The sequence below is a fragment of the Trachinotus anak genome, unplaced genomic scaffold (assembly GCF_046630095.1).
Source record: "Trachinotus anak isolate AG129_WGS33_773 ecotype Australia unplaced genomic scaffold, CSIRO_AGI_Tana_v1 ptg000033l, whole genome shotgun sequence".
Classification (NCBI taxonomy): Eukaryota; Metazoa; Chordata; class Actinopteri; order Carangiformes; family Carangidae; genus Trachinotus; species Trachinotus anak.
In genome coordinates this window covers 1,302,353-1,446,531 of record NW_027273884.1, presented here as the reverse complement: position 1 = coordinate 1,446,531, position 144,179 = coordinate 1,302,353, and the positions used below count along the sequence as shown (strand labels likewise).

General features: G+C 39.8%; 8 protein-coding genes across 8 annotated transcripts; 6 read left to right on the top strand and 2 right to left on the bottom strand.

The window, feature by feature from the left end:
- Positions 1-40,781: 40,781 nt before the first annotated feature.
- LOC139614063 (semaphorin-4E-like) lies at positions 40,782-47,948 on the bottom strand. The gene is made up of 15 exons (XM_071471159.1): positions 46,875-47,948; positions 46,626-46,793; positions 46,068-46,213; positions 45,493-45,555; positions 45,289-45,384; positions 44,857-44,956; positions 44,572-44,682; positions 44,284-44,426; positions 44,024-44,193; positions 43,131-43,281; positions 42,795-43,017; positions 42,591-42,709; positions 42,309-42,475; positions 42,174-42,223; positions 40,782-41,954 (listed from the first exon to the last, which is right to left on the bottom strand). Exons 2-15 carry the CDS (start codon positions 46,726-46,728, stop codon positions 41,383-41,385), a joined length of 2,214 nt encoding a protein of 737 aa, XP_071327260.1. The 5' UTR covers positions 46,729-46,793; positions 46,875-47,948; the 3' UTR covers positions 40,782-41,382.
- A 1,119-nt stretch (positions 47,949-49,067) lies between these two features.
- Positions 49,068-71,187, top strand: LOC139614062 (serine palmitoyltransferase 2-like). Its single transcript, XM_071471158.1, has 12 exons — positions 49,068-49,446; positions 52,052-52,246; positions 53,546-53,700; positions 55,774-55,922; positions 58,146-58,270; positions 59,061-59,154; positions 60,663-60,768; positions 61,337-61,556; positions 62,579-62,705; positions 65,867-66,002; positions 66,743-66,872; positions 70,553-71,187. Exons 1-12 carry the CDS (start codon positions 49,294-49,296, stop codon positions 70,670-70,672), a joined length of 1,710 nt encoding a protein of 569 aa, XP_071327259.1. The 5' UTR covers positions 49,068-49,293; the 3' UTR covers positions 70,673-71,187.
- An 8,909-nt stretch (positions 71,188-80,096) lies between these two features.
- Positions 80,097-85,959, top strand: LOC139614172 (alcohol dehydrogenase 1). Its single transcript, XM_071471344.1, has 9 exons — positions 80,097-80,239; positions 81,659-81,760; positions 82,572-82,713; positions 82,891-82,978; positions 83,401-83,620; positions 83,796-84,056; positions 84,210-84,342; positions 85,475-85,613; positions 85,705-85,959. The coding sequence occupies exons 1-9, from the start codon at positions 80,222-80,224 to the stop codon at positions 85,736-85,738; spliced, it is 1,137 nt and encodes a 378-aa protein (XP_071327445.1). The 5' UTR covers positions 80,097-80,221; the 3' UTR covers positions 85,739-85,959.
- Positions 85,960-92,903: 6,944 nt separating this feature from the next.
- LOC139614120 (alcohol dehydrogenase 1-like) lies at positions 92,904-100,077 on the top strand. The gene is made up of 10 exons (XM_071471279.1): positions 92,904-92,958; positions 94,271-94,380; positions 95,928-96,029; positions 96,270-96,411; positions 98,187-98,274; positions 98,419-98,617; positions 98,835-99,095; positions 99,251-99,383; positions 99,511-99,649; positions 99,756-100,077. The coding sequence occupies exons 1-10, from the start codon at positions 92,919-92,921 to the stop codon at positions 99,787-99,789; spliced, it is 1,248 nt and encodes a 415-aa protein (XP_071327380.1). The 5' UTR covers positions 92,904-92,918; the 3' UTR covers positions 99,790-100,077.
- Positions 100,078-103,221: 3,144 nt separating this feature from the next.
- Positions 103,222-108,064, top strand: LOC139614121 (alcohol dehydrogenase 1-like). Its single transcript, XM_071471280.1, has 9 exons — positions 103,222-103,331; positions 104,865-104,966; positions 105,317-105,458; positions 106,162-106,249; positions 106,335-106,554; positions 106,772-107,032; positions 107,188-107,320; positions 107,484-107,622; positions 107,729-108,064. The coding sequence occupies exons 1-9, from the start codon at positions 103,314-103,316 to the stop codon at positions 107,760-107,762; spliced, it is 1,137 nt and encodes a 378-aa protein (XP_071327381.1). The 5' UTR covers positions 103,222-103,313; the 3' UTR covers positions 107,763-108,064.
- A 1,969-nt stretch (positions 108,065-110,033) lies between these two features.
- LOC139614012 (alcohol dehydrogenase class-3 chain L) lies at positions 110,034-115,063 on the top strand. Its single transcript, XM_071471079.1, has 9 exons — positions 110,034-110,135; positions 110,555-110,656; positions 111,234-111,375; positions 111,454-111,541; positions 111,642-111,861; positions 112,899-113,159; positions 113,530-113,665; positions 114,560-114,698; positions 114,962-115,063. Exons 1-9 carry the CDS (start codon positions 110,118-110,120, stop codon positions 114,984-114,986), a joined length of 1,131 nt encoding a protein of 376 aa, XP_071327180.1. The 5' UTR covers positions 110,034-110,117; the 3' UTR covers positions 114,987-115,063.
- Positions 115,064-117,477: 2,414 nt separating this feature from the next.
- On the bottom strand, positions 117,478-132,388 carry metap1 (methionyl aminopeptidase 1). The gene is made up of 11 exons (XM_071471077.1): positions 132,231-132,388; positions 130,715-130,766; positions 130,370-130,479; positions 129,750-129,810; positions 125,947-126,038; positions 125,777-125,860; positions 124,736-124,874; positions 123,840-123,971; positions 120,885-121,028; positions 120,714-120,779; positions 117,478-120,209 (listed from the first exon to the last, which is right to left on the bottom strand). The coding sequence occupies exons 1-11, from the start codon at positions 132,345-132,347 to the stop codon at positions 120,043-120,045; spliced, it is 1,164 nt and encodes a 387-aa protein (XP_071327178.1). The 5' UTR covers positions 132,348-132,388; the 3' UTR covers positions 117,478-120,042.
- eif4eb (eukaryotic translation initiation factor 4eb) lies at positions 132,357-141,199 on the top strand. The gene is made up of 7 exons (XM_071471080.1): positions 132,357-132,502; positions 133,750-133,853; positions 135,872-135,967; positions 136,121-136,184; positions 137,469-137,582; positions 140,205-140,344; positions 140,431-141,199. The coding sequence occupies exons 1-7, from the start codon at positions 132,485-132,487 to the stop codon at positions 140,543-140,545; spliced, it is 651 nt and encodes a 216-aa protein (XP_071327181.1). The 5' UTR covers positions 132,357-132,484; the 3' UTR covers positions 140,546-141,199.
- The last annotated feature ends 2,980 nt before the right edge of the window (positions 141,200-144,179 follow it).

Sequence of the window (144,179 nt, the reverse complement as noted above, 5' to 3'; positions counted from 1 at the left end):
GCAATCAGCCACTTTGTTATTGGTCTCATGTTCTTTCATTCATGCATGCATTCATTCATTCATCCTTTTCCCATTCGTTATTCCCTTTATGTCTTCCTCCTATATGGAGTCTATATTTTTTTTGGATCCATCTTTTCAGTAAAACAAAGGAGGAAAAGGAAGGCAGTGTCTTATGGAGCGCTTCCCTGAGGGCTCACCTTGAAGTTTTATGGTTCAGTATGACCTTGCTAAGCTTTGAAAAGCATTTCCTTCAGACATCGTCTCATAACACTCAATGTCTGACAGCAGTCAACCACAACAACACTTAGATTCTGTGTTTATTCTTTGATTTTAAGGAAACATTAGACAAAAGAAGACAAACTTCTAGAATAAGCATGTGAAATGTATTGCTAACCAAAGGCACTGATTATTGTGTAGGCTACCCTGCTGAGCATCAGGCCAGCCTGAACTGTATGTTCCTGGCCCCTTGCCTTTCCCAGCGCACAGTTGTAGTAGTATCTGCGGTACTCCTGCCCAAAGTGGTACAACCTCAATGTGGCTTGAATTGTAATTGGTCAGCTTATGACCCAGTAACAGCCGTTAACTCTCCATCGGGTACAGAGATGTGTTGAAAATATCCAGGGAACATGTGAGTTCACAATTCACATTGGTTTGAAGCATGGACAGCAGCATAAAGAGAGGAGATGGATGGAGCAGGATGCGTCGTAGCTAGGTGCTAGCTCAGGTGATATTAAATAGCTAGCTACTGTTTTGGGCAGCCGTATGCTTATATTAGAGAGCTAATATCCTTTGTGTGTTATTAACAGCTAGTTAATGCAAATAATTAAAATATAACATTTATATGTGTTGTTCTGAGTCAGCCCAGTGATGCTGATGAGACAGTGCCAGGTGGAGGTAGCAGGGAAAACACAGCTACAGGTGTGCAGACAGGCAGTGTACAGTGTTATGAGTGCAAGTTTTAATATTGCAGAATAATTCTGCATAAGATTACAGGACAAATGTTATGACAGCAACATGTTGAAATCTGGGATAAGATATGCTATGATATATGTATTATTCAAGCACTTTACGAGTTCCAGCCAACGGTTCTCATTATGGAGGAAACCCAAGGGCAACATGTGAACCAAGAAAAAACCCACAGGACAGCAAGCTAATGATGTTGTCATGTGTTTTTTCTGAGTTGTACCATTTTTGCCATTCAAAAGACATCTGAAAAGATGTATATGAAAGTACTTTGTCAGTTTGGCTCCCTGTTTCTGAAGCAAAGCGAGGTATGTTTCCGTCTCTTTTTTACTTCAATATAGCTTTGGCTCCAGTGTAATGATGGCTGCTATGGGAATCATCAGGTGTCTGGAGCAGGTCCCTTACTTGGATACCACAGCGTGACACTGATTAGGTTTGGTTTAGAAACATTGCTGATTGATTTAGGATGGCAACATTTTTCCAAAATGGTTCCAAAATGAAACCATACGGTTGGAGAAAGGGTTTACAAAAGGGGAACAGTTGGCTGCAGGTTACTCAAAGCTATGGAAAGAAAGGAAGAAAAATGTAGTGGCCGCCTACTCAGTCTCCCTCTCCTCGCCACCTCCCTCCTACAAGAGTCTGCTTCCTTTGATTAATAAACTCTACCTGCAGCTCAAGGATACATTTACGTAACACACACAGATTTATCTTGTGGCTTTATGCAGCTGTGCTCATAAACCAGGCAGAGCACATTTCCTGCGTTCATTGTCTTGCTCATTATATAGTAAAGTTTTTTCCATCAGTCATGGCAAACTAGATATAATCCATAACATCAATCACAGTCTACTTTGTACAGCAATGTTTCTTAATCTCAGCCAGTTCCAGGTTTGTTAAGATAGGTTACGTCTTTATTATGGTATCACACATGTTCACCATAACATCAATCAAGTTTGCTGCCATTCTTCTTCATATCTTTGAATAACTTAGATGTAACATCTGTCATAGCTTAGTGCATGTACTCTGAGGTTATATGTGTGTATAGGTGTAAACCATTTACCATCAGTCATACAACATGGAGCATGTTAGAGTTAACATGCATCAGTCATGATGTTTAGCACTTTGTAAGTCAGACTGTCCTAGTTTCATAAACAGAAATGCATACATAATTAACATTTTTGTTTCCCTAGAGGTCTGCACTGTAAATGTCAAAGGAGCAAAGGGAAATGTTTAGTGATGTACAGTAGTATATAGAGCGACAAACTCCATGTCTGAGGGGGGCTGGGGTGGGTGGATGGATGTGTAACCCACTCAAAATAGCATGTAATGAGTGTGAATAGAACTATAGTTTTTCCCCAATTGCAGTAGCTGCTTTACTCCAGCAGAGGGCAGTGATGGTACTGCAGAGCGAAAAACACAACAGTTTTTCCAGGGTAGAGAGATGGTATAACGAAAGGCAAACAACAGAATGAGACAACAGAATATAAGAAAGTTAGATCAGAAATTAAGAGAACCAAAATAGAGAAGTAAAGAAGGAACACAAGAAAAAGAAGTGAAGTCCATGGGTTACGAGGAGTAACTGGTTGATGTTGTGTATTTCATGTTAGCTGTTAGCTAACATAGTTAGGTCATTGTGAAGTACTCTGTCATAGTGAGAGATCTTCTTTTGATGATGAGAATTCCTGTAATTTTGCCTTGCTATTTTCTGAGTGTGCTTACAATGTGGCAATTTCCAAGACATTTACTGAAAAAAACCAATCGGAGTAGAACTTGAGTTGAATAAACAAAGATATAATTAGAAGAAATTCAAGAGAATAATTAAATGTTGCCCTGCTTGCGCAGGTTGGTTTTTTTTTGCAACTGATGATTTGCAAGGGAGAAAGACTGTTGCTGGACAAATCGGCGAAGAACCTACCACGGATGGGCCAAGGACCTGAGATCTCACTACCCTCCAATTAAAGGAAAAAAACATACTACCCGGGTAGATGAACATATTTTATTTAACTTGGTTTGTTATTTTCTCAGAGCTCTGATTTGTTGTTTATTTTGGTTATTTCTTTTTTTTAGCTGAGTTGGTTGAATGAGTAAGAGACATACACAACTCTTCAACATAAGAACTGAACAGGCTGAACTGAAATTGAACCAATGGACTAAATCTCAAACTATTTGGACTGAAGGAGATTTTAGAGTTGTTTTTGAAGACTAACAAATTACACAGGAAAGAAAAGGAACTGTACTATTATTATTATTATTATTATTATTATTACATTATTACTACTTACAGATGGCTGGGTTAACAAAACACAGGACTATGGCACAGTAGAAGCCTAACCAATTTGTTTTAGTACCTAAACCTAATCAAGCCATGACTGTTATTTTTGTAACCATGGCAACAACAGTATGCACACTGCTCACGATACAGTCGGCGTGTTTATTATTGCAACCATGACAACCAAGATCCAGTACACCTGCCACTACAGGGGCGTTATTTCAAGAGCCACTTCTATGGGTCATATCAGAGGGTTGAAAAAAACAACTAATACAGTTGTTCAGGTTGGAGGACTGGTTGGTGATATCAATGGATTTTGACACTTATTATTTTTTAATCTTTCTGTGTTACTTGTGAAAGCACAGTTGCCCTGATGTTTTTTGGGTGTATAATGTCGCCATGAATTCATAAAATTTTATGGTTAGCTACAACTTGGACCTATATTTGTTTAAACTTTGGCAAACTAAAAGTATGCCAAATTAGCTATTAGCAGTTACTGCAATGTACCCATGTACATACAAATACTTACTTACCTTGATACAAAAAAATAGGAAGAAATGTGTAAGTGGATTTTTAGATGTTTTTCTCAAATACATATATATATATATATATATATATATATAGATAGATAAATATTAGGGCTGTCAAACAAATAATCTTTTCTTAATTGCAATTAATCGTTGAATTTCAATAGTTAATTGCAATTTTTGGGGTTTTTTTTTGTTTTATCAAATGATTAAAATTCTATTATTTTGCATTTCAGAACTGTTTTCCCTTGCTTGACAATACGTAACTGTCAGTCTGACTGAACTAGAAGCTAACATTAGCATGTCTGACGTGTAATTATGAAGATGTCTGATAATTTATTTATCTATAGACGAGCTCTGGATTATATTTTTATTTGATCTTCACCAACAGCAATTCAGGCATTGGATTTAAACATTTGAGGTCTCCTGACACGCCCCATGCAGACCAGAACCGTCCCCCTTTTGTTCCCATTGACATGACTTGCCATGAAGTATCTTGCTCCGCCATGTAAAATCTTTGAAGGAAGTTTTCTCTGGCAGATTAACAACAAGTAAGGGTGTGTCAAAGGGTCAAAATAGTAGCAGCCAAAGACTGTAGAACGTAGCGCTCTGGAATCTTTGGTAACATCACCAGTGACGGTGTAAAATAAAGAATCTTTGGCACATGATTAACACGATTAAAAAAAGATAACGCATATAATATATAATAGATGATAATTATACCAGTCACACTGAACCTAAAATCAAAGGTATTATGCCTGTGTGTAAAGGAATGCAATCTTTTTTCAAAGTGTCACTTGGTGGCAAAGGGTTCATGTCTGCGTAGAGCTGCTAAATCAATGCCACAGAAAAAAATGCACTTAAGCTTGGTTTTCCTCCCAGATAAAACCAATTTAAACCTCTGTTTGGATCGCAGCGATCACCAACCCAGGAGGGAATGTTTTATTAAAAACACCGCTCACAGCAGTTAACACCAAGCAATCTTTACAACATTAACTTCAAGGCATTGGTATAAAACAGCACCATCACTGAGAAAAATAAACATTAAACAACCTCTGTTCTCCATTTTGTGCTCATCGCATGACTCTCAGGCTGGAACTTTCTTTACAGTTGTTAAGTTAATCGCATGAAGAGGGGGTTTTTGAACTGAAGCTTTTAGAGTTTCTCAAAACTGGAGATTCACAGGGTTATAAATCATTTACAGTGATTGCCAAATTAAAATGTCAATACTCCAAACCAACACCTCAGTGAGACCCACATAACGACACCGGGCACACCCACATTAGAGGTCATTTGTCAGCTGATCCTCTTCTCGACAAGGGTGGGTTGACAGTCAAATGCCTGACTTTGGTCAGTTGAAGTGGAAAATAATTTAATGACATAATATTCTTAGAGGGTTTTAATTTTAATTTTGAAAAAAGAAAAAAAAAAAAAATCAGTTTGAGAAACACTGGCGCTGGTGTGAAGCGGAAGCCATAAATCATGCCGGTGATGGTTTCTTTGTTTATTTTAGTTATCCTTGGGAATCAAAGTAAACTTTTGACAATGATTTATAGTTTATAACTGATACCAGCAGCAGCTTTAATTATTGACATATATTTTGAAATAGGTGAAACACTATCTCCTTGCTATATGGAATTTTATTAGAATCAAACCAGACATATCCACATATGCAATATTTCACTAGCCTAATCTGATATCCTGGACAGGAGGACAGGACATAATTCCTCCAGTTGATATGTTCTTCCTTTCAGATGAGGTCACTTTGGATTTCCATGCACTGTTCTCATGTCCGAAACATTATTCATGACACTGTGGGCAGACTTAGCATGTCTTTTTATCTAACCTAACAGCGTTGCAGGCAGTGCAGCATCAGTAATCACGCCAACCGACTCCACCATGCTACACTTTGCACTGGCCTTGTCACAAAGAGCCAGAGCACAGATGATTTATCATCCATGTCTTCATACAGAAACAGCCACTTAAGGTCCCGAGAGAGAAACCTCATATGTCTTCATATAGATAGACCCTCAAACTGGCACATCTCCCTAAGGCTGCAGCAGGCCTGCAGAAAGAGAAAGTGAGCTCAAGTGTCAGACAGTTCACTGGGAAGGTGTATAGCCATTATCCTCTAAGAGGTGCATGTCATTAGCAGACAGGCCTGACACTTTTTAATCAGAATTCATACCACAGCTCAAATGATGAAAAAGAGATAAAATATTCAATCTGTAAAAGAGTCATGATGGATTTTTTTCTGTACTAGTTTTCTGTTCTTTCATTATAAGTTTTGAATTCCCTCACAATATCTTTCCATTTCCCAATCTATTGTGATCATCCAGTCCAGTTGCACATATGCACAGTACACTGCCAGTTTAGGGAAACATTCAGCAGGAACAACAAAGAGGAGACCTGATAATTGCTGGCGTCCCCTGCCCCCTCAGAGTCATGGAGTTGATTCATCAGTCAGAAGAACCCCCAGTTCATCTCTCAGTGTCTCAGTCCACACGTTCCTCCTCGCTAGCTGGGTGAATTGGCAAAGGGTAGTGCATATTTTATACCTTCACTGTCTGGCATTATGTCTTTATTCATTCTTGACGGCTAACTCTTTAAAACTACAGCTGGCTAGGTTCCCCGTTCTCGTTCTGTGGAAGAGAAGGACTCACTGCATCTGGACCTGAGGGTCCCACTTACAGGAAAAAGAAAAAGGCTGTTATGGACAGAAAATTTGTCAGACTTGTCAGATTTGTCAGAATATGAGACCAGTAAACACTGTTGAGGGCAAAGGAATTTATAAATGATCGGCACATTAGAGTCAGGGTATAAGGTGCCGAAGAGACAGGCAATTTTGCAAGCGTGGGAGTCAAAATCTGACATGACTGACACGAGAGTTGACGGATGAATACGGCATTCTGGGACAGGGAGAGGGTGACAGTGGTTCACCACAATGCAGCATATACGATTCTGTGTTTCGAAAAGTTAATCTGTTACACACTGCAGCTGGTGTTCGGTGTGCAGCTGTCCTCCAAGGCATAGTGCTTCATGTTTATAAAATAGCGTCCGAGCTCAATAGTGTGGCGTGAGATGATAACATATTGCAGAACATAATAAATATATAAAATTAAAATTATTGTCTATGACAGTAGCTCCTGACCCACTTGAAAATCTCAGAAATGTTGGCGGCCCACAGCCGAACCCGTAACAGTACACAGGCCAAATAATGCCTTCTCTGAGCATCTTTTATTTTAAAGATAATGATCAAATATTCAGGATTGAACTGAAAGCAGGGTGAGCTCAAATTTTCTTTTTTGTTTGAGGAAAAAAGAAAAAATTAGTTTTTCAACATTTTTAAAGTTTTGAAAGATCATTTCATATTAAAACATTTAAAAACATGTATTTATTTATTTTATTATTACATCTTTTCCCCAAATTTTTACTGTTTTGCAAATGGTTTTTCAGCCCACTTCATGGCTCACCAGAGGGCCCCAGCCCGGAGGTTAGGAACCACTGGTCTGAGAAGTTAATATCACAAAGGTTTTATATGACATTTATGATAAGAGAATTTGAAAGATTAAATATTAAAATCTTTAAGGGATTAATATTTAAAAGATTAATATTACAGTCATTTATGGGTTTGATTTTTTTATCATATCCAATCTTTGCTCTGACATAAAGCGTTAAAAAGAATGTTTTAGATGTTATGTTATTTGTTATTTAATGTGTGTGTTTTGCTTCACTGGGACACTGGGAATCGCAGCCCATTTTCTTCCATGGTTTTTAGATTTGCAAGGAAAATTAACTGTGAAATGAATATTTAAGCAAAAAAAAGTAAGGCAACTGTGATAAATCATCTACTTGTCGTGTCCTTGTGTCAATGTCATCCTATTACACTACTGTGCAAACACACAGACACATTTGTCATGCTGTCAGAGAGCACACATGTGTTTATGATGTATCCGATGGAGGAAGAGTGAGACAAACATGTTGAACAAGGTAATTATGGAAATGTCACAAAGATGACATGCAATTATAAAGGTGTCTGCCTGTATGTGTCTGTGCATGTGTGAGTGCGTTCGTATGTGAGAATATGTTCGAGTATGGGGTGGGGGTGGGGGGTGGGGGGAGGGGGGGGGGTGGGGGGGTAGTGCAACTGACTCCAAACACGTGATGACTTTATTACACATGATAGAAGAGGGGGTGGAGAAACAAAGAATAAAGTGAAAGAGATCAAAAGAGGATGAAAAGAAAAAAGGAAAAAAGGAAAAGGGGGAAAAGGAGGTGACAGACACACAGACAGGAAGATTTCTGCTGACAGTATTTCCGTGTTAATCTTTCTGGAGGTCTGTTATACATAATAAAACCTTTCTCTCGTTCCTTCTCGCTGCCTGACACACACTGACACGCAAACAATTAATCAGTGAGGCTATAGCTGAGATCACATGGTTGCGTCAGTATATAAAAAGGAACATATGTGACAGCAGCGACACTCGTGTTCATAAACAGATGATAATAAATGTCTTTATACAGTAATCGACAAATGAAATGAGAAAGGGTAATTAAAAAGTAAAGACAGAAATATTGTAATTAGAATTTTCTTTTTTCAAATCTGAGAAAAAGACAATGTGTTATGCCCTGTGTCTGAGTCTGTGTGTTTTTGTCACAGCTGCGGGCTAACAACTTCATGTCTGACACGTTTTCAGAAAGAAACTGGAAGTGTTTTATCACATTATGATAGTTTATAAAAGACTTTTTTCAGTTTGTTTTTTGATGGTTTGATGGCAGCTCAGCGCTCCGATAAAAAACAGTTTTATTGCAAATATTGTCACTTTTTATGGCTTTATACTTTTGTGTTCTTCAGGGCAAGCAGCCTGATGTATATAAACTGTTTATATCAGTCTGTGGCATCGTATTGTTGTGTTTCTCCATTTGGCTCGGTCGGACGGAAACAACGTCTCACAGATATTTCATATTCTTCTTTTTCTGCCAGTTTCTTAGGAGAAAAGAAGTCAAGCTAAGTGATGCATTGGAGGTGAGACTGTCAAGATCAGGATGATACCGGGCTTTTATGAACCATCACATGGCAGATTATCAGTGTCTGCCATGTCTGATATGATGGAGATGACCACAGCTATCCAATATATTTTATTATTTTTATTTTCATATCAGATCATCGACCAGAGGAATCATTTTATTGAGGTGTAGGAGGATTTTAATTTTAACATTTTGCACTGAAACTGCCTGACTCTGCTTAGAGAGAGAACTTTTTCAAAGGCTTTCACACCTCCTCAGGAGTTACCTTGTGCCTGAAACACAAAACTCATGACTGCTATAATTTATCAGTAATAAAAGTGGCCATAAAGAAGTGCAGGGATGCAGAAGAAGGGAGCAGTAAATACTGTATGTCTTTGCTCAGTGAATTATTAATGTTATTCAAAAAATACTGCAGTGGATTTACTGCTTTCCCAGAGGTCTGCCACCATCAAATCAAAATATTTCTTGTGAAATGTGGTAAAAAAAAAAAAAAAAACCCAAAAATAACAAGACTAAGAGCCTACAGTCATGCTAGCGTCTCACTGAGGCTGCACTTAAGCACAGCGGTGCACCAGTACGCCATATGCACAAACTGCATTCTCAATTAAAGGCGCAACCCTCTGGAATTCCCTACCCCCTGTTTTAAAATGTTCACTAAAGCAGTCAAGTCCTGCTTAAAACTGCAGTCATGACACCGACTAGTCATTATTTGTGCGTTTAAGTTTATGCTAAAATGTTCTGTTTTAGTTGGTTTTGTGGTCTGTATTGCTTTGTGTGTTTGTGTGTGTGTTGTCATGGATGGTTGCTGCTCTTGTTTAATTACAATATGTACTGATTTTATATGCGCTGATTATGTAAATTACTGCTTTGCCAATCAAAGGACTACTGTTGGAAATTAGCTTTGGCTATAAACACATGTAGCCTGCAGAACATCAGACACTGCTTCTGCAAATGTACTTATCCCTTACAAATCAAAGCATGTTGGACAAATGAAGATTTTGACCTGATGATGGCACAAGAGGAAATGTCACATAATCAGTGTTTTTACATTTCATCCACTGGGGATCCATTATTTCTATACTAACTGTCACAGAAATGCACCAAACATTTGTGGAAATATACAAAACAAAAAGTTAACCTCATAGTGGCACTAGAGAAGCAGTTCCTAACCTTTTCCAACTCATGGCCCACTTGAAAATCTCAAAAATGTAGGTGGACCACATCCGACCCCGTAGCAATATGCACTTTTTACTTGTGTTAACCACAGACCTTATTTCAGCCATCTAACCAAAAAGTCATTCAAAAGAACCCACAGACTTCAGGATGAGGAAACCAGAAGAACTAAAATGCTCATTAATTTCTGGGTTTTAGGACAATTATCTTCAGATTTTGGGCTGCAGGTTGGACAAAGCAAGCTAACTGGGAGACTACAAATAAAATACAAATTAGACAACTAGTGTTAATTTTAGCCATTGTCACTTAAATTCTCAACTTCTTTTTGCGTTTAAAAGTTATCAAAGCTTTTTAGTCAAGAAGGCAAGAAGTTGCAACCACATCAAGTTGGCAAATGACAAACCTGGCAGGACTTCCCTCCCTCATCGCAGTCTTTCTTCTCACAACATCTGTCTTTGCATCTCTCCATCTCTCACTTCCTCTTTCTACATCTTGTTAATTTCAGGGATATGAAAGGTTCTCTGCAGAACAAAGTCACCCTTTTGTTTCCTCACATCAAAGGTTCAAAATCTCCTTTTAAGCCACATGATGACCGACTTTTAAAAGAGAGAGCGAGAAAGGTGGGCTCGGCTGAAGAACAGAGTGGAGAGTTGACACAGGGAATAGATCAGAAACAATGCTCCCTCTCTTCTCCACCTCTTTTCCTCTTCATTTTCACTTCCCCACATCATGGGGAGCTGTGTGATGTCAACGTTAAATTAACAGAAGGAGGAAGTGAGCAAGAAATGGAGAGAGGGTGTACTGTGGAGGAACTGTTCATCTCTGCTCATGCCACACTGTATTATCATGTTGCGATTATCACCAACTAGCTATCAAGAACCTGCATGTGTTACTCTGGAGCTTCACTTGTTATCATATTGAGTTTTCCTTTTCAAAGCTTTGGACTATGATGTTTGTGAGGAGAAATACCCTCATCATCCAGTTACCTCGATGTGTGTTTGCTAATGGTGTTTCATGAACTCTCATGAAAGTTTTGTGGTTCTCTCATCTGACAATTTACTATTTATATAGAACTGTTGTGATGCTTGTCCATATACCTTACTAAGGTCAAGCAGACCACAGAGTTGTGAATGAATAAACATACCAGCAGTAAGGGACAGTGTTTGTCATTTTTATGGTGAGGACAACAATTCAATTGTTAGTTAACTGAGTGTTATATTTAGTCATAAATAATTCATCACACTTAGATTTTTGCCCCGTCATCGAGTAACTCGTGGAGCTTATGTTAATTAGGGGCAACTGATATCAGAATCAGGAAAAAACTTTTAATGATCTCCTCAGGGAAATTGCTTTGTTACAATTGCAAACACACAGTTAGGAAAGAGGAAGTAGATAAGTCACAAAAAAGTTAAAACTGCTATAAAATTGTAATAATAATAATACACAGTAAGTGAATAAAAAAATGCACAAATGCAAATGTACAAATTGTCATGTGCAGTGCACACACTGAGTGAAAGTCTCGCTCCTGCATCTTGATGCTCTCTGCCTGGACGTTTTCACCTTTCTCCTTCCTGGCTGAAGAAGTTTTAGTATTATTCTTCTGAACTGACGGTAAACATAACGTGCAGTATAGAGTGTTGTTTATTAAACAGCGATGTTGTGAAGATGAAGAAGGAAACTCCGCTGACAGCGTCTTGCTTGTGTGGCGAGTGGAGGGGTGGAAAAGGGTGTACCGACAACGCCACCTGGGGAATTTCACCCCAGGAGATAGTTTATATGAGATGGTTAAATTTACTATACACAGGTCCGTATACCACGGGCAGAGACGTAATTGGAAAAGTAGAAAAATGGTTTATTTTACAACCAATTAAAATATCACTTGAACAGTAGTGGCTCGTAATGACGTACTGGGGCCACAGAGCGGAATGAACAGGACTGTGGAGGCTACGGCGGCCCAAAATCAAATCAAGGGGGAGGAATAACTAACCAAAAACACCCGTGACACTGCAAACACACACACCCACAAGGGGTTCGTGAAGAAAATACCACCACCAGGAATTGGGTCGCCGCCTGGCCCTCCGCACCTGTCCACAAAGACAAGAAAGCAAGTTATAAAACTGGCCTCCCAGTTAATATGGCCCTTAATTGCTATCTAACACTCTTAAACACACACACACACACACACACACACACACACACACACACACTACTTTAATTAAAAACAACGAAACAAACCATCAAACAAAGGTAAATAATGTTCCTTAAACAGTCAATAATGTTCAACAAATTAAACAAATGAATACAAAATAAATCTTTTCAAGGTTGATTAATGAACTAAACAGAATCCTTAAAGTAGCAATAGGCCCTGACACCAGCTCTGTGAAGAGCCTTAGTACGTCGCTTCCCCACAGCTCAGAAGAGCTGAGGAGTCAAAACGGCTTCAGTGAGCCAAAACAGTCAGGATGAACCAACGCAGCCAAAACAGTCAGGGTGAACCAACGCAGCCAAAACAGTCAGGGTGACCCAACGCAGCCAAAACAGTCAGGGTGACCCAACGCAGCCAAAACAGTCAGGGTGACCCAACGCAGCCAAAACAGTCAGGGTGAACCAACGCAGCCAAAACAGTCAGGGTGAACCAACGCAGCCAAAACAGTCAGGGTGACCCAACGCAGCCAAAACAGTCAGGGTGAACCAACGCAGCCAAAACAGTCAGGGTGACCCAACGCAGCCAAAACAGTCAGGGTGACCCAACGCAGCCAAAACAGTCAGGGTGAACCAACGCAGCCAAAACAGTCAGGGTGAACCAACGCAGCCAAAACAGTCAGGATGAACCAACGCAGCCAAAACAGCAGTGGGTCCAGGAAATGGTGGCTTTAATAGTTTCTGGGCCTCACCAGCAGGGCATTACAGAGCGCCGAGAGGTCTAGGACAACAGAGCAGGACAAAACAATCAGTCGGGAGCAGCCTAACAGGCTGAAACGAGAGGCGGACAACGCCGACTTACCACGTGGAGACCGCGCCACAACGCCGACAGGCCCCCAGCAGGGCAGCTCAGCCCCGTGACTCCAGCAGTCCGCCACACTGTAGCAGAAACAGCCATATCACCAAACAGTCAACACGTGAGTGGGAGAGAAAGCAGCAGTGTGCGCCAATGCCCCTTACCCGTGCGCCGAAGGAGAGCGCGCGTCGTTCTGGCGACACGCCAAAGACGCACCGATGCTGGGCGCGCTGCACTGCGCTGAAGGGCAGAGCGTGCGTTATTATGGCAAAACGCTGAAGACGCTCTGGTGCCAGCACGCCACACGGCTTCACCACGCCACTCCAGGCCACAGCCACCACCACGGACGAGCGGAACAGGAAGAGAGAGAGCGCGCCAGGTGTACCCAGGCCCCTATATATAAAGGTGCGCTCCCCGCCCACAAATCAGTGCCACAGGGTGACACAGCGCCCCACTGTGAGGAGGAGTAAGCCGTGCTCCGGGCACACTTGTATATAAAGAGGTTTATTACAAAGAAGTCCAGCATCAAATCAAGCACCATGGATTGCCTGAGAGGGGAGTCAAAGCCAATATGAATCTCCTCTGAATAACAGCTCTAACTACCCGCTCATATAGGTTGTTGTCATGAAGCTGAGACAAGATATATGGTCCATATCTAAATGGACCTCATTTCCTAAGACAAAGGAGCACTCATCTCCCATGTCCTTTTGACCTAGGGCCCCTAACTGAATGTACCAGACCCAGGAAGTCACATAACATATGGAACTTAAGACACTACAACATACAAAACCCAGGAAGGCACATGGCATATGGAACTTAGGACACTACAAGAGGAAAAACAAGTAAATATCACTTATATCAATCTATATCTATCACTATATATCAATCTTCAACATATTTACCATTAACTGAGAATGACACAATGCAGAATTCTGTATTTTCCAACTTCAGTGTTGTTTATTTTTCCTGGGTCATCGTCTGGACCAAAGTTGAAGCACAGAGCTGCAGTAACTTTGGTCTTGAGGAGTCGTACCATTTATTTTCTGACAAACAGCCTTAAGTGAACATACATTGCACTGCTACATTCACAGCTACACTGCTAACTGCTAACTAACTTGCTAACTCTCTGCTCCAGTTGCCAGCCTCAACACTCTCTCTCTCTCTTTCTCTCTCTCCCTCCCACTCTGCACACAACCTACAAACTGATCTATTCCTGAAAGGAGCTGCTTGACTCCTGTAACAATATTCTGTCTCAAACTTCTCAAACTTACTGCAGATCTCACACAGTGATGATAAATGAGTGTAATTTGCTCATTTACTTGCTACTGCTGCCTCTTGATGCTTAATGCACAGATTTACTTTCTACACACGTCGACTATTGTCTATCATAACTAATCTCAGAACGGTGGAAGCTGAGCCAAGCACAGTTTTCCTAGCACAATTTGACTGCAGCTAATCATCAGTCAAAGAACACAGGACTATCTTCAATGCGCAATGCACAAGCCTCCACATTATTCTGCTTTCTCACAGACTCACTGGCCGTATGTGACAAAGTAATTTGTTAAATTTCCCCCACACAGGCGAATGAAATGCTAAACTGTACACTGCACAAAATGACCCAGAATCCAGAGATGTAGTTGCCCAGATACTTCAAACTAGGACCCATATATAATGGAATTGGACTGGACATGCTTAAAGGAGCAGTTATCTGTCTGACAGACTTACGCTACAGAGATACGCTTCTATTTTAATCAATACATCTCTGTACAGAGGCCACATAAACATAGGACTGATGGACTGAAGCTACTGCTGTGTGACAGTGAAGTGAACGAATCATGCATCACCCCTTCTGCAACTTGTCACTGGTAGACTACCTAGTGAGTAGTTTGCTTGTTTTGCAAACATGAATTAAATTTGTAATTTTTTCTCACAACTTATCCAACTTTGTGCCACGCAGCACTTCTGTTGTATATGTAATCTTGGATGCAAGGGAGATATAAAAGAGGGATATTAGAAACTACAACAGTGATTTTCTTCTCCACAGAGAGTTAAAGCAAGTGAAGACTGAACTTCCATTCCCACCACTGCGTTACTGTTCCTTATCAAGTTGGTTCTTCAAATATTTTACCTTAATTTGCATAAATCCAGAATTGGCTAGGACATCGCCACTAGTTAATGCAAACAGGCAGATTCTGCCTTACATTATCTGAGCAGCGTCAGACCTCTGTTGTTGTACAAATTTTGCATCAGAAAACTTGTCTGGCTTAAGTCAGTTTATTACTGTAAGTCTGTCGGTGTGTGTGCGTGCATGTGTGAGTTTCATTAATAGCTTGTGTGGACTGTGAGTTTAGCCAATTAAAAAGTCAGCTACTTTGTTTAACAACATCTAGAACATTCCTATTTGGATCCTGTTAATTAATTGATCATTAATTGTAGGGTTTTCATTAGCAAGGCGGAGAGAGAGAGAGAAAGAGACAGAGAGAGAGAGAGAGAGAGACAGAGAGAGAGAATGTGTGTGTGTGTGTGTGTGTGTGTGTGTGTGTGTGTGTGTGTGTGTGTGTGTGTGTGTGTGTGTGTGTGTGTGTGAACCCAGCAATCCCTCTGGGGACAAACTCTTACACTCCTACACACACACAATGAATAAAGTTGAGCCCCCTCTCTAAATCCCTAAGAAGAGTTGCACACTGGAATATGAAGCAAACACACACCCACACACACACACACACACTGTAACCACACACACAGCTGACTTCACCTTGATAACATGACTCTTATTAGTGTTCGCCCATAGCGCTGTTTCTCTCTCTGTTTGCTGACAAATCTGGTGTTAATAATGTAGTGGAGGTTTTAGAGCTCATTAAAATGTAGTGAGGGCATAGCTGTTAATCAGGGCTGTCTGCTGGGACTCACTTAGCTACATGAGGCCAAAACTGGGTTTTACAGTTTTTATCTATATAATGAAGATCAAAGGTCCTCAGAAACTCACTAGAAATCCTTTTATTTATTTATTTATTTATTTATTTATTTTTTTTTACGTAGAGTATCAGTGGTAACATTCAAAGCCAGAGTTTAGGTAAGCTGAAAGGTTGTTACACTGACCAAAAAATACCATGTCATTTAGCCGTTGTTCTGTGTTGACCTGACTTAGTAAATCATAGGGATTTATAAAGCTTACACTGAAGTATTTAAATACCCCTGCTTCTAAAGCCTCTTGTTTCCATCCACACATGTACAGCGTTCCCAGGTTGTTTCTTTATGTCGTGTAGCTACATCACCGTCTTCATTAATACTCACCTTCAGAATATGAGCTCTGATTTATCTGTCCGGATGCAAAAATACTGACTGTTGTGCACTTGATTTTGGTCTCAAAACATTTTAAGGCTGCAACTACTTATTATTTTCATCATCAGTTAATCTGACAATTAATTTTTCCATTAATCGTACTGTCTATAAAATGTCAGATAAGTGTTAATCACATTTCCCCTTGGAGTCCTCAATCATGGTGTTTTGCCCAACTGACAGTGAACAGCAGCAAATCCTTACATTGGAACAAGATAATGTTATTTAAAGAACTAATTTATAGTCAAAGAAGTTGCAGCTCCACACTAAGACTGACAGTACCTCATCCTGCCTGCCTGGTTTTATCAGTTTTTGCAGTAAAAACACAAACTGTCAATCCCGATGGTCTCTGCCTCTCTCTGCTACCAGTTGTTTACACATCAGTGAGATCTAATCATTACATATGTGTTGTTTCAGCAAATATGAGATAATCACATGCTAATTTCTCTGTGTGCTAATTTTCATGCTTTTATAATGGGAGTGACAGAATATTTATCTGTGAGTGGATCCTGATTGCAAAAGTCATTATTATACTTCATGTAATTGGAATCTCATTCTCTCTCTGACCATTTGTGAAGATCAATTATGATTGTCTCAGCTGAGGTCTTCAGCAGGGAACCAGAGGTCGAAAGGTAAAACACAGAGACCTGGAAATCCAGCAGCCTCATCTGACCGCCACGCCATAATAATCTTGAATCTGCGCCTGAATTTTGCGTTTTCCTTTCCATAAAGACATTTTCAACATAAACTAATGCAGAAAAGGCACAAATCGGTGCATGAAAATTCACCAGAATGCAATAGATGAGTTGTTTGGTGCTGGGAGAAAAAGATTTAACAAGGGGAAAAAAAATGCTTTTCCTCTTTACTTTCACTGGCAACCCAAGGACTGCAGGCTACAGGTAGAAGATTTGAAAATCCTCAGAGACAGAAGGGAATGATTTTCACACCTGACCAAGTCTCTTCTTTCTCTTTTTTCTAACCTTTTGCCAGCTGTCACCATCTTTCTCTTTAGCTCAGTAATAATGTAGCCCTCTTGTATCTGCGAATCTGTCCCATTACGTTAAATGCAAATGAATGGATTAAAGGACCTCCGAGTTTTTCTACACATCTACTCAATTTGATGTCAGGCTAATTTTCTATTTCCTTTCATTTGGACATTAACATAACATCTGAGCGAGCAGGGGACATGACGTCTCAACGCAAAGGCTAGTTTAGGTTAGTTTGCCAAGGTTTGTTGAAATAGTATGACACATTATCGAGATCAAGGGATTACAGTTCACAGGTAATTGTGCCTATATTGAATAAATTCTGCTTCACAAAAAATAAAGCCTTCTGCTGTGTCACAGAGGCTTCCAGCATCAAATACAATCTGCCATCTGTTATGATATATTGATCCAGTGAGACTTAATGGGCTCCTGAGGGCATTACATTTATTGTGATTTATGTTTGGGAGAAATGCAATAATTGTTTTGCTAAAATACTGGAATTGAAATTATTTGCCAACATGTCAACACTGTGATGTCTCAAGAGGTTTTGGTTGGAACCAGTTGGGATTACATGGTTAGTATCCATGTGATCGACTCACTCAGCTCCTCTCTCACCCGCACACATGGCCACACTCACAGGCGGCCACACAGGTGCACGTTAATGGACAGTGGAGATTTGTTGGAAAGCAATGAGGGCGGCTAGATTGGATTTCCAGGGGAATCTCATTTCAGTCAACTCTAATCTGAGAGGGAGAAAGAGAGACAGAGAGAGAGAGAGCGGCGGGGGGGGGGGGGGTTGTATGTACTGTCCATTATCGAGGTTACCCCAGTGATGGTGTGGAAGTGTGTGATGGGAAACACGGTCCAGGGGATGAAACTTTCTACGAAAAAGCTTTTTAATTCTGCCACTCTTTCTCAAATTCTGTGTCTGAGAATGCGTTTCTGTTGTGTGTGTGTGTGTGTGTGTGTGTGTGTGTGTGTGTGTGTGTATGCATGACTGTGAGATAAGTCATTTGGTCCTGAGAGAATAGTGTTGAGGCTTTAAGGAGACTTGGTTTGATCCCTGCCACACACAGCTTGTGCCTGGAGAAAACATTAGGCAAAAAAAAAATTAAAATAGTCCTTTTCAACCAAACAGTTTCAGGAAGTGTGTAAACAGATGAACTAAAGTCAGGAACAAACTAGGAACTAAAAGAGTCCCTAGTGTGCATTACCGTTTGTTTTTCCACCACATCTGAAGCGCCATGGAGATTGGGCAAATTAGGCAGAGTAAGGATTATAAAGTGATGGAGGCATTTAAGAAGCAATTTTCAGTTGCAGGGAAACGACAAGTTGTTCAGTTGTTCCATTTACATGCTAGGCCACTCGACCGGCGCTCCCTTTCTCTCTCTTTATCTCATACTTGCAGCTCATTTGTACACACACACACTCTTGTTCTTATTCTCATTTTTATACCAGTCGGTTCAACAGCATAACTTTGTTTTAAGAATAAACCTGACAAGAGGAGAGGTTATAAACATGAGCAGCCCGTCTTCTTCAGGACAGACTGGACGCTACAGTGACTAAGTACTGGACAGTGTACTGTAAACACCCACTAATAGAAACTGTTTACGCCAGAAACTCCAGCTCAGTGACGTGGCACTCGAATAACCAGTGGTAGAAATATGATCAGTCAGTCACTCAGTCACTCAGTCACTCAGGGACATTCTGGATTATAGGGCTGGCCCTGCTGTTGCAGTCCAGCCAAAAACACTGATTACAGCAGATTTAGCCTCACAGGAAATGTTCACCTGGTGCTCTAATGATGATACTATTGACACAAGAGTTTTTTAGTGCCTGGAGGTCTGAGGTTGACATGGCACTGGACTACATTTCACAACTGTATCAACAACAGCACATTTCATAACTGTACATGCCCCTCTTTGAATGATCCAAAATCAAGCTCAAATCAAGTTCTGAAACACATGCAATATGTTTGTTCAAACTGAGTTTCAGGTCAATTTATCAGCAAACACAAAACACTCCATTTCCCTTTATTCTGTTGCCTGCTTTGGATTTCCACTCGCTGATGTCCAGATTAGCTTTGTTATAACAGCTTTGTTAAAAAAAAAAAAACAAAAAAAAAAACTGTTCTTGTTGTGTGCACAGGCAGGGCAACATCAAAACACACAGACCAGAGGAAAACAAAACTAAAGCCAACAAGCAAAGAGATGAAAATGCTACTTTTGCTGCCAAGTGTGGGCCTTGATTTCAGATTATTGGATTTGAGAAGTAAAGAAACACAAGTTTGGAGGTCGAGAGGAAAAAGGAGGAGTGGGGAAAGAAAAGAGAACTTCAGCAGCAGCACACGGGAGCCCCCTCACCTCTGTAACTGCTGGATGAGAAAGGATAAAAAAAGAAAGTACAGAGGAGGGAGAACGCACCGAAAGCAAGAGAGAGGGAGCGAGAGTGGTTGAGCGATGGAACACTATAAAAGTCCCATTAAGCTCTCAGCCTTGATTGCTCTACAATTAAATGTCCATTTTCTTTGCCTACATAGACGTGTGTGTGTGTGTGTGGGAGGGCACATGCCCAGGTGTAAAAGCCAGCCATTAGTTGTTGAGTCTGAGTGGTGTTACTTAGACACTGACACTTAAACATCAGGGTGCCAAGTTCCAGTAGCCTGCCAAATTGATTTCAGGTCAGAATCAGTCAATTAAATAAAGACTCACACAGTCCAGAGCACAGTTTCTGTAATCATAGTGTGTTTACACAGGAAGCTGACACGAGGGAGTGCTGTTAAACAGTCTTTCTGTGCGACAGTATCGGGAATACATCAGCAGTTAAGCTTTCACATAGTATTTCATGAACCAAACACACTGTACTGGAGGATATCCCAACCACTCTGTGTTGACAAAGTGTTTGGAAAGCTGGAAACGGTGAGAAATAGTTCATATCACCTTCAAATCCTTCACCTGGGAACAAGCAGCTTCACAAGCAAAAAATGCTCAATTATAGAAGTTGACATCCCTCCAGCTGTGTCTAATGGGCTGTAGTGGTCAAGCTGAGGAGACAACTGGCTGACTGGGCACCGTGAGTACATCTCACCTGGGTTCTCGGGCCAGTGGCTTCTAATGGGTCACAAAACATATTCATGAAAGAAAGAAAGAAAGAAGGAAAGAAAGAAAAAAGAGTCACAAAATGAAAAATGATACATGGCAAAAGATTTAGAGAGGAAACCATGTAACTGCTTACAGCTTAATAGTCATATCCATACTCAAATTCACAAGGACACACTGCTTCGGTTTTAATGGATCCCAAATTAAAAGGGTTGTGCTGGCCAGTTATCTTAGCCTCCCTGTCATCCTGCAGCTCTCACTCACCCTGCATCCATTTCTTTTTCTTACTTTTATTTTATTTTTTTTGCACCTTTCAACACCTCCACAGCACATGTCCCACACATCCATACACTGCTTTCAGTATGAGAGGCAAAGAAATAGAGTAAAAGTTACATGTACACGTGTACACAAAGGAGTTAAAGTTTAGTTTCATCTTCAGGTTCTGAATCAATTCAAAGTTTCCCAAAATCAATTCTTGTGTGTTGTTTATAATGTTATATTGATGTAGTGGGAAAGGCAGAGCTCAACCACGAGAGCGCAGCGCAGCATCTGGACATCTTAAAGCATCTTAAAGTTCAGTCGTAAGGTTCATCAGTGAAAGCAAGAGTCAGGGCACACGTTGGATTTAATAATTTAGCTTTGCAAGGTGAAGGTGAAATATTTGGTAAATGCTCGATACAGAGACGAGCATAAATGAAGTGGAGCACCAAACCACAGCAGCAGCGAACAAGCCAACCAGCACACTCTTTCTTGGATAAAAGTGGGTTTCCCTGGTGTGACTACCACTGCAACACAGAGGTTAATGTCCGCTGCTGAAGACATAAGATACATAAGAGCGAGGAAAAGGAGTTTTCTTTTCTCCTGACACCAGACTGCGCAGACAAACCTAAACCTTTAGCTAGTCATGGATGTCAAGTACATTCTTGCAGTTTTCTAACTTTTTCAAACTTTCTTTTGTCAGATAAGTGCCAAGTCTGTCTAATATTGAAATCTGGTGACCTAAAAACACAAGTGAATGGTAAGGCATCCAGCGCACTGGAGCAACAGCCTTTTCAGTAACTGATTCTGAATCTGATCAGGACACTGAGAAATGTTGATCTGCAATGAATTTAATGAATTAATGGTAATACTATACTAACATATTACAGTTTTTCAATGATCTGGATTTTCAAGGAAATAATGTTTATGATGATTACATTACCAATTTGCTTTCGGAATAGCCAAACGTAACATGAATGTATGCTGGCTGAAATATGTGGCATAAACATCACTTCACATTAGCCACTAAATTACAGGTGAAACTTAAGTTTCTAGGCTACAGTGTATCAACAGTATTCTGTTCAGTATCTCCTTCCACTTGTTCTGTAGCACAGTGCCCAAAAACACACATTCATGCATTGGAGTTTTAAAAAATTTAGTAGCCACTACCGAAACAAGTGTTTTAAAGGGGAAAAACGCCTTCAAAAGTCCTGTGTGGTCCACTGAGAGCCTTTACTTATATGAGCCTTCATAGTGCAGGAAGCCCCATCGCTCAGTCCTGCATCTGTCTCAGCATGACCCAGAAGAAGGAGTAGGAAGAGAAACAAGTGCAGGAGTAAAGACAAAAAGGGAATAATACAGGAAAGCTGTGTTGGGAGCCACTCAGGTGCAGCGTGTTTCTCCTCCAACAGAGCACATCTACCCCTCAGCTCATGACGGCCTGCCTGGCTCTGTAACTCATCTTAGTTTCCTCCCTCATCTTGTCTGACAGGTACACTGCATTCAGCTGCACCAAACATCCATCTGCCACAGTGAAGATAAAAATGTTTGCCCGGTCGCAGGCTCGTTAAATTAGCTTGTTGGCAAACGCTTGTAAATGACTTAAGCTTGTACTGTAATGAAGTTATTTTTGTGGCAAAAGATGAATGTTTTTTTTTTAGCTAAGTAGCTGCGTAATGAGCAGGATGATGTACAGGCCGCTGCAATGAGGTCCACTTTGCATCACTTGATTCCCACAGTTGGGCTTAATCTTGTGATAATGACCACCTAGCTTGTTGCACAACATTGCTTAGTCAATGGAATTAAAAATGCACTCTTTCTTCACTGCATTGTTATTTTGCCTACATTGTGTTAGTATAATAGAAATATTCCTCATACATGCTTGGTATGCAGATTTATTGTATTTTTATACTCATGCTCATGTTTTACTTAATACAATGCCTACATCCAATCTGCTCTGCCCTTATTTATATTCCATTCATTTTCTTTGGTGTAGCACTTTTTTTTTTTTACAGTTGTTATAACTCATTGACCCTATGGGGAACATTAAAATTTCATTTGTTCTTTTGTTATTTTTTCCATCATCCATTCACATAGTCATACAGCAGCGGTTAAAGCCCTCGAGTAGGTGTTTGTGCCGTTTATTACTTCTCTGTTGTTGCCTTTACTTTTCTATTTCTTGTTTCTGGAGCCTAAGGATGATCACTGGAAATTAGTTCTACATCCCTATGTGCAAGTTTTCAAATATGGATTTGTGAGCAGTGACCTAACAACAATGCTGTAGTTGTGTAGTTTATTGCATTTATTGTCACCCAGACGCATGTCACGACAAAACTTTCGGCACTGCCTCTAATTTCTAAACGACATAATAAACCGACCCTATTGAGACATTAAAATGGATATTCATTATTTATGCAGCACCTATTTCAGCTAGGACTCAAACCACACTGACAACCACGGCACAAAGAGGATAATTGTTGTATGGCAGGCAGTTTGCATCATTGGTATTTTGGCAAAAATAAGCAAATGAATAAATGTGAATTGACAGGTGTCCTCAACAATATTATGAAGTTAGAGAGAATGAAAAGTTGTTGAAAAGTGTTTGCTGTTTGTCATAAAAATAAACCAGAAAAATCCTTCCACAAAGCTGCAAAGTAATACTGTCTTTAATTCCAGATAGCCGCCGCTGGGTTTCTCGCAATCTAAAGTAGCGGAGGTTGTACATTCACTAACTTTGTGAATAGCTCACTCTAGTGAATGCGAGGCTGCTTTTTTCCTGTTTGCATAATGACACCAGACAGCAGCGCTAATGACAGTTACCCCAGTTATATTAAAGCAGAACTCTTTAAAGGGTTCTTGAATGTTTCAGAGAGCGAGGTAAAAATCAACACAGCCACCTCTTTCACAGTGTGTGTGTGAATCAGTTTGGGCCTGTCTCAGTATGTTCATTTGCTGAACACTCTCAGTATCGACACTGACAGCTTCTCTAACGTTCGCTATTACACAAGGCATTTCTTTTCTCATCAGGCATAAAGTGTCTGTTTAGAAAGTAGCAAAATATGATCATGTTAATGTTGTTGTTGTTTTTTTTACCTTGTATTTTTTTAACGGTGGCTCAAGGGATGGCAGTGTCGGCCCGTTGTTTGATCCACAAATTTGGTCCAGACTGAAATAGCTTGATCCCCTTACTTTTCCTCTGGCACCACCAGCAGACTAGATCCTCAACTCATACACCAGGCAGCCTGCACTTTAATTTAATCATATATTATTGATATCACCATATAACATGTTTTTGCATTAGAGCCAAAGTTGAGCACATATTTATATTAACTTATATCACTGGTTAAAAAAATAGCAACTCCAATGATCATAAAAATGTTGAATATTGCATCTGATAATCAGCCATTCTGATAATCACTTGATCCCTAGAATTTACTGACTTGTTTTATGTTGTAGAATAAAACTAGAAAGTGTATTGTCTGAGCTTGTGTTAACCACAGGCCTTAATTCAGTCATTTAAAAAGTGTGTGGAAAAGAAAAAAAAAACTATGGACTTTAGAGGTACTAAAATATTCATTTCAGAGTTTAAGGACTCATTCCTGCACCACTCTATACATTTTGTTTGCCCACTGGGTAAATTGAAATGGTAAAAATGATAAATATTACACTTGCTAAACAGCACTCAGTGGACACAGGCCATTAATTTTTTTAATTTTTTTTTTTTACCCCTCACCACCGACCCATGCAACCTGCCACTAGGAAAAGTCACCCTCAATGTGGAATTGAGATGGAATTGGGTTATCTGGTTCCATGTGATGTTGATGTTCCCTGTACAGAATGCAGTGAGGAACTTCTTTAAACAAGTCCCCACTGTTTACTACAAACCAAATACATGTGCAGCTGCAACATCCTAAAATTTGTTTGAAATCCAAATTGGAGGAGACTCACTGCTTGTGAGAGGAAGAGGCTGTTGACCCCCTCTCTGACAGCTGTGTCCCATATGGAAGCTCGTTACATGTTTTGAGTAAACTGTACGGGAAATGCATTTTAATATTTTTCAGCACTGACACACCAGCAATATCTTCCAATTTTAGCCCACGCCATCTCCTGACCCTTGTAGAGGGAGATCTCGCCTGGTCTCCTGTCAAACTCACATGTCCATTATGAGCCGGAATGTCTCTGTGTCTTAACTTTGAGAGAGTAATTTGGACTTTTACTCCTGTGCAGCTTTATCCACATCTGATTCAGACTTCCAATTTACAGCAAAGATACAAAGCTGCATTACTAAATTGGATAACAATGCTTTGAGGCACAGAGAAGTTCACAGCTCTACAGTGCATTTTTCCCAAGAAGTGAATTCCCTCCAGCTGAATAAAATACTGGGCCACCCTCCTCTTGTCTCACAGTTTAGGATGGCTCCTCTGTCCTGCTTGAGTTATTTAGTGCGTACCTACTTCTGAGACAACAAAAGGAGCTGCAGCAACACTGGGGAAGCTGAAGAAGGGTTTACAGAGATTGACATATATCATCTTAAAGCCACATGGATGTTTGTTAGGACATTTGGCTCATTATGAGTTTGGCATCAGTTTAAGTCACAATAGGAGCACTCATGCTCATCTGTAGTTCCTGGGCAAATGAAGAGCATAAGGTATGATAAGTCCTCTCCCACCGATTAGTTTCCCTTGTTTTTTCACTCTGTGTCAAAAAAAAGTCAAGTAGTTGAAACCCTGCCATTCAAATATGACGCCGAAATGAAAACCAAAACATTCCGGAGCCGCCACACAGCCAGTGTATTCCTGCCCAGGAGCGATAGATTGTAAAGTGCTTGTATGTGGACTTCTATTAACACCAAAGTCATATTTCTTAGAAATGATCGTGTTTCTTTGATACAAATATTTCACTATATTGCCTTGAACCTTAAACCTGTCAGACAAAACGTTTCACAACTATTAGCACACAGTCAAACATTCCTTAGGCACATAACCATGTGATGGGATTTTCACAAACATATTCAACATTTTATGTATTAAATCTCAACAACAGAAGGTGCCTTGAAACAAATGCAAGCTTAAAAAACACACACAAAATAGCTTTATGTTTAAATGTGGTTCATGGGATTTCTTTTGTACACAGCTGCACATGTGCATGTGTTTGGTTTTGGATTTGGGTGCTTCTTCTATCTTATGAGAATACTTTATGTTAAAAAAAAAAAAAACCTGAAAGAAAAACTTAATGCACTGGAATCAACCCATGGAGGCGATTACATATTACTTGATTCAAACAGACCCAGTAGCTGTGCCACAACAGAGCTCACCACCAATGCTGCTACAATGATGAAGTAATATGGACATTGCTACTCTCTGCAGGTCCTGCTGTCTCCAGAGCTGCAGAGTCTGGATCTGCAACTGCAAACCACCCACTGCCCCCATGATCCTGCTCAACACCTTCTGCGAAATGTATTATAATTAATAATAATTATTATTACTGTGGTGGGAAGGTGGTGCAGTGCTTAGCGCTGTCACCTCACAGCAAGAAGGTTCTGGGTTCGAAACCCAGGGTTTGGGGCCTTTCTGTGTGGAGTTTGCATGTTCTCCCTGTATCTGTGTGGGTTCCCTCAGGCAATCCGGCTTCCTCCCACGGTCCAAAGACATGCACATTAGGTTAATTGGTGATTCTAAATTGCCTAGGTGTGAATGTTATTGTGAATGGTTGCATGCCTCTATATGTCAGCCCTGTGATAGACTGGCAACCCATCCAGGGTGTACCCCACCCGTGCCCAAGTGCTTGCTCTTGAGTTGTTGCTCCTGAATTGTTGGGTCTCTGTAAATAATACTATGAAGAGAAGGGCAAGACTTTCTCTGTTTGAAAAGTGCCTTGCGATAACTTGTGTTGTGAATTGGAGCTATATAAATAAAATAAATATAAATAAAATAAATATATATAATGGAACTACACATTGTCACAGATTGCGTCATTAACCATAGTGCAGTCCATATGTTAAACTATATATGACAGGCAGTCAGCTTGCATTTGCTGTGAATTTGATTAATCAGTACCAACCTTAGACAGGGGCTCTTGCACTTGGGGTGCCCACGTCAGCAGCTCTGGGTGGTGGCTGCCACGTCACATTGAGGTTGTTGGCAGCCTCTCTCAATAATTCTGAGATGCTCAGAGTCAGAGTCATACGCAGATCCCACACAGATGAACACCGATCAACGACCATGACGCAGAATGCTATTCCTTCCGCCAGAAATCTTCACAGCCTTTATAAGTTACTAGAGCTTCTTCAGCTACTGTTTCTAACTCTTTCTCCTCTTTGATGCATTGCATGGATTTTGTATTACTGCCACCCTCAGGTTTTATTGTCATTCAGTGTGTGATTCAGTGCCGTTCTGTTACTGTTGGTTTTGTGTGAATCTATGAGATAACCATGCTCCCTCATTTGAATAGAAGAGATGGAAGTAAAAAAGAGCTGGGAAATAAATGTGGCATTAGGAAATAAAAGTCCTAAAAATGACTTTTTTTTAAATAAAAAGATATTAATTTATTTATTTATTGACTCAGTTTTATATTGAACTTATATTGAACCTATATTGAAATCCAATTTGTGAATTCTAACAGCTTGTGTTAACTGTAATGATGCACACAAAGTTCACAAAGTTCACAAAGGTTAACACTGTCTTATTAAGGCTAGCATAGCGACAGCTCATAAGGTGAACAAGGTGCTCACAACATTAGCTGCCTGATTGTATTACTGGTTGGGAACTGTAGGCACAGGTGGATTTAGAGACTTACAGCATGTAAGTACTTCTTATTGTAAAGCACTTTGAGCTGCATCTCTTGTATGAAAAGTGCTCTATAAATAAAGTTTATTATTATTAATACTGGAAGTGACTAAAAAAAAAAAAATTAAATAAAATGCTTAGGAGCACAGCTGAAGGCAAATCATGTTTCCAGAGCCGTATGGGACAAAAAAGTTGTAATAGTGATGTTTTCAACCACACAGTGTACACACATACACACTGCAAGTATAATATGGCACTAAGCACTTCAGGGACCCTCAAGTGCAGTTACATCCACACAAGAACAATTAATACAGGTATTTCTAAAGGGGACCTATTATGCTGATTGTCAGCTCTATTTTTATTCTGGGACTGCATGATTCACAGTTCTGACAACTGTACAACTGTATATCTCAAACTGCCTGTTGAGTCTCTGACTGAAACAGGCTCCAGGCTCTTTAAGGCTCCCCTCCCTAAAAGCTCACTTTCTTCTGATTGGCAAATCAATGGAAACGGCAGCTTCTCAGATTCATTCGTACATATTCAAGCCCGAATCCGATCTGGAATATGAGAGCGGACAGCACAAACATCTGGCGCAACAAGGATTACACAGGACCTCTGTTTTGTGATTATTACGTTATTATTATTGTGTAACATAACTGCCCCTGTTAATAATTGTACATGTGGGAAATGCACTAAAATGCCGACTTGTTCAACATTGTAACTATACATACTGCATATATGACAGAAAATATAATAGGTCCCCTTTAAAAGACAAGATAAAGTGATTCTTAGGCACATCAGTATTTGATCCTCTGTAAACTGCACAATTGGACAATCATCAATGAATAAAGACAATTAACTACCTATAGTTTACCTCTTGCAGTGGCAGACAACTCAGTGATTAACAGCGGTTATTTCAAAAGATAATGAAGGCAGGCAAGGTGATTACATTCTCAGGCAAATTAATATTTTGCCCTCTGAATCCGAAATACCATACAATTCGCAAAGACAACAGAGATCTACAGCTTAATAATGGCACTCTTCATCAATGCATTGCTTTGGTCTGGCTTCACCCTTCGCTGATAGAGAGAAGAAAGAAAAAGAAAGAGAGAAACTTTGAACTTATGCAAAACAGAAAGAAAGGCTCATTACCCTGCAGAAAAATGCAGTAAAAGTGGTGTTTTTGACGAGTTGTGATGCCATAAAAGCGCTGCTTATTAATGTACTTCACTAAAGAATCTCAAAAGCTGCTTTTTAGAGGTTTTTATGGTGTAAAAAGCATCATTTTTCTGTGCCTGACTAGAGCGCAGAAAATAGTTTTTTTTGATGAGTAAAACAGGCTGAAAAAAAGAGTTTTAAAGGAGCTTTGTAAGTTTTGCTATTTGCTAGCCAGCGTTAGCATTATTATCTGTTTACTTACCAGTCTAGAAGAAACGTTGCGAGTTCAGCATCAGACTTCATTCCTTTATTCCCCAAGAGCTGCCTCTAACAGTGGAAAGCAACGCCAATGTTAACTCTTTTCTTCTACTGAATTTAGCACAATAACCAGCTAGTTCCACCCTGTCTCGTCACTTTCTGATGGTGACTCACTGTTGCCCATTGGCACCAAAACTGTGGGTGCTTCTGGGCCCAAGCACCCATGTGCGGAAGTGTGCAGTTGAGGCCAAATTTACATTGATTTGATAGCATACTCCAGGTTAGTGCTAGGTTGGATCACTGTGACCACCGAGCATAGAGTGCCCGTCAGACTGATCCAATCTAGCACATACCACACTCTACCTGACCGAGCACACGCTGCACGTGCCCAGCATAGTGCTATCCTTGTGTTTCAAGCTGTGTATCATTAAACTTTTCATCTCCAATCCCTATGTGTATGTGTATATATGTCAGTCGTCGCTGTTAATTTCCTATGGTGCTGAAATGCATGCATTTGACTTTCCAAATCCAAATAGCCACAGGTCATGTAGGCTATTGTTTTTGCTTGTTTTAAAATGTACAGTTTTGTATACTGTATACAGAAATAAGATAAAATAAAATGAAATGAAATCATCTGAAACATAAACGATTATTCTCAAGATAGGAAGACACACTATATTTAAACATGTGGAATGATGTGCTGGTTCTTATGTTTAAGGGCAGTTATTCCAGTCAGAGTGATCCTAAACATAAAAGCTCTTTTTCAAGTTGTTTTTCTGACTAACATAACCTCTTGTCATGATAATGCAACGATGGCCAAAGCTTTTATCAAACGACAGTCACCATGACTGGCTCTCGGCAATAAACCATGTCCAGCAGCAAAGAAAATAGCCCCTTTAATGTAAATTGCGTGAAAATAGAGGAGATGAATGGCATGTTTGACTTGCCATACTTTCTAAGGTTCCACTGTTTGAAAATAAATCAGTGCTCGTTGAGGGCAGGAGGTGATGAGTTTTTGTCTCTAATAGTTAGAATTTTATCATTTAAGAAGCTCATGAAACCTTTACTTCTGAGGGCTATACGAACACATGGATCAATAGAGTTACGACTCTTATCAGCCTGGCTAGCGCTGAAAAGAAACCAAGGGCTGTTTTTATTTTTCTCTATTAATAATGAGTATTATGCTGCTCTGACATTACAGGGGGCCTCCTGTTATGTTTTAAGACTTACCTTGCTAGATTAGACAAGATTCTTCCAGATTGGTGGAGCAGCTCTCCCTTTCAAGTTTTAGTGATGTTTGCTTTAAAAAAGAAAACTAGTGCACTTTGATAACATTTCAAGTCATGAGCCACAGCCATGTTGTGTAATGACACTGAATGATTCATTAGGAGAATCGTGCTGAGCCATCATTTATTTAACACATTCCCAAGGTTATTTAATTACAATTTGCCATGTCCTGTTCAGTCCTGTTTTAAACTGAATTATCCAAATTTTCGACAGCAATTGAATTGAAATTTGAAATCAGTTGTTTTGACCATCCAAACTATATTGACCAAACTCACGTTGTTATTATTATTGTTATTATCATTAAACTAGTGAAAAACTTTTCTTGCCTCACTGTAACCTGTTTTTACTATTTTACAGTACTGGAGAGACAGAAAGCAGCCTCACCATCGTGCCTATAGTCACATTAGAGGACCTCAGCCTTATGGTCATAGTAACCATGTGTTGTTGTCGGATGATTTAAATCTCCCCTTTTCTCCTACCTCTCTATCTCCTTCCCTCTCTTTGCTTCTCTCTATCTTTCAGCCTCATGAATACTGAGTAGGACATTAAATATTCATAGCACACGCACACAACGCACACTCCCCAGTGCACTGGGATACACACATACACAAGCTTGCATACAGGCTCTAACAAACTAACAACTGCACACACGCTCACCCTCGCCCCCTCGCTCTTATGCACTTGAACGCACCCATACACACATATATGTATGACGCTGCAATCATTCACATGCTGCAAAAGAAAGAACTAACCCAAACCTTGCAGCCATGAAAGTTTAATACACCGGGTGTCCAATGGATTCACAAACAGACACAGAGCCACGAGTGTGCACGGACACAGACACACCACATCTCTTTCTTTTTCACTTACAGCCATTAAAGTTTAATCTACGGGATGTCAAGTGGGTTCATTTTATCGAGCTGTTTGTAGCACCTGTATTTTTATACTCCTTAAATATTTAAAACATGTTCATTCTCCAGGATACAGCCAACATCATCATAAGCCCACTGTAAGGTTTGGGGAGTCGTCAGGACTATTAAATGGTTTCATATTCATCATCGGGGAAAAAAGGTAATATGGCTCTTTATCAATGTTTTCCCTGAGGCACAAAGCTGTGCAACTGCTACAGTTGGCTTTAAATCAGTCTGCGGTATACACAGTTAACCTTTGCTCAGAGATCTCTGTGATTCTACAGCAGCCTTGGATAGTCCAGTATATCCACTATTCATGAACATTGTTATCTATAACTTGATAAATCTCACCAACCTGTTATTTAAAGGTTCTATAAGTGATAGATGTTGCACCAGCATCTCAGCCCAAAACAAATCTTTTGTTAGCCACACCTCTGGTCTCCCTTCAGCCACACCCCTCCCATGTCTGCAAGGTCTTACGAAGCCTAGTGAAAGCAGCCGCTAAACACACAAGAGGTAGTAAAGTTACTGAGTTAAGTATGTACTATGTACAAGGGAGCCAACAAAAAACAATCCAGCCACAGCCAATAGCACACGCTAGCATTACCATGATATGCTCCACAGCAATGCTGGGAGCAAGCCAGCGAGCAATAGCAACATTTGCTGAACAAATTCATACAATGGGTAACAGCAAGTTAGCTAAAGTTATCATCTGTACGGTGGCTGGTCAAAGTTGTAGGTCAAACTGGAGCCCTCTACCCGCTCATAGGGCTCTTCATCTTGGAAAAGCCAGTGTTGGCGCCATTGTCTGACTGGGGAAGACTTATCCACTGAGACCGGGCTGCATGAATGACACTGATGAAGCTGGTAAAGACACTGACAGAGCCTGATGTTTGATGTGAACATACCTGAAGCTCCTGACTTGTATCTGTATGAGGTTATTGCAGTTATTGCACTGCTGCCACATAATTGATAATTGTATGTATAAGCAGGTGCACAGTTGTTTTATCACAGTGTATTTTGCACTCAAATAACATGGCAAACAGTAAATATAGTGCACTAGGTAGCAAATATGCAGTGTTTCTGGATAAAGCCCAAATTTACACAGCTAAAACAAGTAAACAAGCAATTTCACATTCACCCCGTTGCCATTTATTGGGAAACATTTCTTCTGTGGACTGTGGTATAGATTTCTAAACAATATAAGAATACTGAATTCTCTTTGATTATTTTCTTTCAGTTTAGTTTTCAGTTTTGACAGAGGAAATAATTATGCAATGGCAGATGTAGTAAGCAATAAAGTGGTAAACAAACTAAAGTATGTTCATATTTTAGATTCCTCAGAGTAACCACTGTTTGCCTTGATGTCAGCCTTGCATACTATTGTCTTTAAAAGCTTCATGAAGCAGTCAGCTGGAATGGTTTTCAGTTAACAGGCGTGTAAAAGTTAACTGATGGAATTTATTGCTTTCTTAATGTGTTTGAGTAGTGTTATGTCGAGATAGTGTTGGTATACAGCAAATTGCTCCATTGACTACTGTACTTCCTGTACTGTACCTCATGCAGCAGGTTGCAAGAATGCCAAGAGTGTGCACAGCTGTTGTCAAAGCAAAAGGTGGCTACTCTAATTTTACTTTGAATTTAAAACACATTTGGGTTTGTTTAAACTTTTTTTTGCTTACCACGTAATGCCATATATATTATTTCATATTTTGTTGTCTACTGTATTAATCTACAATGTAGAAAATAATAGAAACAAAGAAAAAACACTGGCTGAGATGGTGTGTCCAGTCTTTGGACTAGTACTGTACTGAGGAAGAGTTTGGTTTTTTTTAGAAATGCAGCTAGTATTGAGTTGTGTTATGAAAAAGAAGATGTTGTCCTTAAAAAGGCAAACCTAATTTCCACATGCTGAGGTGCCCTTGACAAGAACACAAAGTCCCTGCCATTTCATGGGGTGCTGTTTGTTGCTATTGTTGACCCTACGTACAACCTCCCATTTGAGGGAAGTGAGCACATTTTTTCTTCAGGGAATTAAGAGTATTGCTTAAAAAGAGGCAGGTTTCAGAGAGCGACTGATTTAAGTTTAAGAACATAAAGGCTGCAAATGCAGGATCAAAGTCTGTTTGAAAAGTAATAATAGAAGGGGGGCAGAGGGAAGGCATGCAATCAAGGCAAGAGGAGGAAGGATGGAGCAAAGAAAGCACAAATTAAATGAAGTGGACACAAAGTGACACAAAGTGTTGGGCCTTAGTGCAGCTGATTAGTCTACCACTTTTGAAGTTTGAGAGTGATTTCAGCAAATGGCCTAAGTATCTGGAGACCACAATATTTAATCTGTATATGATTGTTTGATATCTCATTCCAACACCAACTGCAGCAGTATCCACCCTTTCGGGAGGGCTTTCAAAATTCTGCAACCTGGCTGCAGGGATTTGGTCCTGTTCAGCCACAAGAGTATTAATTAGAGTATTGATGCTGGGTGATAAGGCCTGGCTAGAAGTCAACTTCCTGTGTCATTCCAGAGGTGTTGCATTGGTTTGAGGTCAGGGCGCTGTGAAGTCCAGTCAAGTTCTTCCATACCAAACTAGTATAATACTATTTGTTTATTGACTCTTTCTTGTGCACAGAAGCCTTGTCATGTAGAAACAGCAAAGAGGCTTCCTCAAGCTGCTGGCAGAAATTTGGAAGGACAGTATTGCCTAATACATCACTAGATACCCATAAGATTTCCTTCAAGCGTAAATAAAGGGCTTAGTCCAAGCTATAAAAATCAGCCCTAGAGAAAAAATGCACAGAAGTATGAGGAAAGGGCTGTCTTCATACTTCTGGCCATGTAGAGTAGGGTGAATAAATGATAAAAGAAAGACATCAACAGCTTCTTGTTTAGTTATGTGTTTTTCTCTGTATGAAGGGTTCATTGCTCTAATTGCAGAGCTACTGTCATACCTACTGCGTACTGATGGAACTCATGAATCACACAGGTGCGTTCTCAGCATATTTTCAGGTTTTCATTCAGATATACCGTGCATGGAACAAAAATCAGATTTTTTTTCAGCAGTATGGCATGACAATATGGCTCCATGGTTTATGTGGTCTAATTGTGGTGTTGAGCTGATGTTCATTAGGTACTATTTCTTGGTGCTATTTTAATTTAAACCCAGTCAGGCTAACCAGCAGCTGGGCTTGTTGTAATGATGTCTACCTGGTGGTGTTAAGTCTGGATAACCCTAAGTTTGTGCTCTCTGTGTCTCTGAGTGGATTGTGTGTGAATGTATGCATTGTCAGTTTCACTGTTCACTGCAACTGATCCACTTTGTATTGTTACTCTCTGAGTCGTCTGTGCTCAGTGGAAGCACCAAGCTCATTAACCAAATGTATTTATATCTTTCAGGCTCTTGTGTGTATACAGCAATCTCCTCTCCACTACATTCACATTGACTACAATTGGAAACACTGGTGAGCCCATGGTGTCTTACTCTGTATTGTTTCAAGACAGGAATTTGTAGAGCATTCCTGAGACAAAAGAAAACTGTACTGGGAACTGTAAACAATGTTCAGGTACAGACCAAAGTGCAAAGGAAAGGCACAAAACAGAACTCAAAAGTCAGCCAATGGGACAGACTAAATCATAACCTTAGCAGACAGAGCAACAGCTCTTAGCTCTCGGTAAGAACACAATATGTGGCTAAAACTGACACCACCCAGGGGCACAGAGAGGGGAGCTGTATAATCACATTAACAGGTGTTTCTGAAGATTAAACAGGCTCACTCACTGGCTGAGAATCTCCCACCGCCACCACATAATTCCAGTTGGTGTAAAGCGGGTTCAGTACCTTGGACAGCTCCTGTGGTGCTGACAGCATCAGGATCCTGCTGAGGCTGCTGCTACATGCCGTCCTCACAGGAACCAAACTGACGCTTCATGTCTGAAGTTAGGATACTTAAGATGACTGTTATTTAGCTAGTTAGCTTTGTTGTTAAGTTGAATGCAGTGGTGGAAGAAGCACTCGGATCTTACTTAAGTGAAAGCAGCAATAGCACAGTGTAGAAATACTCTGTTACAAGTAAAAGTCAAGCACTCAAAATTTCACTTGAATGAAAGTAAAAAAGTACCAAAGTAACATAAAGTAATACAAAGTAATAACAAAAGTATTCATTATGTAGAATTATAGTATATGTGTTGCAGCTGGTGAAGGTGGGACTTGTTTTAGCTATTTCATATATTTGCAGCTTAATTTATAATAAAACATAATTTGCCAAATATGTTTTGTATTGATAATGTGAATCTGCACAGTAACTAGTCGTTAAAGCTTTGAAATAAATGTAGTGAATTAAAAATACAACATTTTCTCCTTGAAATGTAGTAGATTAGAAGTATACAGTAGTGTACTGTAAAATGTACAGGTACAAGTACCTCAAAAGTATTTGAGTAAATATACACATAAATATTAACATGTTGTCACTTGGACTGACTGGCTGATGTATTTAGCAAGAGAAACCTGGGAACAAGAAATTACAAACACTGAATCTCATCCAGTACAGAGCCCTGAACATAGCAATAAGACTTTTCAGCCTTTGTGGAAAACAACCTGGGCTCGGTGCTGTGTGTTGAGTCATTACAGGCTGTTCACGGTCAACCCATTTTAAAAACTATTTTCTGTTTATCCTCTGGCTTGGATGAGACATGTCGACAGACACAGACACACAGTTGCGGTGGGAAAAAGGTAGACAGCGTTGGTGATAGTCTGCAAAGCTTTCTCTCTGTCTTCTCCCTTTTGTTCACATTTCTCTTTCAACCATGGTATCATATCCCCCTCTGTCTCTCTCTCTCTCTCCCCTTCTCTCTTCTTTTTTTTCTCCCCAATTGCTGTCAGTGCCCCTCTCTCTCTCCCCCAGCCTCACATTTCCTGTCCCTCACTTACCAAAGCGAAGGGCAACAACTCCACTACGTTGACGTTCCCTCAGGGGCCCTGAGGAAGAATAAGAAGTGATGTTGGCCTAATGCTGGTCTAGTCTAAGAAGGTTTCCTCTCAAAATACACATCTATCAGTTATTACTGAATCCCCACAGCGGCCAAACCAAAAAACATAAAGATTTCCTGTAATGTTGTTTGAGTTTGAGAGGTTGAAAAGGGGGTCTCTACTCAATTTGGCCTGAAAATTAATGCCAAAAAATGCATGGGAACAACAATTTCAGAGATCATTTGAAGAATGTTTATTCCCTTATGACATGATCAAATTTTCTAACCTTCCCTGTCATTTTCCATAATGTTTCACAAAGTCAATGATAAGTTGGGGCTCTATTATTAATACTAAATGGTGCCATAAAAAAGCTACCATGCGATGTGCCTGCATTTAATTAATTTGCGATCCTGAGGGGTCTTTAGTAGCACTGGGAGCTTTGCCACAAGGCCATTTATGTCACAGCGGATTATAACTGGTGTACCTCAAACCATATTCTGACATGATCATAAAAAGGCTGGCCTCGGACATGCTTGATTAGACTTCGTTTAATGTCATCTCACAGGCCCCAGAAGCAAACAGAAGCTGCCTTTGGGACTTGCCTGACTGTAATTAGTGACCATCGCATTAAAACCTGCAGGGTTCATACAGAGGCTGTGTTACCACATGTCTGAATAAAGCTGATTTAATATCCAGTGGGGTCATTCTAGGAGGGGTTGGGGTCTTCTATACCATCCAGGGACATGGCTGCATATTCTTGGCGTAATACCAATAGGGAGGGTCATTCAGGGGGGTTTACTGTGCAGAGGCTGTCCTGAGCTGCCCTTGGGATCTACAAGGCTATCATTAATGTAACATCCCTTTATATGGGGCCCAGTGTGGAGCAAAAAAAGAAGCAGAGAAAGAAAGAGACACCTTGACATAGTAAAAGTATTTATTCCTTCTCTGCATTTTCATTTCAGTCCTTTTCTTTCTCAAACAGCTAAAGCTCTGGTCTCTGGGGTTCTATAGGTGCAGGGATCAGCTTTTTAATATCAGTATAGTTCTATTAAAACTGATTAAATATATCCCTGTAATCTATCATTGATAGAGGGGTGGCATTAGGGGCCTGCCCTCATTAGCAAGTTAAGGGGGTTCAGAGGAACAAGGGGAGGAGGTAGAAGGAAAAGGAGGAAGAGGAGGAGTTAGAGAGACAGCAAAGAGAGTGAGAAACTTGTGAAATGAAAAGAACAGTGATGTGTGAATTTGCATAACTGAAGTGTGCTTGACAATAGTGGTTTGTGTGCTTTTCTGTATATGCATGTGTGAGTGTTGTGTATGTGTGCATGTTACAGTGCAGACTCACATTTTATAGGCCCTAGGCATTATTTTTTACATACCATTATTAGTTAAAATAACATAAGCATTGTATTTAATAATTGTATTGAATAACTATTAAATTATACAGAATATAGAAATGGTAACATGAATATATTTCAGCTGCAGACTGAAAACTGTTGTCATCTTCGCTGTGGAACTGCAGGCACGGGCGTCTAAAACAATCACTGTCATATTGTTAGGTTATTGTTACCACACTGTGCCTCCAAGAGCACACCAAGCTGAGCTGCTTGCTGAGAATTTCTGCCTGAGAAAACATGCCCAAAATCAATCAGTAATAGCTCCATTTCTGGAAGGTCAAAATGAACAAATTTGAGAGACACTTGTGAGAAATATGAAATAAAATCTCCCTGTCCCTTGTATCAGGACAGAGCAAGCTTTGAAAAACTCTATTCTAAATTAGAGAATGAATAACACCCTTATAACAATGAGGCACTGGTAACTGACGTATCAAGCCTGTTAAAAATGATCAACTGCAACTCTGATGCACAACAGTGCTACAGCCATTTTCATCAGAGCAGTGACAGGGAGTCTCTCCATTTTGGCCATTTGGAGAGCCAAGTGTGCAAAACAGCTTTTCTGCCTCCTGACAGGTAATCTAACTGTAAAATCTCTTCATTTCCATCCCTGATGGCTCTCTGCACACAGCGTGCTACCACATTAAAGCAAAGCTTCACACTCTCTCTAGCGGGATCTTCTGTCATTCCTCTCCTGCCCACTGGTTGCCTCCACTGAGTTTCCCTCCTGTGTAGACTAACTGACCTGAATACCTGTCTGCTCAGCTGCCTCTCATCAACAAGTGTGTTTATAGTGGGCACAGCCACAGCCACAGTGGAGTCCCCCTTGACTCACATTTATTCATCACTGACAAGTCATGCAACCAACTGCAAAAGGACAAGATTTATCTTATCATAGAAAAGCACAAGTGTGAATAATACAGTTAATGATGACTGAAATTCATATAGTTGCTTTGCTTTCAGGACTTTCAGGTGTGGTGCATGCTGGTTCAGTGTCACACTGTTATTATTAGTTCACTTCACTTCACTCCATCCTTCCGTGACAAGTCTAAATGTCTGCTGTGAAAAAGGCCTATAGTCCCCTTTAGACTCTTTAGAGAAATAGAAACGAAAGAAAAGCATCCATACATAATGTATTGAGAAGATTTTCAGACATCATTGATATAAATGAAATCTAGAAATGTACATGCACATCCAAGCCAAAAGAAAGGGCAGGTGCTGGGCCAAAAATGAGCGAACAATGAAAATAAAATGAATAAATGGCCCGCACGCTGCAGGGCTCCAATTTTCACTTAATTACTGCACCAATAAATTAATCCATAAAATAAAATTGGCGCAATAAATAAGTGAAAATTGGAGCCCTGCAGTGTTCGAGACATTTGCTCATTTCTTTTTCTATAAATGAGATCTGAAAATTGTGATCATTTCATTTAGTTGTTAGAGGGCATGTACAGGCTTCTCCATTGATTACATTCTAACAGGTTGTTATCAACCACTTCATCTATAACAGGTTTCTAATTCATTTCTTATAACAAATCAAGGTTATTGAATCTTTTTCCAAATTAAAAAGAACACTGTTACTCGCTATTATATAGTCATGATGATGTCTTTTTTATCTTGTCTTGAGTTTGGAGCAGATTTCTGACATGTGATCAAACTTTCTGCTGAGAAAAATAACTAAGGTTTGAAAGCCTGTCCACATAATTAGTTTTCCAAACCCTCAGGATTACATCTTGTGCTGCAACTGCTACTTATTAGTTATACATGACAGCCATCTTGTGGCAGCATGTGATATCACCCTCAAAGATACTGTCAAACAGTTCCAGATGTGTGCATATTACTAGAAATGTGAATTAACCATCTGTATCAAACACACAAAGAAATCTAATTCTAAGTCAAATTCACTGGGGGAAGTAACAATGCTGATAAATTCCACAGACTGGTCAACAAGCCAACGACTGCAACTGTGAAAACCAAAGCGAAAAGGCCTAAAGTCTAAATGAATTTGGAAACAGCTTCCCTTTGCTTGATTTTGAACAAAATTTCAAATGAAGGTTTACACAGTTTTCCCCTCTCATCTCTTTTCACTCATGACTGAAGGCTATGCATGATTAATGTCCAATCGATACTGCAGTGGTGGTCAGTGTCAGTGCCTGTAATCTTTCGTGGTATTTCATATTTTTTCAAAGGCAAAAAAAATGGTCAAATTTAAAGACAGTGACTAGTAGCAGAAGCAGCCGCCAGCAGGTTCCCTCCTAATATTTCCGTGTAGGTATCTTCCTTCAAAGCTGGTATTGATTGAATGCTGTTTCCCAGCCTCTGGGCCAAAACACCAACATACTCTGGAGCACAGAACTGGATCAAACTGGGTAGTATGTACACGCCTGGGGTAATATGTGAGTGTGTGCGTCTCCAGTGTGTGTGTGTGCGTGTACCGTCAATTAACTGCATGTATTTTTGAATTTTGTTATTTTTATTATCAACAACTAGGTGTCTTTATCTTCCCTTTCTTGTTGCCTCTTTTCTTGAGATTTCACCGTTTCGTTCAAATTTTTTTCTAATTCATCCGCTCCTCTCGCTTTACTTTCCACCTTAACTTTCCACAAAATGCTCCCAAAGGAAAGAAGAGCTATTCCAGTCACACCTCTGCCTCAGAGACGGGGAAAGAAAGACAATGAGGGGCAGAAGAAGAAAGAGGAAGAGGGGAAAGGAAAAGGACTGAAGGAGAGATGAGGCAGAGAACAAGAAAGGCACATGGGAGGAGAGTAAAGAGGGAGACAGAAAAGGGAGAACCAGCAGACAGTCGAAGAGCAGATTCCCTCCCCTGAGAACTAATTATACCATAACCACAGAGCTCAGTACAAGGCCATTAAAAAAAACTAATGTTGTGTCTTTTTACTCCCAAATTTTCTATGCAACCGCTGATAAAACGCACACGGCTTCTCCCCATACGTCCCATGCAGGAATGTGGAGCACAGATTTTAAAGGGTCACATTTTTGGCACATCATCTTAGAAATACGTCTGTGTGTGCAAATTTCCAGCTGAACATTTCTGTATTGGAACATTTTTGTAGGTGGTAGTCTGTGTACATCAATGTGTCAAAACCATCATTATGTTTTTCAAGTGGAACGAGGCACAGTGCCTGTATTCTAAGTGAAATGGGTATCCTGCTGTACTGGTTGGTCAAATTTGAGCAACAGCTACAGCTCCCATAGTTCTTAACCACATGTGGGCCACCAAACCCTCACTAGAGCTCTAACTATTAAATGGAGGCTAGTCTGAAAACTGTAAAAAAAAAAAAAAAACAAACAAACAAAAAAACTGTGCTCTGCTGTAGCTCCCATTGCCATTTAGAGTTCAATGCAATAATCCATAATTTATCCACAGTGATTTTATTTTTTTAAACATAAAGATTTGAAGATGTTCCCACCTCTTTGTGTGAATATGGGGCCTGCTTCTCATGCTCCACACACCTGTTGCTAACTGCATCAACAGACCCTCTTGTTTTCCCCCTCAGCTGTTTTCCAATATCCCTCATTATGTTCTTGACCTGTTTAAGATGTCCAGACTTGCTCCTTATCTGACAGTGAGACAGCATTTTGCTGATGTTCAGCCTTTTGATGTCACAGAAATGTAATATGTGACATATATGTGTCTATATCAAGAGTGATGTTGCTGTATATTTCACCTATGAGGATATATATTACTATCACATATATATCCTGTGGATACATGAAGTTTATAACATATGAAATACCCACAGTAAAAATGTATACATGCACATACATTAAAAATATCTATATGATAAATTTTTATATGGTATGTTGTGAGCATATATGTTGACAATATACATTTACAAAAAAAATCCCTTAAACTGGTGGCACCTTAAAGATCATTAAAGTATTTGGATGTCAGAGGCTAAACCTATGTTTCTCTTTTTTTTTGTGTTTATTGAAACATATATGTAATACCATACAATGAGTATAGGTCAGAGACTTTGTATAGATGTAACACTCCCAGTCTCTAGGTGTTGCTCCTCCTCTGTGCCAGCATCACTCCCATGACCACACTGAACCCAACCTCCCTGCATGCATCTGTGCTTGGTCTGGTCATTATGATGGAGAGGCCTCACAGTGATCACATGATTGTTGTTGCTGTTGTCGTTGCCATAACCGGTGTTGTTTCGCTTTTTTGCCTTTATGTGTCTGATGTATCTGCACGCCATCAGTATCGTCAAGTTGACCAAAGCAGCCAAGATGATCACAGCTGTCTTCAGGTTCCTGACAAGACTATTAGGGTCCTGAACCTGGACAAGGTACTGGACCACAGTCTCCCGGTGCACTTTGCCCTTTACTGTTTCCACTGTTTCACAGGTATACAGCCCAGCATCAGAATAGGAGGGTCTGATGATGAGGCCTTGGCTGAGCACAGTGTGTCGGGGACCCAGGGGGAGGATGCTGTCGGTGAAGTGCCACCTGACTGGGAGGTTGGTCCCAGGAGAACATGGAAGGAACTGTCCTATCTCGACGGTGAGGTGGACGACAGCGGGCTCCTTTTTCACTGAAGTGGAGATGCGGAATGAATCTTGAATGTCAGATTTTTTTATGGACATTTTGAAATATACTGGTTCCAATTTGGTAACATAGAACATGCTTTTCAATGTAACCAAGATATCATTGTAAAATCATCATGGAGCTACAGTAAATGGGTAATATTCGTGACCTATTTTGTCAGCTTGTGCTAGCTTGTAATTTAGGAGCATATGGGAAATGAACTTACAGTCAGAAGTTGGGCACATCCTGATGTCTCCATCACTGAGACTTTGAATCCTTCAAGAAGAAACACCTTTTTCAGATTGAAGCCCAAACCAAAGAATTGCTCACAAGTAAAAGATCATCAGGAGCTTTGACTCACATAGACCCAGTTGATGCACCAACAACAGACGCACACTGGCCTCTGATCTTGTCCCAGCCACAGTACGGGTCTCTGGAGAGAAGGCAGTCATTGCAGGATGCGTAGTGGCTGCAGTCCCTTACATCAACCTGAACAACAACGTTACTGGCGCCACTATACAGTTGGCCCTACAGAAATACAACAGTTTACAAGAGTTTAGTGCTGTTCCCCTGTATTGAGACTCAAGTCATAAGGGTGTTTCACCAACTTTATTTTGCCTTATGAAAGTAAACCGAGCCTTACTGTTTCAGAGGCAAGCTGGAGGAAGTTGACAGGCTGCGGAGTGTGAAACAGCTGCAGCTCCTCAATGATGCGGACGTCCTCGCCGTCAAACCTCACCGCCTTTTGCAGCCAACCAGAGTCTGAAGGAGAGGAGCATGATCTAAGCTGTCAATGTACCTAATATGTGATCTCTGATATTTGTGTCTGTTCATGCTAGTTGTATACCTGTGCCAATAAGCATAACCTGATGCTGTTGTCCATCCAGTGTTGTGACTTGATCCACTATAATTTTGGAAAATTGTGTCCCTGTCTGGACCAGCAGAGGCTTGCCAGTCAGCGGTGTAACCACCCCCTCCAACAGAGGGTGGTTCTTTACAAACAGCAGAGTTTTGTCAGAGAGGTCGAGAGAGGTCATCACACCCATGGCCCGCATTTCATCATTAATGCACTACAAAAATAAAACAAATACAGTTGGATTATGACAGTGTCATATTAAAAAATTTAAACCAAAAGTAATGAACCCTATTAAATGATTTCATTCCATCTGGGTTTGATACTTACTGAACCAGGGTGGGGGAATGGCTCTTCTCCTATATATGTGTCCCAACTTCCACTCTCTCTTTCAGTCAGAAACCTCCCACTAAACACCTGACTGATGTCTGACAGCTTGTATGCACAGACGGCAGATTTGGTGCATCCACCTGAGGACTCCCTATGATGGATGCAGAAAAGATTTCCTGTTATTTTCTATCCCCACAGTATATATAACATATTTACATCTTATGTCATAATTCTCATCGGCTACAAATGAGATGCATCCATCCATTTTCTTCTGCTTATACAGGGTCACACTGGCAGCAGGCTAAACCGGGTATTCCAGATGCCCCTCTCTCTAGTAATGTTTTCCGGCTCCTCCTGGGGGATCTTGAGGCGTTCCCAGGCCAGATGGGATATATAATTCCTCCAGCGAGCTCTGGGTCTACCCCAGGTTATTCTCCCTGTTGGACATGCTTGGAAAACCATCAAAAGAAGGCGCCCAGGAGGCATCCTAATCAAATATCCGAACCAGCTCAACTGGTTCCTTTCGACAGCTCCCTCTGAACGTCCAAGCTCCTAACCCTATCTCTGAGGCTGAGCCCTGCCATCCTACAGAGGAAGCCCATTCCAGCCGCTTGCATTCGCAATCAAATTCTTTTGATCAAGCCCAAGAGTTTGTGACTATAGGTGAGCGTTGGAACAAAGATCGACTGGTAAATCAAGGTTTTTGCCTTCTGGCTCAGAAGCTGTCTGTCAAACTCCCACTCCATCTTAATCTCACTCAAGACCCTGAGATTCTTCAACCCCTCACCTGGGGCAGCACATGGGGAGGTCACATTTTGATGAAGCCAACAACACCACATCATCTGAAAAAAGCAAATGAGGTAGGTGGAAAGAGGTAGAAACATGCAACTTACGAGCTGGAGGTGAACGTGGCGTAGAAGATGCTCCCATTGTGTTGGTCTCGGAGAAGGAAAACATCCTGAACAAGACTAGGTAAGCCAGTGTTGCCGTGCTGACAATCTAGTCGGGCCTTCAAGAAAGAAGTCCACCTTTTCTGCAGGGTCCTTTCACCCCCCAGGTCACTCTAAAACAACACACACATTAAATTACAAGTTTAATTTACAACTTACAGCTGCTGTAGCTGCAGGCGCATTAGGTGGCTTTAGAGACATACCTTACACACACGGGCAATCCTTGACACCCGGATGTTGTCATGATGTTCCTCCACAGCGTTCTCAGTGAAGAACAAGAAAACATTGTCATCTTCACCGCTGTTTTTGCTGGCTTCAACAAGGCTTATGGAAATCATAGTTGGCTCTGAAAACAAACCATTATGAACATGCGATCCCATGAAGATTTGAAACAACAAACTGAATTGTGTAAAGCTATGAACAGATTTGTGAAGGTCTGTCTCATTAAAAGGACTGTTCACTGTTATCTGTTGCACGTAAGAGCAGCTCACCGTTGAACCAGGAACGTTTCATCTCAGTCTTGAGAGGGTTCAGTCCGTGTCTCTGAAACAGCAGTTCTGTGCCTAGAAAGTTGGAGGAAGTGGCCGAGTACAAAGCGTTTCCTGTAAAGTGAAAAGAAAAAGGTGGTGTGTGATTATTACTGTCAAAACCACAAACCAAGTTTTACTTTTACTGAATCTCATGGATAGCCAGATGTTTATCTGAGGAGGGTAGCCATGGAAAATGAGAAATGAAAGGTTGAGAAATGAGGAATCTGTTAATAGTTGTTTTCTCACCATCCATGAGAGAAGCAAAGCGCTCATAGGGGTCGAAAGGAACTTTCCCCTTTCCCACTTGCATGTTTCCTTCCAGGGAGACTTTTCCATTTTTGAAAATCTGTTGCAGGAGATGTAAATGTTTGTGAGGCTCAGTTCATCAGTTGTTCCATCAGTCCCATTTTTTTACAGGAAGGTAAAAAACATCAACAACAACAATGTTGCACATATTTCCTTTACCCTCGGTTTTGAGCTATTTGATAGAGCTCTATAGATGATAAAGAAAAAATCACTAATAGATTTGTTAATTCAAACTTTTTGTCATTTTTAATATCTACATCAGCTGTTTCTAGAATCCCGTTGTTTCACCCTGGCCACTAAATCAAACACAGAGAGACGTAAGACAGCAGCTGCATTTGGTACCTGATGAAACTTGAAAATACAGTTACTTACCATGTAGTCACATGCAGGGTTGAAAGCATTCGACCCACACGCAAGCATTTTACCATCTTCCATTGTTTGTAGCATCCGGATGAAGTTATCACAATCCTGTTGGAAGAATAAATGCAATCAGCTAAACTGCATGAAATGTTAGATGTTGTGTGCGGTCAGAGCCACGGCCGATGACACTCACTTATTATTCACTTCTTACTGTACCTTTGTGTCCTTGCCTTTCATTTGACAGAGGGCTTTGTCTGCTGAGCTGACTGTCCAATTGGCCTGGAAGAAAAGAGAACTGGCAATGACCTGGAAGCCTTTAAATATTATAATAAACTTTATATATCTTTATATATTTTTTGCATATACATTGTATAGAAATGTAAAGGGTTCTTGCAGTACTAAAAATAGCTTTTAAGAATGACCGTTCTCCTTTAAATGACTTTTTCCAACAGGTTGTCATTGTTTTCCTTGTTATGTAGAGCGTTGCTGCATTATATTTCCCAAGGCTATTTGTTGCCCTTGGTGTTGAGAGGTATTTGAACTAACTTCACTTAAATTTGAGGAACTAGTCTGGGCTGTTTGTTCTATGTGTTAACTCATTTTTCATTTCATTTGTCATTAAGGTTCTATGGAAGCACTACTCTTAATGAAGAACGTCTCTTTGGGTCGAGGTTGGGCTCACACAGTTTTTGTGTTACAGTATGTGAAACCCCAGGACTAATTCCTTCACATTGTAAATCACAATTACACTGGTCCTGAAAGAGTCAGGGAGCAGTCCCTGAATGCCTTACCTCACTGGTCTTTTTGCTGATGTCATCCAAGCTGAGAGTGAGCACTTTCCCTTTGGCTCCGACGACTAGCTGACCAACATCGTCTCTTATCATCAAGGAGCTCAAACTGTCAAAGCCAGACTCTTTGAACTGTTTCAAGTCCATGTCTAAAGCAGACAAATGAAAGGAGGTGGCCTTTCAAATCCATGTATTTTAACACTACTCAGTTAAATGTCTTATTTTCATACTGCACAGCCTGTGTAATTCATGCTGCACATAGAATGTTTGGTTTTGTTGTTTTTTAATTACACTATATGTTCTTTACATTGTAATTTGAACTATTCCCAAATATATTTCATTGGTTTTACTATCATGTCATATAGCTGTATATGTTTTATCTACGTGGATTAATATATACACTTAGTGTTAACAGCAAACTCTGATGGTCTATTGTTGCTATGTAGTGTGAACAATCTACAGTCTATATTTAGTGATATGCACATCACATTGTCTGTATGTTGAGGTCATGACAGCCTGTCATCTCAGATGTGTTATGCTAATCCACAGTAGATGTCTTACCTTGGAAGGAAACAGATCTGCGGGGTTTGGTCCTTGTTGCAAAGCCTTCATTCATGATGAGGAGGGAATAAAAGAGCACCACTGAAGGTCTCATGATGTTCATCACCGGAAAAAACACACCAGTTCAGGCAAAAGTTGTAGTCAGTTTTTAATCGGCTTTGGCAAAAACTGGGTGAGAAAAAAAAATATGGTTTGTCTTATTATTGTGTCCAAGTCTTATTTTTCTCTTGTTTGTTTTTTATTTCTTACCTGTCAGTGATTTCGTTGTGTAGAGAGTCTCTAGCAGTTTACTGTAGGCCTGTTTATATTCCCGCAGGCTCCTGTCAGTCCAAGCCGCGGCGTCACAAATACAGCAGGTTCTGGAGGGTTCTTCTCAGAACATTTGCCCGATGGCTTCCGACTCCGCGGTTTTTGGTTCAACCCCGGTCCCATGCAGAAGCGGGTTTCACTGGAGGTTTTTTCGTCAGCTGATTGATTTGGGCGTGTGAGAGGTGCAGAGGCGCAGCAGCAATGCGCTATGCAAACATGTGTTGACATTAATTCACATTCAAAACTTCAGTTATATGTTGTTTATTATTGGCGTAAAAAATGAGAACAACTTGAGGGGAGCAGCCCACATCTTCAATAAACTGAGACAGATGAAATTATTTTTTTTAACTCTGGTTAGACAGTGTGTGCATTCAGTCGGCAATTTCTAAAGCAAATACCGCCAACAAGAACACGGATTTCTGTGGATGTCTGCATCATAAATGAAAAATAATAAATCATCCATCACCGAAGCCAAAATCGTTTACCACCTCAAAAAGATGATTTTTAGTTTAAAAGATCCTGTCTCTCATTGGTGCACACAGCACAAAGGCTTGGCCTCCCTACACACTGCCAGCATGTGCAAATAAAAACATTAGGTGAATAGTGGTTACAATGATGAAGTGGTGACACATTTAAGAAAGTCTTAAATCTCTGTATATTTCCTCCCTCTTTTCTCTACATACCACTATGTGAAACTTAGATGTGAGCTTTTACAACATTAAACGACATAATTTCCATCGCAGATTTTTTTTTTTGTCAGGGAGTAAAGGTGAATAATAATTCAGTTCAAGTTATTTGAACCTCAGTTTATTTTCATTAGTGACAGTTGTACATACAATAGTAAAACTGATCCAAACTCTGGTAAACCAGTCATATTTCAGAGGTTATTACTACAGAAACTTTCTGCATTACAAGCATCTTAAACTGTATTGTGTAATACTTTCACAATTAAACTGACAACCTGCTGTTTTTGTTGTAAATCTCCTTTCAGAGAGACCCTGAGGGGCTCAAAAACTGGTCTTTGATATGAGAAATAGTTGTAATAATTGTCAAGCTGTTTATTCTGCCAAAAGTATTCGTATATAATATTGGTAATAAACACGTTAGTTTCACTGTTCCCCTCACTACAATGCCCCAGCTGCCTTTTATCATGTGCTATGGAGGCAGAGGGTCTGCACGTCTTCAGCTAAAGACTACAGGAGCTGCAGATGTTATTTGCCTCCTCTTTACAGCAGCACATGTGTTAGTTCCACTACAACCTCAAACCACTAGAGGGAGCAACTAAACTGGGATTTCCTTAAGAGATGAGAGAGAAGTTAAAATTATCACAAGAAAAGTGATTTCTTTTTAGGGTTGTTATAAAGATGGAGTTAAGTTTATTTGCTATAAATGTGTCTAGTCTGGCAGTGCAAAGAGGTGAAGAAACTGATTCACGACTTTATTCTGAGAGACTGATACTGAAACCTTGTACTTAGCTACACTGCACTGTAATGTATTTGCTGTGGTCCGACTGATGAACTTTCTTAAAACCTCCCTAAAACTCCTTAATACCTCACATAAAGATATCAGCACAACACGAGAAGAAATAAATCTTCGCTTAAATATCACTTCATTAACAAGTAAATTAGTAAATAAATCCCCTAGCACAGCTAAGTACATACATTAGTATGAAATTGGTGGGCTACTTTTTACCCAGATATTGAGACATATTTTTACAGTATGTGATGTATGTGATGTTATTATTGCTTCTTTTTAAGGCTCTACACATTTTAAATCAGTCTGAAATTTTGGAATTTTATGTCAAATATTGAGGATTTCAAGACTTGTATTTATTTTATGTAATGTCCTTTGATTTTCTTCAATTTTGTGATGCCTTCATTCTTCAGACTTATCTGCAGTGTAGTTGACCATTGTTGATGATGTCTTAAAAAATGCACTATTATTAGATTTCATTTGATTTAGTCGTTTTAATTTTAATTTTATTTTATTACATCCTATGTCTTATAAACTATTAAAAATGAATCAAGTTCACGTACATTAAGCCCCGCCCTTTAGTACATGTGAGACGCGTTGCCCCGCCCCCTCCCGCAGGCTCCGATGTGACTTATGGGCGTTGATTTCCGGTATTTCATGTCTGGATTTTCAGGTTTCACCGTGTGTGGGTAATGTGTGTGAGTGTGCATGTGTGTGTGCGTGCTGCATGTGTGTGTGTGCTGCATGTGTGAGCGACAGTGTGGGAGAGTTTGTAGTGCGGCTGTAAACGTCCCCAGCTCGGATACTGTCACCGCTTTGCACCGCAGGCAGGCTCCGTGCTCCTACATGCAAGTTACCGTCGCGGCTCCACAATCGTTGGCCAGCAATGACTGAGAGCCCCGCCACCAAACCAGCCGATGGGGAAGTGTGTCACCGCCCGAAGAACGGACTGAAACCGGAGAGAAACGGCTTGGTGAAGAGCCTCCACCGCTGCCATGAGCGGCAGCACAAGCGCCACTGCCAGCCCGAGGAGGAGGAGGTGAGGCCCGGGATGGGACGGGGAGGAGAGGCTGGTGAAGCCGGGGAAGCATCTACTGTGTGGACCCGTAAACGGCCGCACAGTAGCTGTCATTTTAATAAACTCTTGCGTTTTGTGGATTTGACAAGATAGACGTTTTAATGCGCTCACCGAGTCCTGCTGCGGATCATATCATGACAGTTAGTTGTCCAAACACCAAACTCCATAAAAAACATTTTATATTAAAGAGTTTTCGATCATTCTTAATGTTATATTCTTCCTCTAAACATGGATGAAAAGCTTTCTCTGAGTCATTCCGACACGGTTTTTGATTCGGCATAATCATAATTGCCCCAGGCATCACCTGAATGCATTAAAATCTCAACTTTATGCATGTATTCGCACTGCGCTCCACCGCCTCCTCCGTGGTTTCATATGAGGAAGGTTGTTAAAAAAGGCGGGTGTGAGAGCTCCTAAAGCTGATATTGCACTCGATTCTAGCTCTGTTCAGTGCATAATATTTGTGCCGAACTTAAGAAGAGGACTAGCTCTAGCATCGTTTTCTGACTTTAATTAGAGGCACAAACAAGGGGCAGTATAACCCCTAACAATTCATGGAAATGATCATATAGTATGCCATGATGCACATACCATGAGAACGAGTCAAACAACTTGGGACAGTTCCCATTTCTCTGCCTGGATCATAGCAATAGATTTAAAGGTTCCAGACTTATCAGTTGATGGTGTGTTTGTCTTCGAGGGAATGTGGTGTGTTTCATATTGGCTGCTCCTCTCTATTCAAGATTGAGCCGAAACTGAAATGTTTGGCAGTAAAAGTTTGTAAAAATTCCACTTTCTTAAGTTGGTGACTTTCTCTACAGCTGAGAAACTGAAACTGCTACGAGTTAGTGAGCAGGGACACACTGAACCAGTGCACCTGTTCAGTTAATGGTGTCCATCGAGACTGCATGCATGATGTGAAAGAGTGTTTTTCAAAGATGCTAATGAAATTTCCACCCTTGGGTGCACCCTCTGTTGCTGTCCCAATTAACAGCTCCCCTCTGACTACATCATTGGCTGCTGTCACACACATGGGCATTTAGACTCATAGATTTGTTGTGACACAGTGATTTGAGTGTGATTGTTGCATTGCTAAACTGGAGGAAAAAGCTGAATAGTATTTTCAAAGCTCTCCTGGTAGCTGGGTCTCTGTTTAAACCTTTTTTGAAGCCGTTTTCTTCTACATTACAATGGATGAAAAGTCAAAACATTTTCAGTGACTGTCGGTCATAGTGTGATAGTAATAATTCACTGAGATAACTAAGTTTATTCCCATCACTAGACATTATGGCCCATATAACAAAGCAATGCTCTGCTGCTAAACTGCACTGGTCAGCTAAGAGAGTGAGCGCCTGGTGACTGAACCTCAGCTGATTACAGTTCATGCAGATGTCAGCGCCGCTACTCTGCGAGGTATTTGAGAGAAAGGCATGACCGATCACATGTAGCGCCTAATGGCCATGAGCACAGAGACAAGCATGATGGGAAAGGAAATTGCATAATGTCTGTGAGTAGTGAGCTTCTGTCCATCCAGTTTATAAAGATGGAGAAAGATGGAGAAAATAGACAAGAATTTTCTTTACGAGCGGTACACATGTAAAGTTTATTATTACATTGTAGATCACTTAGCACTGAGTTTACAGATTTCCATCAACGCAGCCAGTTCTTCCCTTATTTGGAAGTCAAATCTTTCCTCTGTGGCTTGTCACACAGTGTTTTCTTTCCTGTATAGCTATTGTACAACTGACCAGAACTCAATACAGTGTTCTTATCACCCACCCACTTACAATTTGGCTGCACATAAGTCACCTTGGAGGGAGTCACAGAAACCGTACCCAACTATAACAAAAGACAAAAGTGTGTTCTACCATAAGAACAAAAGGAGAGGGACCCACAGGCGTACATTTATATAAAGAATATTCCAAATACTAAGATTTATTCCAGCTAAGGCAGTAGTGTGGTGAATGTGTTTACATGACAAACCTGTATACATGGATATGCAATGTAACCTTGTGTCCTTTTCCTGCCATGTTTAACAGTAGCTCTGCTCCTTGTCTAAATGAAACTGTCCGTGCAATATTTACATAACCCAAAAGCAAACTGAATACAGTGTTTACATGCCAAAGAAGCCATGACTCCATTTCTTCGATATCAGTTAAGTGACAATTCATATTTAAAATGTTATTCTTTCTTGTTAGAAGATTTATTTAAACTCTAAAACTGGCATAATTCCAGCCTGAACATTTGGATTTTTAACATCTCATATGCAGTTTTCATGTTTCAATATATAAACAGAACATCGTAAAAACCCAGATCTGACCCTGATCTGTGTTACTTTATTTGAATATCTCTGAAACACTATAATGGGGTTAGGAAACTATTACAGGAGCTATTACAAATGAATTGTAATCCTGACTTAAATGGATAGAATAATAACACTCAAAGCAATAGCTTCAATTATCTTCTCTTCAGTAACATATTTCAGCATTCATAATGGTATTTATGAGTGATTTTGTTTTGTCTGATGTTTCAGTACAGTCGATTTTCTGGTTTCTTCGTCACCTAGGTGCACGCAGCCTCCCGTCGTGGCAGCCTGTACAGTCGGCCCTTCATTGAGTCTTTTGAGGAGACACCCATGCTGGTGGCAGTGCTCACCTACATGGGCTACGGCATCCTGACAATCTTTGGCTACCTCCGCGACTTCCTCCGTCACTGGAAGATCGAGAGGTGCTACATCGCCAGAGAGAAGGAGGAGCAAAAGGTAAGAGGAAGACACAGTCACAGTATGGAAAGTTACAGGAAGAGGAAAAATGCACAACCGAAACAACAAGATAATTTCAGGAATGAGTATCCAAACGTCATCAGGCAAGTCTGGAAAAGATTTTACTGATCTAAACAGGTTTGGTGTAATGCCCTGGCTGGTTTCCCTACGATGATGGCACTTTCTGAAAGCAGACACATGCATTGTGCAGTCAGTATACTGTGCCTTTTTATAATGACTGTAATATTATCATTGTCATGGGTTGCACAGTGCCAATGCTGTGAGTGAAATTGCTGTCAAGGAAGAGGAGGCAGGATGCATTTCAGGTGTGGAGTGAAACTGATTTAGTAGACCGAGCTCTAATTACTGCACATGTTGCCTGGTGACTCAACGGAGAAACAACAGTGGCAGCAAATGGAAAAAATAACCCTGATCCATTTGTTGTTTTCCTAACCACACTGAGGCAAAGTGATGTTTGCACACCACAAAGCCTCCAAACATTAGAAGCTATAGTACAGGCTCTCATATTTCCAACATCCTAACCTGCAATGCTTGAAGCTTTGGTGTTTGCAAAAGGAAAAAAGGAATAAAAAAGGATACACGTGGTTAGCAAAACCCCAGATCCATTTAATGTAATTTATTCCCCATGATTGTCTCCCAAACAGGAAACTGATTGCAGGAAAAGTGCTGGTGTATATGCTGAAACACTTAGCAGTGGAGATGGATTTGTGTGCCCCGCATACAAACACACTGAGGCTTTTATAATATTTGAAATATTCTCCCTGAGGCGGCATTGCTTTTCTTCACAATCGTGTGCAACGTGCCTACTTAAGGTCGCATTTTTGTCAACGCACATCTAATGGTGGATTTATCGGCACATTAGGAACGTGTCCTTCGACACTTAGATTGTTTTCAAAGTGTTATGTAATGTTTGATAGAGGAGCCCATTGTTTTAAGTACTTGGTTATGTTGAAGAAAGGAAGCTTGTGGAGTAGATATGGGGAAGTCGTTAAATCGCCCAGAGGATATTCCACAGATATTTCCTCCAAGAACTAAGGAAAATGAACTCCCTCGGTCATGTGTTTAGATTTGAAAGATTATATTTCTAGAGTTTAAATTCCTTCCAGCTAAGCTTTCCAAAAGAATGAGTGCCATGTAGTTCTTTGAAGTCATTAGTAGTTTTTTTTTAAACTTATAGAAAAAATTTCCATGATTTACAGTGAAATTCCTACTTTCTCTGCTGCTCAGGTCCTCTCTCTACTCCCTCTAATTATATTCTCTTTATTCACCCGTGTCTAGGACTTTGTTCCTCTCTACCAGGATTTTGAGAACTTTTACACCAGAAACCTGTACATGCGGATCAGAGACAACTGGAACAGGCCGATATGCAGTGTCCCGGGGGCCAAAATGGACCTGATGGAACGAACATCCCGCGACTACAACTGGACTTTCGAGTGAGAAAGACATACCTTTTTCATTAAAGACTGTAAACACTGTAATCCACAAGTTAACCTCCGGGTATTCAGTGCAGAGTTGGAGGCCACGAACAGCAAGAGAGAGTCGACTGTGTGGTTAACGTCCTAGGCAAGGTCTAGTTCTAACTGGGCTAACACTCTTATCTCCTGCAAGAAAAGTGACACATTTCAGTTTAGTCAAAGGACTGGGTAATGTTACGAGACTAGGGTTACACACACACCTCATAGGCCAGCGAAGACCATAAGTTACAGCAGTATAAAACACAATTTCATGTCGTTAGGTTGTATGAAAGAGGACACTGGCGGTAAGTGAAAATGGCTTCTGAGCTTTGAATATGTAATATTGTGGCGCGTGCAGTCATTATCAGTCACAGAGGGGATCTGGTTTCTTATATGGGAAAAACAGGGATAAGTTAGAACAGAACCAAATTGATTATTGAGCCATATATCAAACGAAAGTAGCTTATTGTGGATATGTCATATCTGTGTATATGTCAGCCAGTGGGTAACAGGAAACTGTTGTACAGAAATGCCAAACTAGCTTTGAGGCCATTTAGAAACAGTGTTGCCTTTACATACTTTGTCCACCAGAAAACGGTGACAAGTGGATTTATCCGGTGTAAAATGTTACACTCAGTATTTATCTAAAACTTGCATCCAAGGGATCTATATTAAGATTCTTGATGTTACCTGTTCAAACAAAAAACAATAAATGCTATTGGCCCATTTATTGTTTTTGGATTCCAAATATTGATCAGTATTTGCCTCAGAAATCCAGCATCGACAGGTTATTGTTTATTAATGTGAATAAGAAAAAAACTGCAACTAATGATTAAACTGGCAATTATTTCGTTTTTTGTGATTTTTTTATATTGTTTTGTGGGGTCTTTAAAATGTCAAAAAATATGTTTTTAAAAGGTTCATGAGTTTCTGAGAGCCAATGTTTTGTCCAGCTATTTTTTTTATCTTATTGCATCAACATTTGTTCTGCAACAGAAGATCTTCAATCAAAATTGTTGCAGATTTTTTTTTTCAGTCACTCACTCAAGTGTTATTATCCATTGTCAATGAAGCTGTCATTTAGTTTTTAGGTAACTCTAATCACTTAGTCTATAACAAATAAGGAAGTAATGAAAAATGCTTATGAACACCCCAGCATAAACTCTAACCCTTTTCCTGTTGTGCAAGGGGGAAAGACAAGACTTGGTAAACCTGTACAATTACATGTAGTTAAATAGAAGACAGAATCTGACCTAAAAAATAACCACAGAATTAAATCAGCACAATTTGGACACATTTGTAACAGAATATACATCATACTGTATATGAAAAAGTAGCATTTGTCACAGGTCTGGTGTACTAGATTGCATTATATTATACATAGTATGATTTGTTGTTTCCAAGCCATCTACATCAACTACACACAGAATCCACTTATTTGATATTTTTTTCTCCATGCAGAAACAAAGGGCACAGCTCAGTTGTACTACGAGCTGCGTCACACCTTAGTTTACTTACACTCAAGTCTAGTATGAGCCCAGTCCCAACAGCAATAACCACAGAGAACCTTATCTCCCCAGTGTAGATTAGATAAGACCACATTTGTTGGTAGTTTGAAATAAATCATTTCCTTCTGCTTTTATATGTTGTTTATAATTGTGATGCAGACTGTATCTTGTGACAGTGCTGAGAGGTGTTTGAGGAAAGACGCAAAGCTAGTTGCTTGGGACAGTTTTCTGTGTGTGTTTGTGTGAAGTTAGACGCTGTCGCACACTGCAACAAAAGGATAGGAAAAGCAAAAATCAGAGAGCATGGAGTGCCGGTGAGAAAATAAGGGGACAGCTGCATCAAACAACATGGCCGATCCTACATGAGATTGGAAAGAATGGAAAAACAAAGAAGACTTTCATGCTGTCCAGCCTTTCACCCCACTTCAATCTAGTTTTTAATTAGCTCTGCTGATCATTATTATTAATTGTACTAATAAGCCTGCAAAAACATTGGCCTCCTCTCATTGATTGTTTCCTCTGCCTGATTCTCTCTCTCTCCCAGGTACACAGGCCGGGTAGTACAGGATGTGATTAATTTGGGCTCCTATAATTATCTCGGCTTCGCTGAGAATACAGGTCCGTGTGCTGAGTCCGCAGCTGAGGTCACCATGAAGTACGGCGTCGGAGTTGCAAGCACCAGACAGGAGATTGGTACAAACACACAGCAGACACACCCAGTTATTGCTGTCACTGGAAGTTAACAGCAGCAATGTGGAGGGATTGATTCACCACAGTAAACACAGTATCGCAGAGCAGTTTGTTTAGTGATGCAGTGGAAACTTAAGTCATGGATTCTATCTGATTGCAATGCAAATATGGCAAGGCAAATGTTTTGGTTTTTTTTTTTTGCACAAATCTTGGGTCGCTTCAAAGAAACTATGGATTATGTTAAAGGTGTAGGGTTGCGATTCATCATTATTCTCTTCTTTCATTATTGATTAATCTGTTAGTGTTTTTTGATAAATGTTTAGTTTATAAAATTAAAAACATTGTTAAACAAAAAATACACATTACAGCTTCTCAGAAAAGTGACATATTTATGTCTTGTTTTTTTGAAGATTTCCATTTAGATCAACATAAAACACACAAAAACAGCAAATCCTTACATTTGAGAAGCTGGATCCAAAAAATTGAGTTTTTTTTGCTTGATAAATGGGCTGATTTACAAATTAAAATAAGACAAGAAAAAAGAATCAAAAACTTGATTAAAACAAACTCGAACGACTAAAATAAAAATATTTACATAAAAAGATTAATCAAAACACAAAGTAATTGTAACTGTAATTGAGTAGGTACTGAAAACTAGAGTAATTGTCTTGAAAGGTCCTATTCAATAAATAAGTCCAAAACTACCCTTATGTACCACAGTATCAAGCTTAAAAATCTGGTAAAATAATATCTGGAGGGTAGAGCTCTCTTCGAGGGTTTGTATTTGGTTTAATAATCTGGAGTTGAAGCCAGACTGCAGAGCAAGTCTGATAAGATCCAGATGAGCCTGGAGGGAGTGAAGAAGACCATCTGGTTAGCAGATATTTACTGATGGAGTAGAACCACTGACGCCTATCCTCCTACACAGAGAGAAAAGGCCTGCCCACATTTTGATAAAGAGAGCAGTAGTGTGTGCTCCATGAGAGCCGTCAGCTGGAAATATTGTGAGTCGATACCCACATATACTGTGCATGTACAGGAGGTGTAATGTAATATAGCACTGAGAGATAGATGGACTCCATGAGCTGATGGAAGTTTTATGATGTATGTGCTTTGAAAGATTGCAGTTTTCTGGCATTATTTAGCCACAGAGGTAGTAACATAAAGGAATAGTTCAACTTATTTTGGATAATATGCCTATTTGTTTTCTTACTCTCTGTTAAATAAGATTGTCATTAGCCAATCTGCACAAAACCAAAGGCCTGGCAACTTTACACTGAAGACAAGACTCCAGTAGGATCTCTGTGCCTGGCCAAGACATAGTCTAGCACATTGTCACCTTTACAACCACAGTTCATTTTTACACATTGTTCAAGCCATACAAAAAAATTATGGACACAGCTGCATGTTAATTACAGAGCTTTTAAGGTGCTGATGAGGTGAATATTGGAACTGACAGACTTTACTGAAAAATCTCATGCTGTTATTATTATGCTTTTAATAAAACACTCACTATTCAGTAGTAGCAGGCCTATACCTATATGTAGGTATACAGTGGCTTCAGAAAGTATTCAGACCCCTGCACTTTTTGCACACTTGATTGTGTTGTAGCTTTAATTTTAAATGGATAAAATTGCTACTTTAAGACTGGGATGACGGTTCACCTTTCAGCACAACAATGACCCGAAGCACACAGCCAAGAAAATGCTGGAATGGCTTCATGACGAGTCTGTAACCGTCCTTGAGTGACCCAGCCAAAGCCCAGACTTGAACCCCATGGGACATCTGAAGAGGACGGTTCACAGATGCTTCCCATCCAGTCTGACAGAGCTTGAGAGGATCTGCCAGGAAGAATGGGATAAACTGCCCAAATCCACGTGTGCAGAGCTTGTAGAGATTTACCCAAGAAGACTCGAAGCTGTAATTGCTTCCAAAGGAGATTCTACAAAGAACTGAATTGAGGGTCTGAATACTTTTGTAAACGAGTCTTCTGCTTTAGATTTTTGATACATTTGCAAAGAATTCTAAAAACATGCTTTCACCTCATCGTTATGGTTTATTCAATGATTCAATGATTGAGGGCAGAAAATGGCAATTTTACCCATTTACGATACAATAAAGTGCGCAAAAGGTGAAGGGGTCTGAATACTTTCTGACACTACTGTAGATCTTTGAGGTTGTGATTGACATGTGTTTGTGGTGACCCTCCATATGTCTGTATCTCAGGCAACCTGGACAGACACGAGGAGATGGAGAAACAGGTGGCTAAGTTCCTTGGTGTAGAGTCAGCCATGGCGTTTGGGATGGGGTTTGCAACCAACTCCATGAACATACCAGCGCTGGCTGGCAAGGTAAGGTCCACAGGTGATACCTGTGCTCTGTAGAGCTGGTTTATTCTTGCAGCACATTTCTTATTTCTACTCTTAGACCTCCTACTTATAATTATGACAGATTTTCTGTATGTTGACACAGCACATTTTTCCCTTTTCTCTGTCTGTCCTCGGTCTCGCTCTCACTTCCTCTCTTTATATTAAGTGAATGTACGTTTTTATTGGAGCGTCAGCTCATGTGTAATTGCCAAAGATGAAGTGATGAAGTTTACTGCCTAGCACTTTTGTTTGTTCAAGGATGAATACAGTCTCTGTCAAAAACATTCCATAACATCACACTATCAGAAGGCACCAGTAGCACCAAATACACAAAACCACCCTCTGGCACCATATCAGGAGGAAACTTCCTGTTCACACAAGTGAATAGTAGCTTGACTGCATATCAGGGTGAAAAATAACAAAGGGTTCAGACCAGTCTGCTTTCTCACATTGCTGCTGGTGTTTGGCAGGCATATCCTTCACTACACAGTTGAGTGGAATCAGTAGAGAGTGTGAGACTGCTGCTTTAATTTTTTTAGTTTTCTTGTGATATTATGCAAACCTTTTGTGTACATTTCCAAAATCAGCATAGTCGCTCAGTGGCTTCCCTTAAACAGCAAACAATGCAATCAGTAGAAAATACAAAATATGTACCAAACTGATTTTTAAGTAGGTCAGTGTGTGCAATGCTATCTGCTACCTCAGATGGGGAAAAAAAAAATCATATGTATGAATAATTTATGCTAATTAATGTTGGACTGGTGTCCTGCAGGGCTGTCTGATTCTGAGTGATGAACTGAACCATGCCTCTCTGGTGCTGGGAGCCAGACTCTCTGGGTCTACCATCAGAGTCTTCAAACACAACAGTGAGTGTGATTACAAATGGGTCCTACTGTCATCTGTCTCCTAAATGCATTTATAGATCCATGCATTTTCTCTGTCCACCTGCATCCTCAGGTCTGTTTCTGTCTGTCAGTCCCTCAGTTCAAGTGGTTTGCCTTTATATTCATTCATTGCTTCTCTCTCTTATTACTGTTTTTGTCCCAAATCATTAATGTATTTGTAGCGAAGATGTTTTTATCTTACTTATCCTTCCATATGGTGTATGGCACCACTGTTTGGTAATTTGGTGTCATCACTTTGTGGAAATGATGGTACATAACAATATATACACACACTGTTGGGGAGCTAGCTCTGCGGTTTATACCTCTGCTTTAGTCTCAGATCATAATTTCAGTATTTTGAAAAATCTGACCAAGCCAGATTGAGTTTTGTTTTGGAATGGAAATTAGCTAACACGTCAGTTTTTGAAGGGAGACATTTTGCCATGTCAAAGTTGGTAAAACACAAATGATAAAAATTAATGATGGCTAAATCAACACCAGCAAACTGGTGCTGTTCATACTAGCTCACGGTCACACTGTCACGGCTTACTGAGACACTTAATTATAATAGAAGAATAGCCATCATGCTATTAGTAACGCCTGTCCTTTTCATAATATGAGTCAGATTTTCAGCTGTTGACAAGTCATATTTGCATTCAGCACACAGTGTCATCTTTCTGTGAACACTCACAACACACTCGACCTCATTTTCACACCCACACACACACACACACACAAAAAAAAAAAAAACCTGTTGTTTTATGCCAAATGCAGAGCAGGCTAGCTAGCTGCTAATAGTGATGGCGTAGCTATACTAAAATAAATGTATTGAGCATGTCCTTAACGTGGCTCATAAAATAAGGTTAATTTTTCGTCCTATATAACATGAGACACATGATTTATATTGTGTAATTATTTGTGTGTGTAAGTAGTTTTAAAAATGATTCGCGCCTAGTTGTTTAATATAGCTAGCTAGGGTAACGAGTAGCAGCTTGCCTCCGCAGCTGTAGCCACACGCTAACATTTGTGTTATTCTTTAACAAATAATCTGGTGGATAATCTAGCTGGGTCAACTTCTGTATTACAATAATGATAATGCTGTGTTAATATTCATTACTTATTTCTGTGTAATTATCAACTAATGTTTAGCAACGTTTTCACTTCTAATGTTCCCATTAGCATCCAGCTAATGAACTAAAACTCCTCAGGTTGGCATGTCGACTAGTCGCTTGTTTATTTCTACTGCTTAGTCAGTTCAGCAACTTGCTACAGCCACAAACCAATCAAATCTGCAATTTATTCCACAGGTAATTTTTTTTTTTTTTTTTGGAGTGGTGTAAAAAGATGATTCACTGGTTGTCATGTTTTACTAAAATATGGGATTGCTGAAGAGTTGAACTACAGCTAATGTGCTAAGAACTGCTTGTGGTTTACTGCCCCTGTGAATACCACAACTTTTGAATGTACTCGTCTCTTGATTTTCCTCTCAGATATGCAGAGCCTTGAGAAACTGCTGAGAGAAGCTATAATTCATGGGCAGCCCAGGACTCACAGACCATGGAAGAAGATCCTCATAGTGGTGGAGGGCATTTACAGGTAGTTTATCCTTTTTCTTCGTAACCCAGACTAAAATATTTCCCATGTAAAAATCGAACTTCAAAATGACAATCCAAATAAAATCTTTGCAGACAGACACTGAAGGGCATTTGGATTTCGCTGTACAGTATCTCTCTTTTCTTTGTTTATTGACCTTCCGAGCTGTTTGGTGCTCATTGAAATTGTAAAATATGTGTTATCAGTAGTGGAAGTAAGTCTGGGTAGACCAGTGTTTGGAGCATTATCCAAAAGCATAGAGCAAGTAAGGGTTGTCCTTTTCAAAGTCCCTGTGATTTCCTTCCTAGTTTCAACATGAGTACTGCCAGATTAAATTGCACAAGTTTCAGATTGCGTGCATTGGTAAATCAAGTTCTACACTGAGAAAAAGCAGATCATAGTAATTTTTTTCCACTCTGATATTGCCAGTGACATGATTACTTCAGTCGTACATTTTAAAAGTTAACATAATATTTCAAGGATAATGCTTTCTATCCAGTTGTCATTCAGATGAATGGCATTTTCTCGACACTGACTTTAACACTTTCTGCTTGGCTTTTCCTCTCTTCAGCATGGAGGGGAGTATAGTTCGCCTGCCAGAAGTGATTGCCCTGAAGAAGCGCTACCGGGCTTACCTTTACCTAGACGAAGCCCACAGCATAGGGGCACTGGGGCCCAGAGGGAGAGGTGTGGTTGATTACTTTGGCCTAGATCCCTGTGATGTGGATGTCATGATGGGCACATTTACCAAGAGCTTTGGTGCTGCGGGGGGATACATCGCAGGGAAACAGGTGAGGATGGAGGATTGTGGGTTTATTTTACACATTTCATGTGTTTTTGAAGGCAACATTATAAAGAAAGATAGGAAAGATGAAATACTATGTATACTCTAAATGCAGGTTCAATATATACATTTCAGTAACCCAGGGTTAATTTACCCTGTAACACTCATGCTATATGTACTAGTTTAGGTACATGCAATCTCTCAAGATCAGAGGTTACACTGTCAAGTGGCAAAGTTTGAACTCTGACAAAAAGGACACCTGTCATCCCAGCAATGTGGATTTACAACCTTGCAGTTCATCTATGCTGCATTCCTGACATACTAGCCTGTTCCTTGACACGTCATTGTGATGACACCATCTTATCAAAACAAAGCTAAATCCTGATTTCAAGACATTTTTTTTCTCCAGGAAACACTGAAAGATTGTGACATGTTAGAACTGCTGACGTTCATAAACAAAAGATACTAAAAATTTAATCTGTGCAGATGTGTAACTGTGTTTAAAACAAGTGAAAATGTTTAATGGCCAGACTTACTTCATCATCCACTCTTACCACCTTCACTGCATTCTCAGTTTTTTTTGTTTTGTTTTTTGTTTGTTTTTTTTTTTTTGTATTCAAGTTGCATGTAGCTTACAATAAGGTGTTAATAACCAGCATGTCTTTCAAACACTGTAACAATGCAGTAAAGAAGGATGTTATCTTAAAATCTTATTTTGTGAGTGGCAGGGAAAAAAATCTGTTCTCAACAGAGCTACACGTTCCTCAGCTTTACTGCATAAAGTTTGCATGGAATGTCTGAGTCTTTTCCATTCTTAAAATGTGCAAAACAGTATATTGTTTGTTGAAAATGTAAGGATTACACGCAGTTGTTCATATGCATGACTAAAGCAAGCAGTAAAACTAATCTGTGCCAAGTCTCAGTTATAAAGAGTACCAAAGCCTCCATGCTTACAGAGACGATAGAGGAGTAAGAGCAGTGCTGTTCATGCATATGTACTTACACATCCTGTGTATCTGCTGGGTTTAGGAGCTTATTGAGTACCTGCGCTCCCATTCTCACAGTGCAGTCTACGCCACCTCCATGTCTCCTCCTGTGGTGGAGCAAATCATCACTTCTATGAAGTGCATTATGGGAGAGGATGGCACAACAATAGGTGAGTCCACATTGGTAAGACAATATTGAACTTTTTGTAGATATAATAAATCTAAGGGTGTATTGAAAATGACTGTGATATTTAGAAAATGAAATATTGATATGGTCTTAATAATGCACACATGATAATATCATTATGGCAGATGTCAGGCACTGTGAAGCTTTTGTTTATCGTTCAGCCTTTTCGCTGTCCATTAAGTGCACTTGTTATTTTTGTACACGTTTGTACAGTTATGGTTACAGTCTCTCTTTCCAACTCCCTACACTTGTTAAATTCATTTGCCCAAAAAGAGACAAAACACACAATAAACAAAGTAAAAGATAATTTGACAGATAACTTTATTATTGTCATTACTATTATTTTCAAATTTTCTATAGATATCATGATAATATTGTTATCATTCAATCTTTTTGCCATGATAATTGTGTAGTAAATGTCTGATATTGTGACGGACAAATAAAACCTCTTCATTCTTTACACACATAATATGTAAAAAGGGTTTTGTCTTTGAAACATAATTAACTGGGCTCTCCTGTCCTCTACCTTTCATATCACACCAGTGTTTATTTCTACACTGATCCTTAAGAGAGATCCCCAAGGAGTCAGAGTCATAACAGGAGTCTGTGGTTGAGAACTGCCATGTTTGACTTTATGATGCAATAAAAGCATGGAGATGTTTGTGAATGTAGAGCATGAACCAACTCTGACTGATCCCAACATTACAGATACAACAACAAAAAAAAAACAAAGTAAAGAAAACAAGATTTTTTTTGAACAAAATTAGCCCCTTTTTATTTTCTTTACATCACAACCATAAAGACAAGCCCCCTGATGTCTTCAGAAAGCTTGAAGTTCAAAGAAAGCTTTTTTTAAAATGTCATCAGTTCTTTTAAATGTTCAAAATCTCCTACAAGGTCAAACAATACCATTTAAAGTTATAACAGGGTTACATCTCCTGGTTGAAAGTAGGTGAAAACAGAGACAAAAACATGACAACCAGAGAGTTTGAGGGAGTTAGGGTAGAAGTGAAAATAAGTGAAAAAAGTGATTTTATTTTCCAGTTATCTCAATACCAATCTCACAAAGACTATCAAAATGTGGGGGAGGATGGGACAAGGTTGTGGTGCCAAATAAAAGGAAATCACCAAAAAAAAACGAATAAACTTCTACTCTACACAAAAAGTTGACGATGAACTTACCTACTGTCCTGCCTCCCACCACAAATCTTATATTCCTCATTAGTTTTCTCTAACAGTTCAGCTAAGAACAGAGTGAATGAGAGAGAGTGAACTTTCCAGGAGTCTTCCTTTTATTTAGGGCCCTGAATGATGATAGGCCAAATTAGAGCCAGGGAAGCAATGAACAAGCATGACCGGACAGCAACAGACACCAATCAGACTAGTTAGCACCTGGAGAGAAAACGGGGGAGGAGGAGAGAGACAGGAGGAAATAAAAGCACAAACTTTGCCCCTGTCTGGCATGTAAAGCCCATTAAAAGTTCTAGTGGAGTAGCATATGACAAGGTCAAGGCTTTACTCTGTGGATGGCAAAGGAAGTGACAGCAACAAAGGCTCTGACTGAATAACATGTCAGATATATTGAAAGCTCTGAAGTGAAAATAGACCAGGAGTGACAAACATCAGACTCACATTTACAGAATAATCTGCACAAAGCAACATGTCACACTAGAAAAGGTGGTGAGTCATGCAAAGAAAATGTTCAGATATGTGTCTTTACATTAACACATTACATTTCTCTAAGGAAACTAATATATTCACTGCACAATTAGCACATCAGGATGTTGCGCTGCATTAATATAATCTTAGTCGCTGTAATGCTCATCAGTAGCCACCAGGTGTCAGTGCAACTGCAGTTGTCTCCTCTTATTCCAGCTGTTCTGCTTAGAGGAGAGTGGAAGCTGTGGCAATCCTTAAACTCATTCTTGATTCTTTAGCTTTGTCTGAATGAATTCTGTTCGGTTCTATTCATTCAGTGACTTCTGATTTTCTTATTAATGATAAAAGTGTGCTAAATTTTATATAGTGAACATTTCTTTTTGCCCAAGGTTGATCCTCCTAGGTTGTGCACAATTCCACCTCCTTCACTGGGACTGGCGAACCCCAAACTTAACCACAGTCCTGAGCCAAACTTTAAACATCTATGATCTAAACCTAAACCTAACAAATTAGTTGGAGGCCATTAAAGGCAGCACGCAGCCTGGGAGGAAGCACTGAGCTCAGTTTAGGTAGTTAATTGTACTTAACTGTGTTCACCTGCTGTATTCCAGTCTGTAAGTAGAGGGCTGGTAAAATTAGATCACAGAAAATGTGTAACATACAAGCCCTTCCATATAATACTGTCCTCAAGCTGCAAAGTATTTCCTACTTACTCTGCAAGTTATCGTATCCATTTTTTTCCCTGTGGATGGACAGCTATTTTTGCCTTTGTTCTACCTTTTTAACACAAAAACATTTTTGAATTTTTGATGCTGAGATAGACTCTTTGCAAAAATCTACATATAATAGTTTTTGTGAGTGGTTGGGGAAACTAAAACTGTGAGCGCACTAAACAAACTTTGTTGCCTTGTGTTTCAAGCAACCCCAGCTTTTCAAAGAACCCACTGAAGAAAACTCCTGTGGGAGTAGAAAAATATTACAGAGAAACTAAGAACTTTATCTCCCCATGGTGCCTGGATGCTGTAACACACGCATGTTTTCACACACTCATCTCACGGATGTGATTGTTTTCAGCTGCTTGTCAGCCATCTGTTTTCATCTTTTCAAAGCTGATTTCCTTTTTCTTTTCAACCAGAAATATCAGATCTGCTTAAGAAAAAGCATGTTTGAAAAGGAGAGGAGTCTTTGTTAAGCTCTGTCACTTCTTACATGTTTCTTACACTTTTTTTTTTGATTTGTTTGCATTAGCATTGTTAAAACATTATTTACAGTTTAACTGTAACATCTGACTGGGTTCCTTATGATCCTTTGTGCATAACATATTCACATTTACCATAAGTGACCTAGTAACATGAGTGGTCAGCACACAGTAAATAAACTAGGAGGTTAAAAGGTCTAACTATCCTTTTTGAACACTGGATAGAAGTGTGGTGAACTGGTGTTTGTCAACTCTCGTGTTTGAGAGTCTCCTTTCGTCATCTCTAGGCTGTGAACGTGTGCGACAGCTGGCTGAGAACACAGTCTATTTCCGCAAGAGGCTTCGAGAAATGGGCTTCATCATCTACGGCAACAACGACTCTCCCGTCGTACCCATGATGCTCTACATGCCTGCCAAGATAGGGTGAGCCTCCAGCTCTGACTGGCTGCTGCTAGGAGACGTCAAACATTGATGTTTTATGACTCTGATAATATCATTATCAGGCTTTTGTTGTTTAACTTGTCTATTATTGAACAATTCTATAATTAGTGTTAATGTTCAGCTTTGACTCTGGAAATAGTTGTTTGATCAAAAGAGAGTCTTAACTCAAGGCCCTTACCAGCCTTTTGTGAAGCTTTCAACTGCATTTCACGATCTTCCTCAGCTGATTGAGTTGTCATAACATTTTAAAAGCTCCATTGAAGCCAGTAAGTGAACCTTGAACTAAGATTACAGTTAATATCAAACTATAATCAATACATTTAATCAATTACCCATGTTCATTCAGTCACAGGATGGTGACACTAAACCATTAAATTTGATTTGAAGGTCAATATGAAGCGTTTTTGTGTTTCAAATGTTATTATTGTGAAGCAGCGTCATGTTAGTCACATATAACACATACAACAATGTTACAAACACAATAAAAAAAATACAACTGAAACACAAATTGAAGATAATGTTAACACAGGCCCTCCAAATCCTTCCTACTAGTACATTTAAAAAAACTAAAGTGTTCTTGAAAAGTATCCATGAACATGGTAAGTCGCTGTCAGAGTGACATGTTGCAACAGTATAAGTTTCATTATTTTAAGAAGGCAATCAAACATTGTTGTCATCGTTGTGTAATTTTTTTTGTGTGTCCCTTGTGTTTGTCTCTCCAGAGCGTTTGGGAGGGAGATGCTGAAGAGGAACATTGGGGTGGTGGTGGTGGGCTTCCCTGCTACGCCCATCATCGAGTCCCGGGCACGCTTCTGCATCTCAGCCGCCCACACAAAAGACATGCTCGACAGGGTAAATAATACCTTTCACTTTTAGACAGATAAGAAACATTTCTCACTTAAAAGTATCTTTTTTAATTCTGCTCTCTATGGACAAACCCTGAGATATTAATTAGATACCATTATTAAAACATACAGTACAAATAGTTTACTGACTAAACAAGCATTTAAAAAATCTTCTTTTATGTTTGGACGCCTCAAACGAGACCGTTAACTCTCACTGGTGAAATCTCACTCTGCCAACTAATGACATGCAGCTCCTGCTCCTGCACGCTTACCTCGCTGTATGTGAGCCAAACCTGCATTGTTTCTCTTTTTTCTTTTTTTTTTTTCTTTTTTTTTATAAAAAAAAAAAGTATTTTTAGACTTCAAGGGTATTGATGGTGACCACTCATGCATAGCTAGATCTCACTATGCTCTGCCCACACAGGAGAAAGGTCTGGATGAAGCCATTATTATTCAGTGAAAAACACTCCGTGGACTTTCAAGACTTTCTTTAATTAGTCAGAATTGTCAGCCCTAAGCCTTAATTGCTCTAAGCTTTACTGGTGCGTCTGCTCAGTCTTGTTCCAGGGGGTCATAGCTAATTACTAGACTTGTGTACGCATCAAGTTTTTTGTCGAAGTTTTCCAGTGTGTAGCTTGTTAGCTTGATTTGCCAGGAGGGAGAGTGGGGGACAAAATGCCAATATTCCACAATTGGCTGGCAGTGGTACTGACTGATTTTTATTTAAAGTTGTACTCCTAAAAGTTAGAGCCCTCCTGTTCCAAGGTATTGTAATGACCTTCAAGAAACCAAGCAAGAGATCACTGTGACTGTGTGTGATTAAAGGGAAGAGGGGCAGTGTAATGGCTGGAAAACTGTTCTCTATTTGGGAGGACACAGGTTAGATCTGCTTGTGGAGAATTCTTTGAGTCTCTTCAGATGCACTGAATCTCGGCCGCCTCTTGCTGTGTCTCATATCATTATAACTGTCTCACTCTGGGATGATCTGAGTTTCAGGAGAAGTTCAGTTGAAGTGACTCCATTCAAAAAAAACGACAGTAAAGGATCAGCTGGGTCACTCTGCAGGTTAATGCAGTGTATGTTCACAGTCTGTTTCCAGTGTTTAGAGTTCAGACCTCCACTCCAGCCACCCTCTTTACTCATTGTGATGGTTTAGAGGAGCACAGAGCTTTGATCGCTCTTGGCATCACGTCAAAAAAGTGCCCACTCTGCTCAACAAAGGTTTCTCTGCTATACTGAAATGAGCTCACTGCAGAGCAGACCGCTCTTCCTCTTCCAGTCACTGTCTTGAGTTTTTATCACGCCTCCACACCAACGATAGCCGTGGATTTGGGCATTACGTATTCAGGTTTCCGTCTCATTCTTGTGAACGTGAAATCTCAAGAACACCTCGAGGGAATTTGTTTTAGGGGACTCAAGGATGACCTGATTAGAAGTTGGGGGTCAAAGGTCAATGTGAACTCACAAATCACTTTTCTTGGCCATAACTCAAGAATTCAAATGCTGATTATAACACAATTTAAAGAATCATCGAACGTGAAGAAATGATGAAGTGATGACGTTTTATATCCAAACGGTCAAAGGTCAACTTCACTATGACAATGATAATGTTCTGCAAAAATACAACATACATACAACCACAAGGCTGTAATTCTAGTTTATTGATTTGACTTGTAAGAGTCCACCTCCTCTACCTGAATGACCACCAGGATAGGGGGCGTCCTGTTCCACTGGTGGTTCACCACACACTCATTTTGCTGATGTTGAGCTTCAGGTGATGGTCATTGCACCATGTGACGATGCTCTCTATCAGTCCTCCGTACTCACTGTAAAAAAAATGACAACATGTTTCCCACTGGAAATTATCCACTCAAATCATACATGCCAGTATAATGACAACTTCCATTTCGCCCAAAAAAAACCAACCCAAAAACAAACATTTGGATTGTCCTTGAGGCTAAGATGGCTCAGATTGTATCTCCAGGAAGTGTTGTCTGTTCAGGACTGTTATCGGCTCCTGTTCTTCTTCTGGCACTTCAAAAAAATAAAAAATAAAATAAGCTGGAGACAGGCAGTGGGAGTATTGTAGTTCTTTTATCTGTCATGATGTTAAAACCCTTCTCTGTTAGCCTTTCTCTCTGTATCACTCCCTCACACTTTGATGTGTCATGTTGGTTTGTGTTTCTTTTACCTACTGGTGAGCTTTGGCAGTTTTGTCTTTTCATTTACACCCAACCCTACACATATACAAATAAACATCGACTCTTTTGTTATTGTCCTCTTTAAGACCTTTCATGTAATTTACCAGATTAATATCCAGCTTTAAATAAATGTCAAATAACCAACACTGACAACAAATAAGTGAGGACAGGAGCATTGATGCATACAAAGTCAATTGTAAGACAAGAATGGAGATGAATGACAGCGAGTGCAAACTGATATAAGGATACCTCAACTTCGAGCTACACTAATCAATATTTTTACACCAGCAGTAATGGGTGAAAGGAGTCTCTCATTGAAAGTAACATACAGAGAACGAGCACCTGACGCTGCAGTTCCCTGCAACTCTGTGGAGCAATATAACATCTTTCAGTTTATTGTTTGTATTTTATAGCCTGCAACTATTTTGGTTCACTCTCATCAGTGTCCTTTCTGGCCAGCAGTTGTTTCAGTGAAAAAGCAGACAGGGATCTTCATTGCATTGGCAGAAGGTTTTGAATGGAGTTGTCACAACTGCCATTTTCTCTGCCATGATCTCAACATCAAAGATTTTGTTACATCCTCAAGTGTCGTGGTTTGTGTTTACATTGTGTATAAGTGGAGTTCATGAGGAACAACAGGGATGATTAGGCCCTAATCTGTTCCCTGGTGGATACATTTTTAAATCTTCCAGATACACACAAAGCAAGCGAGTATGTGGACAATGACGTTGTCTATGCATAGGTGTTGGTTTAAAAAGCAAGTATATCAGTGACCTAACATATTCAACATGTCAGATTTTAGAGTTGATCATATATCTGTGCCCAAAAAATCAATTAATGCAGCTTTACATTAAAAATGCTGTCGATATCTTGTAAGGAGAAATTAAACAGCAAAGCCAAATTTTCAGGTTCCCAAAACATCAAATTGGATTAAAAATATTTTAATGATATTCAGTCCAAGTATTAGCTGCACCACACACTCACCAAACTTACACAGTTAGCTGTCTTTCCTTTTCTTACTTAAATAGCTGAAAACACCATAAGGAGCCTACCATACAAGCTCTTCAAATCCAGCTGGGGAACTCTGTCTCGTGTTCGCTTTAGTATCATGTAACGTCACATTTCACCTTGTTATTGTAAACCATACAGCAGCTTGAGATCTAGAAAGTTTCATCAGTCAGAAATAATGCACTCAGAGTTTCAGATTTGTATCGATGGCGTATCTCTATGAACTCATCGCCAACTTTACCCCATCAAGATGTCCTACTGGCGTCTTCACCTCACACCCAAGCAACAGGAATGAAATATCGCGTCCAACTGCAGCTTTAAAGTTTGTGGTCTCGTCTGTTTTAGGACAAGTTTGTGAATTAATCTTAAGAGACAGGTTTGTTTTTTTCCATACAATCTTGGTGCAGCTTTAAATTGGCTCGAGCCACATATTGCCCTTCATGTTGACAGTTTTTTTATTGTATAAATGTCTCCACAGGCTCTGAGTGTCATCAGCGAGGTAGGAGACCTTCTTCAGCTCAAGTACTCGCGACACAGAATACAGCCGTCTTTGGCGCGGCCTTTTGACGATAATGTGTATGAGGACATTGACGACTGATGAACCACTCCTCTCCTCAAGTGGCGTGAACCTGAACAACCCTCAGAAAATACAGAACGGATCAAGACAGATAACAAGTCTTCCACAAGGACCAAGATATGCACAGGTGCCCCTTGTCACTAGCTTGCCATAACGTAAAGCCCCCCAATGAAAGGCAAACACTTAAAACTGTCATTTAATTCTACCTTGCCTTACCTAAACATGCAGAACCTGTGGTGAACGCACTGAAAAACAGCACCTCTGCTTTTTCACGTGTACTTTTTATTTCTCTTTTTTTTTTTTTTTTTTTTTAGCATTTTGTGTTATGTTCGGATGTATGTGTGAATGTTTGTACTGCTTATATCATTCATAATGTTAAGTCTTGTTATGTATGTGAAGTAGACAGGTGTCAGCTTTCCAAATGTCTCTGAAACTGAGCCTCTGGGATATTTTTCATATTTTGGTTCAGAGGTGAACTTTATAAATTTGGATTACTTTTAGTCATTCAAAATTAAAAGATTAAAAAAAAAAAAAAATCCCATACATCTTTCATTCGTAACAGGTCAGTCATTGGTGCCATAGACTGAAAACAGATAGCACTGGATGTTGCATTGTTTGCACAGGACCACACAAGTCCCCATTATTTTAGCACCATCAACAAAGTTGGAGTCTATTTGTTAGAGCATTTTACACAGAATGAAATGGATTTGGCTGAAATAGAAACGCCATCCTTGGTCTAAGATTTAGATAATTGAATGAATCAGATCTTGAATTCCTTCCATTACGCAAATTTATGTTTTCTCCCCAATTACCTGACTGTTCTTTTGAGACTTGTTTCTGGTGGCAGTGTGCACTCTACTAGGTGCCTTTTTAGTTGTGTCAATGGTTCTGTTTTATGTTAAACCTTGAGAACTTTACCTAATCTTATTTGAGGAAGTAAGACTCATCAAAGACGCTAACAATGCCTACAACTACATTGTTCCTTAAACATGACTTGACTAAACTTCTCTGAACTAGACACCGTTTTGACAACAATACACTGTTGTCATTCCATCCTTCAACTCATGCTAAAAATATGAAGTTAGCATGGGAGTTAGGCATGGGACTTCTATCAATATTGTTTATGTAGAACTACAAAAAGGTGGCCAAATATTAGATGACTACACTCGCATGACGCAGGTGATTATCCCGATCAATGCGCTGTTTCAAAGGAATAGTTTTTGGGAAAGTCTGGAAACTTTTTTGGGAATGCATGTATATTCTTTTTTCCCAAAAGTACTTGGAAAGAAAATTGATACTACTCTCAAGTCTGTTTGGTAAAAACAGAGTTAGAGCCAACAAGCTTTGTTAGCCCGAGAGAGATAGGTCCAACCCATAACTTTTTGTATCTACTAGTGCAGTGTCCATTGAAAATGTGCCTGTCAACAGGAGCTGATTGCTTGTCCTGCGTTAATCCAGTTTGTAGCTTTCTTGAGAGCGTCATCCAAACAACTTAACACTCAAAAGTGCACTTTCTTGGGTCCAGAGCAATATACCCTGCAGTGTGTGTAGTCAGCCGATCTCATTTACTGCTGGAGTTGGCCGCTCTGCTCCAATAGTGTCTGGGTGATGGCATAGAAAGGGCCATTGCAGTTGAGTTCCACCTTTCCAAAAACCCTGCCATAATTACACTGTAACGTGTCAGGGTGCTGCAGCTCACAGTGTAGTTCTGCCTTTTTTGTCACGTCAGGTAAGGAGAATAGAAAAGCGATGTTTGAAGCTTTCTCATGAACCGCTCATCCAAAAAAACTTAAGTCGACACTGCACTTCTTTGGGTCCTCAACAATGAGCCCACAAAATTCGAAGTTGATTGAATGAGCAGTTGTTGAGAAAACTGAAATATAGACAGACAGGTTCCTCCATTTATAGTTATATTGAACATGTAACGTGTAAATTGGTAACATTTAGAGGTGCTGGTATACAGCTTTGACAGAGCCAAGCTCGCTGTTTCCACTTGCTTCTAGTCTTGCAGCTAAGCTAAGCTAAGGGCTTGCTCTTGCCTCATATTTAGTATACAAACACTAGTGTGGTATGAATTTTTTCAACTAACTCTTAACATGAAAGCAAATTAGCATATTTCCCAAAATATCAAAATATTGCTTTAATTTTGTGCCAATGAGGTGCTTGCTATAGTAAGCTAATTTACTTAGCATAATGTTTTACCTCAGCTCGGAGACAGTACAACAGTGGCAAAATGGAAACGGATCCAAAGCACTCTTAAGCGTGTAATAGCCATGTTATCGTAGTATAACAGAATAAAGTTCGTACACAGAGGAAAAAATCTTAGACTGCACTGTTAATGCAGCATTTCAAAAACGAAAACTCACTGGCAGCTCCTACAATCGCAGGTTGATTTTCCTTTTACACAATGTGTGCATGGTATTAGCAGAATCCATCAAAATCATAAAGCACACTCTAAATGGAAAACATAAAAGACCCTTTCTAATGTAACACACAAATCTACCGTCAGCCACTCATCCAAACTTTTCATTGTGTCTTTTGTCACCTTTTAAATGCGGAAATTTGATAATTTTGTTGCATCTTCATTGACATTGTAACAATTATTAGTATTTTTGCATTTTACATTGAGATCCGAAATATAGCTGATGTATCCCTCTACTACAAACTTGGAATATAATTTAAAAAGTGCAAAAATAGTTTACAGTAGATTGTATCTATGTGCCGACAGTGCTTAAACTTTAAAAAAATAATAAAACCAGTTTTCATAAACTATAACTTAAAAAATAATATTATAATAATATAATATATAGTCAAATGCTGCCATTGGAAAAATGAAAATGTCAGTTAAAACTTGAATAGGGAGTTTGATCCCTAAGCGTCTATTACACATGAATTTAGTTTTTCCCACATGTCACCGTCACTGGCGTCCTTCAGTGTGGTTGTATGTTTGTTAGTTTTTTTTTAATTGACCATTTTAGTGTGTGTTTGTAGCATTTTAAGTCTTACAGATCACCTCAAAGATCAAGTTAAATATGACTCTAAGATCACAAGGCCAAAGGTGTGACTAGTCTTTTTCTGTTGAGGCCATTATCTGTCCTGTGTAATGCCAGTGTAAGCTGTTCTCTACCAACCTGTAGAGGCTCAGATTAGTCTGTTCAGGAATTTGAAAAAAAAATGAAACTATATTTATATATTCATATATCCAGGCCTGACGGGTGAGTATTTTAAGTATTAAGACTAAACTAGTCTGGATGTAATTCAGCATTGTTGGTAATTTCCCTCATTTCCGCCCTATCTCTTGGGTGCCTCTTCATAATAACCTCACTGCTTTGTATGTGATAATATTTCAATGCCTTGTAAAACAAAGTGCTATCTTTCAAAAGTCATTAATAACTGTGTGTGACAGGGAATGTGTATGTGTGTGTGTGTGTGTTTGTTTGCATGGTTCCGGGTATTAATCTGTGTTACTGCACTTTGCCTTGCTTTACTTCCATTTACACACCTGTCTTGAATTCTTGGTTTAGCTTTATGGTGTGCTATCGAGCTTTTACACTCCTCAGTGAAGGCAGCTGTAAAAAAAAAAAAAAAAAAAAAGAAAAGAAAAGGAAAGGAAAAAAAAAAGAAAAATCCCACATGCATACAGTCACACTTGCATGTGTGCACACTGGCAAGTATTTTGTAACCACTTGTTCCTCATAGTGATGCATGTACAGCTGCTCGGCACCACAGCCAGCCACAGGTGCTCAATGATATACACTGTTCTGCTACGTGTGATTTATTTGAAAGTTGTCATAAAAACTCACTTCATTCCAGAGAATGTTTGAGTTAACATTTCTATCTGGGGTCTAAGGAGGTTATGTTTTATTTTTCTTCTTTTTTCTTTTTTTTTTCTTTATTTCATATTAATGTTTATTTCACTGTTACTATAACTGGGAGGTGTTTGCGTAATGTGTCATAGAAATTTATTTAATTACCTTACTAAAGAAAAAGTCTCCAAACCAGAATCTTGGAATTATGAATGATTGAAAGATACAGAATGTTGTTTAATGTATTTTTTAGTTTGCACACAGGAAAGTCATGTAATGATACTGAAAGCAGGTATTGAGGACATATTTTATTATCAAAATAGAATTATTTAAAACCCCTAAACCTTACGACTTGATGTCTTAATGATGCAGTTCTAAGTACGAATCAGATCTCTACAGTACTGAAGAGTACCTTCCCTTAATGATCCAATTAAACCATTTTGGTCTTTAAAAAAATGCACAAAAGCTAAGTAACCCTCAAGCCCTTTTTAAGGTCTATGAGCTTTGCTGGTATAAGACAACATGACATGCCACTATGAAAGACAGTCCCACTATTTTGTACAAAGCTTATTTTGTTTGAGTGAAAATAAGCTGTTCAGAATATTTTGTTTACTATGGAGTAATCACTATTGGTTATCACTATTACTGGCAGCTTTTGTTAAAAGTGCAAGAGAGTGCCAATAATAGAGGCAATCATTTCAGTGGTTGAGTGCATGTTACCACAAATCAGAGATAATTATTTTCTGATACAGTGCCTTTGAAGCAAATGATTTTCTATGAATTCTGACAAGCGTAAGTGTCATAACTTGGATTGTTCATCTTTTACAGTCTTATTTGACCTCTTCTACTACTTTGTCTTCAACAATACTGAAAATTAGCACTGGGTGTCTTCTCTGTGTTGACTAATTGTCATGCATTTGATCATAGAAATGCACTATTTGCAACATATCAGCAAATAATAAATATGTAAAGTGTCACCCATGTCAATGATAGTAGATCATTAAAACAATAAAAACAGAGCTATTTTGAATTGCCGTCATGTTTGTTAAGACCTTCTTTAACACACAGTTAAGCTGATAAACTCCCCTCATTTCATCAGTCCATATTCTCTTTTCTTTTCTCTCTTTTCACTTAGTGTAACTAAGAAACTGGCATCTGGCATGTTTCACCTCACAGGCTCTTTATCATATATAAGTAACATTTGTTTCACATGAGTGTGTGTTGGTATCTAGCCGCAGGATGGCTGAAAGGATTAAAGTTCTTTGTATAATCCTTCGATTGCTGGGGCCATTTGACTCTGGGCCTGACTTGCACTGGGGTTGGTGGTCGCGGGCTGGCTGGGGGGCTTCCTGCCTGCTGTCCCTCTACGTGCCTCCTTGCAGTGGGGGCTGTTGCCTCTGTACCCACTCATGGGCTCCCCTTTAGGTCAGGCAGGTGGTTGTCTTGAGGGCGTGGTTTCCGGCTGCTTGTGCCTTTGGTCTGGTAGGGTATTGTTACTGCAGCCCCCACATCAACTACCCAACACATCCAATGACAAATTGGTACATGCATACACACATGAACGCACACATGCATACACACACACACACACCTACCCCTCCCCTCATACACACACACACACACACATATACACATATGGAGCTTCTAATGATTAACGACTATAGAGCGACTATAAATGTGGATATTGTTAATTATTGTTAATGTTACTGTGGTTGTTTTGCTGTTGTTGTTGTTGTTGTTGTTGCTGTTTTTCTCTGTCTCTCCACCCCCTTTTTTTTCTTTTTCCCCGTATTCCCTCTGTTTTTCTCTTCCCGTCCACTCTCATTCCTGATGCGGTCTGGTTGTCTTAATAAAGTTAAAATATGGCAGGAAGAGTATCCCATACTCCTCCTTCGCAGAGTAAATCTGCCCCAACAACACAAGGCATCCAGACCACTCATACTGCTTGCCTATGGTACTGGGACAGGACACAAAAAAGGTTCTTTGTATACTTGTAATTAAGGCAGGTGCCACACTTACAATTGCAATAAAATTATAAATTGTACAGAAGAAAGAGTGACATTTAGTAATTTACCCATTATATAGACAGGTCAATTACAATAAGTATAAATATTTCTTGGAATATTTTTAACTTTTACAGCCATTACAGTGCATCCAGAAAGTATTCACAGCGCTTCAGTTTTTCCACATTTTGTTATGTTACAGCCTTATTCCAAAATGGATTAAATTCATTTTTACCTCAAAATTCTACACACAATACCCCATAATGACAAAGCCAAAAAAAGTTTGCTTAAAATTTTTGCAAATGTATTAAAAATAAAAATATATATATATAATGTACATAAGTATTCACAGCTTTGCTCAATACTTAGTTGAAGAACCTTTGGCATCAATTACAGCCTCAAGTCTTTTTGAGTATGATGCTACAAGCTTGTGTTACATGCCACGCAGGGGCATAGTGTTTTTTTTGTTGTTGTTTTCCTCCTCCCTCTGTTTCCTGTTTTTCTCCCTCACCTAGTTTCCCTCTAGGTGCTGATGAGATGATTGGATTGCACCTGAGCAGACTGGAGGACGGCCTATTGGTCCCCAGGCGGTCTGAGTGGCCAATCATCTGCCGGGGAGTTGACATAAAGGGGAGCCTGGATGAGGAGCTCTCTCTCTCATTTTCCCCTGATTGCCCTACCAGACTGCCTGTGTTGTGTCGTGTTGACTACAATTGTTATTTGAAGGTTTGTGTGGGGGAGAAAGGATAGGTAAGTTGGGGGTACCCTTTACATTTTCACCACGTAGTTCTGTGTTGTCTAAAAACACTAGGTTAGTGGTGGGTGCCGCCCCGTGTTTTTGGTTTAGATCAGATTTGACAGGTTTTCTTTTGTGTATTTTGTTTCAGTCAGCAGTTAGGGGTAGGCCTCATTCTGTTTTATTGGTTTTCATTCCTTTGGCACACCACCTTTGCCTTTCTCCCCCCACATTTGTTAACCCCGCTTGGTGTTTTGTGTTAAAGTTTACGTTTGTATAATAAATCATCAAACTACCCTCTGGCTCATTACAAATCCTTGATTGTCCTGTTTACTGTCCCTGTCCACCCCTAGACTCCACCAAAGGGACGTAACACTTGGCACACATATTTTTGGGCAGTTTCTCCCATTCTTCTTTGCAGAACCTCTCAAGCTCCATCAGTTTGGATGGGGAGCATCGGTGCACAACCCTTTTCAGATCTTTCCAGAGATGTTCAATCGGGTTCAAGTCTGGGCTGTGGCTGGGCCTCTCAAGGACATTCACAGAGTTGTCCTTAAGCCACTCCTTTGTTATCTTGGCTGTGTGCTTAGGGTCGTTATCCTGTTGGAAGATGAACCTTCGCCCCAGTCTGAGGTCCAGAGTGCTCTGGAGCAGGTTATCATCAAGGATGTCTCTGTACATTGCTGCATTCATCTTTCCCTCGACCCTGACTAGTCTCCCAGTTCCTGCTGCCGAAAAACATCCCCACAGCATGATGCTGCCACCACCATGCTTCACTGTGGATGGTACTGGCCAGGTGATGAGCGGTGCCTGGTTTCCTCCAGACATGATGCTTGGCATTCAGGCCAAAGAGTTCAATCTTTGTTTCATCAGACCAGAGAATTTTGTTTCTCATGGTCTGAGAGTCCTTCAGGTGCTTTTTGGCAAACTCCAGACGGGCTGTCATGTGCCTTTTACTGAGGAGTGGCTTCCGTCTGGCCACTCTACTATACAGGCCTGATTGGTGGAGTGCTGCAGAAATGGTTGTCCTTCTGGAAGGTGTTCTCCTCTCTCCACAGAGCAACGCTGGAGCACTGTCAGAGTGACCATTGGGTTCTTGGTCACCTCCCTAACTAAGGCCCTTCTGCCTTGATTACTCAGATTGGCCGGGCGGCCAGCTCTAGGAAGAGTCCTGGTGGTTCCAAACTTCTTCCATTTATGGATGATGGAGGCCACTGTGCTCATTGGGACCTTCAATGCTGCAGAATTTTTCTGTACCCTTCCCCAGATCTGTGCCTACATACAATCCTGTCTCGGAGGTCTACAGACAATTCCTTGGACTTCATGGCTTGGTTTGTGCTCTGACATGCACTGTCGACTATGGGACCTTATATAGACAGGTGTGTGCCTTTCCAAATCATGTCCAATCAACTGAATTTACCACAGGTGGACTCCAATCAAGTTATAGAAACATCTGAAGGATGATCAGTGGAAACAGGATGCACCTGAGCTCAATTTTGAGTGTCATGGCAAAGGCTGTGAATACTTATGTTCGTGTGATTATTATTATTATTATTATTATTATTTATTATTATTATTATTATTTAATTTTTAATATTTTTGTCAAAAATTTCAAGCAGACTTTTTTCCCTTTGACATTATGGGGTATTGTGTGTAGAATTTTGAGGTAGAAAATGAATTCAATCCATTTTGGAATAAGCCTGTAACATAACAAAATGTGGAAAAAGTGAAGCGCTGTGAATACTTTACGGATGCACTGCACATCCTCAACCATGTTAACAAACCCTGTACATTTCCACAAATAAAATAAACAAAATATCTACAGGTTTGTCATAAAAATGTGTATATTGATTATGATAGTTTTTGCTCAGATAGCTGCAGTGAGTGTAAATGTTGGTGTGTAATATGAGAGAAGTTAACAGTAACTATTTATTGTTCATTTTGATCCAAGAATGTGCTCCATATTTCAAAAAACAGGTCTTGGCATCCTGAGTCTAAAAAACAACTCATTCACAACTTGATATGTTTGACACAAGTTGTATCCATTGCTCAAAACCATATCTGGACCATCAAGTGACTCAGTCCCTGACAAGCCCTTTGCTCCCGTTAATAGATTCAACTTTTCCCTGATGTGTTTGGCAAATATAATGCTATCTTAGGTAACACTGACTGCAGCTGCTGGAGTATTAATTTCCCATAATCCAATAAAGAGCAGGACAGCGACACCAACATTACTGTAAACCCAGAACAGGACTGGCATCTGCACAGTGGGGGATGTTACAGTTACAGTTAAAGTTACACTTACTCATTTGGCAGACACTTTTATCATTTTTTTTATCATAACGTGACTTACAACTGAGGGACAACACTAACTAACTAACACTGCACTCCTTCTGTGCAGTAGGAACCATTGGTGTAGAAAGAAGTACTACATCTTTCAAGTTCAAGGAGATCAAGAAAAAAAGTCAAACTCTCTACACAATAATCTTCAATTTGTCAGTTCTCTTCAATGACAGTTTCACATTCATCTTCACCAAGCAATGCTGAAGCCAAATGTTTGTACATGACTGCAAAGTTGAACTGATGTCAAAACCTCAACTTCTCTCTCACAGAGTTAACATTTTTTCTTTTTTTTTTTTTTTTTTTTGATGAAAAGATGTAAGCCCTTATTTATTAACTGAATTCATTTGGGGGTGATTTTGAAAACTATTGTTTATATCAGCTTAAAAAAGACTTGATCTGCATCATTGATAAATTGATTGAGGTCATTGATGCTTGTTTTTCTAAACTCCACAGACTCCACAGCTGGTTTTAGGAACTACAAAACATGGCTGGAATTGGAGCTATTGACGACCAATGAAAATCAAAACATTCAAAGTCCCAGCCCATCTAAATGGTTGCATAACTTTTTTTTCTTGGAGCAGTATATAAACCTGAAGTCCAAGTTTCTGTCACACTCTCCAGTCCTTTATCTCTTTCTTCTGTCTCAACACCTCAATATTTTGACAGTATTCTTTACTGCAAAATGGCCACAGCTGGTAAGGTAGGTACATAATTCAATATGGGTGTACTCAAATGTACAGCTGTGAAGTTTTTCTTTGAATTTGAGTTTGAGTCACAGCATTATCTAAGTGTAGTCAGGTAGGTAATAAAAAAACATCAGAAAATATATTTTACTTGAATATTATGAGATTTTTAAATGATCATTCAATCAAATCAATCATTCAAATTTGATTGCATTTTATGTTTCTGTATGTGATATTAATTCAGTGGCATAAGTGTGGATGTATGTAATATATTTCAAGTTTACACCTGACCATGCCATAAATAGGTGTTTCAGTACAGTTTTAATGTACTTTTATTTGATCATGTATCAATTTTTTTTTTTTTAAATCAACTTAGAATTATCATTTTCACAGCTATAAAAATTTATAAGAATAAAATAAGACTGCAATCTCTGTTCTCTCTTCCTGTCCCCTCTGTCTTAGTGAAATATTGCATGTCCTGTTTTGACAGTTTGAAACTAGCCAGACACTTTTTTTTTTCTTTGCACAGCTCCGGATATTGGCAAAGCTGAATGTGGTAGTATGTTGAAAAAAGATAATGGTGGAAGCCCAAGAATTCATTGTACTCAGTGGAATAAAAAAAAATGACCAAAAAGACTTCAAAGCAAACCCTTTCATTTATGAAGTGTGACAACAACTGATTTCCTCAATGGATTACTCACTTCTACTAAAGTTACCTACCCAACATTAAGTTATACTGTTGTAATAAAACTCATGTTTGCCAAATAACTTTCGTGAACTTTAAACTTTTGCTTTTCATGTTTGCTTTTTTCGAGCAGTTGCTATATCAGAGACACTGACACCACTGTACAGTACATGTAATTTAAAAAATGCTTAGTGGGATATAAGTCAGTTTAACACCATTGGATGATCAAATGGTAGATTTATCATTTTTATTTCTGAAATGGAAGTTATTAATTGACCTCTGATTCACTCATGGGTTTGTCCTTTGACACTGACTGCATCATTCGTTGTAAATGTATTTAAGAATCCCACTGACCCTCATCCCATCATTGATTGCATCATTAGTTGAAAATATGTGAAGGAGGACCTTCATCATGTTAATGTTTAAAGAGGTTGAGAGGTTATAAGAAAGAGGCCAAGGAACTGCATGAGGGTTAAGTCTTCATACAACTTCAAAACATCCACCACAACTGTTTGTTTCGAATTCATAGTATACTAACATTTTATTCACTGTCCAACTCCGCACAGAAAAATGCAAAGAGACACTTGAAATTTTTCAGTTGGTTGATGTAGATGCTTGATGGGTTTTAGGAAACTGTCATATACTGTAACACCTTTCCAGAAACCCATTCTAGTACAGTTTACTTGGGGCAGCACCCAAAAATGTGAGATATTTTTTGCTGGGTATTTCATGTGGTGTTGCTGCCCTCTAGGTCATCAAGTGCAAGGCAGCAGTGGCCTGGGAGCCCAACAAGCCTTTGGTGATTGAGGAGATTGAGGTAGCCCCACCCCAAGCCAATGAGGTCCGCATCAAGGTGAGAAATGTCCACTATCAACACACATGTGCACATACACAGAGTAGGTAAGGGTTAGTGAATAAATGTAGTTTGAATTAGGGGAAAGATTCTACTGCAGATTTTAAGGACTTTATTAACTAGAAATTCTATGTGGTGACATTAGAGTCTTCTGAATGTGCAGTGGTTCTCCACTGGTTTCATACCTTGCCCTAGTACAACATTGAATATCCATAAGTGATATATTTGTCATCAACATTTATTCAATATAATGTGAAATGATTGATAGTACTGCAAAACCCACTGAGAGTCAACACTTTTTTAGTCAGAATACTGTATAAAACTGTAAATGATAACCATAAAAAAAAAACAAAGTTATAGAACAAATGGCTGATGATGAATCTAGAGACCTAAAAACCTAAGATGTAAGAGTTTAGCCCAAACCACAGCTAACCTGTCACCATTCCTACATGGCACATATGCAGATTGCAGTGATAGAGATGGAAATCGTACCACATAAAATTCATAATGATTTTTGAAACAAAGGGTTCTTGATTTTAGAAAATCAGGCTTTTTGTTTCTATCCAGTGATAACTGTTGCAGATTTCATCAGCTGTCACCAGCTAGCTAATAAGATGGTAATACATAAGTAATAAGCCAGCAAGCTAATGTGTTGGCTTCATGACACCATGAAACTCTTGCTGTTGAGGGAAATTGTTTAGCGAGCAGTTGCTTGCTAATGCAGCTATAAAGAACACACAATACCCAAGTGTTCAAATAAGACAAGCATCAGAAATTTCTTTAGTCTGTGTGATTGTTGCCTTTGGTGCAGATTGTAGCAACCGGGGTGTGTCACACAGACCTTTACCACCTGTTTGAGGGCATGCACAAAGATGGCTTCCCAGCTGTCCTTGGCCATGAGGGAGCTGGCATTGTGGAGAGCGTCGGACCTGGAGTCACTGAATTTCAGCCTGGTCAGTTAAAGCTTACAATCTCAATTTACATTTGTCTGATTGCTTGTATTTCTCGCCCTGTAAGACATAGGTACAATGGCTAGACCAAAGCCATTCAGTCCACCTTTTCACATTTGATTTGCTATTTTGTAAATTGGCCTAACATTTGATTTAGGCAATATTGTCTTTGAATTTCAGGAGACAAGGTAATTCCTCTGTTCATCTCCCAGTGCAGAGAATGTCGCTTCTGTAAGAATCCTAAGACCAACCAGTGTGAGAAAGGATGGTGAGCTCATCTTTTTCTTCTCATCTCTTCATATCATCCAGGTTTTGTTCATCAGGTTATGGACCAATCGTGCATTAACACTGTGTGCATTACAGAATGTCTCTGTAAGTTAAGTGTTGTGGGTATGTGAGAGGGAATAAATCAGTCCAATGCATTCTGGGTTTTTCTCATAACTTTAGAGAACACAGATCTGTCAGGCCATTAAACTATTTGATCCCGACCAACTCTCTCTGCTCTTGCACATCACTGCTCGATCTCTTTTTCAACTCTACCCCATGAGGACCCTCCTGCCTAAGCAGTGCCCCTCATTTTTGGCATATTTCCAATGTTAACAAATATTTATTGCTCCCCCTAATAGAACAGAAGTAATGCACAAATTAAGTCATGAATGATGAATTTTAATGAATAAATTCTCTGTTCAGGGCTGCTGATCGACATGATGTGATGTCATCAGCAGAATCCAGGTTCACCTGTAAGGGGAAGAAGGTGCTGCAGTTTATGGGAACCAGCACCTTCTCACAGTACACTGTGATGAACCAGATCGCTATAGCAAAGATCGACCCCTCTGCCCCTCTGGACAAAGTCTGTCTCCTCGGCTGTGGGATTTGCACTGGATATGGAGCAGCAGTTAATACTGCTAAGGTGTGCATGTCTTATAATCCAACATTTATTGTTCATTACTGCTGTAATGAATTCATCCCACACCATCCTGTGATAAGTGATATAATGAAATATAGTGGCTCATGTTAATTACTGTATGGAACACCAAGACGTCCAGTCTAAAGTCACATGTTTAACAGAGTTCTTGCCACTTTAGGTTGAACCAGGCTCCACCTGTGCTGTGTTTGGTCTGGGAGCTGTGGGAATGGCTGCAGTCATGGGCTGCAAGGCTGCAGGAGCCAAGAGGATTTTCGCTGTCGACATCAATCCAGACAAGTTTGAGAAGGCCAAGGTGTTCGGTGCAACTGACTTTGTGAACCCCAAGGATCATAACAAACCCATCAGCCTAGTGCTGGCTGAGATGACTGATGGAGGAGTGGACTATTCCCTGGAGTGTGTCGGGAATGTGGGAGTCATGGTGAGGCATACAGAGAGCTTTTCATAAAACATAAAATTTGACATGAACTGGTTCAGGAAGGCTCGTTGTATTTAAGATTATTTCTCAGTTCATTTGGTGATTTGAACCCATGTGGTTACAAGGCCACTGACTTTGTACTGTTTCTCCGTCAAGCGAAGTGCCTTGGAGTCTTGTATCAAAGGCTGGGGTGTCAGCGTGTTGGTTGGCTGGACAGACATGTATGACTTTGCTGCTCGACCCATTCAGCTCATCGCTGGACGCACATGGAAAGGCTCCCTGTTTGGAGGTGAGACGCATGTCAAATATAAATCAAATCAATTCGAATATGACCATCCCCATTAATTGAAAACACGACTGTAGCTGTCAAAGTCACAGGTGGTTATATATCATTTTTGATTGGTTGTCAGTCTCAAGAGGGTGGGTCTTACCTAACATTAGGTAAAGATATGGATGCATAAGAGAGATGTTGAGCTTTTTGTTGAGGCCCTGAAGGGAGAAAATGACACCCTAATCCCTTAGGAGATTATGTAAATTTTAGTCAGTTGTCAATTGAGCAGCACTGCATTGAGTGACAGAAAATAAGTCAAGTTCATCCAGGTTTCAGGTAAGGCTGGCTTTCTTTTCTTGCTGACTGGCAACCAAAGGCGTTTCTCCTATGTGTTTGTAATAGCAAATCACTAGCTGCTTAGTGATCATGCCCTACAAACTAAAATAATTTTACCTGCACTACCCAGGCTGTGACATATTTGGGAATCTTGTTCAGAGATCAAACTAGCCTCAATGAAAACTGGATTTTGTTTGTGTGGGGTTTTGTTTTATGAGCTAATACAGTGAATGTGAGTTATCAATGGATTAGCCATTCAGCTCAAGAACACTCACTTACACAGTTGAGTGTATGGCAAACTATCTGTGGCATTAGCATTAGCTGCAAGGAAGATAGAACTGAGAGAAGATACAGCATTTTGGGTTAATCTGAGTGAGAAATCAGTAATCAGTCTCTTGGTGGGATTGTCAATACATTACGCTGATGATAGTGTGTTGTTTGTGGCTTGTTAGAGGTCACTTTGCGCAGTGTGGGTTTGGTGCTTCCTGTTTAGTATTAATTTCCATAGAGCTCTCAAATGCATGGCTGTTTGAGTGTTTGTTTATCAGCAGCTGTAGCAGTGGCCTAATGGCTTATGATTTGGAAGAGTCCATGTTGGAGACTGGGAGGGTGTGACCTGTGCACAGTTTCGATAGCTCAACAAAGATGAGTTCATGGTGATTGTGACACAAGGCTATAATCATTTTTACTAGTACTACCTGTGCTGTGACAGTAATCAAAAGGCTTTAAGCTTGATCACTGCAATAGATCAACCATTACCATTAAGATGAGACTCTTGCTCTTTTCTATTATGTGTGTGTTCTCTGTGGCTCAGGATTTAAGAGTAAGGATGGCGTGCCTGAGATGGTTAAAGCCTACCTGGACAAGAAGGTGAAGCTGGATGAGTTTATCACTCACAACATGGCCTTGGTCCAGATCAATGACGCCATAGAACTGATGAAGCACGGCAAATGGTGTGTTTGTACTTTTTCCACTACTGATGATTTACTAGCTGGCAGCATAGATGAACGATTAACAAGTGTCTGTTTTCTTTTTGCTCCACAGCATTCGGACGGTTGTGAGTGTTTCCCCACAATGAGACCACTACTTTGCTTTCAGCGAAGCCAAAATCATTTAATGATCCTCAACTGTTGCACTGAATCTCAAGACAATATTCATACCCACAATACAATGCACATAATTGAACAATCAACACTTTTCAGTATTATATATATGAGAATCACCTGTGGCGTTGTAAGAAAAGCTTGTAAGAAAAACATGTGGAAGTGCTTATGGATCAAAATAAATGGTCTAAACAGATGGGGGTCTGTGAATTCCTTGTTGTATTTGTGGTTTTGTTGTGTTGTATGTCATAGGAGCAACATAATTGTCTTCACTTTATGTACCATGTCACTAAACTCTACATTGCGTTGTGTTTTGTGTGACAGAAGTGTTCTTGTAAGTCAAGGAGTTTTAGCTCAGATTTACTCAGCCTTGTTGTCTCACTGTCGTAACTGAACAGGCACTGTTGAATATATAAATATATAGGTTACACAAGAGTTCATTGTGAGAGAAACAACATTTCAGTTCACCTTCCCTTAAGGGCCTTGAAAACCTATTAAGCTGCACACTTACAATAAATTGTAACTATAGGTTGTTGTAATTTGCTTGCACAAACGATCTGTGAACTTGTTTTTTTTTTTTACAAAGCAAAAGTCTCTGATTAAGAGTCATCATCTGTGGAGGTTGCTTCTTCTTTGTTCCAACTCAGCTCCATAAAATCTCTGCATATGTTGCCCAAATTTGAGTATGAGGAACTGAAAACACTTTTTCTTTCTGCACAGTTTTTTATAGTTATTGATAATCATTGACCAGATCCCCACCCATCATAATCTTTATATAATTGCTTTTCTTGCAACCTTTTTAAAACTCCTCTCTCCTTGTTGCAAACATGGCCACTGGTAAGGACATAAGTTTGATAGTGAGTTTTTTTCAGATAGACAGACAAACCTTGCATCAGTATATTTTACTTAAATATTAGGAGATTCTCAATTGATCATAAAATGTTTTCACATTTCTGTGCATTTTATGTTCATATACAGTATGTGATGGTAATTCAACAAATTACTGCAACTAATGTATAATGATAAAAATACTTTTCAAATTTCTCCTTCTGTCCCCTCTGCCTCAGTTGCCTGCCCTACTTTAATTTCACCGTGAAACTATCCAAACAGTTTTGCGTAACTGTTTACATTGGCAGCGACAAGAGGCTTGTAGGCCAAAAAAGATAAAGGTAGAAGTCAGTGAATTTGCAGTGGAATAAAAATGGAAAAGGAGGGAAAATCACTTGACATGTGATAAATAAATGTATCAATTGTGTCAACAACTGATTCGCCAACCCTACATTAAATTATTTTGTTGAAGCTTATATTTACTAAATAACCTGTGTGCACTTGAGTGTAGTGTTATCATCATTAACAAAAACCATGAGATATCTTTGTCATTGACCTTCTTTTCCATGACTAAGACAAGACGATGACGACACAGCACTGATGGCATGACAAACTGTATGAATATGACATGCCTTTGACGAAAAACGGTGAGACTAAAAGGTAATTCAAAAGATAAAAACTTTATTTTCATTGACAAAAAAAAGGAAAGGAAAGGAAAGGACAATCCCCGTGAGAAGTTAATGTTACTTCACAATGTTAGCAAGTTAGTTAGTTAACAATGACAAAAACAGGGCTTTGGATAAAGAAACAAAATCATTTTTAAGGCCCATTTTTGTCACAACAAAGCTGAGAAAAAGCAGAATGCGTTGCTCTGTCAAAAGGGAAACTGGAAAGCTGCTAGCTTACCTGCCATCAGCAGCAGAGCTGTCGTCTGGTGTTTTGGCCTGACATTTAAGGTCAACTTGTTGTTTTTATTATACTTTAACATAACAGTTTGTTAATCTGTCTCCTCTGTCTCCTCTGCTCCGCTCTGTGTGTGTGGGGAGGGAAAACAGAGGAGAGGAGAGAAACTGCAAAATGCAGTAGAGACTCTCACACTGAGCTGAAATGAAACCAGTGCACATAAATTGGGTAAACACATGAATAAAACATTTTTTTTTTTAAATTTACTTTTCCTTTGGTTTCTTGAGGGGGCAGGGGATCCTGCTCAGGGTGTAGGCACCCTCACTAGACAATGGCAAGGGAAACACTGCTTCCTGTACAACCAATTCTAATACAACACTACCACTAAGGCCTTAACCTTTACAGAATATTAACACCTTTCTGGCATAGTCCTGACAAAACTGAACATTATAAGGGAAGGGTTTATTGCAAGACTGTTGTACAAGGTTGTTTTGGATTGTGAAGGATTTTCTTTTTTCTGGAGAGATATTTATATGAAATATCAACAATATACATTTCTGACCTTGAACAATCAACCTACGTCATTGCAGACTGTGATTGTGAGAATCATCTGCAGTGTTCATGAAAGCAAAAGCTGAACGGTCTAAGCAAATGAGATCTGTGGCATACTTGTTTGTTTTCTGCTTTTGTAGTGTTATATGTCGTAGGAATGGGCAGGAACATTTAACTGTCTGCAAACCTTTCTGTATCATGTCACTGAATGCTGCATTCTTGCCAAACTGATTAGGTAATAGCATTTAACCAAAGTGGAAATGAAGCCAAAATGACAGTTCACTGCAGTCCCTCATGTAATATATATTTTTTAATAAATGCCCTTGACTTTGCCCTTACTTACGGTTGCTAGGAGCTATTAAGTCTTTGTATAATTAAGTCATAAAATCAAATAAAAGTTGATTGATTACTGAGCCAAGACAAATGTGATGAATATGGATTTGTTGGAAAGGACAATTCATTTGGTGGCTTTTGGCCCATAGTTTAACCTCCTGTCTGTAGTCATGGATACCATGAAAGGCATAGGAAACATCAAAAAATTACAATCTAGCCTCATGTTTAGGTCTGTCTTCATTTTTTTGTAGGATGTCCATTAGAGCCATTTGTGTCCTGCATGCCCAACATTTAAACTGCATGGGGCAAAGTGCAACCGCAGTGTAATTTGCTTTTATATTTCTTTGAGTGTAAGCTATTTCTGCACCAGTGCTGACTGGTCATAACCCAGCAGTATGCCTACAGGTAGATCTAGAGAAAGTGTTTTTTTTTTTGTTTTTTTTTTTTTCCTCTCAAAAAAGCACTTGCAACAAATCCACTGACTTATTGGACAAACCTTAGCTACTTTTCAAAGAAGAGAGTTGCATGTAATGCCCTGTGAGTGAGAGGCACACCTCTCTTGTATGTAATGTTTTCAGTGAGCTGCAGAGCAATTTCCTATCCAGACCGAGGCTGTGTGGAGAGTGAGAGACAAAATAAGGGAGGTATTTGGCCACTTCTAACTGTATCTCAGATGATCATTTTACAAGTAAATAGAATATAGAAATAGTATACAAATCACACCTCATTTCAGTTTTAAAATCAGGATTGTAGTTTTGCAAAAACACTGGATAATGTGAGCACAGAGAGCAGGAGTATGCAATGATATCAGATGATTACAGATTACAACAGTTTTGCAACATTTTGCAACTACCGATTTCACAAATTGAAATTTGCACCGTCCACCTTTATACAAGGTTTTGACCTAGTCTTGTTTTCTCTAAAGTCTGTTGCCTGCTGTTTGGCCTAAGATGAGGTCTGTGCTCTCTGGGTGCACTCCTAATTTGTTTGTTTGTCAGTAGGATTACGCAAAAAGTAAAGAACAGATTCCCATCAAACATGGTGGATGGATGGGGCATGGGCTAGGGAAGATTTCGATGTGGATCCAGACAATTTTTATCACTTTCCTCAGCATTATAGTCAGTGGTCATTCTTACTAGTCACAGTGTATTTGTAGACACAGCAAATTCTAATCAAAGCCAGACCAGCCAAAAGCTCAGACCACAGGGGAGGGTCTCGAACCCCCAAAAATGTTTTTAACACGTATTCATTTGTAGTTCTTTGTCTTTGTTTTTGTTGTGTTTGGTTTATGTTTAATGTTTAATGTAAGGAGAGATTTGCTTTGCAGTTCAGCACAGTGTGTTGTATCCTACGGGGGTATACTCCCATGAGTTGCAGTGCAGTTGCAATAGATTGGATTGGATTGGATTGGATTGGCTTTATTGTCACTGTAACAGTACAAGTACAATTGCCATCGGACCCCGCCCGCCGCACTGGATGGGAAGAAGCGGCGAAGGCGTGGGATGGGGTTGGGGGTTGGGGTGTGTGTTGCATATGTACATGTGAGGAGTGCCGTGAATGTGTGTGTGTGCATAGGCCTGGAGAGTCGCTTTGTCTAGTTCACAATCAGTGCCTCAGTTCGCAGGGTGTCATCGCGATAACACAGCAAGTTGCCATGGAGACATCCTTGATCGGGTCCTGGACGGAGTCAACAATCAACAGGTGTCCGTGGAGGAAAGGAGGGAGGGGTAGGAGTAGAAGCATCTCACTGCAGAGATCTCATGGGGGAGTTGTTCCAGCACCGGCCTTGGCCAAGGCTGGTGCTGCGGGGGCCGGAACGCAGATTAGATTATGATTGTTTGGGTTAGGGCGAGCAGTCGTATTTCAATAGACACGGCTTACTCTGTTAGTCCATTCTGGTCATCTTCATCCATTCTCCTTTCCAAAGCTGCAAGCTTCTCCAAGATGTGACCCATGTTGCGATTAATGACCACAGTCTGAGCATTAACAGCTCTGTCTATTACCACAGACAGGGTGTTGACAGCTCCTTCCAAGGTGGTTCCCAAGTTGCGGTTCACAATCACAGTCTGAGTGCTTACAGCTTTACTCACTCCATCAATTATGTCGGGCAGCGTGGGGATTTGGACTGCTGTCACCGTCTTCTGAATTTTCCGATACACCAGGGCAATGCCTAATCCAATCAGCAGAAAGCCTGATATCACAGTTCCGAATATATAAAGATCTTCGATGTCCTCAACGGAAAGAATCGCCAGGCACACGACCCTCCACTGCTCCCAGGAGTCCCTCGTGTAACCAGCAGCGTACGTTCCGCCAGGGCAGACAGGTTCCCCCGAACCCGGGCTTCTCGTTGAGATGATCCTGTCAACTGCGTTGAGAGACCAGTTGACCAATTCCATGATTTTAGATTTAGAGAGCAGTGCAGAGAGAGGCTTCCAAGGTTTAGACAAGACAGGACGAGACGTGAGGTGCAAGGCAGGGAAAAAAAGGGAGAGGAGAGAGGGGAAAGATGCGTCCGCCTTCGTTGAGAGCCGGAAGAAGAAGGCCCATGTTGGTGGTAATGACACTGGCTTGTGGATATGTACACAGACAGCTGTGGACACGAACAGCACTGTGAACATTTAGGATGAACTTTTGGTGCACTTCCTTATACAATCTCCTTGCACTTATTACCGCAGTTTCCCATTGCACTGAAACTTTATTATTGTCCTTCACTTGTAAGTCACTTTGGAGAAAAGCATCTATCAAATGAGTAAATGTAAATGTAAATGTCCTACTTTCATTCTTTTTTCTCTCTGCCTCAGGGAAAATTTCCCTGTTCTGTTTAACTTTGCACACGGGCTGACAAAACTTGCATCACTGTTGATATAACCAATGGTATGGTAAAATGGTTTGCCAAATAACTGAAATTTAAATTATTCTTTTCAATTGATGTTTTCTGCAAAGTGGGATATAACCCAATTTGACATTGAAGTAAGCCTGTGATGAATGCTGAATTGTACATGCATAAAGTATTAAATCATATCCTGCTACTTGTAGCATGTTGCCTTTTACAGTAAATGTGAAGAGCTGACAACATACTGTTTTACATATTTCCTTGTGAGATGTGTGGACACCACGGACGCATAGTTATTTTCATTTATACTCTTCCTAGAATCAACTCAGAGGAGGCTTTCCTCACATGCACAGTAGATTGTCGTCTATGTATTAGCACTACTTGGACACCAATCTGCTGTGCATGTATGGAACGCATCCTCCAAATCAAATCAAAACATTGACAGTCCATGCAAGAAGAAGAAGAGCTGCTTTGTTTGCTGTTCTTATTCTTTTAAAATGAATTGCAAAGGTGAGGGTATCGCCAGACATCCTCACACAGTCTCTTCTCGAACTTAGCATCCATGTTTGTTTCCCAGCTCCTGCACAGCTGTTATCCTTGACCTGTCAACATCACAAATAGATGGGTAATTGATGGTTATTCTATAGTAAATTAGGCTGGAATTGGTGGGCTCACCTGCTAGGGAGGGCGGAGAAATGTGTGAAAATCCAGAAAAAAAACAACCTACAGATTATGTAGTGCATGATTGTGCAATGTAGAGTGGTGTGCAGTACTGTGCAGTAATAAATAAGTACATTTATTTATTTATTTATACTTATGACATTTTTGAAATATAATTTAAATACATAAATAAATGCAAAATAAAAAATATATATTTGGTAATGAAAAAATGCATATGTATTATTCATTAATGCATATGTATAAATTCAATAATTTATTTGTGTGTGTGTATATATATATATATATATATATATATATATATATATATTTTTTTTTTTTTTTTTTTTTTTTTTTTTTTGTACATTTCTACATGTATTTCTATGTTTGTATGTTAATTAGGTGGGCGGTTCTACCTCGGGCTAAAGTCAGATTGGATTGAATAGCGATTGGATGGATTTGTTCAACCCAGTATCACATTCTGTGAAAAATGATTGTGTATGACCTTGCTTTTAGAATATACCGTAAAAAAAAAAAAAAACTAAACAATTACAAAAGGAGAGCCATTAGTCCTGTTACATACTCACTTCCTTTTTGATATTACGTGCTGTTTCATAACTTTCTGTGCAACTTTAAATTCATATGTTTAATAATGCCATTTGCTGTATAGGTGTGTAAAAACAACTATTTACACTGTTACCCAGAAAAATCCTAACTTATAAAATTATCTAAATGACAAAAAAATATGAATTTGCTAGACGGCATGAATACAAAGTTAGCAGACAGGGGCAGAGTCTCTGTCTCTGGAGGAAGTGGATGGGGGCATCATCTGTCTCCAGTGGCAGGGAATGATTATTTTATTGTTTTTTAAAGGTAATCATGCTCTGTGAGTGCAACCATCAGCACCTCAGGAGCAGACACAGTATCTGACAGCTGCTCCCTCACCTGCTCCCCCCTGGGATCCAGCTGCTGGTGATGGGGCTGATCGGTGTTGTCCTCTCCCATGACTGACTCCTCTGAGGGATCCAGCAGATCCCTGGAGTCTAGACATGCAAAACTGCACAGCATGCCACAACCACAGTGGCAAAGGTATGTTTTTCCTCTGGTACCTTAAAAAATATTATCCTACACCTTGTCTTCATTATTTCCAAAGGTGCATTTGATTCAATTTGATTTTAAGTGTTAAGTCACGTCTTCTTGAAATAATTACATATGAGCAATAACAACAATGGGGTGACTGTTGCTTTAAAAATAATGCAATTATAAGCATATAAGCATACATACAGAAGCATGCATATTTGTATGGGCTAAACATACAGTATATGTCAGTAAGCCCATATGAAATTGTTCCAATTTCTAATAGGTTTTGCATATAATTTTTACATGTAGGCTATATTGTTATTATATATGCACCGCACATATTTCATCTACATACATATACATTTGCATATGGGCAGGTCTATGGTCCTCATTAACACAGACAGAAATCTCTCTATGAGTGTGGCTCTAACAGGTATTCCATGTGTGACTGGTAGCCTTAACCCATCAACCTCCATGTTTTCATAAAACATTACTGATATTCAATTTCACGTGTCAGAATTCTAATGTAAATTTATGCCTGGAACATGGTTTAGAACAACATATGTTTGGGTGAGTGAACAGTGTGAATAGGTTTTGTAAAACAGTCACATTCATCATGTATAGACATATTGAGGATAACACTCATCATTTTAACATAAAAAAAAAAGAAAAACAGAACAGCTCTGCAGGACTGCGCTCACTCCTGCTATGGGAAGTAGACAGTCTCTGACTTATAATTGCTGCAGCAGATGACTGCTGTCATTTTATACTCTGTCCCTGAAGTCACAGGCAGTTCACGTTGACCATCAAGTCAGCCGAAGTCGGCCTAAAGACAGACACAACGGGTGGGCAAATATATGGTTTTCAAACTGTCAGCTACAGATTTCCAGATATAAAACAGTCTGCATGTATTTGTGCATGGTAGGCTATCTTATAAGTAACACACTTGATTTACAGATACAAATTACCCTCCATTTATTTGTGGATTGTGTTTTACGAGAAAGGCGGAGATTCACAAATATATTAAAATAAAACATATTATATATTAAATAATTTAATATATTTAAGTATAATATAAAGCACATAAAATGTTAAGTTAATGTACAAATAATGACGATGTAGAAGTTGTAAATTAGAAGCACAGATATAAATTTACAGATACTAATCCCTTTGCACTTATTGTGTTTTTGTGTGTTGTGTTTTACAGGTTAACTTGACATTTGCTTGTCAGTAGTTTTGAGACAACTGTGACTAAGTACCTGCCCACGTGAATGTTTGCCAGACTGTTTCATAAACCAGTAATTCTAACCCTCAACCCCAGGGTTTCTGGTTGTCTCCTCCCCACTCCTGTCCTGCAGCTGCACTCCTCTCTCCACTCTTCTCTCCCCTGTTTTCATACCCTTTGCAGCAAAAATGGCCACAGCTGGCAAGGTAAGTACCATTCACCATGTGAGCACTTTTAATGTTCATACTGTTTTATTTTCTACACTACATACAAAGATTCTTTTTTAAAATAAACTGTCAAAATGCCAAATTACATAACAGGGAGAAAAACTGAGGTGTTCTAAAACTTTTGAGCAGTAGTGAATGTTTGATATACCTGTGTACAATATTATAAGTTTTCAAGAGCTAGCTCAAAGTTCAGTTCATACAGAATAAAATGAACTCGTTTGCATTCATAGTTCACAATTATGAATTTTGAACATGAAGTTCACAGTCCGAACGGTATGAAGTTTCATATTCATATCTTCCAGTTTGTTTGTTTTCTTTCTTTTTATTAAATGACCTGCTCTTAGCTATTCTTTTTCCGTAGAACCTCCTCCTACCCTTACATCCTCAGACCCCAGCCATTGCCACATCACTGTATACTATAGAATCACAGACATAACTTTTAAAAGCAAAGAAAAACCAATGTAAGTTAGATAATGTGTCGTAAAGCAGGACATCTCTGTATACATGTTTTATGCAGTAAAGGTATACTGTAGATGCAATGGCAATTATTGGAATTACTTTGCCTGCCTGGCCCAAGTTATGCAGCAGTTCAAAAACATTAAACAGATTACAGGCTGGCTCCACCACACCACGCTGCACAGTCACTAGCTGATAAATGTGCTATTATTTCAGTTCTTGGGTGCCACAGCCCCTTCTTCTGATATAACCTGTCTATAACAGTGTCTAACAAGCACTTATGATGAACTTGTGGTGCACTTCCTCATACAATGTCCTTGCACTTATTACATAGATGAAGTACTTAACACTTACACCGCAGTTTCCCATTGCACTGAAACTTTATTATTGTCCTTCACTTGTAAGTCACTTTAAAGAAAAGCATCTATCAAATGAGTAAATGTAAATGTAAATGTCCTACTTTCATTCTTTTTTCTCTCTGCCTCAGGGAAATTTTCCCTGTTCTGTTTAACTTTGCACACGGGCTGACAAAACTTGCATCACTGTTGATATAACCAATGGTATGGTAAAATGGTTTGCCAAATAACTGAAATTTAAATTATTCTTTTCAATTGATGTTTTCTGCAAAGTGGGATATAACCCAATTTGACATTGAAGTAAGCCTGTGATGAATGCTGAATTGTACATGCATAAAGTATTAAATCATATCCTGCTACTTGTAGCATGTTGCCTTTTACAGTAAATGTGAAGAGCTGACAACATACTGTTTTACATATTTCCTTGTGAGATGGGTGTAGTGCAGATGCAATGAGTGTTCAGTGTTCAAGAAAGTGTGATGTTTTCCATCTCTGTCTTTCGTTCTGGCACCCACTAAAAGATACTTGACCTGTGCCTGGTTGATGCACTTTAGATTAGAAATGAATGGATACTTGAGACGTCTGAGGAAGGGGTTGTGGCACTGCGGCACTTTTTTAATAACCCATCTGAGGATAGTTATGGTAGAGGTTGCCCCTGGTAATGCTTGTCATTCCTCATGCTGGGCATTTTCATGTGTTATCACTTCCCTCTAGGTCATCAAGTGCAAGGCAGCAGTGGCCTGGGAGCCCAACAAGCCTTTGGTGATTGAGGAGGTAGAGGTAGCTCCACCCCAGGCTGACGAGGTCCGCATCAAGGTGAGAGACCACAATCAAGACAAGACCATTTGCATACACAGCTTCTAAGTGCACCCTGCGAGATCCTTTTAGTAACGTATTTTACATTAACACAAAATATTTTAAAAATCTAACAATTATAAATATGAGATGTCATTGCAACTACTGTCCAACCCACTGAGAGTGAACATGCTGGTCAGCATGTTCCCTCAGTTGCTAGTTCTTTTTTATTGTGAAGTCATTATCTTTGTCTTGGTGCAGATTGTGGCGACTGCATTGTGCCATACGGATCTTTATCAGCTCTTGGAGAATAAGAATGTAAGCGTCTTCCCAACCGTCCTCGGCCATGAGGCAGCCGGCATCGTAGAGAGTGTTGGGCCTGGAGTCACTGAATTCCAACCAGGTCAGTTTTCAGTTGCTCAACATTTTGAAAGATTATATCAGTCTATTGTGCAAGAATGCATTTCATATAGTTTTGTTTAAATCTTGGAAACAGCTAGCCTGGCTATGTCTAAAATTCTGAAATACAGAGACCAATGTGGTAGTCACTAATCAAACTGTAATGTAAAATATTCTCCCAGTTTATGAGTGCAACAGTCTGTTTGAAGTAGTTTGCCTTGAGGTCCAGGAAAGAGCTGTCAGCTTGGCATATCACATCCTCTATTGGCCAAGCCTCAAGTTTATAACTTGGCCATCATCATCTTGGTTTTTTTGAAACCAGAAGAAACCATATTTGGAGGAGAAGGTGGAGCTGAGGAGGAGTTAGGGGTGGATCTGACCTGCTCTGTACTCCATCCAGATTGTTAGGCAGGTCTCCGTGTGTGGTACAGTCTGTCAATCACATGGTAGCCACGCCCTAATTCATACCCTGCTTTGTCTATTTTCCTCTTGATGGGACCATAATTTAAAAAAAGAGCATCATATTGTATTGAAGGACAATAGAGACTGAGACCATAAACTCATTAGGAAAACGTTTACTGAGGTAATAAATCTAGTGAGAAGTACAGCCATTTTCTAATACACTTCCATACAATCAGACTTCTTTTTGCAACCAGTGGAGTTGCCCCCTGATGGTCATTAGATAGAATGCAGGTTTAAGGCACTTCCGCATTGGCTTCACTTTTCAGACCCGGAGTGTGCACCCATTTTATATACAGTCTACGTTTCAAACTTTTATCTGGATTGCAATCAACGATCACTTTGGTGCTCCTGTTTTTTTCAGCCATGCACTCCTCACAAAGTGTTACCTTTGGTGGCTGAAATTATTTTTCTGCACTGAACATGGCATTCTTTTTAGGTAAAAGCTGGCCGGGTTGAGGCTCAGTGTTTACGTTCTCGTCATCCATATCACCAACTTTGGTTTCATTGGACATGGACTAATGTTAGCTGGATTGGAGAGAGGCACGTGACTGAATACATTTTTTTAAGGGGCAGTTCATGAACACACATATTGGGGAAATTATTAACCACATTAACCTTCATGAGCACGATTAAGTCGATGAGAGGTTCCAGTTGTTGGTTTTGTTTTGTTCCAGTTGTTTCGTTTTTCTTGCCTAGCTCTAACTTGAAGAGTTTTCACCTGTCATCTAAGAATACCTAAAAGCATATATAAACATGTGGATAATTTAGAGTGGTAGAGCAGTATTCTGTGTATAGGTTCAGTGACTGTTATGGGGGAGTTGGGTGATTCTGGCCAGCTGTAGACTGAATGACAGGACTTCTTGTAGCTACAGGTGAGGTCTTGTTTTAGTGTTTCATAAGTACTGGTGTCGCTGAGTAGTGTGGTGACCCTGGCTGGTAGTCAAATGGTTGAGGAAGATAGCTGCCCATCCTCAGCCTGGTTCTGCAAGAGGTTTCTGCCTCTTCAAAGGAAATTTGTCCTTGCCACTGTCACTAAACGTTGTTGGGTCTCTGTAAACAATATCATAAATAGTACAGTCTAGACCTGCTCTATATGAAAAGGAGCCTGAGATAAATTATGTTAAATAAAAATGAGTTGAAAGTTAAGGCATACTGCATACATCAAAAAGTAACGACCCCAAAGCTCAGTATTAAGATGTTGCATCTCATTCATTTAACTGAGGCCTGTCTTTGCAGCTCGGCCCATAATTTTTTGTTGTAAAAGTTTGTGTAAAAGTTAATTGACAGTCACAACCCAACATTGTTTTTGTATTTCAGGAGATAATGTGATCCCTCTGTTCCTCTCCCAGTGTAGAGAATGTCGCTTCTGTAAAAGTCCCAAGACCAACCATTGTGAAAAAACATGGTGAGCTTCATAATCATTCAGCTCCTGCCATCCACTTCATTCTCAACTTTTGGTTTCCTTCCTCTTAGATGTTTTCATAATATCATATTTGATATAAGCATTTTATTCAAAAAGCTCTTTCGATTCTGTCTGATGATACCACAGGCCCTGTTCTCCAGAATCCAGGTTCACCTGTAAGGGGAAGAAGGTGCTGCAGTTTATGGGAACCAGCACCTTCTCTGAGTACACCGTGTTGAACCAGATCGCTGTGGCTAAGATCGACCCCTCTGCCCCTCTGGACAAAGTCTGTCTCCTCGGCTGTGGGATTTGCACTGGATATGGAGCAGCAGTTAATACTGCTAAGGTGTGTGCATTAGATTGAAACAACAGAATTGGGCATTTTGGGTTGTGTGCATATAAATTTGGAAATCTTTATGGCGTAAAAACAAATCTTCTCAGTTGAAATTATTTCCCAGATTGGAAAGAGTAGTCATTTAATATGAGAAACAAAACCTTACTGTATGGAGGATCAGTCAAACCAATCTCAAGTGCCATGTTGATCAAAGACTCTTTTACTAAAGGTTGAACCAGGCTCCACCTGTGCTGTGTTTGGTCTGGGAGCTGTGGGAATGGCTGCAGTCATGGGCTGCAAGGCTGCAGGAGCCAAGAGGATTTTCGCTGTCGACATCAATCCAGACAAGTTTGAGAAGGCCAAGGTGTTCGGTGCGACCGACTTCGTGAACCCCAAGGATCATAACAAACCCATCAGCCAAGTGCTGGCTGAGATGACTGGCGGAGGAGTGGACTACTCCCTGGAGTGTGTCGGGAATGTGGAAGTCATGGTAAGGCAAACTTTATTGAATCTGTTTCAAGTGTAAAAAAAGAGGTGTCACCTACCTGATTCCTATCAAAGTCACTGTGGTTCATTGGCCAGAGGTTGGGACCTGCTTCGTTCTGTTACGATCTCACTGACTTTGTGGTGTTTCTCCTCATCTAGCGCAGTGCCTTGGAGTCTTGTATTCAGGGCTGGGGTGTCAGTGTGATTGTTGGCTATACAGACTTGCAAGACTTGGCTACCCGACCTGTTCAGCTCCTCTCTGGACGCACATGGAAGGGCTCCAAATTTGGAGGTGAGAAAATATGGCAACCACCACTGACTGTTGAATCTCAGGAAACTAAAAGGCTTTGGTCTTATATTCTGATATTTTCTAGCTTGTTATATTTTAGATAAGTCTGTGCTTTTATTTTGTAACTCAGGCTTTAAGAGTAAGGATGGTGTGCCTCAGATGGTTAAAGCCTACCTGGACAAGAAGGTGAAAGTGGATGAGTTTATCACTCACAACATGACGTTGGACCAAGTCAATGACGCCATTGAGCTGATGAAGCACGGCAAAGGGTAGATCTATACTCCTAGACTTTCTTCATCATTAATGACTCTGTAACAACACAGATACAGTATTAATAGGTGAAGGTCTGCTCAGTTTTTTTTCTCTTCTCTGCAGCATCCGGACAGTCCTGAGTGTTTCTCCACAGTAAGACCACTGTGTTGCTTTCAATGACACCAAATGAATTCAGGAATTTACTGCTATATTACATAGAATTTCAACATAATATTCATACATATAATACAGTTCTTCAGTCTTTCAAATTACACACAATATACATGTCTGATGTCTTCACAGCCTTTTACAGAACACTGTGACTGAACATTCAACATTATTGAGTGGATTATATGCAGATTGTAACTGAGAATTATCTGCAGTGCTGATGTTGATACTGAACATGTCAGAGTGTGTATGGAGCAAAATAAAAGGTATAAACAGATGGTGTCTCTGACTTTGTTTGTCTTCTGGTTTGATTGCGGTGTGTCAGATTAACAATGCCTGTGAATACTCTATTACACTAGCACTCAAAACAGCCAAGGCCAAACATTGTCTTATGCCAGATTAGTATCTGGAACTGCACCAAATTGTACAGCACCATAAAAACTACACCATAAACGTGTCTGATTTGCATCAAGATCCACAGATTATGTCTCGAGAAAGACATTTCAAAAATTCCTTATCTCACAATGTTAAGGACAATGATAAAAAAATTAAAATAAAATCCCCTTTAACCGAACTGGCATTAAATTGTAACTGTTGATGCAGAGGTAACTATTTTTAGAACTTCAGTCAAATAGTTTTAGCTCAGATTCACACAGACCAGCCTAATATAACACTGTTTTCTTAGTTTGCCAAGCAGCACTGTGATTATTCTGCTAGGATGGGCTCCACCATTTGTCAATGAGACCATAAAACTACTTATAATAACAGCTGATGGTGGTGAGATTTTATGGTGAAGAAATTACAGTTCATGATTGTGCTCTCCAATTATCCAAAGATTATCATCATCATCTCATTTGGGTTTATACACAGTATATTCACTGTGGTTACATTGATGTAATCTTGCACAATCAGTGCTAGACTCAAAAAATATTAAATAAACACTAACATGGTCAATTCATGGAAGTGATCTTTTGTAATTGATGATCCCCTCAGTCTTCCTCTAGCCCCACCAGCAGCTTGACATTGTTGCGATTTATAACCATCTGTAAATATTCACTATTTACAGAGGGTTCATGAGATTTGGACGTTCATGTGATAACATTTCATCTAGCGCCATCATCAGGTCAATTTTTTAATCTGTTTAGTACTTAAGTTCAGTACTTTTTCTATCATGCTCCCATCAGAGTCCCTGAAAAGTTCTCCCTACCACCCCCACCTGACAGAAACAAATTTAATTTTTATCAATCAATAACGATACAGAGAGAATCGACTAACAACTAGTAAGGAGCCAAGTTGATTTTTCTTTTTTCAAATACAGAAAATAGTTCAGGTCAGCACCACATGTGCAAACAAACAAAAATATATTGTTTTTCCCCATGTATGAATCATATTCCTTCAATACATCCACTCCGCACTGTCACACAAAGCTCTCACACAGTGGCACATAATGAGCACATGCTGCACAAAAGATAAACAGACAACAGATCTGAGGAGTCGTGAGATGACTAATGGGAGAGAAAAGAAGAAGGAACAAAGTCCTGATACGTACTTGTTTACAACTTTGGGACAGTTTCTCTAATCTTTCTTTGGCTCTTTGGTGAGAATTTGAATCCTTTTAACATTTAATGAAATGAAACCTGAAGAGAAGCTGTGAGAGAGAAAAAAAATCACTATTTGATGGAGCTGATAACAAGTCATACATTTGTGAGACATCAGAGACCATTAAATTTGGTAAGCACTGGTTTAATCTCCCACAATGTGTTGTAAAAAAAAAAAAATCGAGCTGAGATCCAACTGAATCATCAACTCTCGTCTCTCATCATCATCACTTCCTGTGGCTTGTCTGTGTCTTTGTGATCTTTACATGTAAGAACTGAACAAACAGCAGAATTCACTCGGTTACAGAGCAAACAGAGCGTCTCAGCACAGCTGGAGGAAGCTCTCAGTGCTGAAACCCAGAAGCAGGAGGCCAAGACCCGCCTCACCAGGGAGGCTGAGGAGACCTCCAGCTCACACTGGCCATGGCTGAATACAACCTGGAACTGTCATGTCACCAGTGAGAGGAGGACAGGTCTCGTCTCCTGGCTGAGCACAGGTAGGAAACCTCCCAGCTGAAGGCAGCAGTCATCCAGGCACAAGAAGACCTGGACCCGGAGAGGCTCCAGTGGCAGAAGGAGCAGCCTAGTGGAGTCCCTCAGGACCATCACGCTGGTTCTGGAGGAGAAGGAGGAGGAGAGAGACAGATGCATGTTGCTGTTCCTGCTTGTGGCCATTCATGAATGTGGAAAAGCAGGTGAAGGAGGCTCAGAGACCTAAGAGGAAACCAGCACGGAGACGATTCCTGCGGCTCTTTCAGAGAACTGGGGGGAACGACCTCCCAAAGTAACCTGTACCTCTGCTCCTAACCCCCATGTTCTCCTTCCTCCTGCTCTCCTCTCCTCTCTCCTTAACTTCCCTAACCTTCTCACCCTCTGCCCCCACCAACCCCCCATACACCCCCCACACCCCCTCAAGGCAGATTTTCTTCCATTTGGACAGAACCAGGCTTGCTGATTCCTGCTGTTTCTTTTTCCGATTGGGTATAACTCAGCACTCTGTTTTCAGCCATAGTAGGCAGCCAAAAAGGTATAAAAACCCACTTTTACACTCCCTGCTCACCACCAAACAGCAGACAAAGTTAGCGACTTGCTAATCAGCATATAGCAACCAAACAGCTATTTTAGATATTTCCTTCAGTAGACTACAAACAGAGCTGTAAAAAGAGTGAATGCTGGACTTAAATTCACCACAGGTCACCACAGATGAGTGGATGGATTTCAGGTGTGCAGGCTGATCAACAACCAAGGAGCACAGAGAGTTAGAGGAGCGCCACGCCCACAACCCAGTCTCTCTCACACACACACACACACACACACGCACGCACAGACATAGAGAGAAACAGACGTCACAACATAAAGGGACATGTATGGTGTTCAAACAGTCGGATACAGATACATATTTACAGACATATATATCACTCTGCATGTATTTGTAGATAGTGTTTTACAAGAGTAAAGTGAAATTTTACGAGAAACGAGCTACCAGGATTTGAGGATTTTGTGTGAAACTGCGCAGTAGAACAGTCTTAAAAGGATCCGCACAGATAGATGGAGACTTACGAATAGATTTACACTGAAAAATGCTAAGTTAAGCTTGTTAACATACAAATGACGATATACGAGTTGTAAATTAGAGATACATACAGATTTACAGATACAAATCACTTTGCATTTAATTGTGTATTTGTGTGTCGTGTTTTACAAGCTTTACAAACTGACATTTGTTTGTCAGTAGTTTTGAGACCACTTTGAATAAAGTACCTGCCCACGTGAATGTTTGTCAGACAATTTCATGAACCAATAATTCTAACCCTCAACCCCAGGGTTTCTGGTTGTCTCCTCCCCACTCCTGTCCTGCAGCTGCACTCCTCTCTCCACTCTTCTCTCCCCTGTTTTCATACCCTTTGCAGCAAAAATGGCCACAGCTGGTAAGGTAAGTACCATTCACCATGTGAGCACTTTTAATGTTCATATTGTTTTGTTTCCTACACTACAAAAGATTGCTTTGTTTTTAAAATCTTTAAATGGTAATTTGTTCTATGCTTTACGCTTCTATTTCAGAAACACTCAGACGTTCAATTATGTCAATGTAGATAACGGGGGAAAAATTGAGGCGTTTTAAAACTACGAAAATTACGAAATGTTGCGAAGAATGTTTTATATCGCTGTGTACAAGTACAGACTTTACAAGAGCTAGTTCAAAGTTCAGTTTGCACAGATTAAAGTTATCATGTTCATAGTTCACAACTTTGAATTCTGAACTAAGTTCACAGGCCCAGTGGAATGGACAAGTTCACATTCATGTCTGCTCTGAGCTATTCGTTTTCAGTTCCTCCTATCCACCAATGTGACTTAAACAATGTGACGTGAAGCAGGACATCTCTGTATACTTCTTTTACTATGCAGAAAGTAAAGATTTTGACGCAGTAAAGGTATACTGTAGATTCAATGGAAATTTTATTTAGCCAGCATGAACCAAATTATGCAGCAGGTCAAAAACATAAAACAGTTTACAGGCTGGCTCCACAGAACCACGCTTCCCTGCGGCCACTAGCTGACAGATGTGCTGTTATTTCTGTCTGGATAGCAGGTGCTGTAAACCTTTGGGTGCCATGGTAAAACACAGCTCGTCTTCTTCTTCTTCTGGTGTCTTTTGGCAGTTGGGCAAACAGCATTTTGTTCTGGTGCATACACACAAATGAGTACACTACACTATACAAAGTAATCAAACAAAAAATCCTTAATTAATGAAACAATATATAAGTGTGTCACTGCCTACATATTACTGTGTACATGTGCATTTCCAAATATGCAGGTTTAATTTTTTTTTACTTTTACTGCAATAAAATTTGCAATATCTAAACTTAACGGTCTTTCCGTCTTTGTCTTTGCCCCTCTGCCTCAGGGAAACGTCTGTTCTGTTTAACTTTGCGCACAGTTTGACAAACCTTGCATCACTGTTGATATAGCCATTGAAGTTAGCATATAGGATTCATTCATTTATACTTACTTGTGTGTGGAATTTTGCTTGATATAATAATTTTTTGCAATGTGGCATATAATTCATCTTTACATTGAGGTAAGCCTGTGATGAGTGTTTGCCTTGAATCATACGTGTACAAAGCATTTCAACATTACATCCTGGTTCTTGCCAATGTAGCATGTTGTATTTTACAATAAATGTGAAGAGCTGCCAACATATTGTTTTACCTATTTCCTTGTGAGATGTGTGAGATGCAGGAGCATTGAGTGTTCAACAAAGTGTGATGTTTTCCATCTCTGTCTCTGTCTCACCCACAAAAAGATACTGGACCTGTGCCCGATTGATGTAGATTACAAATGCCACTAAAATGAGATACTCTAGACATTTCAGGAAGGGGTTGTGGCATTTATGGTAGCAGCAGCCCCCAGTAATATTTGTCGTTCCTCATGCTGGGCATTTTCATGTGTTATCACTTCCCTCTAGGTCATCAAGTGCAAGGCAGCAGTGGCCTGGGAGCCCAACAAGCCTTTGGTGATTGAGGAGATTGAGGTAGCTCCGCCTCAGGCTGACGAGGTCCGCATCAAGGTGAGAGACCACAATCAAGACACAACCATGTGCATACACGTTTGTTTTACTGCACTTGTAAGCAGGGTCCAGAGGAGGAACTTTCCATGTTTCTTATACTCTTCTCTGCAGCACATTGGCGTCACACATTGCTGGTCACAGAGGTGTACTGTTACATGAAAACCCCTGCCTAGAGCAGCTCATCCATATAGTGGTGTCTTTTACATTAGTACAAAATAAGAAAAAATATCAGTATAATGAGAAATCATTACTAGTTCTGTCCAAACCACTGAGAGTGAACATACTCATCATCTTGTTCCCTCACTTACCAGTTGCACCATTGTGAAGCCATCATCTTTGTCTTGGTGCAGATTGTGGCGACGGCAGTGTGCCATACGGATCTTTATCACCTGTTGGAGAATAAGAATGTAAGCGGCTTCCCAACCGTCCTCGGCCATGAGGCAGCCGGCATCGTAGAGAGTGTTGGGCCTGGAGTCACTGAATTTCAGCCAGGTCAGTTTTCAATTGCTCAACATTTTTGGAAATACTAATGTATTTCTCATGTCTCTGTGTTCAGCCAGGACACATTAGTTTAGTTTTGTGAAAACCTTGGAAACACCTAGCCTGGCTATGTCCTGAATTCAGAGGCTCAGTGTTTGTGTTCGTTCATCCATATCGTCAGCTTCGCATTGAGTGGACGTGTACTAATGTTCATTGGATGGAGCAAAGGCACATGACTGAACACAATGCAGTAATTTTTATGGGACAGTTCATGAACATATGCATTGGCAAAAGCAGGGGTGGGGTCTTGCCTCAGTGTTTAGTACTGGTGTCACTGAGTTGTGTGGTGGCCCTGGCTGGTAGTAAAATGGTCGAGGCAGATGGCTGCCCATCGTCAGCCTGGTTCTGCAAGAGGTTTCTGCCTTTAAGTGCTCAAAGTGGGATATTGTTGTGTCTCTGTAATAATAAACAGTACACTCTAATAAGGCATAAGACTATTTGGGCTGTGTTCTAATTAATACCTATTTAATTAATAACTTGCATACATTCGTAGTAACAACTCTGAAGCTCAGTATTAAGATGTTGCATCTCATTCATTTATTCTGTGCATTAGCAGAAATGGACAGAAAACAATTTGGAGCATTATATGTAACTGAGGAATATCTTTCCATTTGACCCAAATTTTTTACATCTCAACATTGTTTCTGAATTTCAGGAGATAAGGTGATCCCTCTGTTCCTCTCCCAGTGTAGAGAATGTCGCTTCTGTAAAAGTCCCAAGACCAACCAGTGTGTAAAAGCATGGTGAGCTTCATAATCAGCCGATCTTTAGGTGCTTTTTTTCTTTTGTTTTCAATTGTTTTTCAATGCCAAATATTATCTTGCTCAGGTCCCGTTCTAATCCGAATATGATGGCGTCACCAGACTCCAGGTTCACCTGTAAGGGGAAGAAGGTGCTGCAGTTTGTGGGAACCAGCACCTTCTCTGAGTACACCGTGTTGAACCAGATCGCTGTGGCTAAGATCGACCCCTCTGCCCCTCTGGACAAAGTCTGTCTCCTCGGCTGTGGGATTTGCACTGGATATGGAGCAGCAGTTAATACTGCTAAGGTGTGTGCATTAGATTGAAACAACAGAATTGGGCATTTTGGGTTGTGTGCATATAAATTTGGAAATCTTTATGGCATAAAAACAAATCTTCTCAGTTGAAATTATTTCCCAGATTGGAAAGAGTAGTCATTTAATATGAGAAACAAAACCTTACTGTATGGAGGATCAGTCAAACCAATCTCAAGTGCCATGTTGACCAAAGACTCTTTTACTAAAGGTTGAACCAGGCTCCACCTGTGCTGTGTTTGGTCTGGGAGCTGTGGGAATGGCTGCAGTCATGGGCTGCAAGGCTGCAGGAGCCAAGAGGATTTTCGCTGTCGACATCAATCCAGACAAGTTTGAGAAGGCCAAGGTGTTCGGTGCGACCGACTTCGTGAACCCCAAGGATCATAACAAACCCATCAGCCAAGTGCTGGCTGAGATGACTGGCGGAGGAGTGGACTACTCCCTGGAGTGTGTCGGGAATGTGGAAGTCATGGTAAGGCAAACTTTATTGAATCTGTTTCAAGTGTAAAAAAAGAGGTGTCACCTACCTGATTCCTATCAAAGTCACTGTGGTTCATTGGCCAGAGGTTGGGACCTGCTTCGTTCTGTTACGATCTCACTGACTTTGTGGTGTTTCTCCTCATCTAGCGCAGTGCCTTGGAGTCTTGTATTCAGGGCTGGGGTATCAGCGTGATTGTTGGCTGGACAGATTTCCAAGACTTGGTTACCCGACCTGTTCAGCTCATTGCTGGACGCACATGGAAGGGCTCCCTGTTTGGAGGTGAGACAAATATATAAATATATATAAATAATAACCACCACTGACTGAAGAATCCCTGGAAACAAAATGGCTATGGGTTTATTTTCTGCAATTATCTGTCTTGTTGTATTCTAGATAAGACTGTGCTTTTATTTTGTGATGTTGTGTGGACTTTCTAACTCAGGTTTTAAGAGTAAGGATGGTGTGCCTCAGATGGTTAAAGCCTACCTGGACAAGAAGGTGATGCTGGATGAGTTTATCACTCACAACATGACTTTGGACCAGATCAATGACGCCATTGAACTGATGAAGCACGGCAAATGGTAGATTTACACTCCACTACTTTCTTCATCATTCATGACTCAATAACAAACAGATGCAGTATTAATAGGTGAAGGTCTGCTCAGTTTTATTTTCTCTTCTCTGCAGCATCCGGACAGTCCTGAGTGTTTCTCCACAGTGAGATCACCGTGTTGCTTTCAATGATACCAAAGTAATTCAGCAATTTACCACAGAATTTCAGCAAAACATGTTTGCAAATAATATAATGCACATAATGAAGGATCTTTCAAGTTATGCACATTATGCATGCATGACAGTGGAATATGTGCAGATTGTGAGAATCATCTTTGTTGTTCATATAAGCATATCTCCTGTCATAAGCATATAACGCTAAACATGTTAAGTGTTTATGAAGCAACTGAAATGGTCTAAACTCTTTTGTCATTTCAAGTAAAATAAAGTGCTTAATTAAAAAAAAAAAAAGAAATCAAAGGTGTACTCCCCCACTTATTTCTCTGACTGTTGTCTATTGTCTTGTTTCTCTACTGTGTGTGTATCTCACTCACTGACTTGAATCCCAATGACTCGTTGAGCAGCATAATGTCAGATGATTTAAAATGGATGCAATTGGTCAATTAGTTTCCTGGGCTGCTAAACCAGTGCCATAAAAGCTAGAAAAACTAGAAATGCTCCATCTAAACTTAATAATTAATCGTGTAAATAATAATAAAGATACTATAACTGTGTCATGTTAACACACCTTCAACATTACTGAGTGGATTATACGCAGATTGTGACTGTGAGAATTATCCGGAGTGCTGATGTGAAAGCTAAACATGTCAAGAGTGTTTATGTAGCAAAGTAAATGATATAAACAGATGGGCTGTGTGGACTGCTTGTTTGTCTTTGATTGTGTTGTATGTCAGACTAACAATGTCTCTGAATGCTCTATCAAAATATGATGGCCAAAGATTTTCTTCCACCAAATGATATAAATGCATAGATCTCCACACCATAAATGTCTTTACATCAAGATCTATCCATAATCTTTGCGAAACTGACAGAAATGCCCTATCTTACAATGTAACTATTTTTAGAACAACGGTCATATAGTTTTTGCTCCGATTTACACACCAGCATAATTATAACAATGTTTGTTTAGTTTGCAGCACTGTAATTATTCTGCTAGGATGGGCTCCACCATTTGTCAATGAGACCATAAAACTACTTATAATAACAGCTGATGGTGGTGAGATTTTTATGGTGACGAAATTGCAGTTTATGATTGTGCTCTCCAATTATCCCAAGATGATTATCATCATCTCATTTGGGTTTATACACAGTATATTCACTGTGGTTACATTGGTGTAATCTTGTACAATCAGTACCAGGCTGCAACAATAAATAAATAAACACTAACTAACTGACTAGAGTGGGTCAACATACATGTCATCTCTTTTCTAATTTGTCTGGTAAAAGTGGCACCACAACCTCACACTGTTAAATTTCTACATGTACACCTGTGGTCGTCTCTAACCGACATTGTGGAGGAGCAGAGTCATGACGGTATTTTTCTTTATTTTATCATATTATTATATATTTTATCATTACGTTGAAAATACTACAGAATTAGAACATTTTTTTCCATAGAAATAATTAGTTTTTACGATTTGGATCATTGGGTATTGGCAATATATTTATATTTGGTTGATTGCTTTATATTCATACCAGCAACTCTGCTACTCTGATTTGGATTCTCAGTGTCGTTAACTATCGTTGTGTGTTGTTGCGTAAAGCATACAGCATTTTGAGAAAATGAGAGGATCAGATGTGATTTGCTATGATGGCTACAGGACCATAACCAACCCTGTAACAGAACCAGTAATGAACACCATCATAATTAATACAGTCCTGTTTGAAGTTGTTGCCATATCAATTTGACGAAGACTGAATTTGAATGACACGATGAAATCGTCTTACTATGTCAACCTTTTGTTTTATCCGAATATTTATCCAGTTATCATGATAACTAGAAAATTAACTTAACTTGATTTAGAGATAACAAAATTTTGAAATTATTGCAACCTTGGCTGCTCTCAGCCTCCAGATGTCTTAACTGGAATTATGAGTTAATGATAAACCTAACCTAACCCTAACCCTCATTTAAAACTGAAGAACAAATTTTCAAATATTATTAATGCTATTTCAAATGTGTGAATATATATATATATATATATATATATATATATATATATATATATATATATATATACTATATGTATATATACCCTAAATCCTTGATCTGTTAAGCTAAGTGGCACTGCCTTTTTTTCTATAACTTAATAGAAACAAAATAAATCTTTACCTCTGTTTAAAAATATGAGGGAGGAAATGAGCACTGTGGAAAGATCAGCAGCAGCAGTGTTTGGACACTGCCCCCACAGAGGCAGGGCCCTTCTTTGTGATTGGTCTAAACCACGATAAGACCTACATTCTTACCTAACCCTGTGAGTGAGAGCCTGGGTTGTGAAACAACATGGAAACTACAGGGAAGGTAAGCCTTCGGACTTCTCCTCACATGCAGTCATGTCAGCATAATGAATTTCTGAGAGTGTTTGAATGGATTTAAATTGGTCAACACACAAAAACACTGTTTGCACTGCCAGGACTTTTCATCTGCTCGGACAAATGTTTATGGGGGAGAGGGAATGTTGGACAAAAGGGTCAGTGTCTTAAAGACGGCTTTGTATGGGTGAGTGTGATTCAGCCTGTGGAGAAACAGAGCAGAGGAACTGATAGTGAATTGTCCCAGATCCTGTTCTCTGTTGCCCATAAGAAGCCTCCTGTGATTTAGTTTGCTTCACCCCTATAATCAGACTGCCTCCACTGTAGCACTGAATGGGTTAAATGTCCAGAGGGTTGGTCTGTTGACAGATACCAGACCAGCTGAAGCTCTTGGATCTTGTGTTGTAGGTGATCCGGTGCAGAGCTGCAGTAGCATGGGAGGCTGGGAAACCTCTCGTGATGGAGGAGGTGGAAGTGGCGCCTCCTAAAGCCGGGGAGGTTCGCCTTAAGGTAAAGACTCAGGGCTGATTTGTTTGCGAATTTACAGTCACATTCATGAATAAGGATTTGGTTTCTGTGCAAACTCTTCAGTCACCACATGCTTGCCTTGTAATTTAGTTATATTCACATAAAAGCCATGTTACAACTCAAACCTCTGATAACAGTATATCTTAGATAAGTTAATGTATCCATACCTGTCTATACGTTTTATAGCCTACACCATATACAGCTCATTTGTAAGGCTTATCTACAGTCAGTTTTCGTCATTTTGAATATCTATTGTCCAACACCACAGTGTACTTTGCACCCTTAGTTATTCACTGATATATGTTGTTAAAAAAAGTCTCCTTTACTGTTCCTTATATCTTTTAGTTTTACCAAAAAAGATGCTTTTTATTTTATTGCAATCTTGTAATATAACCTACTATAATACTTATAATAAAGTAGTATTTAAATGAGAACTAAATAAGATTTTCTTCCTGAACTGACTGATTTCTCCGCAGTTCATCAGATATTTGTAGCGAGGTAATGACATCAGTAGTTTTACATGATTCTGCATGGATCAGATCCCATTCCTTTATTTCAGGTCGTGGCCACAGGGATCTGTCACACTGACTCCTACACACTGAGTGGCTCTGACCCTGAGGGAGTTTTCCCCGTGGTGCTGGGCCATGAGGGAGCTGGTATCGTGGAGAGTGTTGGAGAAGGAGTCATCAAGTTTCAACCAGGTTTCCTTCTTTTCTCACATATTTCAATAGATTACTGCAACGCGAGGGCTCAAATATAACAGTGTGCTTGTATTGTAGGGGACACGGTCATACCCTTGTATGTTCCACAGTGTGGAGAGTGCAAGTTCTGTAAAAATCCCAAAACCAACTTGTGCCAAAAGATCAGGTAACTGCCCTGGGTTAAATCTCCTCTGTACAGATCAGCTACTACAAATCTATCTTTTCTCGTGCTGCACGCCTGAACGCTTCTCTGCCTTGTTCTCCAGGCTCACTCAGGGCAAAGGCTTGATGCCAGATGGGACAGCCCGTTTCTCCTGCAAAGGCAAGAGCCTCTTCCACTTCATGGGTTGTAGCACATTCTCTGAATACACTGTGGTGGCTGAGATCTCTCTGGCCAAAGTGGACCCCAGGGCCCCTCTCGACAAGGTCTGCCTGCTTGGCTGTGGTATCACCACTGGATATGGAGCGGCTTTAAACACTGCCAAGGTAAGTCAGCCTCCTCCCCTAACATTAGACTTATTACATCCAGGCACTGATATCCATTATATGGGATGCATGTAGAAACTGTAACACCAAAGGTCATTGTCTTTCCCAAGAAAAAAAAGTCATAAAATGAAATTAAAAGTGAATGGATAATGAACTATGAATGGCATGTTAGAAAGCACATTTCCATACCATCGTTGTTTATTGATTGTTAATTGTTGTCATTTGTATTTAAATCTTTTACTCTTTCAGTCTCAAACATTGTAACCCTTAAAATCTATTTTTGTAGTCCATACATGTCATAAGACTACAATACCCCTTGAGTCTTGTGTCAAGGATACACACAGGTGCATATGTAATTGAACAGAGTGTGTAGTCAGGTGGGCAGTAGTTTTTTATTGTATATATGTGGTTGTCCTCTCAGCACCTAGCAAGGCCTTTTAACCAGCAGAGCCTTGGACACTTGCCATGTTGAAAACAACAAATAAGTTGCCTCTTAGCATTAGGTTGGCATACTTTAATGGTAGTGATCCTTTGACTTCCCCTTTAGTGCCGCCATGTTGTTGACATTTGTGGTTTTGAGTGAAATGTCTCATCAACTCTTGGCTGCCATGAAGTTTTGGTATGGTGCCATCATCAGGTCTGTACTTAGCATTTAGTGCTAATTAGCAAATGTTAGCATGCTAACACACAAACTGAGGCAGTGAACATGGTAAACATCATTCCTATTTAACATCAGCATGTTAGCCTGTTGACGTTAGCATGTAGCTCAAACCACTGCTGTGCCTAAATACAGCAGAGAGGATTTGAATATTTAATATGCCAATACGTACAGTATTTACATGCTGTCAGGGGAAAACACAGCCAGCACATGTAAAATGTGTTAGGTGCTTTCTAATCATTGTGTCACATTAATTTATGGCAATTAAGTAGTGTTGCATTCTATTTAGCATAATTCTTATTTTTCCTGCTGTGTACTGTATCATTAACCACAGAGACGTGCTGACCTGTACTTGCCTCTCCCGTCCCTCACTCTGCAGGTGGAGGCTGGGTCGACCTGTGCAGTATTTGGCCTGGGGGCACTGGGCCTCGCTGCAATCATGGGCTGTAAAGCAGCTGGGGCGGCCAGGATTATTGGAGTCGATCTCAACCCTGACAAGTTTCCAACTGCTCGAGAGTTCGGGGCCACAGATGTGGTGAACCTAAAGGAGCACAGCAAGCCAATCCAAGAGGTCCTGGTGGAGATGACAGATGGAGGCGTGGACTACTCCTTTGAATGTGTGGGCAATGTGGCAATCATGGTGGGAAATACTGACAAATACTAACCAATTCATGTGTGAATGCTGAATAACCACAAGCTGTCATTATCTTTAATAGGCTATAAATATGACTTAACAGACCGTTTTATAAAGACTCCAAGATTGTGGAATGAAAAATCAAGTATTAATTTTAATATTATTTTAATATTGATTCAAACATACTCGCACCAGTTCAGGCAGCATAACAAACCCCACCTTGCTGCTAAGAAATCCTGCTATACTGTACATCAGGCCTTCAAGAAAGAGTAATCACAGCTGAGCAATGTTCAAATATATTAAGTTGAGTTTGTGGTCATGTGCTGTTCGGATCAGATTGAGGTGATAGTGTCCTCATATTGTTTCTTTATGGCAGAGAGCAGCCCTGGAGGCCTGTCATAAAGGATGGGGCACTAGCGTTATTATTGGGGTGGCAGCAGCTGGACAAGAGATCTCCACCCGGCCCTTCCAGCTGGTGACTGGACGCACCTGGAAAGGCACTGCCTTCGGAGGTAAGTGGTTTATTGTTGTGAGGATGTTTTTTTTTCTTTTTTTTTTTTTTTGAGGCCTTGACTCTAGGACAGCTGATTCAAGATAAAGACTCAACACTTCACTGTGCAGCCAGCAGCCAATTGAGATTTCAGACACATTAATCAATTTTGCATCATAAAGGTGTTACTGAAATATCCAGTCACAAGGCCGTGAGATCACCATGACTTGACCTTTAACCTTTGACCACCAAAGTCTAAACAATTCATCCTTGTGTCCAAGTGGACATTTGTGCCAAATTTGAAGAAGTTCCTTCAATGTTACTGAGATTTCGTGTCCATGAGAATGGGACATGCATACGTACGTACGAAAATGGAGGCATAAAAGATTAAGACCCTCCCACCCCCACCCGATGAAAAAAAAAGATTTATTTTGTATCAATCTTTAACAACACTGGGGAAGCAACTAACAACTAGTAAGGAGCCAAGTTAATTTTTTTTTTTCAAATAAAGGAAATAGTTCAGGTCAGCACCACGCATGAGCAAAGGCTTGTGGTTTTTTTTTTCCATGTATGAATCGTCTTCATTCACCACATCCACTCCATACCCTCACACCTAGCTCTCGCACAGGGGCACATAGTGAGCACATGCTGCACAAAGCAAACTAATCGTTCCTTTTATACAATAACTGCTTTGTGACTCTAGCTGGAAGCCAAACTGTTACACAAGTATTTAAACGGACAAATTTACACTAACAAAGATGTGTAGGCGAAGATTCAATTAGATTCCTGTTTGCCACTTTTGTGGAAACACTGTTGTGTGACTTCTAACAACAGGATATCTTGTTTGCTTCTTCACATCTTTCTGTTGTAATACGAATATCATGAGTCACTTGAGGGCTTTTCACACTTTTCCCAGGATACAAGAGCGTCGACAGTGTTCCCAGACTGGTGGAGGAGTACATGGACAAGAAGCTCAAAGTGGATGAATTTGTGACTCACACTTTGCCCTTTGAGAAGATCAGCGACGGTTTCGACCTCATGCATGCTGGGAAATGGTAAGCCTTGATTTAAGATAGATCTTGAAGTTGTTTGTTATGTTAATGTGCGTAGCGCCCCTCTGCCCCTCTGGGTGAGGTCTGTTAAGACGTTATGCGTCACTGCTGCTGTCTGTCGAGGACGAAGCTGAGATGTGATGAGAGGTGTGAGACCTTGAGAGGCCTTTGTTCAAATGAAAGCGCCAATTGTGTCAGTCGTGTATGTTAAGCCTTAGAAAAAAAATCTTATGCTCACAATCTAATCCTATTTTCCTCTTCCCCAGCATCCGCGTCGTCCTCCAGTTCTAGACGCAGAGGAGCAAAGAAAACCATGATGTCACTCCATGTTTACTTTGCTTAGTTTAATAAATAATCTTTCAGTTCCCTGTCTGAGTCTGTTTCAGTTGAACAATGCACAGTCAAACACCTCTTTGATCTGCGTTTCCCCCCCCTGAAGGAACAGAGAGAGAGAACATTGTGAGAAGATAAAACAGAGGAACCAAAACAAGATTATTCAGAAATATTCAGAAATATCCTTTGATCTAGACTGGATGAATAATAAGGCAGTGCAACAACAAACGGGCAAATGGCATTGGTGTTGGCAGGTTGTTAATCGATAAGGACTTGCTGAATGGGAGCAGCACAGACACAGAGGCCTGATGAAGCATGTTGAAAACACTGCAGATAAAGTCTAGCCCATTTAAACACTTGCAAAACATCCTTTGATTATTGTCCCTGTAGGATTTGAGCACGAGGCTGGTTTTAGTCATTTGTGTGGTTTACAGTGGATACACAAACTTCACTGTAAATTTAAGTGTCTCAAGCCTTGGGGAACACACTGTTACTTCCAAAATGTTGACTCAAAGTGTAATCGACTCAAGAGGATTACTTCGATGCCTTGTACCCAGCTGTGCCGTTCCTAGTTAGGCAAAACACGTCAACAGCTTAGTTGATGCTCTACAGCGGAGAAGCAAATATTAATTTTACCCCTGCTGTATTCCCACAGTGATGAAGACTGGTTTGATAAGGGCACATAATACTAAAATGGACCACTCAAGGGATTGTGGGCCTTTTAGTTTGATGGGGTTACTTAACCACAAATCACTTCATGATTTTCTGTGCCTCTTTTCACCACAGACAAAACAGGAAAAGCACCGGTGTAAAGTAATACACATCATTTTAAAATAAAATGGTCTAGCAGGAAGTCATCCTTATCAAAGTTATCATCCTGCTGTGGTCATTTTAAGAAAAATGTGCAATTTATGCAAAGGACAGGACTTGAGATAATGTGGAGTAAGAATGGCTTGTGAAAACTAAATATACTGCATTAATGATAATATGCAGTAGATAATAAAGTTTAGAAGTGCCTTTGTAGCTGAATGGTTACAGCACATCATACAACTGCAATGTGCATTGTTCAAGGCGAACCTAAGACCTGCAACAGAGGTCTTGTTTCCTGTCTGTGTCTTCACTGGTGAACTGTCCAAACAAATCCAAAATATTCCATGAAAATAATGTTTAAAAGAAAATAAAGTTTAGAGTCTGACTCTGAGGTAATTTACAGTAAATCCTGTATTCATACAAGGCAAAAGTAATTATAGTGGCTGCACTTAGACTGCTTCAGTTCTTTCTTTTTTTTTGTTCTGTAATAATCGACACACAAACTCCTGTCGTTTTTAGTTTTTTGTACAAGATTACAAACCAGATGTCACATGTTAATCAGTGAGCTTCAGAGGTGGATTTTGTGTCCTTTGGACAGACATTTCCACTCTTTTCAGTAGTGATGGGAATTATGACTGGTGTTTGTGCTGTGCATATATCACTTCAATTATTCGATGTAATTACACTAAACTTTATAATTTCTGGAATATCATTATCTTACATAATACCTGGTATAAAAACAGTAATGTAAAACTAGTTAAAATTACTAATTAAAATATAATTGAAATGTATTGAGCATCTTAAATTAGCTGGATTTCCCATGATCAGTAGCTGCACTGTTGGATGCACTGCTCTAATATGTCTCAATACACTGCAACAGCTTGATAATAACAAGGAAACAAATTGCATTCCTTTCATCTCTTTTTTTCCATGACACAGATGTATCTTATTAAAATGAGGAGAAATTCTTGTCGTGTTGCTCTAACTCAGTGATGTATATATGTATATATATATATATATATATATATATATGTCTATGTCTAGTAATTGAAGCCTTTGCTACTGTGAGATGTTTGTATTGTGACATTTTTGCACTTTGTATGTAAGAACTGCATTTTGTGATCAAAGTTGTGAATTTAGCAAGATTCTTTGGCTAAAACGATGTAAAATACACCTGGGCTTTTCTGTATGACAAGTTGAAATGATGACCATGAAAATAGCTTACTCTAGTTTGTACCATTGTTCATTAATGTGCTGTGCTGGTCCTGAATCATAATGTGACAGTGTTTTATTGAGTAATTATTTACTGCTGAATCACAGCTGTTTTCCACTGGAACAGAGCCATCACTCTGTATCAAAACAACCACCACCAGCTTTGTTCTGTCGCACAAATTATCCTGGATTAGTCACTGCAAAGGAAGTCACGGTCACACTCGCGCCACTTGGGAGTGAACAAATAAACAATTTATCTGCATTTAAGAACATCTTCGTCCTCCACTGAGTTTAAAAAGGCATTAAGGCTGACAGGCATCCAGAGGGTTAGCTCCAGTCCTGAAAGGCTGGTACATTAAACTTTAAAAAAAACTTTTAGGATTTAGCTCATGTATCTATTTAAAGGACAAACTCACCCATACAGAGCTAGAGAAGAGTCATTTATTACTCCATTAGAAGAAATACAAAGATGGCAGAGAAACTGTGATCACATTAGTCCTCTGAAAATGTAGAAATAATGAATGCTTCTCACACCAGGAAAATCCCCACATCAAGGTAAATGGTGACTGTCGAGGAGACATGGGGGAGATATCAGTCAACGTGCCTTGAGACATCTGGCAACTCTTACTCCCTAGATTCACACATTAAGGCTCAATTTGCTACACCAGGGCTATTGGAAACATGAGACACCAAAGGAGGATTCCTCAAAGCAGGACCAACAAGATCAACACTTCAATGACTCTGAGCTCAATCATCGTCGCCTTATTCTGGATATCTACCTATATGCTCCATGGTTGCATCACAGTTCTCCTAGCAACCATGACTGACGTCCTCAACTAGCTGTGCGCTAATAATAGCCACATTCAGGATGTAAGCATTGAGTTGGACTGGCTCTACTGGACATGTCAAAGGGATAGGACAGTGATAGTTGGCTGCTACTGTTATTAGCTGGCCAACAGGCTGGCATTAAACAATAAATCAGCTGATCATTGGTTATTTTTTAACAAAACAATACATAAATTAAACGAATGTTTCAACATTTTTGGAAATGCATTTATTTCTTTCTTGCCAAGAGTAATATCAGGACAATACCACTCTCATATCTGTCCGTTAAATATAAAGAAGCTTTAGCCAGGAGATGGCTAGCTTAGCCTAACTTAGAATTAGAGATAGAACCAGTGGGAAATGGCTGTCAAGACTCTGCCCAAAGTTAAAAAAACATAAGAAACTAATCCTCATATAAAACCACAACTTGTAATTTAAACAAAAAACTTGTACACTGAATGAGATACGGTAATGTGAAGTGTGTTATTTATTGAGTTTTAGAGATGCTGGCAGATGAATTTTGTTTTTACCTTCAGAGAGACTCAGGCTAGCCGGTCTTTATGCTAAGCTAAGCTAACCATCTCTTGGCTGTAGCTCCATAGTGAGCATCGCTAAATCTCATTATTTGACATGTTACTCTGTATTTTGTTTAACTTTTGTTAAGTAAGTGTAAAAATGACAAGCTGTGGTTTTAAGAGGAGTTTCATGTGTGACTATTTCTTGGCCCAGCTCACAAAACATCTGTGTGAAACCACAATTTGTAGTTTCTCCACTTTGGTGGATTTGATTCTTTTTTAACTTTAGCTTTTTAACTTTATCTGTTTCCTGTCTTTATTATAAGCTATGCTAAACTAACCATCTCCTGGCTGTTGCTTCATATTCAACAGACAGGTAAGAGAGTTGTACTGATCTTCAGCAGCAAAGCAAATGTCTAAAATGTCAAACGATTCCTGAAATCCAGCCCTAAATATGTGTGAACACTTTACCTACTTTAAACTACATTTTAAGTGTTTATTAATGTTCAATATTTGTCCAAAATTACAACTTCTATGAGGACATATTTTATATAGTTACAACTGTGTTTTACTATGTCGTAATTAACTGTTTAAATACCAGCATCTAGTTATGGGTTCCCACAGGAGGAGTTATAGTTGTTGACAAATACATTAATAAATACTTAAATGTGCTTACAACTACATTAGTGTGTTATAAATGATGTATTAACTCATTAAGACTGGATGTGACATACGTGTGTCGCCCTTTAAGACCAGATGAGACGTTCACACGCAGTTGATGATTTCGTCGTTTTTAAGACATGTGACCAGTGACATGGAATCCATCATGGGAAATGTATTTCTTTAGTTTTTTTTATCAGCAGTTTTAGCCTGCGAAAGAGTTTTTTACATCGCGGTTCGGAAAATGGCTAATGACCTGAGCAAAAGGAGCGATGTTGAAGCAGAGTACAGGAGTTACCAACTACTGACTGAGATTCAGACACCGGCTTCAACCAGATCTTAACGGGTTAAATGTTGATGTACTGCTTATAAATGCTAAACAGGGTGGGTTTTCAAGTTACTAAAGTTTTCAGCCTGGTGTCATGTTGTAGCTCTAAAATAGGCTTTGCTAGTTGGTGAGCTTGTGCGACTTGTTGACCCTGTTCACTGGAACTCTCCTGTGTCTCTACTATTGCTGGTTCTTTTCAGTCCATCTCTGGTAAAGTCATATGAAGTCTGATTACGTTTGCAGAGGATGAGAGAAAAGAAGCAAAGCATGTCATACTAGTTGGATTTGCCCCGAGCTCCACACACCACAGACAACAACTAGCCAGCTGGTAAAAGCTCTGGGTGCCATGACCCAGAGGCCAGAACAGGTCTAAAGCCCAACCACTAAGGAAATCCAAATCTTATAAATACTCTCATATTTCCTTCAAAGGATACAGTTTTCACTAATAAAGCAATCCACATTTGATGTAAGACACATTCAAGTACTTCCATTTAGCTTGAGGAACCAATATTTAATACAAAGACCAATGAGAGCCACAGTTACACTGAGCTCTAGGAGTGGTGCCTCTTGATTGAGATGTGTGTGCGAGTGTTTGTGTGTGAGACCCAGAGGTGCTGGGTGTCTGTGTCTGCAAAGTCCAGTCCTTGGCGTGCTCCGGTCCAGCCTACATTTGACTCAGGAAATGAGCTTGACCGTTCTCCTCCAAGCGGCGGGTGAGGATCTCACAGCCAGTATCCGTCACCAGCAGGGTGTGTTCGAACTGAGCCGAGCGCTTCCCGTCTCTGGTCACCGCCGTCCAGCCGTCAGGCCACGTCTCGTCTTGCCAGCCACCTGAGATATCACACACAGACACACGCACACGCACACGCACACACACACACACACACACACACACACACACACACACACATAAGGCTTTGACTTTCTCTTCACTTTCCTGTGAAAACCACATATCTCCAAATTTGGTCGTTTTGATTAAGAATAAATTGATCCTGTCTAGTTTGAGAAAAATTCAGCTACTTCTTAAGCCAAACAAACCATTTCAAAACTCATTTGATTATCTAAAAACACATTGCGACAAAGCTGATAACAAGGCTATACATTGTTTTCAGAGAACGATGATGTTTCTCTCCAATATAGTATTTTACTATTTATTGTCATTTTAAACTTGCATGTTTTATTTCCTCTTGAGTGTATTTGTTTTCTGTGATTGCTTGGACTTTGAAAATTATGTAAACAGGGCAAATAAGCTATATTTGCATTGATTCAAATTATAATTAGAGCTATAATTTGTATTATTGTTAACATTATTTATATAAGAGCAATTTCACTCACCTTCACATATCATGGGCTCAATGGTGAACACATGGCCAGGCTTCATAACTCCAACTGCTTTGTTTTCTGGGAAATTATTAAACACAGGAATCATGCTGTTGTCAGGAATCATGTTCAAAACCAACTTTCACAGATTTAAGAGTCAACAGTGGAAGGTACAGGACTACTCACTGGCATAGTGTGGCACATTGGGAGCGGTGTGGAAAAGTCTGTGGATGCCGTGGCCACAGTAGCTCCGGACCACAGAGAAGCCATTGGCCTGAGCGTGCTTCTGGATGATGTTACCCAACTCTCTGTAACGAATACCGGGCTTCACTGTGAACAAGTCAGCAAAGAAAGAAACACACATAAGGATCCCTTCAATTTGGTTTACTAAAGAATCATGACTACAATGTGTGCTCAGGGGTCAGGTTTTACTTTTTTTTTTTTTTTAAACAAAATAAACTTGCTGTCAAATAAACAAAATCTTTCAGATAAAAAAAAAAAAAAAAACTTGTTTAAAAGCCGTTCTTAATTTCACTGGACGCGGAGAAGGCCTTCGATAGGGTGGAGTGGAGCTTCCTTTTTTTTGTTTTGCAGAAATTTGGTTTCAATACGGAATTTATATCTTGGATTAAATTGCTTTATGCCAGCCCAGTCACCTCTGTCCACACAAACGGACTCCAGTCTGTTTCATTTCCCCTTTATAGAGGAACCAGACAGGGCTGCCCTCTCTCCCCCCTCCTATTTGCCTTAGCTATTGAGTCTCTAGCCATCTGGCTACACCAGGAGGGTGGGTTTGAGGGCATCATCAGAGCTGGGAAAGTTCACAAATTATCGTTGTATGCCGATGACCTCCTCTTATACATGTCTAATCCAGCTGCCTCTCTCCCTGTGGTTCTAGATATCTTTGACAAATTTGGGTTCTATTCAGGTTATAAACTTAACCTCCACAAGAGTGAAGTTCTTCCCATCAATTCTGCGGCCAAAAATATACCTCCGTCCTTATTCCCTTTCAAATATGCTACAGGTGGATTTAAATATTAGGGGGTGCATATTACTAATTCAATGAGTCAACTTTTCTCTAAAAAATTCTCTCCTCTAGTTGAGAAATGTAAACTAGATTTTGTCAGATGGTCTGGTCTTCCACTATCCCTTGTGGGTCAAGTTAATTTGGTTAAGATGGTTGTTTTACCCAAGTTTTTATATCTTTTTTCACATATCCCTATCCTTATTAAAAAGTCCTTTTTTAGATCACTCGATCAACTAATAAGTTCTTTCCTCTGGTGCAATAAAAATCCACGTATCAGAAGATTAGTGCTACAGCTCCCGAAGGCTCTCGGTGGCTTAGCTTTGCCCAATTTCCTACACTATTAAACTTTTATACTGGATTAGTAACACAGCAGATGACCAGCGCCCTGTGTGGGTGGGTATGGAACTTGCATTTTCCAAGTTCTCTCTTCATTCCCTGGTTTCCTCCCAGCTCCCTCTAACTTTACCTCCAATCCAGTGGTAACTAACTCTGTTAGAATCTGGATTCAAATTAGGAAGAACCTAGGCCTTCATAGGGGCTCAGACCTCTCCCCTATTGTTACCAATCACCTATTCCCGCACTCTTGATTTGACCTTTTGGACGTGGTTCAACAAAGGGATAACCAAATTTAAGGACCTTTACAACCAAGGGGCTTCTATGTCCTTTTCAGAGCTCTCAAAATCTGACTTGCCTAATTCCCATCTATTTCGTTTTTTTCAGATAAGGCATTTTGTTCAGAATCAGAACCCCAAATTCCCCAGTCGTCCCCCAGAAACACTGATTGATTCACTACTGGCTCTTGATCCCGAACAAAAGCGGCTCATTTCTAGCATTTACAGCCTTATCAACTCTTTTCTTGATAGCCAAGCATCAGGCCCCAAGGATTCTTGGGAGCAAGAGCTTGGAGTCACACTACCTGATGATTACTGGGAACAAGTATTACGGTTGGTTCATTCCTCTTCAATTTGTGCGAGGCACGGCCTCCTACAATGTAAAGTAGTGCACAAAGTTCACTACACTAATTTATCCCAATGTAAGTGACTCCTGTAACAGGTGCAAACAATCCCCCGCTGACCATTTTCATATGTTCTGGTCCTGTCCCAGGGCTTGTCACATTCTGGTCTGAAATCTTTAAAACTCTTAGCACAGCATATAACACTACTATCTCTCCTGAACCTCTCTTGGCTTTGTTTGGGCCCCCCCTACAGCCTTTTACATCTAGAGTTATACAGACTGTCCTTGCCTTTACCCACCCTGTTAGCCAGACGCCTTATACTCCTTAAATGGAAACACCCTCAACCTCCATCTCATAGTAGGTGGGCTGACGAAATATTACTGTTCATGAGTCTTGAAAAGCTTAGATTTTCCCTCAATGGCTCCTTAAATTCATTTGAAAAGACTTGGAGACCTCTCTTAAGTCCCCCCCCCCATTTATTTATTTTATTTTAATTATTAATTCTCCCTTTTTTTTCTTCTTTTTATTTTATTTTATTTTATTTTTTATGTATATTTGGCAGTTTTTCTTGTTTATGGGTTTGTTGTGTGTGCTGGGGATGGGATGGGAATGTGGGAGGGATAAAAAAAAGATGGGGAAAAATGGAAGGATGGAAGTATTCTCTGTCATATTGCTCTGTTGTACCTCGTGAAATTACTTCCAATAAAAAAAAGTTAATAATTAAAAAAAAAAAAACTGTTCTTAAAAGTTAAAAGATAAATGCTGACGTTGGGAAAAGGTCAGAAAAAAGAAATTACTGTTTCCAAGGTCAAAATTATCAACCTACTCTCAAATGTCAATGCTCTCTGGTGGAGAAACTATGTCATGGCAACACTGTTTTTAAATGACTTCCAAGGTATAGTTGGCATTGATTGTGTACTGCTATTTCTTATAGCTTTAATATGCAAATACAAGCTGATATTTACACCTACACTGATGTATTTCAAAACAACATCTATATGTGTACACAAGTCTTTATTGCTAAAACCATCTATCAGTCATTAACCGTGTGAATGGACAAAAACACAGAGTCCAGTGCAGTGAAGGCAGAGTTGCTACTATCCCCATCGTGTGTCTGCAGTATCAGTAAAATGAATAAAAGCAAAGGTTGAATTCCTACCAGAGTCGATGGCTTGCATTAGGCATTCATATGTGGTCTGAACAAGCTTCTTCGCTCCTTCATCCACCTCTCCGACAAAGAAGGTTTCATTGAGGTCACCATGGAAACCGTTGTGGTAGACGGTGATGTCCACTGTGTAAGGGTGAGATGATGAAAATGTCAGAGCCACTGTATTACATGACAAACTGGACTCGACTGTGTTTAACACAAGGAAAGTGCTGTGATGAATAATCTGCCTGAAAGAGGGTGAACATGGATGTTCATAAAATATCTGCCCGTTTGCAAGGCCAAACAAAATGTTCCTTTTTTCTTTTTTCTTTTTTTAATTGCTGATGAAATTGGAGCTCCTGGTGGGAAAACTGTAACTCTTCCCATTTATGCTGAAATATAGTGAGCCAAGAATCTGACTAGCAAAGCCCCACTGGTAAAGGTTAATGAAACAATTTGTCTTGTCGGACCACGCAGCGAGAGTTGAGTTGCTGGCAAGTGCTCCATCAGATGCTCTGAGGGGAGTGGCTGATGGAAGACATCGCCTCAGCAGAAATATTCATAAAGAGGCTAAAATTGGCCGAACTCCTGCTGACACCATTTCAGAATGCTGGTAAAACCATTTATCATGGAGGGGAAGCGTATACACCCCCCTCCTTCTCTTGAGTAAAACTTTTGTCTACATCCAAACTTAACCTTAACTACTGATATTGAGAAGACGAGAATAGTGAGAAAATTTGGGTGTTTTAAGGAAAGGCCAAGTTTGTTAACAAACATAAAAACATAACAAAACAGTCAATAAAATCCTGTAATTCTGAACTCATTTATTTTCTACCGGTTATAATAAATAAAAAAGATAGAAAATCTGTCAAAGATGAATAATTATGCATCTAGTGCAGTGAGCGTACCGTTGAGGATATCTCCGTCTTGTAGTAGTCTTCTGTCCGGGATGCCATGACAGATGACTTCATTGACAGACGTGCAGCAGGATTTGGGGAAGTTGTAGTAGTTGAGAGGGGAGGGGTAGCAATTCCTTGCTGTGCAGGCCTGAACAGACAAATCATGTTGGTTGTAGAGAGAACAGGGAAGCAACAAGTGAGAAAATCAAGACTGGATGACCTAGAATAAAGATTAGTTCCCTTTCCCACTCATGTAGCTGCTGTATAGAAATTGGAAGTGTGTGCTGTAATCACATCCGCAATGCTATAGGGGTGAACTGTGTGTTTTATAACCGTTACATCAGATGTGATGGTGCATTAAAGCCAGCACATGGTAGAATTTTAACTGTTGTTGAATTGTTGTTCCACAGGGGGGAGGGAAAGGGGGGGTGGGGTCTGTTTACATGTAGCAACTCGCTTTTGCATCATTTATCAGCAGTGTCTGTTCTACAAAACAAGACAAGAGTCTGCAGTCAGGCTGGCAGATGTGAGGCTGCAGTGCTTTGAGCTAAATGCTAACATCAGCATGCTAACATACTCACAAAGACAACGCTTGCAAGCTGATGTTTAGCAGATAATGTTTACATGGCTATAAGCCTACCCTGTGTTTGCATGATAGTAGCTGCTCAATAGCACTAATTTCAAAATACAGCTGGAGGCTGATGGGACGGTCAGTAGTTTTTTTCAGCCTAAACCAGTCAAACACCACTGCCAACCCTAGAGCTACTAGCATGGCTGAAAGCATTACATTGTGGGATCACTGACTGCCCTTACAAGGACAATATGATCCCTATCACTATTTCCACATAATTTCATTTTCCATAATTTGTTTGTGTGCAGGGCTACATTAGATAAGAAAGAGAAAACCTCCCAGCCTTAAAACCTGAACGTGTGTGTGTGTGTGTGTGTGTTTGTGTGTGTTTGTGTTTGTGTGTGTGTTTGTGTGTGTGTTTGTGTGTGTGTTTGTGTTTGTGTGTGTGTTTGTTTGTGTTTGTGTTTGTGTATATATACCAGATGCACAGCGTGGTCGATTTCTTCTGTTGTGACACCAGGTTTCACCATCATGGCTGCAATGTCCAGGACTTCGCGTGCCAGCTGCAAATAACATACATGTCAAAAACCAGAACACATTGAATAGAAAATTAGAAATGCAAAGCAGCAATGACAGTCAATTCTGTTACCTTGCACACCACTCTCATGCCTTCAATGTCCTCAGAAGAGAGGATCTTGATCTGCGACGTCCCCTTCAGGAACTGCTCAGACTCGGACATCCCTGTGGGAGGGGGAACACGGACAGACAACTGACATCATTAACGCATCAATACTCAGATAGGACCTTGCAAAGAAGCTGTCATCTCTCTGTCAATTTTGAGATGCAGCATCAGCTTGGAGCATCACAGATGGATTTACATGCTCCTAATCACTTTTGTATTTCCATGAAAAGTGACAGCTGAGTGAGTCCTCTGGCTGCGGGCAGGCACAAAGCATCATTGTCTTTACTATAGGTTTGTTTTTACACAAAAAGTGGTGCAATTTTACCAACACCCTGTACAAGAGAATACTATGTGGATGCTTTATATGAAGGTAATCTAGTCTGAAACAGGACACCTCACATTATTATTCACCCTCACTGTCAAGTTTTACCTTCGTTGGTGTCTGACTCCTGGCAGCTTCAACAGGTCAAATAACACACTATTAATTCAACTCCAGAGCATGAAAACAAGTGATGAGATGAGATTTAGTTTCACTGATGACTCAACAGAAACCTCTTCTGAACAACAGATGCAGCACAAACTCTACTCGCTACAGCAAAAGCCAAGTCTACTCTCAGAAAGCCATGACTACAGTCTAAGACTGGGTTGAGCTGTCGAAGTGACAAAATTTAAATGTACATACTTATTCATGTTTGCTTTGTTGATATCATACTTGTGATGTAAAATCTTCCTTGTGTTAAATTGTTACATTAAAAGTAACACGAATGGTCCAACCAGTCAACACATTTGAAAAAAGGGACTTGGTTTGTCTTCTTTTATATCTGCATATTTTGAATGTAAGGGACTGCCCTCTTATCTGATTTTATGTCGCAACTGTGCAAGTCCCTGTGTTGGGATCTCCCTGCTTCAGGGTTGTTCTGGGCGAGCGACTAGGCATTGTCTTTTAAATCTCCCATCAAACACTCATTTAAGCCCTTTTTCCAATGGTTTAGAAAATTTAATTCTTTTGCTTTTAACAGTTTTTCTCATCGTGTTAATCTCAGTTTTGCATATAATTATACCTTTTATGCATTGTATACATGTACATACACCACACACATCACTTTATTATGACATTCTTTAAACCTAAAATTGTCTTGCAGTGCTATGGTGCTATGGAGAACTAGCTGCTCCTGCAGAGAACACACTACAGCATCAGCACCTGAGCAGAGGTAGACTCTTATGACACTCACACTGTTGACTCAGAGGAGCCGAGCGGGACTGTTACTGTTATGGGAAACAACAGAGGCACAGATGTCAGCGGATTCAGCTCGACAACATATCAGACTACCTGCAATTCAGCTATGAATCAAACAAGATCGGAAGATGTTCTATTCTTTCTATTCTACACTGAAAAGCATGTTGGGTATTTAAGCTTGTGTTGGTCAAAGCACTGGAGTCATCAACAATTCGCTGATCTATAATTTATTAACTCAATAAGATGATTTCTGAATGAACATGAGCAGTTGCCTAGCAACACGGACTTTAGACAGGTTTGTGTACAAGTCAAATACATCCCTTCTTTTGACCCCAGGAGCCTACAGCGTGAGTGCAACAATCAATTAGAATTACTTACGCTTTGATACAGCTGCTCGGAAAAGACACAGAGTATGAGAAAATCACAGTGTGCACATTATAATGTCTTCCTACTAGAATGGTTCACTTCCTTATTGGTGTAATAGTGGAAATAGTCAATGTACATGTTTACAAAGTGAAAAAATCAAATGAAGTTTGATTGGAGCTCAATCACACGGCAGCGTTAAGAAACATTAGTCTGTAACAATTGTGCTTCACTCCCTGAATAGGCTTCACAAGAGAATGAAAGGCGACCGTAACCATGACTACCCGAGTATGGATCTATGCAGTCGGATGACAGGGATGCAGAGGTTGCCATGGTTGCAGAATGAATGACTTGCCCAGAGAAATAGACGTAAATAAGGCAGGTCGCAGTTATGGCTGTCTGATAATTAACACAAAAAGGAGCAAGCTGGTGACAGCAGCCCTGTCAGCAGGTTTACTTCTCCCCCCAGTCAATCTATTGCGGTTCTTGAAGAGATCATAGTGAGATATTAATGGGCTGTTTGACAGAGGGACGTTGATCTCAGTTCAAACCTTCAGAGAATCACTGGGAGAAAGTTACTTTCATTAAACTGAATGATTCTGACAGACGTGTTAAAATAACAGAAGACCTGGGGAAGTGCATCAGTTACTGATGTATACGATTATGACACAACTGCTCAGAAATTAATCTACAAAAAGCTCTGTCAAGCAATATTTTTCATTGTAACATTACAACAAATTAATTATAGTGAAATGATACTAGTACAACCATTCCCACTGAGAATAGACTCATGTCACTCTCACCACATAATGATTCAAATTCGTATCTGCAAGTTTCTACACCATACTGCCTCACTGTTTGTGCATTTAACGTTCTCTTCTTTTTAGAAGAAAACAATTACAAAACAGCTTTTTTTCTGTGGCATAAAACGGTTCAGTTATTCTAAGAACTTGGGAAAGAACAGTTTTCACTTTCAGTTGCAACAAAACTTGTACAAACGCTGGTCGTGTTCGTCATTCAGTTCTCTGTCTTCAGCGTTGCCTACTGGGCTGTGAGTTCCCCAAACTATTCTGTTGGTGTAGAGCTCTTTGCTAACAACACAAGACGCATCAACTCATCTGTGTATTCATGCAAAAATTACATACGGCACATGCATGGATGACCACATTGTCCAGACACACCAAAACAGGGCTTCAGCGGGTTGAAGCTCTGAATGTGCACTCGCATGTTATCAGATCTATTTATCTATAGTGATCTAATAGTCAGGGGATCTCAGAGGTGAAATTGTGAACTCTTCGCTCTGTCAGTAGACAAGCAATTTTGATTGGCACTTACTGAGGACTGCACGTGTAATAGGTAATTTAAATGTGGTATAATTTGTGGAGGCGAAGTGCTCAGAGGGCACATCTTGCTCAAGTGGTTTTGAGTGTTAAGTCTCTTAGTTTGAAACACTTTGAATTGTGGAAGAATTGTACTGGCAATTTTTGCTCTTGTCTGTCATTACCACACAGCACAGTTCTTATTTACTGTAAGGCTGATATTTCAAAGTCGCACCAACAACCCCTGTTCACTACATCCCACTGGATGAACATTTATTATTATTGCAATCCTACAAGCAGCAGGGTTAAAATTGTGGGTTGTGCACAGGTTAGCATCAGACAAAAGACCAGGGAGTTATTAAAAATCAAAAGAGCTGATCCTTCCAGGATCTAAGGCAATCTCCCCAGTAGACTCTGATTGTCCTTCTGTAAACTGAAATTTTGGTCAAAACGCTAAAACCAGTGGTTGACCAATAGACACACTGACCAACACCACCATCTCTAGGCCCTGCTGCTTTGAGGGACTAATCATACCGTAAACACCACAGCTCCAAATCAAATGACAACTTTCCCAGTGTAATCTGGCAGCAATTGTAAATAGATTTTATAATGATTATCTGATTTCTGCCTGTACTATGCATTGTCAAACAAGACCAAGTGTCTCTGGTGACACCAAAGATGTTCTGCCAAAAGCCTCCAAGAACACAGGCTTCAAATTGTTGTACTGGTGTTGTTCCAAAAAAAATACATATACACCCAATGTAACATCTCAAAAAAAACACGAGCTAATTAGAAGATACCAAGCCAATATGATCAATTAAAAATATATTGAGAGAAAGAAGCTCGGTTACCTCTGGGATGATCAGCATAGTCAGGTCTTTGGATGTCACTAGGTACAAGCCTCATGGGAGTCTACAACCAAGGGACAATAGACACGTTAAATTATTACATTTACATGGAAGCTATCTTGACATAATAAAATACTTAAAGCAAGAACACAATTTTTAACATTTCCTATTACTCTGTCTGTCTCCGTGTTTCCTCAGCGCTGTCCTCCATTCTTTTTAGGAGAAGATTCTTTGTTTTGACACATTCAAACCATTTATGGCCCACGAGGTATCAATTCATGACACCGGTTTTGGATTTTCTAGCTGTTTAAAATATGATGTAGTGTGTAGCGCTCACTGTTTATCCTCTGTTTTTAAAAGAGTTCATGTACCGTCTAAAGCATGAAACCTGTCTGACTAACTGACATCCTTTCAGCTAACAAAGTGCAGAATTAGGTCACAAAGGAGCAGTTGACATTTAAAGGTTGTGGTTAAACAGGGTCATATATATCAAAACTGTCCCTTCTTTGTGGCAGCCATTCTTACAGCAGTTAGGGGTAAATGAGGATAAAAACGGTGACAAGAAAGTGCAAATGAGTTCAGCACCTTTGGAAGAAACCAACTGGAGACAAAGAAGGACTTACCAGTGGGTAGTGAGGGCGTAGTTTTCCTGTGTAGCGGTAGCCCGGCCATGGGTCTGTGTTGATGTCCTTCTCCACACAGTTCTTAGATTCATTCTGGTTCTTGTCTTCCTCTGACAAAACATAACACAGGGTCTCTAAAAAGCACCTGGCAGCAACATGTCAGTTCACAGTCGAGGAATGTCATCTACCCTCAACTTTCATAACAGGTTCTAAATTAACACAGTGTACGCGTCCTTGTTCATCGGTGCTACTAACCTAAATGACATGCAATATATTTATGTAATGTGACCGAGTCCAACACAGAGCTTGATGTCAACAAAGTGCATAAGTGACAGTGACACCTACTTGCTTTTTTGTGCAGCAACTTGTGAGACACCCAGCTCCCTTTGAAACATTCCTGGAAATTAAACACAAAGAAAACCACTTAATGAGGACGCACAGTGACAGACACACATACCTACACATTACTGACACGGTGCAAATTGTGCTTCAAACTGCACTTCACTAATGGGTAACAATCAGATGTATGGTCACTGAATTTATGCTGATGCACAGAAACATGACAGCCGCAGTCATGATACCATCTTCCGTTATCGCAACACAAGAGCATGGACAATTTCAGTTTAAGAATCATTACACAACTAATTCAAACCCAACTTTAAAAAAAAAAAAAGTGTTACTTGGATGTACACATACAATGTCACAGATATTGCAACACAAGAAGAGACTTTTCCAAATATGGGTCTGTAAGTGTCCTCTTCACAGTCACGCTTCCATTCATTGTTCATTTCAGTGGTTTGTATGCCTTAATTAAACTGTTAGCTGGGAGAGACGGGAAATACAGAGAGCAAGGTCAGGTTGCACAGCCAAAACTGCAGCCACAGCAAAGACCTCTAGGGTCAAATACCACAAGAGCGTTTAAACTTACCCCCAGCCTAATTTTGCATAAAGCTTTTGACTCAGAATGAGATATAGATCTACTTAAAAAAGAGTGTTCTGCCTGTAGTTTAATGTCTCTCTTGGGATTTCCAACATTGTGTCAGCTGCAAGAAAGATTAACCACAAAGCAGCATCCACAAACTTCATCAGCATAATGTCAACTCTCTGTGGTTACTCACATGACTTGTTACAAGCCCCTTTACTATTTTAGTGAAAGACATTGTTGTGACAACAATGATAAAAGTTCTCATACTGTTCAAACAGCTGATCATCTGTATCCTAAGTGGAGAGTAGCTTCCAATAATAGGTCATACTCAGGCCAGTATGAGGTCCGGTCCATAAGCGGCTCATCTTTAACCTGACAGACTTGTGAGTGGGGGGGTTTGCTCTCCTAAAATACCAGGATGAGCGTCAAACATCGTGGCACCAAGTGATCTGTCACGCAACAGTAACTCCGCACCACTTTACAACTCGAGTATCACCACTTGCAGTTGATTGTAATCCTGGAGTGCCTTGGTTCCAACACAACATAAATATTTCACACACAGTTTTACGCTTTCAGCAAAACAACTTCACTCTCAGGTTGTTTTTTTTTTTATTCTGGTCAGAGAGTTTGGGTCATTCACTTTGGCTAATCAGCCTGCAGTTAGCTAGCTCAACGTCTTCCCCCGGCCTGTTACAGGGACAGCATCGGTTACAGTCACTAACTGCATTATTCAGCCCCAGTAATCTGCACGGTATTACACGGCCAGGAGGCATTCATTAAAGTTCAGCTGACAGGTTATTAGCGGGTTAAGAAGCCCCTACACATGTCCACCTAGCTTGACAGTTAGCATTAGCAGCCTCGTGATAAGAGAGGGGGGCCTAGATGTGCGGCTACAGCCGACATTTAAACCGGGCAAGGCAAGAAAAACAGCAGTACCTGTGAACAGAAATAGGAGCCTTGGATACCGAGCTTGATACATGTGGGACACTGAAGTTTGGCGTCCTTGCTGCAGCCCTCTGTCTCACACTCCCTTCTGGTCTCGGTGCTCGCCATGCCTTCGTCTGCAGGAGAGGGGTGGAGTCGGCGAGAGGCAGCCAGCCAACGGCCGCACACCGCGCATGTCCGCGGCGCTGCCGTCACGTTGCACGGCTCGATCCAATCAACAGAAACTTTCCTAACAGATTTGTAAGATGGCGACCGCCGAACCGGTGAGCACTTTCTCCGAAGAACATATCAAATCATTTTAGGGGGGCTTCTTGATTTAATCACGGGGCGAGATCGTAGTTGAAGTTCACGCTCAACGTTAAACATCAGCGCTAAGATGGAAATTGACCGCTGTTGTGAGCACATGTCTTGCTTTAGCCAGTTTCGAGTTTGTTTTCTGTGCCACGACCAGAGCGTAAAAGAGGAATGCTTGTGTGTGGAGGTCTCCCAACTTTAAGGCTGACGTTACAGCTAACCGACGTGCCGTTAACTTTTGCGAGGAGAACCGCACAAACTTCCATTACAAAACTAGTCATTTTGTTGTCGTCAGGGTTATCTGTTCGAGTATAGAGCAGAGAAGCGCTTTGTCTGAACACTTGAGCTTATTGGAAACTATTGGTTTATTCGGCGTAAAGAATAATTCATCTCATACGACTGGAAGTTGGTTTTTGTAGCTAAAATCTCAACTGTCAAAATCGGTCGACACTCCTTCCTGCTGACCTCTGCGATGCAACAGTGGCTATTTTAGTCAACTGAAATAATGTTAAAACAGCTGAATGTTTAGTTTTCATACGTTGTTTTCTCTCAATAAACACAATTAGGTGTGTGACATACGTGCCGAAAATTAAGACTGGCTACAAACGTCTTAAGGTCGTGTTGTAGCGGGTGTTTAACTTTGTACCAGATACGGAATAATTGAACTGGCAGACATGTGAATGGAAATCGTGTGTCGTTTTTTTTTTCCCCCCCGTTCATCAGCAGGCATTCAGGGACTGGCACAGCCATGGCTAACGATGAACTTCTCAAAGCTACGTGCTTCCACTAGTGTGTAATGTTAGCAGCAGAGTTAATGGGAGCTAGCCAAACTCTAGCTTCACATCACAGTGAATGTGTACCAGATGTTCATAACGGGTTTCATAAGTCAACTTCCGTCACGGAATTTATGTTTGCGATCATGAAAGTGTATTTAGGAGATTACATGTCTCATTTGAGATTAGACACAACGCTATTGTTTTGTCAGCTGGGCACTTTGTACATTTTGACTTGAATTTAGTTGTGTCACCGTCTGGTTGCCATGGCTGAAGGGTCCACTTATGTAAACAACGACTGGAAATATTAGAGAGCAGCCGTCACGCAGTTGTTACAGTGAGATCTGCACTGGAGAGTATAATCATATGCACTGGGAATAGAAAGCCCCCACCCCAACCCTCAATCTTTATTTGTATCTCACTTCTACCTAACTGCTTTTTAGGAAACCAACCCATGTCCACCTCAGCCTGATGAAGATGGAGCTGAGGAGACTGGACAGGAGATTGTGAGCCCTGAGGCCTACATCAAACACCCCCTCCAGAACAGGTCAGGGTCTGCAGTTTTAGATTTATTTGAAACAGCCAGACCAGTGAAGGCTAAAACTCAAACATATTTGACATGACATTTTAATTTTTCTTAACCGATTTAGCAGCCATAATGTGTAATGTTATATTTACAACATGCCATCAAACAATCAACTCATTTCAGTTTTTTCCAACAAAGAGGATGAGCGATTGATTATTTAGTCAATCGAAAAAAAAACATTTTGTAGACTATTATTTGAAAAATAAAATAATTATTAACAGATAACTGGTAATGTAAATATTTGTTGGTTTCATATTATTTGCTAATTTTACCTTAAGACACAAGTCATGTAAAATTAAGTGGGACAGGAACACTTACAGATAATAATAATAATAATAAGTTTATTTATATAGCACCTTTTAAAAGTGTAGAAAGTGCTTTGACAATTGAAACAAAAGCAATAACAGGCAACAGATGGGAGTGTGTGAAAATGGAAAAACATATGCATCACCAGCTTCAAAGAAAAGATTGGTGACTTATGTGTGACCAGATTGTTTGATTTCTGGGCATAGTTCAAGAACTGACTGACCCCTCCTCCACACAAGTGAATAGGGGCTGGCTTATGTAGAGGTGAAAGCAAGACATAAATTGACCATTCACTGAAAACAGTGAATGCTTTGTTCATTGACAGGAAGCTGAGTGATTTCCCATTGTTTGTGTGCAGTACATAATAAAAACAGCATAGCAAAAAGCCAAATAAAAGTACAAAATACTCTCAAGATGTTTACTTTCCAGACAGTTGCCTAATTTTTAACTTATCTCATCAAAGATAAATAGTCTGTAAAGTAGATTGATAAGAAAATAAATGTGATTATCTAAATACATTGTGTTTATTTCTCAACTCGAGGGAGGGAGACTTGGCCTAGCAGCTAATTTTATGATATTAGATGTAATACAAATGTACAATGTATGTGGTTCAGTGGGTACCTGTGGCACTGATCCTTTCTGTGTGTTTTAGTATTCCTCATGTGTTAAAGTGGATTTCCTCTGGATTTGAGACTTTTTATTTTCCCACAGTGAGGCTGTGATATTCTGTGATGGTCCGGTGACCTGTCCGAGGTGTTTCAGTGTTTTTCTCTGAATCCATACTCAAGATAGGATCCAACACCCGTTGGTGCTGAATACAAATAAGCAATGAATGAATATTTTTTATATTTTAAAATTCTTCAAGGATATTTATGTCCAAAAGGGTCAAATAAAAAAAAAAAAAAAGCCAAACTCAACAGAAAGCCTGTCAGCTAAAAGAACAGTTGAACCCTAAACACCGGTGACTTACAGCTCAGTTGTTAGGTTTGAAATAGACTGACTGTTGGCTCTGACTGAAGTATCCTAAAATATTGATGAGCAAAATGACAAGAATGCCTTCATTTTTCTTTATTGACTCAGACGCACTAGTATACAAAGTACAACAGAAACAACATAAGCCAACGGCCCAGCATTCATTGATTTGATTGATCTGCATTTCTTTATAGAGTCATAGGGTGCTTGAGTCCATCCCAGCATGCATTTGAAGTCAAAGAAACACCATGTCCAGGTCAAAGCAGCTTCACGATAAATGCTGCCTGAAGGGAATGTAGTTTGTATCACTTGACTCATTCTGTCCTTCTCTGGCCTTCATTTGGGCAGCTCTCACTGAAAAACACTACCCACACCCACTGACAGACTAGAAGCTCTAACGGCTTTGTAATAGTCACAACAGCCACAGTTTTCTTTATTCCTCTTCAACCTAAAGAGCTTCAGGCATTTGCTGAGCCATAAGAGGATTCAGCATTGAACAAGTATGACACAGCGCCACAATTAATTGGACCACAAGAGCGACGGCATGATTTACTGAGCAGCATCCAGGTGCATCCATACGTCGCTCATTTGCTCCTGAGCTCAATGGCTTTTGGTTACGTTTGTTTACCTCGTGTTTAATTAGGGGCTTGTTACATTTATGCAAAATCTTTTTTTGTTTTTTTTCTTCTTTCGCCTGACAGATGGTCTCTGTGGTTCTTCAAGAATGACAAGAGCAAAACATGGCAGGCCAACCTGCGACTCATCTCTAAATTTGACACGGTTGAAGATTTCTGGGCGTAAGGAGCAGTAAATCTCTCTGAGTCTTTTTATTTTTCTGTACTTCCCATGGAGTGACTGAAGCAATAAAATGTCATGGCTGTGTTTCTGAATTATTGTTGCAGGCGATAAATGAGCATGTGTTGTTAACGCCGTGCTCTTGTCGTTTCCAGTCTCTACAATCACATCCAGTTGTCGAGCAACCTCATGTCGGGCTGCGATTACTCTCTTTTTAAGGTAAGGTTGTGTCAGTTGGTTTGAATGTGCCGAGAGCGAGGAGTTCAAATACAAATTAAAGTAGTTAAAATCATTTTTTGTCTTTTTGCACATCAGTATCCTCTCCGCTGTGGAGAAAAGTACTTCATATTTTACACACAACTCTCCATGATTGCTGTATTGTGTGTTCATCAATATGTACAAGGACAACAGTGTTTCTCTCTCTTTCTGATACTGACTCAGTGAAACTAAAAGAACCATGTTCATGTTTTTCTTTTACAGTGGACATTTAGAAGAACATGAGATATGACAGTAAATGTCAAGCATTTACATTATGAATTAATTTATTGTTTATTGAGACACCAGACAGGAAGAAGAGCTGTTTTTTGTTGATTATTTAGCAGACTGTGGTCCCACAATTCTGTTTCAGAGTGACCCTCTTGAGAGCAGTTGGCACTGCAATTGAAAATGTAATATAAACATTTTATCACCAGCTCACCAATAAAGTCAAATTGCAAGATTTTTACGGCAGCAGATTCAAATAAAGCTCTTGCAAACAGAGCAATACCTAATTGAATTGTTGACACAATGAATTCCAGTCAAAACAATAGCATCATTACCAGAGGAAGCAAAGAAAGACAGAAGAGGGCAGGGTTTTTTTTTTTGTTTGTTTTTTTTTTTCCTGATTAAATCTTTCTTGCTCATCAGCTTAAAAGAGCTCGAAAATGAGAAGTGTGGGGCGGAAGAGTTTGAAAAGCATGAGGCAGCTAGCAGCCACTAATTACACTGTGTTTGAGCTAGGTGATCGTAATAAATGGAAAAGGCAGTAATCAAATATAACTGCACTCTTTGATCTGTGTGCTTTTATGGAAATTATTAGCAGGATCACCTGTAGCGAAGATTAACTAGCGAACTTGTATTCACAGCATGGGAGTTAGTTTATCAGTGCCTGTACATATTAAGTTTTGCAAATTTTACAGTTGAAATCTGAGAAAATGCAGCTTTTTACCAAACACTGCAATGTGTGTTTAAAGTGTTGACGCGGAGCTGTGTAGAGGAGCAGAAATGCAACTTCTGAAAAATATGTCAAACTGATATTTAACCATCCCTGGACAACTGCTAAGTTCTTTTCTTTTTAGTTTTGCAGCTGCAAACATCTTATGGCATTTCAAGAATTTCCACTGTGTTTAGTTGGAAGTTGGAAGTGAAGTTGGAAACTGTTGAAAAACTCACATTTAAAGGCTGTTCTGACGTTTTGGTGCAGTGGTTTAGGATGTGTATTGACAGTTTGAACCATGGCTACAGGATGGCATTGAACCCATGTGGGAGGACGAAAGGAACAAGCGTGGCGGCCGCTGGCTGATCACACTCACCAAGCAGCAGAGGAGATTAGACCTGGACCGCTTCTGGCTGGAGACGGTAGGTTTGGCTGTTTCTGCTGCGCTCCGAATCATGTTCAGTGTTGTTGCTCAAACAAGTGATTCTATTAATCATTTCTTAAGCCTCCTCTGAAAGTAGTGTATTTATTATGCGCTGGCAGCTGTAATTAGTTGTACCACTCCATCATCACATTTGTCACACTGCTGATATGGGTTATTACATCCTTCGATACCTTTCAAAACTCAATTGTGATGAGATTGTTTTAGTCGTCTCATCATCTTTTTGCACATAAAATCTCTGATGTCTAAGAAAATATACTCTCGCTTTGACTGTTTGCTGAGCTGATGATGAGGTCATGACAAAGTCAAATGGGAGCAACAGAAAACTGGCTCACTCGCTGGTACATCTGCAGTCCACACAGTGTTGTGGTGCGTTCTGTTGCCACTCTAAAGGTCACTGACAGTGATATAGACATCTAGCATGCTGTGACTCGCCAGTGAGCAAACAGCACTTACTGTACTGTCAATACTGTAGCTACTGGCCTGGAGGGCTGAAAGGGATCATTTTGTTTTTCCAATGACAGTCACACTAATTGTTTTACCATATGTTAAGCTGGAAGCAAAACATTTTTAATGAGACAGTTTTAAATAAACTGCTCTTGAGCTCTGATGCTGAGTTCTGTATAAATGTAATACAGGTGGAATATTGAAAATATAAATCTTCCTAGCCGCCTACAAGCTGGGTAAAAACAATATGAGGAGGCTTGAGGGCTGCTGAGCAGCGTAGTTCTCAGTGCTGCCGCTAGTTGTTGTAAGCTATTCTGCAGTAATACTACTGATTTAAATTGTAATCTCTTTTATAAGTCGGATATGTTGGGAATTTCTGACACTGACAGTTTCTCCTCCTTGGTAAAAAAAATACTAGAGACATGTCAACAAACAATATTTGTAGTTGTATCAAAATATAATCCAATATTAATACAAACCATTCAGCTCATTTATACACTGTTTGTATTTGGTTTTACTTGGTAACAAGTTTTTACGAATATATAACACAACAAAAGCAACTAATCTAGGCTGTTTTATTGGTGTGACTACAAATTTAGCATTAAGGTAACTACCTTAGAATCATGTGAAATTCCTCCCAAATCGGGATAAGCGGTGTTTTTCCTTTTCTTCCAATTCTGTGTTCCCATTGTGAGAACACAGCATGAGCACGCCGCAGGTGAGCGCAGAGGATTCCTGTTTATGTCACCCCTGAAGTTTTTTCTGCCCAGTTTATAGTTTGCTAAGAAGATTTCCTCCCATTCAGCAAGTTTGTGTTTGCAACATTCATCACATAACAGATTTTATGGGCAGATCTGGGACTGAAATGTCCATGTTCTGACAGGTATCCAATCACCATGATGCATAGTACATGGTCCTGGATCAAGGCTAATGATGCTGAGCTCCAAACTCTTTTTTTTTTCTCTTCAGATCAGATGTGTGTGAAAATGACATTTGGTCATCACCATAATCCTGAAAAGTTCTATTGGGAAACCATGAACATTAATCCATCTATATTTATACAGATACATATATGTTCAACGCAAAACATATTGTACAGTGATGCTCAACACCAGTGACAGCCAGAGCTGGAGGAATTATGTTTTCAGGTTTTTCATCCGTCCATCCCGTTCTTGTGAACGTGATATCAGTAAGGCCTTGATGAACTTCAATTTGGTACAAACTGATTCAGTTTTGGGGGTCAAAGGGTCGTGGTGACCTCACAAAACATGGATTTGGCCTTGTGAATGCCATATCTCACTCAATGTGGTACAAACATTCACTTGGACTCAAGGATGTACTGATTAGATTTTGGTGGTCAAAGGGCAGGGGTCAAGGTCAGGGAGATCTCTTACAAAATACAGTTTTGGCCTCTTCAGTGTGGTATCTAAAGACCACCTCAAGGGAATTTGTTTAGATGTGGCACCAACATTTTCTTAGACTTAAAGATAAACTGATTTGAATTTTGTGGTCAAAGGTCGCTATGACCTCACAAAATATGTTTTTTGCCATAACTCACAAATTCATTCACTAATCAAGACACAATTTGCATCAAATGTCTAATAGGTTAAAATAAAGTGATGACATTTTATATCCAGATGGTCAGAGGTCAACTTCACTATGACATCATGATGTTCTACAAAAATACTTTTGGCCATTTTTGAATGCTGTAACTCAGGAAGGAGAGATTGTGACCATATTTCCTGCAACTTGCCTGGTTGGCAGAGGCACACATACAGTAATTCTAGTTTTCAAATGTTATTGAGCAAACTGATATTTTTCAATGTTCTTGTTACCTCACAAAGTTATAATGTCACTGTGAAATGCTGCTGCATGATGTGTTTCTACTTCACTGATCTTTGAAAAGTTTGAACATGAATTGTTAAAAATAGCACCCTGAGTATGCTGTAGTAAACCTGAATGACAGGCTGCTGCAGCATAGTGCAGGAATCTCAAAATTCTTGCTGATTCACAGTAATTGAGGTGACAGACCTAACAATGTCCGTGGCCCTCCGCTTTTATGAGAATGAGGAGGATTTGCAGTCATATTTAAATTCAAAATGCGAGTCATCAGGTTATGACAAAAGCCTTTTATCCCTCTCCATCCCTCTCCCAGCTCCTTTGTTTAGTCGGAGAGGCCTTTGACGACTACAGCGATGATGTCTGCGGAGCCGTGGTCAACATCCGCACAAAAGGAGATAAAATAGCCGTCTGGACATCAGACTATGAGAACCGGGAAGCCGTAACACACATAGGGTGAGTCGGCTTTTCAGTGTCAGTATTTGGACCACAGGTGATGACGTTCTCTTCATCTTCTCACGCTGTCATTTTCCTGTCAACAGGAGAGTTTACAAGGAGCGCTTGGGCCTTCCCATGAAGATGACCATTGGCTACCAATCCCATGCAGACACAGCTACCAAAAGCGGTTCAACCACCAAGAACAAATTTGTTGTTTGAGAAATGCCCTATGTGCCTCTATCATTTTTCTTGTCTTATTTGTTGTTGGTGCATATGTTTACTTTGCTGCAAAGACTCTGCGGAATGCAATCTGGAGGAAAGAAAACCCAATCCAAGACTACATGCCAAATATTTCCATAACCTGGTCAGGACTTGAACCACAGGAAAAAAAAAAACATGGAAAACAGATAAACATGAATCTTCCAAAACACTAACAATGAGAGGTATTAATAGTGGATGACATTTAGAGTGCTGCATACTCTACTAAAGAAATCTGTGTTGATTTTTCTTTTTTTCTTTTTTTTTTTTTTTAATGGCAGGGAATCCTGAAATGCAAAAAAATGTATATTTCTCTCCCATTTTCTACAGCATTGTTGGTTTGCTGTAATCCTTAATGACATTAAACCCTTTTAATTTATTACATTAATTTGCCTGCATATTATTAGATTGTTAGACCTTTGTTTTATGCTTTTTTGCCTTGGACTGTTGCATTTAATCAACCTTTTTAAAGTATTTCAAGACTCATATTCATTTGAGTGTTAATATAATTAAAACATTGGTTTTGCAGTTATAAACTGTTAAATTGTGGAATAATTTTTTGCGACCTGTAAGTGGTACATTCCTTGTTATAAATGAATTGCTTCTTGACTTTCAGTGGTGCTGTATTGTAGGGTCTTTTTGACTTTTAGTGATTGACTTGTATCCACCCCGCACTGGGAGGCAGGAAAGCTGAGGGTGTTTCTTGTAGATGATGTTTCCTACCCATGGTCTCAATTCCTACTGTATAAAGTAAGAATACTAAAGGGGATGAGCCCAATCTTAGGAAAATGGGGCAAGCTTCCAAGCAGCTCACAATTCACCATTAGCCCTATCTGGTGTGAAAGTGCTAAATTAAAATACACCAACCCCCCCCCATCATCTTGGATCCCTTCAAATGTCAGTATAAAAAGAACTATGAAAGAAAAGGTTACTTTGGGCAACATGGCTTCCCATCTCAGTTCATTGCCACTGGGGCAGCTTTAAAAATGTCACCTCAACATGACAAATGTCATCACATTCTCAAGGTTTGGCATTCTTAAAGCCAGCAGGCGAAGCATCTACAACTAGATCCTTCCTGATCTGATGAAGCGTTGAGTGAGTGTTGCGGCTTCATTAGGCCCTTGTTGATGTTATGACATGGTTGTGGTAGTAACCTTTAAAGGCCAGCTGATTCATCATGTAAGATCCTTTGCGAGCATACACTTCAGTGATAAAATGTATGGTAAGCACCTCACAGTAACAGTACAAGACAAGGTACAGATAAGATAAGAGCACAAACACTAAAGGAAAGACCAGTTTGCACAGGTGGGTCTTGAGTTGAGGCCACAGACGTCAAGTCCAGTTCCAAACTTTGTTCATGTAAACTTCTGTTAACATCTATCTCTGCAATACAGAGAAGTGTGATCAGAGGTAGAGTGTGTTTAATATGACACAGCTATTCTTCATATTCATATACATGTACGGTCCTGGCTTTAATCACTACATTGAAGCCAATGTTCAATTCAAAACAGTTGACAGCCACAATCACCTAACTTAAAACCTGTAATTAATTAATTTGTACTGAGATACAGAAAACATTGTCTATTTGTGGCATTAACTAAATCATGCAGACAGTTTATTTACACTTCATTTGTTTTACACATCAAACTTATTGCATGAAATGTATTAAGACTTATTAATAATCACATCTCAGTTGAGCACATCATTTTTAAGATGTGTTCTCTCTTATTATCCTAATGTTACAGCAAGCTATTTGTAATTGTAAACATTAAAAACTGAGAAACCTACTCCTGAATTTACACAGATAAGTGTAAATTACAAAATAAATTTCAGATAAAGGATTCATCTGTTCAGGAAGTTCAGTGTCATGAAAAGTGCCTACCCTGTAAACTCAGCTGGCAGTCTATTAGGGACACCTAGCTAGAATTAGTACAGTCGTATAATCTTATCTTAGTACAGTCAATATAATGCTGAAATAAGTCTTAACTTTACATTGCCATTTACATTATATTACATTTACATTATTGCCATTTTAAAGGATGTATTTTTGTGGTGTGCGGTGTGAAGTGTAGGCTAGGCCTTTATACTGAGAACTAATTCAAATAAATCCATCCTCTGATATCACTGGGGTGGACAAAACATCTGAAACACCTCTCATTAAAACAGATTTTATGCTGTATATTCAGTATAGAAGTCACTTGTTATGGCATATAATAAAATCTGTTTTGCAACAGTCATAAAAGGTAAATGCAGGTTTGTATTTATTGTAAACCACCCACCAATACAGATGAATATAATCCTTTTTTTTTTTATCCTTTTATTGCGCATATTTATAAAACCAAATGTCCCAGTCTGTGCAGACAAACCCACTGACAATGTCACTTTATTAAATAGGGTTAGAGACTAACCTTGGCAGCAATGAACACAATCAATGTGGCAAATTGAACTCTCCAGTTGACCCCCTGTTGCTTCAGGGCCTCCTTGTTTTCCAATCAGAGGCACTTATCAAAATCCCAAACCCTCCAACATGAGATGATGGGTCTAATCAATCGGACAGAAGGACATAATGCAGCAGGGGAAATACAAAATAAAGACTAAGATTAAAATAGACTTCCAAAAGAAAAAATATTGTCAAAGCAATTTGGTTTAGAGTCATAACTCTGACCTGAATTGAGCAGAAAAGCACAAAGAGACAAAAGATAAAATGTTATTACAGTGGAATATTTATCCAACTGACTTGTCTGAGAGCAACACTGGGCATCTCTGTTGCTGCTGTGGCTCCAGGCAAGTTCAATAGGTAATCATTTCACTGCTGTCCATCACTTTACACTGGAGGGAGCTGCAACCCCATTTAACTTTAAACTGGTTTTTGTAAGGCCAGTACAGGGATGGATTTGTTTACAGCTGCAAGTCTACATCCTACAGGCTTTCATCTTAAAAGGCAGTGATTTAGGGGCTCAGTGTTGTGTGGATTACACCACGATCTTGTCTGTGTGTCTGGGTATTTTCTGTCTGGGGCTTTTGATGGTGGCTGCTCACAATTCACAGGAAAAGAAATTAACCAAGGCAGCGACACAAGCTGCATTGTGTTTGCAGAGGTGAAGAGGGAATTTCAGACAATCAGCAAAAGCATAAAACATCAAAAAGGAACTTTATTGTGCTGCTGTGAATGCAAGGGCACTTACAAAGCTAATAACTCTGTAGTGGGTTGGTGGCAATGTACAGAAATGATACATATCAGGAAGGAAATTACACATGTAGCATCAGAGAAATGTGTATTACATAGGGTGCATGTTGCCTGCAGCCATAATTAGGACATTGCGTTGTGTAATACCCTTACAACTGAAGGATCTAAGCCATGGCCATTTGTGAAGCTCAGTGTTTTATCAGCTTACCATTCTGTAGATGGCGGATCAATTTCCCCAGGGTCTGTTCGGGTGCTCATTTCTCTCCCAGCAGCGTGAGGATCAATGGCTGGATTTGTTAACCCAGATTAAATGAATGAAAAGGGTAATGAGAGAGGCAATTAGCCTACTTTGTGGCCTTGCGTTTGAGAATGCTTGGATTACATTTAAAGCCAAGACATATATGCTTA

Bases quoted from the DNA above. Each gene is read 5' to 3' on its own strand.
- LOC139614063 (XM_071471159.1), bottom strand. From the start codon at position 46,728: ATGAACATCATGAGACCTTCAGTGGTGCTCTTTTATTCCCTCCTCATC. The intron at 44,194-44,283 runs GTATGTCTCTAA...GTGTTGTTTTAG, and splicing joins GGATTGCCCGTGTGTGTAAG to AGTGACCTGGGGGGTGAAAG. The intron at 43,018-43,130 runs GTAAGTATCAAA...TTATTTTTGTAG, and splicing joins CATTCCCCCACCCTGGTTCA to TGCATTAATGATGAAATGCG.
- eif4eb (XM_071471080.1), top strand. The intron at 133,854-135,871 runs GTCAGGGTCTGC...TTCGCCTGACAG, and splicing joins AAACACCCCCTCCAGAACAG to ATGGTCTCTGTGGTTCTTCA. The intron at 136,185-137,468 runs GTAAGGTTGTGT...CCATGGCTACAG, and splicing joins GCGATTACTCTCTTTTTAAG to GATGGCATTGAACCCATGTG.
- LOC139614172 (XM_071471344.1), top strand. The intron at 82,714-82,890 runs GTCAGTTAAAGC...TTTGAATTTCAG, and splicing joins AGTCACTGAATTTCAGCCTG to GAGACAAGGTAATTCCTCTG. The intron at 83,621-83,795 runs GTGTGCATGTCT...TTGCCACTTTAG, and splicing joins CAGCAGTTAATACTGCTAAG to GTTGAACCAGGCTCCACCTG.
- LOC139614121 (XM_071471280.1), top strand. The intron at 104,967-105,316 runs GTGAGAGACCAC...GTCTTGGTGCAG, and splicing joins CTGACGAGGTCCGCATCAAG to ATTGTGGCGACGGCAGTGTG. The intron at 107,033-107,187 runs GTAAGGCAAACT...CTCCTCATCTAG, and splicing joins TCGGGAATGTGGAAGTCATG to CGCAGTGCCTTGGAGTCTTG.
- LOC139614120 (XM_071471279.1), top strand. From the start codon at position 92,919: ATGCAAAACTGCACAGCATGCCACAACCACAGTGGCAAAG. The intron at 92,959-94,270 runs GTATGTTTTTCC...CCTCAACCCCAG, and splicing joins CCACAACCACAGTGGCAAAG to GGTTTCTGGTTGTCTCCTCC. The intron at 99,650-99,755 runs GTAGATCTATAC...TCTTCTCTGCAG, and splicing joins CTGATGAAGCACGGCAAAGG to CATCCGGACAGTCCTGAGTG.
- LOC139614062 (XM_071471158.1), top strand. From the start codon at position 49,294: ATGACTGAGAGCCCCGCCACCAAACCAGCCGATGGGGAAGTGTGTCAC. The intron at 55,923-58,145 runs GTACAAACACAC...TCTGTATCTCAG, and splicing joins AAGCACCAGACAGGAGATTG to GCAACCTGGACAGACACGAG. The intron at 61,557-62,578 runs GTGAGGATGGAG...TGCTGGGTTTAG, and splicing joins GATACATCGCAGGGAAACAG to GAGCTTATTGAGTACCTGCG.
- metap1 (XM_071471077.1), bottom strand. From the start codon at position 132,347: ATGGCGAGCACCGAGACCAGAAGGGAGTGTGAGACAGAGGGCTGCAGC. The intron at 130,480-130,714 runs GTAGGTGTCACT...ATGTTTTGTCAG, and splicing joins GTTGCTGCACAAAAAAGCAA to AGGAAGACAAGAACCAGAAT. The intron at 123,972-124,735 runs GTACGCTCACTG...ACCCTTACACAG, and splicing joins AGACGGAGATATCCTCAACG to TGGACATCACCGTCTACCAC.
- LOC139614012 (XM_071471079.1), top strand. The intron at 110,657-111,233 runs GTAAAGACTCAG...CCTTTATTTCAG, and splicing joins CCGGGGAGGTTCGCCTTAAG to GTCGTGGCCACAGGGATCTG. The intron at 111,376-111,453 runs GTTTCCTTCTTT...CTTGTATTGTAG, and splicing joins AGTCATCAAGTTTCAACCAG to GGGACACGGTCATACCCTTG.